This window comes from Heterocephalus glaber, unplaced genomic scaffold (assembly GCF_053883595.1).
Source record: "Heterocephalus glaber isolate CG9 unplaced genomic scaffold, H.glaber_assembly_v1.0 deba00001452, whole genome shotgun sequence".
NCBI lineage: Eukaryota > Metazoa > Chordata > Mammalia > Rodentia > Bathyergidae > Heterocephalus > Heterocephalus glaber.
The window spans coordinates 7,681,827-7,826,005 of record NW_028258302.1 but is presented as its reverse complement, the minus strand read 5'-3'; the positions used below and the strand labels follow the sequence as shown (position 1 = coordinate 7,826,005).

General features: G+C 41.7%; 3 protein-coding genes and 3 pseudogenes across 9 annotated transcripts; 2 read left to right on the top strand and 4 right to left on the bottom strand.

Moving 5' to 3' along the window:
• Positions 1 to 13,106: 13,106 nt before the first annotated feature.
• CUNH1orf216 (chromosome unknown C1orf216 homolog) lies at positions 13,107 to 17,950 on the bottom strand. 2 transcript variants are annotated; one of them, XM_004850935.3, is made up of 2 exons: positions 17,519 to 17,950; positions 13,107 to 15,446 (listed from the first exon to the last, which is right to left on the bottom strand). In XM_004850935.3, exon 2 carries the CDS (start codon positions 15,439 to 15,441, stop codon positions 14,752 to 14,754), a length of 690 nt encoding a protein of 229 aa, XP_004850992.1. In that variant the 5' UTR covers positions 15,442 to 15,446; positions 17,519 to 17,950; the 3' UTR covers positions 13,107 to 14,751. The 2 variants fall into 2 exon arrangements, with proteins under 2 accessions (XP_004850992.1, XP_004850993.3); XM_004850936.4 differs by having other exon boundaries at positions 17,503 to 17,697.
• Positions 17,951 to 28,269: 10,319 nt separating this feature from the next.
• On the top strand, positions 28,270 to 29,051 carry LOC101710817 (tRNA methyltransferase 10 homolog A pseudogene; annotated as a pseudogene).
• A 4,319-nt stretch (positions 29,052 to 33,370) lies between these two features.
• Positions 33,371 to 65,649, bottom strand: Clspn (claspin). Of its 2 annotated transcripts, none has more exons than XM_013074214.3 (25): positions 65,511 to 65,649; positions 61,852 to 61,957; positions 60,640 to 61,085; positions 58,390 to 58,551; positions 56,384 to 56,461; positions 55,996 to 56,068; positions 55,020 to 55,128; positions 54,274 to 54,854; positions 50,308 to 50,499; positions 48,822 to 49,075; positions 47,462 to 47,640; positions 47,304 to 47,368; positions 46,349 to 46,551; positions 45,738 to 45,895; positions 44,881 to 45,107; positions 43,777 to 43,888; positions 42,000 to 42,072; positions 41,072 to 41,169; positions 37,969 to 38,133; positions 37,740 to 37,861; positions 37,368 to 37,495; positions 36,279 to 36,387; positions 35,639 to 35,721; positions 34,907 to 35,068; positions 33,371 to 34,459 (listed from the first exon to the last, which is right to left on the bottom strand). In XM_013074214.3, the coding sequence occupies exons 1-25, from the start codon at positions 65,520 to 65,522 to the stop codon at positions 34,349 to 34,351; spliced, it is 4,008 nt and encodes a 1,335-aa protein (XP_012929668.2). In that variant the 5' UTR covers positions 65,523 to 65,649; the 3' UTR covers positions 33,371 to 34,348. The 2 variants fall into 2 exon arrangements, with proteins under 2 accessions (XP_012929668.2, XP_021118971.2); XM_021263312.2 differs by having other exon boundaries at positions 47,462 to 47,517.
• A 13,523-nt stretch (positions 65,650 to 79,172) lies between these two features.
• On the bottom strand, positions 79,173 to 79,630 carry LOC101711180 (small ribosomal subunit protein eS17 pseudogene; annotated as a pseudogene).
• A 7,798-nt stretch (positions 79,631 to 87,428) lies between these two features.
• Positions 87,429 to 90,556, bottom strand: LOC101714746 (myotubularin pseudogene; annotated as a pseudogene).
• Positions 90,557 to 98,487: 7,931 nt separating this feature from the next.
• Positions 98,488 to 143,810, top strand: LOC101715103 (argonaute RISC component 4). 5 transcript variants are annotated; one of them, XM_004850940.3, is made up of 18 exons: positions 98,489 to 98,897; positions 105,959 to 106,124; positions 113,029 to 113,149; positions 115,843 to 116,024; positions 116,207 to 116,343; positions 116,445 to 116,579; positions 117,535 to 117,622; positions 121,396 to 121,543; positions 121,773 to 121,892; positions 122,024 to 122,152; positions 122,370 to 122,503; positions 123,764 to 123,948; positions 125,104 to 125,263; positions 127,715 to 128,030; positions 128,171 to 128,305; positions 135,253 to 135,354; positions 136,063 to 136,262; positions 139,987 to 143,810. In XM_004850940.3, exons 1-18 carry the CDS (start codon positions 98,879 to 98,881, stop codon positions 140,093 to 140,095), a joined length of 2,586 nt encoding a protein of 861 aa, XP_004850997.1. In that variant the 5' UTR covers positions 98,489 to 98,878; the 3' UTR covers positions 140,096 to 143,810. The 5 variants fall into 5 exon arrangements, with proteins under 5 accessions (XP_087071420.1, XP_004850997.1, XP_087071422.1 ...); XM_087215296.1 differs by lacking the exon at positions 98,489 to 98,897 and adding an exon at positions 99,140 to 102,803; XM_087215295.1 differs by lacking the exon at positions 98,489 to 98,897 and adding an exon at positions 99,140 to 103,509.
• The last annotated feature ends 369 nt before the right edge of the window (positions 143,811 to 144,179 follow it).

Below are 144,179 nucleotides of genomic sequence, written 5' to 3'. Positions count from 1 at the left end.
CTCCCTGTTTCCTATCATCTATCTTTCATTTTGCTCTTTAAATATTGCCAAATGTTCTTTATGGAATTTTTTCCCAGTGCAGTGCCCAGTACAGAATCATGTATTGCATTTGCTTGTTTTGTCTCTTTTGCTCCCTTTAATTTGGAGCCACAGCTTCTTTCACAGCACTGATATTCTGAAGAACACCCAGAGCTCTCTCATAGTTTGTCCCTGGCTCTGAGCTTGCCAGGTGGTTTCCTTGTGGCTCTGCTTTCCTCTGGCTCTGCATGGTCTTGGGCAAGAGTGGTACCCAGGTGCAGTGTGTCCTCAGGACCATCGGGAGGCAGAGGACCACTTGTGTCATTATGAAACTACCGATTTTGACTGCTTGATTAACACATCCTATAACTGCTTTTTAAATCTTCAGAGATCTGGGGTCCTCCCCACAATGCATACTAGACTGTGACCTTGACAAAGATCGAAGCCAAGTCGGCCTTCTCTGTCTCTGTATCCCCCAAGCATGGCAGGTTTAAGTCGGCAAAGTGCACCTACCGTCCATCACCTGTGGGCAGCGAGGCCTCTCCCTCCTTTCTGCCTCCTTGCAGCCCCCAGAAGGACTTACTGAGATCTCAGAAGAGGAAAACGTGGCTCTGAAGGGAGCAGGCTCCACAGCACTGCAATTTCCCCAAACTTTTCCGGCCTGAGCGCTTCTCTCCCTTTTAAAACTCACCTGAGAAAAGCTTCCCCCAACATGATGCTGGATTCAGTGGAAACAGAGAAGTTCCCAGGAAGGAGGAAAGCAAAACGCATTAGCCGTCCAGAGCCTAGGGGCTGGGGGAGAAGGGTGGGAGACCCTATTTGCATTTTTTCCATTAACAAGCTGGAGTTGAGCTTGCTTGCCTGGGGAGATAATTTGAGAGGGAAATCTTTGCATATTTTATTTAAAAGCACGGCTGCCTGCGTTAGGAGGGTAATAATGCACAGAGTGGCGATTAGGTGAGGCCTTCTGGGGACGGGGGTGGAGTCCTTTCCCTCCTCTCCTGCTACTCACCCACCCCTCAGTCCTGAACCAGCCTCCTTAGAGGAACGCCCCCATGGGAAGATGGAAGCTGAAGCCTGCCATTGGGGCCACCCTGGGCAGGGAGTGGCCACAGAAAGGGGATCAGTGGGCACAGAAAGGGGATCAATGTCCAGAGCTGAGACTCTAGCCCTGTGGTTCTAATGGGCCAGGTGGAGTGGGGGATGGGAGGCACCACCTCTACAGGGGGCTTTAAAAAATATGAACTGGGGGTGGGGATTTAGCTCAGTGGCTCCATGCCTGCCTTGCAAGTGCAAGGTCCTGAGTTTGATCTCCAGTACCGGTGGGGGGGGGGATAAAAAAAGAAATGGTTTCACTGTTGCAATGAGTGGGTAGACAGTGCTGTTATTGGTAGTTCATGTCTAGGGGACAGGGATGCTAATTGGACCCTGCATTGCCTAGAACAGCCCCACTCAAAGAATTATCTAAATGCCAAAGGCACTCACCTGAACCAGCCCTTCCTATAGGTGTGTGTATACATGCAAACCAGACCTTTCCTTTAAGTCCTGCCCCACTGTGCTGCCACGGGATTCCACAGCCACCTGTATTTGGATAAGCAGGGTCCTTCTTCCATCTCAAACTTGCTGGGTTTGTACGAGTCACTGAACCTCTCTGAGTCTATCTCCTTACCTATAAAGCAGACATACTGATGCTTAGCTCTCAGGGTCAGCGAGGGAAAGCAGCGGTGCAATAGAGGACAATGTTCATACACTGTTAAACTCTGAGACGTGCAAGGGAATGTTACAATGAGGAGCAGATCCTTGGGCTGCTAATTTAGTATGGGACTCCTGAGGGTCATTACCCTTCTCCAGAAGGGGCAGATGAGGCTGTGGTGACCCTAACCAGCCCTGCCTCCCCAGGTACTGAACTCATCTTCAGGTGAACTTCCACAGTTACTGCTGCTGGACCTCAGCTCTTGCTATTCACCATGGAAAATGGGGGTATAGTTACTTCATAGCCAAATAATAGAAGTGAAAGTGACTTGATTTGGGGGGGGGGTACAGGGAATTGGACACAGGGCCTTTACACTGAGCTACATTTTATGGCCTTTTAAAATTTTTTATTTTGATATGGGGCTCACTAAGTCACTAAGTTGCTGAAGCTGAGTTTGAACCTGAAATCCTCCTGCCTCAGGCTTCCAGAGTACTGAGATCACAAGTGTGCACCACCATACCCAGTTGAAAATTTTAAAAATATTATAAAGAGGCAAGGTGCTAGAAGACTCCATGAGGTAATTTGCCATTTCCAAATGAGCCTTATAAGAAATCTCCCTTTCCCTTCTACATGGGTGCTTGCCACTCTGACCTCCCACCGTGTCCCCAAACACGTATGTGCATGGGTGTACACATGCACACCAGCTAGGTCTCATTAGGAATTAGGAGCATATCTGGGTGTCTCATACAGAAGAAGTTTTATTAGGGAGACCATGGAGATTGTACCTAAGGCAAGGGAGCACACTGGAAGTCAGCTCAGCAGGGTCTGGTCCTATCTGGGGGTGTTTGGGATACGAATGAATGCAAGGTTGGGTGGCGTGTAGGTCCTGGAAGGCTGCTTAAGGATTTCACACACTCCACGCCCAGGAAGCAGCATAAGTAGCATCTTGCAGTTCCTCTGTGTTCCCATAAGGAGGAAGCGGTTGGCTAGAGAATGGATTGCATAGCTGCTACCTGAAATGCACACTGCTGTGTCTCACTCAGCCTTCTATTCTAATGACAAGCCCCCATCTCTTTCTTCCTCAGCTACCCTGCCCACCCCAGGATGGATGCTCCCTTGCTCAGGGAACCCCTTCTTACAGATGACCCTGTTTCTCACGCAAGAAGTCTACAACTTTGATTCTTTCTGACAGGAGAGGGGTGAGAATAGAGTGTGTGAATAGAAAGAAATAAAGAAACTTTAGGATGGGCTTAATGCTGCATACCTGTGCTCCTAGCACTCAGGAGGAAGGAGGACTGCAGTTTCAAGGCCAGTCTGGACTACATGGTAAGAGCCTGTCTCAAAAAAGAAAATGAAAGAGGAAGAGGAGGAGGTGGAGGTGAAGGAGGCTGTGGAGGAAGGGAGAAATGAAAGGAGGAAGAAAGGAAGGAATTTCAGTTTATCCACCTGTGTAATAGCACAATAGAGAAAGTGTGCTGCCATGTATCTCCTCCTTCACTTCCCTAAGTCTCCTTATCTCTACCTTATTCTTGTTGGGGCTTTTTGTTATTGTTGTTGTTGTTGTTTTTCTTTTTTTGGGTACCAGCGATCAAACTCAGATCCTGTGGTTGTGCAGCAGGCGGCGAAACCACTGAGCTAAATCCCGAGCCCAGCTGTTTTTGTTTTTTGAGACAGGGTCTCACTATGTAGTTCAGGCTGGCCTCAAACTCACTATGTAGCCCAGGCTGGCCTCAAACTCATGGTGATCCTCCTGCCTCTGCCTCCCTAGTGCTGGGATTACAGGCATGCACTACCACTCCTGGCTTTCTCTACCTTATTCTTTTTGTTTGTTTGTTACTGAGAATCAAACTCAGGCCTTGCCACTGAGCTAAATCCCCGGCCTTCTCTATCTTATTCTTATCTACTCCATCTTCATTGTCCCTTCTCATTTTCCTCCCACCCTGCCCTGGAGCACCTTCATTCACAACCATACCATTTTTAGGAATACCAAAAATGTCCTTTGGGAATCTACAGGCAGGATCTCCTATGCAAAATATTGCCAGTCTTGTCAATATCAATACAAGCAACTTTTCTTTTTCTTATTGATAATCACAGACACAAATCATTTCAGGGGTTGGGGATATAGTTCATGAGGTGCTTGCCTAGCATATGTGAGAACCTGGGTTCGATTCCTGGCACTAAAAAAAGAAATTACCATTTCAATTGCCACCTTCAAAATTAGTTTTGAAAGAACACAAAAGTTGGATTTACTGTTTCCAACCCAAATGGCCAATTATTGAAATAAAAATGTTTGCTACTATGGTAGCAGGGATGAAGAATAATACAAAGGAGAAGGGGAATTGGGAGGGGTTGGGAAAAGGAAAGAAGGGAAAGGAATAAATATGAGAAAAGGAAAAAAAGTCTTTGTAAATAGGGAGGGGTGGAGGGGTTGAAGGGAGGGCAGGGGAATAGGGAAAAAAATAAAAACCAAGATATATTATGTAAGGGCTAGGAATTTAGCTCAGTGGCACCCCACCTGTCTCGCAAGCACAAGGTCCTGAGTTCAATCCCTGGTACTGCAAAAAAAAAAAAAAAAAAAAAAGATATATTATGTAAAGGTACAAATTCCCAATGATGAATGTCATCATATTATATACCTAAAATGTACCAATAAATTATTATTATTATTATTATTATTATTATTTTGGAACCGGGGATTGAACTCGGGACCTTCTGCTTTTGAGGCAGGCTGCAGAACCACTGAGCTAAATCCCCGGCCCAAAATTAATTTTTAAAAAAGAAAAAGATATCAAGTAAAAAAAATACTTGGCTGTAAAGTATTTTGCAATTTACAAAACAAATTTCAAGAGATTTATTTATTTAATACATCATTCATGTAAAATAGATCTTATCCCCTTCTAACAAGTATGGAAACTAAGGCTCCAAATGCCTGAATGAATTTATCTTTGGGACTCAAGGCTAGTGAGCTTAAAGACAGATCCTAAAGCCAGTTTCCTATGAGGTACAAGGAAAAGGAAGGGATGGCTGGTTAAGAACAGGAATGGGAAAGATACAATGATTGGGTGGGGCCTTAGCAATGGAGGTTGAAGCTGGGCTGGGGGAAGTGGGCTGGGAGTAGCATGTTCAGGAGAGGATGGCAAGGGGAGCAAGATCAGGATTGGGGGTCCTGGGATTTAGCTCAGTGGTTTCGCCGCCTGCTGCGCAAGCGCAAGGACCCAAGTTCAATCCCCACTACCAAAAAAAAATCAGGATTGGGTCTTGGAGGAGGAAAAGAATATGGTTCAAAGGTGGGTGGCAAATAAATGCAGGGCAATGTGGACTTTAAGGTGGTGAGTGCACAGATTCTGCAGCCAGACTTACTGGGTTTGCCAACTATGTGAATTTAAGCAAGTTGTTCAACACCCTGGCACCCAGTTTCTTCATCTATAAAGTGCAGATGATGCTGCGCGTGGTGGAACACAACTGTAACCCCAGTACTCAGGAGGCTGGGGCAGGAGAATCACCATGAGCTCAAGGCCAGCCTTACTCAATAGTGAGTTGAAGGCCAGCCTGAACTATATGCCAAGACTCTGACTTAAAAATAAAATAAAATATTCAATCCCTGGTACCAAAAATAAATAAATAAAATAAAATAATCAAATGGGGATGATTATAGTATTTATCTCTTAAGACTTCATGATGGTCAAATGAGTTAATACAAATAAAGCACTAAGAACAGTGCCTGTCCTGGCACAAAGTGAATGCTCTATGATTATGCTCTCTTGGCTTCTCCTTTCTCCTCCATCCTTCGTCTTTGTCTCCTTGTTAGTGGTAGTGTTATTAGGGAGCAGGTTTGGGCTGCAATAGAAAAGGAGTTGGGAAAGACGATATTGAGGATGGTATGGGCATGAGCCAGCTATGGGGACAAGAATAACACATGGATAAGAATAGGAATGAAATGGGTGGGGGGAGAGTGTGGCATTGAGCATGGCCTGGAATAGATGGGGGAATTCCCTGCAGAAAGGGAGGGCCTGAGAGGAGGTTTGGATACCATGCAAGGTTGGGATAGCACGGGGAGGAGCAGGAGTGGAGATACAATCACAGCAATGCAGAGGACTGAGGGTGCAATGAGACTGAGGCTGAGCCGGGTGAGGGATGGGAACTGGGAGAGATGGCGATGGCATGGAGGTGAGGTTAGGCACAAGGCAGTCATGAGAGTGGAATGGGGCGTCCTGTAGCCCACCCTTGCTTCTTATGAGAATCTTCCACCTCAGACTAGACCATCACTCCAGGACATAAATCCTCCACTTATTTTTTTTTTTCCAGTACTGGGGATCGAACTCATGACCTTGCCCTTGCAAGGTAGGCATGGTGACACTGAGTTACATCCTCTGCCTCTAGGACATAAATCCTTGGCCAGGAATCTTTTTTTTTTTTTGGTACTGGGAATCAAACTCGGGACCTTGCGCTTGTGTCTAAGACATAAATCCTAAAGGAGGGAATTCCTGGAGCTCTTCCCTAACATTTTTACCCAACTCCAGCAATCCCAAACCCCCAGGATCTGGCCCTACACATACACACATGCATCTGACCTAGCCCATGTTACTGGGATCTGAGCTCCTGCAAAACCTGATTCAAGGAGTGAGGCTCTTTTTAGGGGATCTTGGTGGCTCCTGTGAGGAAGCCCAACACTCCTGCACAGAGCCTCACTCTTCAGAAGACTGGCTTCCAGGGCTGGGGATTTAGCTCAGTGGTTTCGTCGCCTGCTGCGCAAGTGCAAGGACCTGAGTTCAATCCCTGGTACCAAAAAAAAGATTGGCTTCCAGCTTGCACGACTGCCCCCATTATGATCCCCACGTAAACCCACACTGTGATGCCTTCCATGTACCTGAAAGCAGGTGGCTCATGCACAAGTAGAACATACTACTAACCTTTTTACACTGACCGCACCCCATCCAGCTCACAAGAGCAGCATCCATGACAGTTAAAGTCTTGTTTCATGATGCAATTGTTGGCTCAAAAAGAATCCCCTGGGCTGGGGATGGAGCTCAGAGGTGAGCTCTCACCTAGCATGGGTAAGGCCCTACGTTTGATCTCCAGCACCCCACCAAAAAACAAAAAAAAAGTCTGTGGGACAATCCAGTCCCCTGCTTCTGAAGCCCTCAGAGTCCTGTTTCTCACCTCCCCAGGTGAAATTCCTTCACTTTTCCTAGATATTCTTCTCCTCACCCACTTGTACTCATCCCCCAGGTTGCTATCAGCTCCTCTGTGAACTTTTTCCTGACCTATTCCTCACCTCAAACACAAAATTAGTCCTTCCATTCTACAAGCTCTGAAGAGTCCTGCAGAAAAAAAGCTCAGGCAGCATTGTTTAATGTAGTATTTTCCAAGCCTTTTGGATCACAGGGGTCTGTGTCTCCTGCTAGACTATAAAGTCCCTAAGGGCTGGGATTGTGTCTGAGTCATTCAGGTCTCCAGTCCCTAGCACAGGGCCTGCCACATGGTAAACAATTATAAATATTTGTATATTTACATTCAAATAAAAAATAAATATTTGCATAATGGAGGAATTTGCTATCTGTTACAAAGATGAGGACATGAAAAACACCTCAGAGACAGGCTCCTGGCAGCACCAGGAAGGAGGTATCTGGTGACAAATGTCAATGGGAAAAAGACATGCTTTAGTTTTTTGGGGTTTTTTTGGTACTGGGAATAGAACTCAGGACCTTGCGCTTGCGAGGCAGGCGCCAGAACCACTGAGCTAAATCCCTGACCCTGGAAAAAGACATGCTTGCAGACTGAGGGTTTGGGGTCCTCTGGGGGATGTGGTCCATCCTGAGAGGCTGGGGTAAAGATAAGATCCCCAGCATCTGTAGGATTCAGGCACCTTGAGGCCTGAGTGGAGCCTTACAGCCAAGAGTGGCCTCTGTAGCCACAATGGACCTTATCAGGCTGGAGAAGCCAGGCTGACCGTGTGCTGCAGGCATGGTGTGGGCAGAAGTAGACCACCACATGCTCTCTCTGGAGAGTCTGGCTTCCCACTTCTGAATCACCCACTACAGTGCAGCCCCCTGGAAATTGGGGTTCTGAAGGATGGTTCTGTGAGGAACAAGGATATCCTGGCAGTATTTCATTCCCTTTCCTGAGAGGAAAAATATCCCCACTAAGGTTCTTGAGGAAAGTTTTTGTGGACTTGTGGGACATCAGACTCTGGAGATTATAGGCCAGTGAAGGTGCAGGAATCAGTCAAAGAAGGCCATGTAAGCCCAGCTAAGCACCTGCAGCCACTCCAGAGTCTTCGAAAGATATTGAGAGGAAAGAGAGACATGGAAATATCTCTCCTATAGAAAGAACCCCAAGCTAGAGCATGGTGGTGCACAAGAGAGGAGACATTCCACTGTCCAGATGAGGACGACAGTGTCCTGAATCCAGGTGGAGGGAGTGGGACTGGAGAGGAAGGCATGGACTGCAGGAATTATGGGAGGCCTCAAGATTCCTCAGGAAGGATTGAGGAAGGAGGACCTGAGGGCCACCTCACCCACGAGACCAAGTGGACCAAGTGTCTCCCGGGTTGGAAGCTCCATTTCTGACCTGGGGAGTCTGAAGCGCTGGTGGTCAGGGGACTGGAGGTGTGGCTGGGCAGATGGATGGGCAGGTAGCAGCAGGGACAGGGGCTGTGCTGGAGAGAGAGGTTTGGGAGCTGGGGACAGATGGAAGATCCCTGGAGAAGTGTGGGAAGAGGTCCCAGGACAACCCAGGGGTGGTCAATGTCTAGGGAAAGCTGTCTAAATACTGGATGTCGGTCCCGTCGAGCCCGCCACCTTGCACCCCCTCCTACGCACACACCCACGAATCCAGTCCCACATCCCTGTTCTCACTCTCAGGCCTACACTAGCCGCACCCCTTTCCATCGAGCCCCATTCCTCCCGCAGACCCCGGGGTTAATCCTCCCACCCCCAGACGAGGGGCGCCATCCGCCTTTGTGCGCCCAAGTGCCCGAGGCGAAAGCCCTGGGTCGAGCGCGGCCCTCGCGGCAGCTGAGGTGAAGAGGGCGGCGGGGAGGAGACACAAAGGGGGAGGGGACCCCGGCTGCAGCTGTCCCGCGAGGGGCCTTGACAAAAGGCCTGCTGGTGGGCCGGCCCGAGCCGTTTTCATGCTTGTTGGGATTAGGCTGGCCGCGTGCGGATCAACGGCGGAGAGCGGCGCTGCGCGTGGGGCTCCTCGGCCCTGCCCCCCCCTCCCGCTTTGTGCGCAGCCCGGCCCGCGCCCCTGAGGCGCCGAGGGGCTCGGAGAGGCCGCCTCTTTGTCTGCGTCTTTAGGGGACGAGCCCCACCCCAAGCGCCCGAAGCCAGCTGAACCAGCCCCGCCACGCCCGGGACGCTCCCACCCCACAGGCGCTCTCCCGGCTGTGTGCGGGCACCCCGGGGACCAGGCCCTCCTCAGGCTCTGACCTGCACACCTTAGAACGGAGCACCCCCTTCTCCCACCCTACCCGCCTCCAACTCGTCCCCCAGCCTGCCAGTCTCTCAGGCAGAGGAATCTTTCCTCAAATCTACTGGTGATGAATGAGAATGGAGCGTCAGATCCACCGGTTCTGAGCCTAAGGGTTGGAGCAGGGGGAGCAGGGCTAGGGGCGGTGGGAGGATCTGTCAAGTACAAGGTTTGGCTGGAGAAGCCCACAGGCCTGGGTGGGAGTAGCACACTTCTGTGACGGTCCACAGTCTTATTTCTGACCCAGGTGGCGCCGAGCTGCATGACGGTCTAGGAGTGTGCATTTGTGAGTGTGAGCTACAGTGTGGCTATGTGTACACGCACATGTGTGGAGTCTGGTGCCTGAGTATGGGTGCCTGCTGAGCGTGGGCATGTGTACCAGAGCGGATTTGAGGTCTGGCTCAGGTCCCAGAACAACCCCATCTCATTCTGCTCATCTCACCACCAGCATTCAGTAAACTCACGATTCTAGATGTGAGGCCCTTCGGCCAAGCTTTTTAATACACAAAATAATTGTTCAGCTGCGTCTCTGCCCTCTGACGACCTTCCTGTCCTCACCTGGTCAGATAATAGCAGCTAACATTTATGGGCTGCTTCCTGTGTACCTGGCTCAGGTCTAAGCCCTCTTCATAGGTTCACTCATTTAACTCTTACATACCTCCATGAGAGAAGCACTATTATTGCTCCATTTTACAGTTGAGAAAAGTGAGTCACGGGTAGTAAGTCTAGGGGCCAAGACATCTGGGTTGTCCGCATTAGCGGTCACTATGCTCGGTTGCCTCAGGTTCTATTAGTTCTCTAGGCTCTTCTACCTCCAGGAAACCTTCCTTGATTAGGCCTCAGATCTGGTCCTCTCCTGTTCCTGTCGCTGGTGACTGCTGTGACTAAGAGGCCTATCGCTGGGTTTTGAGTGAGGCTTGGAGTGACAGGTAGACAGGTCACAGGCTGCCACCAGGGGACAGTCCATCTCCTTAAAGACACAGGTTCCTGCTGTGCCAGACCTGGGGTTGAGCAGTCCATCTATCATATTCTGAAGTGTTTTTATCCCCCATAACTGTTTGCACTGTTCCTCTGTCCTGAGTTCATTTCCGGCCTCTCTGCACTGCAGGCTTTAACCCCATTGTCCCTGACCCCCATCTAATTGGAGGAATTCTTGGAGAAAATAGTGTCAATGAACCCAGCCCCTTCCTCTCTCCCTAGGTCCTCAACCTTTCACTACTTCCTTGCTGGTCCCTCCCAGGCTTCAGTCCTATCCCTGTTGGTCTTCAGGTCTCAGGTCTGACCTCAGCCCTCATTCCTCCTAAGCAAGACCTCTCCTGTACCACCAAAACCTTGGCCAGCCTTCCTTGCTTCCAGAAGTAGGATTTCATTCTGGTTGGAGGGGTAAAGGGAAGGTGGTGGCTAACTGGCCAAACCTCTCCCGAGAATATGAATCCTCTCTTCTCCCTTTGCTGTCTTGGCAACTCAGAAATTCTCACCCGGATGACTTTGAAACAAGCTTCCAGATAATAGAAGTCTCAGGCTGTGACCTGCACAGGATGCTGACTTCTCCTCTCCTAGGCTCCTAGGCCCTTGTGCATTAGGCTTTTGGACACAAGTCTCATCTGCCTGTGCAGACCAGAGCTGCACAGGCAGGAGCAAGTGCCACAGGTCTTTCACAGAGGAGGAGCTTAGTCTTTTTAATGTAGACAGAGCATCTTTAGGTCCATTTGCTCTTTGGGGCCTCAAAACTGCCACAGGTGAGGAACTATGTCTAGGAGGTGCAATGGCAGCCCTAGCCCATTTCAGTCAATGGCCAGTGTACCTGATGGGGAACTGCAAGTCTGGGCTGGTTGACTCAGCCACTGGGGCCCTGCCTCAGTTTCCTTACCCCAAAACTCTGCTGTCCTAGCTGTGGTTCTTATTCTCTGATCTTGCCAGTCTCCTTTCCAATGCACCTCCACCCTAGGGCCTGATTCAAAATGACCAGCAGGGATTCTGTAAATATATAGTGCAGCATGATATTTTCTTGGTCTAGTCCTCATCTTTTTCTCAGCTCAGGGAGCTCTTTTATGGAAAGGAATATCAGACAGCTTTACAAGTTTTTTTTTCTCGGTACTGGAAATTGAACCAGGGCACCATATGTGCTAGGTAAACACTCTACCACTGACCTACATCCCCAACCCTAGGCATCTTTGCTTTTAAACGCCATTGTTTTTGCTTTTGCTTTTGTTTTTAGATAGTGTCTATTAGTTCAGGCTGGCCTTGAACTCACTATGTAGCCCAAGCTGGCCTCGAACTCATGGCAATCTTCCTGCATCAACCTCTCAAATGCTGGGATCACAGGCATGCGACACCACACCCAGAAAAAAGTGGAATTTGTTAAAATTGGTTCAATATTGTTTCTATTTATGCACCAATTATAGAAATGACAAGAATTATTAATGTCCTGGGTTGCTGTTTCAGGGAGTATACTTTGTGAAGTTTAAAATACATATGTTTTGGAGAGAGCAAATGGAGATACTAGATTTCTTTGAAATGTTTCAATTTTTATGAGAATTATTTATATATAATCAATCAATAAAGTGTGTTTTTATTTAACCCATCACAATATACCTTTTTTTTTTGGTACCGGTGATCAAACTCAAGTCTTTGCGCTTGCACAGCAGGCGGCAAAACCACTGAGTTAAATCCCCAGCCCTCGAAATATACCTTTTGTAGTAGGCAGCCTCTAAGATGGCCCTCAATGATTCCCATCTTCTGGTATTTACAGGGGTATTACACTGGTATTACTCTGATATTGAGTAATATCCTCCCTTCAAGTGACTTGCTTCAAGCTATAGATTATGGCAACATTGAGCAGATGGCATTTCAGCAGGTAGGTTGCAGAAAATTGTGCCTTCTGTCTTGCTAGCACTTTGCTTTCTTGGTTTGGATACTTTGATAAAACAAGCTGCATGCTGGAAGAGCCCCATGGAAGGAACTGAGCCTGAGAACTCATTGCTACCAGCAAATGTCACAGACCCTGGGATCTTGATCAAGACACCTTGACAGAGACTGTGACACAGAGGACCCAGCTAAGCTATGCTCAGATTTCTGACATACAGAAATGGTAAGATCACAAATGTGTATGGATTTAAACCACTGCAGTTTAGAGTGATTTGTTGCACATCAGTGGATAACTAATGGGGAGGAGAAGGGAGGCTAGGATAGATATGGTGAGGGTTGGACCCAGGACAGCTGTAGGCTTGAGCTCTAGACTCAGGAAATTTCAGATTTGGAAGCTTTTCCAGCACAGAAAAAAAAAAAAAAAGTAACTTTTTTTCCCCTGGGAAGTGAATCCAGGGCCTTGCCTATGCTAAGCAAGTGCTCTACCACTGAGCTATATCCCCAGCCTCTGAATTCTAGAGAAATTAGTAAATTAGAAGATATAATCTAAATTGGCATCAACAAATATATGAAATCATGTACACATATTATAACTACATTTGGGGACTAGGGGTATACCTCAAGGTAGAGCATTTGCCTAGCATGTGCAATGCCCTCGGTTCAGTTCCAGAACTGCAAATAAAATGTCAACACCATGTAAGGACCCTTATGCAGTCTTCTGTAGGCAGGACACCATTCAGGACACTGTTAATGCCAGAGCAGTGTCTAGTTTGAGCATGTGTATGGTTTGTGTCCCTCACAAAACATTCAGGTCCAAAGGTGATTTAGGACAAGGACAATCCCATATGGGGCTCTCAGGGCAGAGAGAAAGTCTCCCCTTTCTTGACAGGGAGGTCCCTGAGACTGCCAGGCAAAGGAGTATGAATTCTTGTTCCCCAGTGTTTTACTCTGTTCCATTCCTTGGTCCCAGTCCCAGGACATTCCTCAAAAGGTGAGCTCAAACAAAGTGCAAGAGGCCATAAGATAACAGGAGAAATAGAAAAGCATACTCAAGAAATTTAATTTTCTGCCTCAGTTTATTCATCCCACTTTGGTCCAGAGGCCAGATTCACATTCATCATGCAAGAGCTGTACACAGAAGCCCCAGGGCCCAAGCTTCCTCCACTCCCTATACCTTTCACTCATCCACTCAATATGGATGAAACTCTTTAGAGATAGAGAAGAGACCCTGCATATTGCAGAGGAGGAGCCTGAGGGCCAGAGGCAGCATCAGTGACTTCCATGCCACCATTCATTTACCTGACAGCATTCCTGCTTCATGCACTGCCCGCCCACCAGGATCCTGCATTCTCTTGGCTCCTAGGAGCAAAGGAGAGCAAAGCAGAGAGCTCTGCTACCTTAACTGATGTTTCTCCTCAAGACCCATCTGCTGTAAAACTCTGGTCGATCCGGTCAGTTTCTGTTTAAAGGGCCATGCAATGACAGAAGAGCAGCCTAAGAGCTTCTAGAGACTGGGCTGACACTGCTACCTGTCCATCCAGGAAACCAAGCTCCAGCTCCTGACAGTTCAGTTGCAGAAAATGGAGCAAACCAATTGGACACCCAATGTTGTCAAACCCAGAGGCACAGAAATGTAGGCACCCAGAGAGGAAAGAGATTTTCCCCCAATAGCCTTGGAACACCTCATATGCTACTTGCAAGCACACATCCCTTTTCATCCGAAGCTTAAATTAATACGGTTTTCAACAACTTTTCCCAGTTGAGAGACATGGTTTATTTGGGAACTGGTATTTTGGAATTTCCACCCTCCTATTCTTCACAGGTTTCTGCCATTTTTATCTCCCCCATCCTAACCTCCCATGTGACCAAAGACAGAGTTCAGAGGATAATGTCTTAACTCCACCTCTGTCCCCACACCCACCCTGCCATGATCTCCACCATCACCCACCAGTTCCCTCTCTGATACCAATTTTCCATCAACTGCCCTGACAAAATTGTAGCTCAAGTGCCATGGGAGGCCAGAGAAGCCAGGAAACCTTATAGCAAAGCCAACGTCAGAGAGAGACAACAGCCTTAGCAGAGCAAGGTCTGGGATAAAGAAAGAAAGGAAGGTAGAAGGAAAGGTGCTCTGGAATATTGCAGGAGAATGGATTAGCCACACCCCTCAGATAAATGACAGTAGAATAGCGCTCTCTCTCCAGAGAGCAGAGGGATACAGGGCAGAAAAAATGCTGGGCAAACCATGGACAACAGGTGTGGGTAGAGGCTTTGTTGGAGCAATTGAGTCTGCCTGCAAATACACATGCTCCCATCATACACTTCCCATGCCTGCACTTGCACACTCATATGTACACATATGCATACACATCATTTGCATGTACCCCCTCATTCATACACATATAAACCCATTCCTGGGTACGTATACATACATGGATGTACAAATTTACTGAAGCTTAAATACATGCTACATACACATGTTCACTCTTACACACTCATACATATAAATTAGCTTGCATATACACATGCATACACAGGATATGTAAGCTCACTCACACGTCTGTACATTATCTGCTTAAATGTTAGCACATGCACACTCATGCTTATCTGCACTCCTGCCAACAAATAATCATGTACATATTTGTGCACAACCACACACACCTGCAAAGACACATGTACACTGTTGCACACTGGTGGAAGCACACTCAGCCCTGATCTTGGGGCCTGGATGGTACTGCCCTCTGTTGGAGACAGCGGATAAGCTCCTTCCGGTTATCTAGGATGGTGTCAAAGCTATCCTGCAGACGGGCCTGCTGGTCAACCAATTGGTGCTGCAGGCCCCGGATCCACTGGAGCAGTGCTAGACGGCGGTACATCACCAAGTGCACATGGTGCTTCTCCTTCTCCTGCTCTTTGTAACGCTCCTGGGCCTGCAGCTGCTGCACAGCGTGGGCTACTGAGAGCAGAAGAGGATCTGGAGGGCCAGGACTTAGAGGGGTCCCACAGGCAGGCTCAGGACTGCTGCTAGTGCTGTCGATGCTCAGTGAGCTGCTGGCATAGCCATTGTCCTCCAGAGGGGAGCAGACAGTGATGGCATCATCATTCTTCTCAGGCTCGGTGCCAGGAATCTCTGCACCCTCTGGGGGGCTACGGACCACCCCCTCAGGGAGTCCCGAGGCCTGGAGGGCCTGGTTGTCAGAGAGTGACTCAGAGGAGCTCCTTGTCGGGATGGGTTCCACTTTGCCTGGCATTCCATGCCAATTCTCATTGGCATCCTTGGCACCCTCCATGAAGTTGGAGTTGCTGTCTGGTTGGAGTTCGGGCTGACATACTCCAGGAGGCATGCTCCCAGGAAACTGGCCTCCCTCAGACAACCTTGGCTGGATGGCAAACATCTGGCCTGTGAAGGGAAAGCCAAAGAATGAGTCACAGTAAGACAGGATGGACTGGCCTGAAGCTGTGGTAACCTAGCTGGAGGTCAGTTGTTTTTCTGACCCTGAGAACTCTACCCTTCATGGTTTTCCTCCTTTCTGACCATTCATTCTCAGTCTCCTGGATCAGGTTTTTCCTCCGCCCTCTCAGGCAGGCTGTCTTCTCACTCCACAAACCTGTCCCCAGATGACCTCATTCTCTACTGTAGCTGCAGGAACCATATGTTGGTGACTCAGATTTGTCTCTAGCCCAGATCTAACTGTTGTCCAACCCTGCAACCAACTGTAGGCTCCTCAAATTTTACACGTCCAAACCAGCTGTGTCCTTAGCAAGAGGCCTCCACTCTCTGTTCCGCCAGAGCCTAGAAGCATCTTGGACTACTCACTCTCTTTCCTGGCTCCATCTCATTGGTCACCAAATTCAGACAATTTTTCCTCTTCCCTCTCACATGGTTCAGACTGTTTCTTACCTGGATTATTGCCACAGCCTTTTCACTAATCCACCTCCAGTTAAAGTGTGAAATTCATTTGTCACAGCTCTGAGCACTGACCATAAACTGTTAAGCCTCTACATGGAGCTGGGTACAGTGATACACACCTTTAATCTCAGCTATTTGGGAGGCTGAGGCAGAAGGATCAAACCTAGCCTGGGCAATTTAGTAAGACCTTGTCTCAAAATCAAATTAAAAATAAAAATGGGTGGGGATATAACTCAGTGTTCTCTGTGCTTAATCCCTAGTGCCATACCAAAAAAAAAAAAAAAGCTCCTGCATGGCTTACTAAACCCTACATGATCTAGCCCTTCTGTACTTAAACTGCCGCCCCACACTGCTCAAACATCTCAAAACACACCATCATTCTCATACCATTCCTTTGGCCTACAATATCCTGCCTCTTCCTCTAAGCTCTTCCGTTTCCTCCTTTTTGTACTCCCAAACTCAGCTCTAATACTCCCCCTTCTCTGATCATCACCCCACTGCCCCAATATATACAAACACACACAGTAAGTTATTATGTGCCTCTGGGCTCCCCTGCTCTGGGTACACACTGTCTTATCCGTGTTTGTTTCCATTCAACTGGAATTGTACATTTATTTGAACAATCTTATAGTGAGTTTTTAATTTGACTCCCTGACTAGACTTGAAACTCTTTTATATATCCTCCAGCATATTCCCAGGAGCCAGCACAGAGCCCGGCACAAAAGTGTCAGCACATATTTACTGGACATGCAATTGAGGGAGGGGACTCCAGTGAGATTTCTGTGCTCAGGAGGATGGAGCCAATGGTAGCAGAAGGCTACTGCTGCCGGCCCAGAGCTGGAAGCGCCAGTGTTGGCTTCCTCCTCTGTCCTGGGACCCCCACCCCGACTCCACTGACAAACCTCCCTTGGGCGCTTGCTTCTTCCTCCCAGTGCTCCTGTTTTGTGTCCCTGCCCTTGCCTGCTCCACCCTTATGGCCCTGGAGGAAGGGCTTCTCACATCTTCTTTCCCTAATAACCAGCTTCCACCAAAACGAGGGTTTGAACTGACAAGAGGTTTCCACTGCCCACACAGAGCTGGGATTAGAAGAACTGAGGCTCATTAAGAGGGAGGGATACTACTGTGTGGAGCAGACCCGAGGAGGGCTGTAGGCAGCAAGGACTCCACATACAGCTGGAGGCAGAAGGCCTGCCGGGACGAGGGTGGGGTCAGTCTCTGGGGCCTGGGCATCATCACCACGCTAGCTTGTGGGAGGTGCCTGGCAATCTTCCTCCGCCCCAATTTTTACTAAATTTGGGTGGGGCCACGAAAGAAACTGGGGCGGGGCGGGGCTAAGGACCACAGGTTCTCGGAAGACAAAATGGAAACGAGGACAACCCAGGAGCAGGACCCCCTCCCCCGTTAATCCAAGGAGGCCTCCCTTCTACTCGGGGCAGGCAAGGGAGACCACCCCCAGGAGACAAGGACAGCGACCCCCGCGAAGTAGAAGCGGGGCGGAGGCTGCATCGCCCGCCCCGCTCCCCGCCTGGGCCCCAAAGCCCTGCACCTCGGCCTGGACTCACTGACGAGAGGTGCCCGCTCCTGCGGGCCTGGCTCTGGCTCCGCCTGGCCCCCGCTCGCTGGGCACTCGTCTCTGCGGGTTGGGGGTCGTCCCTCGGCCGGAGCGTCCAGGCTGCCCGGGTGGGTGCGAAGTTCCCGCGCTGGGCGCCCAGCCCCGGCCCAGACTGCAGAGTCCGGCGGCGGCTGCGCGGCGGGGCGGGGCGGGGCGGCCGGGCCCACGTGGACCGGTTCTTTTTTCAACGCAAGAATGGCCAACCCCGCCTCTGGCGGTTTAACCCTGGCCTTCCAGGTCGGGTTCGGGTTTCTAGCCACACACTCCAGGCCTTTCCGAACGATCGGTTCGCCTCGCTGCAGCAGACACTGAGAAATTTCCAAACTGCAACTCTGATCGTTATCGCCTTCCTGCCCCCAGCTCCTCCAGGGCCGCGGAGGAAGCAGCGGCCGCAGCATTCGCCTCCTGCCCGCCCGCTGCCTGTCCAGCTCCGCCCTGCACCGACCTCTCTGCGGCGGGGCCTTGCACACCTTTCTACCCCTCGGCTTTTGGTTTTGCACACACCCTTCCTTCTACCTAAAATTCTCTCCCTCTGCTATTTCTACTTCAGATCTTTTCTCTGAGAAACCTTTTTTGACTCCCTAGATTAGTTCCCCTCATTTTAGGCACCTTTGTTCTTTTTCCTCATAGCATTTATCCCAACTTGGAATTATATATTCATGTTATGCTTTAAAAAAAAACTAATCTCATTAAATGAAAGCTGGCTTGGGGGAGGGGTTGTTTTGTGTGTTTTGTTTTTGTGATACTGGGTATTGAACCAAGAACATTTGCACAGAGCTACACCCCCAGACCTTTTTTATTTTTAATTTTGAAACAGGGTCTTGCTAAGTCGCTGAATTGCCTAGGCTGGGCTCCAGTTTTCTATCCTGCCTCAGCTCCCTAGAGTGCAGGGATTATAGGCGTGTACCGCTACACCATGTTTTGAGTGAAGACAAATAATCCGCTCTGCGACGGAGCTGGGATAATACTTTGGACACACCAATAGTGGCTTCCTCCTGGCACCTGGGCCCTGGGCGCTGGGTGCTTGGGCCATTTGCCCAGCTGAGCAGAAACTGGGTAAGAGAGGGTCTCAGGTTCCAAATACCAACGGATTCTTCTGAGTTCTAATAATTGCTCTTCTCCCTTCCTCCTTGGGGAAATGTGTCAGGACTGGGGACTCAGTTTGCAATCAAATAAGAGTGACTGCTGACCCTAATAATATGAGGCAACCTCTTTCAGTTCTAACTTGATTCCAATTCACCATTCCACAATTTAGAGACTAAATAGCACATTAAATTACACCTACACACCTTATGTACTGGGGTGATTGAAAAATACAGAGAATGGGGCCAGGAAGTTAGCTCAGTGGCACAAGGTCCTGAGTTCGTTCCCTGATACCAAAAAAACCCCCCAAAATACAGAGAATGTTCAAATTAAAATGAAACACACATTGCCAAGAATGATGGGATATGTATCCTCAAAGCAAGGAGTAATATTCTGAGTATTTTGAGGGGGGATTAATGGCATTATGTCATTTACTGTAATAATTTTAAAAATGTAAACATTAACCATATTTTGTGATTAACCCTCATAAAGGGTTTGGAGTGTGGCTGAGTAGAATGCTTGCTGAGCAAGTTCAAGGCCCTGAGTTTAATCCCCAGTACCATACACATACAAAAATCTTCTAAGTAAAACAGGAAATGGAAGAGAATTTGTTATGATTATCACAATACCTATTTTAAGAAAAAACAGAAAATAAAAAGGGAAAAGTAGAAGTCAAATAGGGCACTCCCCACAGCTAAGAAAATACAGGTGGCATCTTCAGCACCATTTCAGGTCCTGATGCCAAGTTCCTCTTGCTTTCACCCAAATTCGTACTCCTAAAAGCTATGAGCTTTGGTGGTCTAGGGTTATGCAGATCTCCCCATACCATACAACCATAGTCATCTAATTGTTTTGCCCAGAACAACCCTTCCTTCAGGCGTTATCTCCCCTACTTCTAATCATGTGGGTTGAACAAGGACTGATGAGTCCAAGGACAGGAACCTCACCCTAGTGAGCCAGTCAGAGTTCTTGTTTGAGACTTTCTAGAATGGAAGAAGAAACAGTGAAGATGTGAGTCTAGGGCTGCAGCAATCATATTCCCAGCCAAAAGGAAGAAGTCAGTCTGTAGTAGGAGAAAATGGTGTTGACACGCAGAAGTAGAAATGAAAAACACAAGTCCTGATTTCCTGTTTCTTTTTCCTGGTGTCCCTGTTTCCCGAGGCCTTAGAGTTTTGACACCTTCCCATGAGGCCCTCATTTTGCCAAGCCTAACTTGAGTGGAATTTCTGTCACTAACAATCAAAAGAATTCTGATTAAGACAGTACCCTAGGTTCCGCTCGTATACCTCTCAGCCCTCAACTATCTTTCCCTGGACTTGGTAACCGTTATCAGTCCAGTCTACACTGTGATCGGCCTTTCTGCTGGTCCTCTGGTGCTATGAGGAGTCTGAAATGCATCTTTGTGTTCCCTGGTTAGAAACTCTCCTCCATAAATGCTGAAGCCTCCAGACCCCTTAGAGTCCTTAGGTGCATTACATAAGGTGCTACACCCACCTTTACTTCTGGCTACAAAGCCCAAAGAACTACATATTGAAGACAGTCACAGTGGCACACACTCGTACTTCCAGCTACTCAGGAAGGTGAGGTAAGAGAATCGCTTGAGACCAGGAAGTTTGGGAGCCAGTATGGCAAGGCCCTAATTTATCTATCTATCTATCTATCTATCTATCTATCTATCTATCTATCTATTTTTAAGTCTATGTTGCACTCTGCCAGGCAGCACCCCAGGACCTGGCATAGTTGAGTCATCAATTACACTGTTCCATAAGGCTAGTTGCTTTCAAATAACATAATACCTGATAACTCAAGGGCATGTTGTGTGGGATACTCAAGCACCATATAATTCATACAGACAGTGCTTAGACGGGGCTCCTGGCTACTCTATAATTTTCAGAAAGATGAAAGCCCGGAGAACAAAAAGCACCAGTTAGGCAGAGGTGTCCATGTCTACATGAAGACAGAAAAGCAGATGTTGGAACACCTGTGATTCATTCACTGAAGGCTTCTCCAGTCAGGACATCAGGGTATTAGTTGCCCCACATGCAGGGTTATCTATGGCTGTGTCCACCCTCCATATATGCCAGGGACTTAATTGGGAGGGCCATAGAAATCACCAGATGATCAGTTCCAGCATGAACAGGCTCTGTTGCCATTCAGGCCATCATCATGAAGTGGTGCGCAGTGAGTAAGAATATTGGCAGAAAAGTGTCAGAGCCAAGAGCAGCTAGCAGTGAGTAGCCAGATCCAGGCCCATGGGTCTGGGATGTCAGGCAAGGAGACAAGGAAAGATGACAGAAATTTCTACTCCAGGAAATAGGGCAGGCATGAGGGTTCATTATTGGTGTATAATTTTTCTATATCAGTACTCATAGAAAGTGGTGGCTAAGAACAAGGGTTTCAGCCTCAAAAATCTTGCTCCTTTTAGGTAGGCATAGTGGTACACACCTGTAATCCCAGCACTTGAGAGGCTGAAGCAGGAGGATCACCACAAGTTCAAGGCCAGCCTGGACTACATAGTAAGTTCAAGGCCAGCCTGAATTACAGACCAAGACCTTGTCTCAGAAAAAAAAAAATCTTGCTCCTTCCCATCCATTCATTCACATGCAGCACATAGTTAGAGTGCTTACTTTATGCCAGGTACTGTGATAGGGATCCCAAGCAAAATCAGAACTGGTTCAAGGGGGTGGGGTGTAACTTAGCTTTAGAGCCCTTGCCTGCCAAGTGTGAGGCCCTGGGTTCAATCTCCAGTACTGTAATCAGTCCATGGAAGAAAGGAAGGGAGCGAGGGAGGGAGACAGACCTGGTTTTGGCCTTCAGGCTGTGAAGGATGAATAGTTCACCAAGAGAAAGCAGAAGGCTTAAGAGACTGCATATTCAGAGTGTGTTCAGAAACAGCATAGGCCAGTGTGACTGGAGGTTGGGAGGAAAGGGAGGTAGAAGAAGCTAGAGAACAAAGTTGGCCGGTTGTGCAAGGTCTTGACAAGGTCATTCAAGGAGGTTGGGCTTCGTCCTGTGGGGAATAGGGAAGTAACTGGGAAAACCCCCAAAGTTTCCACATCAGAGCAGTCTAGTCCAGGACACAAGCTACATTGCTGCCAGCTTTCCCCTCTTTTGCTGAGCTCACGTCACCTGTCAACTTCCCCAAAAGGCTTTGGGGACTTAGGCATATCGAGAAATTTTAACTTCCTTGAGCTAAATAAGGATAATATTCCTTGAAAGTTGTTGAATAACATTATAATTTTGAACATTGTTACTTAATCTCCCAAGACCAGGCACAAGAGGACCTTTGACACATCAGAAAGCCCTTAAGGCAGATTAGAAGGAAGATTACTCCCCAGAATTGGCTCATCTCAGGAGAGAAAGGCCTAGGAAGCTGGTGACCTAGTTGTTTTGTTCATCCATTTCTCCACTGCCTCTTAAAGGTAAAGTGCTGCTGTAGTCGGAAAGGAAATTACTGTGTGTCCACCTTAGGTAAAAGGTGGCCATTCCGTCACCCACAACATGACTGTTTTCTCAGCTGTGAAATGAGGGTGAGGTACTTCCAATCCAAAGTTTTGAAGTTTTGTTTTGTTTTAGCCTTGGAATCTTTGGCGGGGAGGGTTATTACTGGGGCGACTCTTACACGCTGGGCAAGCCCTATGCCCCTGAGCTACATTCCCAGCCCTGGAATCAGTGTTTTTCCTTCAATTAAAATATTTGCAATATACCCAGTTTGAGATTTTTTCTTCTTTCCTGGCCTTTTTATTCTAAAAGGCTTCTGAGCTGTATCTCCAGCCCCGAGATAGGTTTTAAAGCTAGTGGGGCACAGTTCCAAACCCACCACACCAGAAAAACCTAGAAAAGAAATCCTCTTTCAGCTCTCTTCCCAGCCAAGGGAAAAAAGTGAACAGGGGTGTTCTGGAACTGTTAGAATGAAAGGTTAGTGTGGAATCTTTCTCTGTAAAGCACCTGAGAGGTGAATGGCTTCTCCCAAGCCTCTCCTCTTGGCTTCTTCCAAGAGAGAAGAAAAGCCAGATCCCAGGTCATGAGGCTGTTGGTCCTGAGCTACATGAACATGCTGAATGAAGAAGGAACAAGAGAAAGGGATGCCTGCTCTACCCCCTTCCTGGCAGCTGCCTCTGTGGGCCCATAATCCCTCTCCCCCACCTCACCCTCTGGCCGCCCACCTCTCTTCCACCCACCCATTCATCAGTAGGAGGGCACCATATCAGCACAGCCTTTCAGGGCCTGACAGGTCCTTTCTGGGTGCCCCCCACATGTAACCACTTAACCCCCAGCACAAAGGGCCAAGTTGAATGAGCTTGGAGCTGGTGGCTCGTGCAGAAAGGGGAGGACTCAATAGGATTTGGGGAGCTGGGTGTATAAACTGCTCTGCTCCAGCAGCCCTCAATGGAGGAGCTGGAGTCCGGGCATGTGCCGAGGGGAGGAGCCCGGCAGCTGCATCCCACCCCTGAACAATGATTTATTCATTCTCTTGGCATGCACAGAGAAAACAGGCTGGGGGAACGTGGTCCCACAAATTGCCCTCAGCCTCCAATAATTCCCAGGGCAATCACTGTGGTTTGGAGTGCCCCTCCCACTTGTAATTTATTGCCTAAAGCTTGCCCTTCCTTTACCCTGTAAAGAAATAGAGTACATTATGGGAGGCCTGTAGAAGGCTGACAGTCAGGCTGCACCCAATCTCCATCTCTTTCCTAAAATTTCCTGGTCAGGTTTTACTGATATCCATAGAAACTGATGCAAATAAACAAATATAAATGAGTTAATGAATGAGCATAGCGTGGCCCATCTCAGGACTGCCCCAAGAAAGCAGGGCAGATAGAAGCAGGAAGCTGGGGTGTAGTGTAGAAATAACTGACGGGTAAAGGGAATGCAAGAAACATTTGTTGGACAAGGTAACTGCTGCTACCATGTAGTGCTGTATTTGCCATCCCCACTCCTTCCCAGCCTCCTTTCTGTAGCTATATCTGGCTCCAATTCCCAGTAGAATCTTTGGGGAAACTGGAGACAGAATAAAATCAGGTAAGCTCCAGCCAGGCTGTGGTGTTGGCCACCTGTGCTTCCAGCTACTCAGGAGGCCTCATGAAGCAGGAGGATTGCTGGAGCTGAGGGGTTGGAGGCCAGCCTGGGTAACATGATGAGACCTCATTAAAAAAATTTTTTTTAGGGCCAGGGATTTAGCTCAGTGGTTCCAGCGCCTGCCTCGCAAGCGCAAGGTCCTGAGTTCGATCCCCGATACCAAAAAAAAAAAAATTTTTTTAAAGGAAGGAAGGGAGAAAGGAAAGAAGGGAGGGAAGGAGGGAAGGAGGCAGTGAAAGAGGTGAAAAGAAAGGTAACCAAAGACTAAAACTAGTAGATTTTTAAAAAAATGTCACGTGGGTGGTTTTAAGCTTCAAAAAGCTAAACTGTGACAAGAATAAATTTGCTTTTTCCCACTCACCTCCATACCTCATGTCACCAGGGCCACATTTTTTAAAAAATCATCATAATAAATTAAACTAAAAATCAATAATGTTAGCAAAACAGGGAGAGCCAGATGGAAGTGACTGTCCTCAAGACTGGTCCCCAGGCCTCCTGGCCCCAAGCTCATAATTACCTTGTCACACAGAAGACAAATCTATTGTGTGGGTGGAAAGTGTGAGAGGTACAGATCCAGGGCAGGGAGGCTGCCCATCTGATGAGGGGAAGGGATGCAGTAGAAGACTAATTGGCCCTAGGTGCTGCAGGTGAGGGAGTTTGAAACTGACAAAAGTAAGGCCCACACAGTTTCAGAAAATGTTCTTCCCTTTGACAGGAGGGTGGACACACTAAAAGAGGCGATCCTGTCTAATACTAGCGGTAAGGAATGAGAGGGGGACTAGGGAGAATGCTAGGAGACTCAGGAGGGCAGGTTGCTACGAGGCTGCTGCCCTCTGGTGGGCATAAAGAGACACCATCGACACCTCCAAAGCTGGAAGCACATTGTAAAGGCAGCCTTGGCTACCAGGACGGGCCCACTCACAGGATGGATTCCCTGGGAAACTGACTGAGATACTTTAGTGTGCAGAATGTTTAAGAAGTGCCGTGAAGAAAAAAAAAAAAAAGAAGAAGTGCTGTGAGCTGGGCATGGTGGCGCATGCATGTGATCTCAGCACAAGCTGACCCAAGAGGATCACCATGACTTGAGGCCAGCCTGGGCTACATGGTGAGACCTCGTCCCCAAAAAAAGTGCCCTTGAGATCAACTTCTACAGAAAGAGGAAAAAGAAGCAGGATGGAGAGAGGAAGAAGCCTGCTGCAATATAGGCCTGTGAGAGTCTCTCAGTCTGCTCCACAAGGAATTCTGGAGTTAGAATGGCCCTCCAGAGTTGTCACCAAATGAGTTGAGATGGCCAGGTATTTATACACTTGTCATCACATGCGGGCTGTGCTGGAAAGAGGCATGACGTTGAGTAAGGTGCGCTGTACCTGAGGTAATTTCCAAAGGAGCTAACAGGAAGCCGGTCTCCTTAGTGTTCCCAGCAGCTGGCCAACAAGGTCCTGAGCAAAGGGTCCACCTCACGCCACATAGCTATTCATCAAACGTCTTAAATGACCCACAGTTTAGTTCATGCCTCAGGCTCCAGGCTCAGTGGGATAGTACACAAGTCTCAGTTACTCTGGCTGTTTGTTACACACTGATCCTTGGAAATGGTCAAGGAAGTCTTAATGGTCAGATTCATGGATGCATTCATCCAACAAGCATTCATTGAGATTTACTAAGTGCCAAGCCTGAGGCAGACACTTTACAAATTTTTCTTTACTTAATCCTCAGAACTGTGGAGCTAGTATTAACTCAGATTATTCAGATGAGATCAAGTTATTAAGTGGCTTTCACAGTCCAATGACACTTTAAAAAATGACACTCACAAAGGGACAAATGCATTGCTGCTGCCAAAGATTCTTCAGTCCACAAAGGGTCTTGGCTCTGTTCTGCGTGTGTGTGTGTGTGTGTGTGTGTGTGTGTGTGTGTGTATGGGATGGCTTGCTGTCTGTAGCAAAAACATTTCCTCTCCTGCAGCCAAGACTTGTGCTCCACAGCCTACTGCTTTCATTCCTAATAATGCTGCTGCTGAAGGTAACAGAATCACAGGCTTTAAAACTCCTAGCTGTAGCAACAGAGCAAGCCACTATTACCCAGAAGGGAACTGGTGGGGGCTCCTTCTCTGGATAGTCAGTGGATAGACAATACTTAATCTGTAGTCTTCCTTAGCCATCTGGTCATCAGAAAGTTATGAGGATAAGTTCTTTCCTACTGTCTCACTTCCAGATCTGTGGCGATTGTTTTAGGGCAGAAACATTGAAGGGGCAAGCAGTGTTTTCTACTCTAGACACCTCTCAGTGCCCTGTACTTCTCCCTTACTTACCTGGTCTGTGGAAAAGCACAGGAGCTGGAGAAACACAGCAAGCTGTCAGCTGTTGTTCTACTATAGCCCTGACCCATTCTCATCTTTGGCCTACTTAAACTTTCAGCACACCCAAACACCAACATGAAGATTTTCGTTTTCTCTCTCTTTTTTTTTTTTGGTACTGGGGATCGAACTCGGATCCTTGAACTTGCGCAGCACGCGACGAAACCACTGAGCTAAATCCCCGGCCCTTCGTTTTCTCATTTAGATTCTAACCATAAAGAACTTGAAGGAAAAGGAGGACGAAGGGATGCTTGGATGTTACGGAATAATTTCTGGGTCTGACTACAGAGACATTCACTCAATATTCCTGGCCCCCTTCACACACACACACACACACACACACACACACACACCTTCCCTCCTGGGCTCCCAGAACCTAATTTTTCACGTTTGGAAAACCCAGATGATTTTTGCCTGGGTCCATCTGGTTTTCCAAATAACCTGTCTCTTTGATAAATAACGTAAGTTAAATTAGACAAGACAAAGAGAGGGGTGGGCAGTCAGCTTTTTTTTTCCTTCCACTCAGCCTTAGAGAAAAAGAGAGGGAGCTAAAAAACCCAAACCATAGCTCACTCCCCACCCTGCCCCAGCACTTTCCACCCCTTGGGCTGGGCCCAGTGATTCTCCAGGTTGGAACTGGGGTGCTGCTTCACCCAGTCTCTAACTCACCAGCCATCAAAAATACCAAAGAATGCGGTTCCTTCAACACAAAAGAACCCAGGTATGCAGCCCCACAGCTTCCTCCAATCACCCTTAGGCTGTAGCTACTTCAAACCCCTTCTTCCCATTATGTATCCCTCCACAGGGAAGAACTAAATCAATAAACTGAAAATGAAAAACCTTTAAGGTGAGAGAAAGGAGCACAGAAAGAAGTGATGGGAAAGACATAGTACAGACCAATAGGTTACAACTAAGGGATAGAAAGATCTGGCACCTTGGTCTCAAAAGGTAAAATCTGAGGTTGACCCCAGCCATACACAAAGCCATACCTATTTCCCCCACTCACTAGAGTCCAGGGACACCTGCAGTCCTCCATTGCCACCACTGTCACAAGTCCCAGCACAACACTACCCACTGCTGGCTGCTGAGGGTGGACTCTGGAGCTTTGTTGGGACTCAGCCTCTCCTTTTCACCCAACCAGAGCATAGTGAGGCATTGACTCCACCCCTTCCTCAGCCTGTATTGGGTTAGCCTTAAACACGCATAATCACTTCATGTTACATTACACCTATGATCCTAACTGTAAACCTGTGAGCTAAACCAACTCATTTCACATGGAACATTTTTGAGTTAAGGAAAAAAGTTCAGGGAGAATGACTTAGCTAACTTGTAAGTTGAAGAGAGAACAAGGACTTAAGATCTCACACAGCAGTCACCTCTATTTCATCCTATACTACAAAGCTTTATAAGCAATTCAGCTCCAAGCTTTTTGCCATTAGCTTTTCCAGATCTTCCAACATGGATTATTCAAAAAGATATTTATTGAATAATTTTATGTGCCAGGCATGGTGCTACCTAAATCATTCACTTAAAAAACAGGTCATGATCTGTTTTCAAGGAATTTATGGTCTAATAGAGAAAATAGATCTCAACAAATATTAAGGTGGCGAACCATGATAGATCTCAAGTTTGAGGCCAGCCTCAATTACATAGTGAGACTTTATCTTGAAAAGAAAAAAAAATCCAAGAGTAGGAAACATTAATAGAGGTTACCTTATTACAAAAGGTCGGAGAAAGTGTCTTGGAGAAAGTGTCTCTGAGAAAGTTAGGTTTAAGGTAACATCTTGAGAATTATACATTAGCCAGACAAGGAGGAGTTTGGAGGGGAAGGAAGTCTAGAAAATGGGAAGGGCACTTTAGAAGGTCCTGAGGCTGAATGAAAGAGTGGACCTGAAGACGAGAGGCGTGGAAGTGACGGCGTGCGTGGCTCTGTCCCTGCGCTGAGAGCGCTTTCCGTGGCCTGTGAAGAATGTTTTCAGATACAACAAACAATGTCATCTGAAATGTTACCAGATTTTAATGAGACTTCTGGTGCTGAAAGAAAGCAAGACTTAAGTGAAGATCAAGAGGAGAAACAGAAATCAGGAATGAATGAAGGGATTGAGCCAGTATCTAAACGACGAACGAAGAAGCTAAGGAAACAGAAACAGAACTCTGCAAACAAAAGAGGAAAGAAAAACGCGACAGAAAGAAATTAGAACGACAGTGTGAACTGGAATCAAACTCAGGTGGAAATGACAGAAAACATGTTCAAAGACAAGTTGTCCATAGCACACTCCGCCTTATCATTGACTGTAGTTTTGATGATTTGATGGTCTTAAAGGATATTAAGAAACTTCATAAGCAGATTCAGCGATGCTATGCAGAAAACTGAAGAGCACTGCATCCTGTGCAGTTTTACTTCACGAGCCACGGAGGCCAGCTGAAAAAGAACATGGATGACAATGACAAAGGATGGGTCAACTGGAAGGATATCCACATCAAACCAGAGCACTATAGTGAACTCATAAAAAAAGAAGACCTGGTATATCTTACATCAGATTCCCCTAACGTACTGCAGGAATTAGATGAGTCAAAGGCCTATGTGATTGGAGGATTGGTAGATCACAACCATCATAAGGGATTCACGTGTAAACAAGCATCAGATTATGGGATTGATCATGCCCAGCTCCCCCTCGGAAATTTTGTGAAGATGAATAGTCGGAAAGTTCTGGCAGTTAATCATGTATTTGAGATTATTCTGGAATACCTGCAAACAAGAGACTGGCAAGAAGCATTTTTTACTATCTTACCCCAGCGGAAAGGAGCTGTCCCCACAGACAAAGCCTGTGATAGCTCTTCCCAGGATCAGTGGGCTGCTGGGGCAGAAGGTGGATTGGACAGTGAGGCGAAATGCTGCAGGAATCAACCAGATTCACCACATCCAGAGGAAGCGCAGGATGAGGAAACCCACTGAGTCCACATGAGTCTGCCCTGCTAACACTACCTGGCTCCCTTTGAGCTTAGGGACACATTAGGAGGAAGTGGCGAGTGAGGTGCTTCACAGAACAGTCACATTGGAGAAGAATGTTATTTTCTCTTATTTATATTGTGAATTTAAAACTTTTTTTGAACTAAATAACAAAAAGCCCTTTATACTTTTAAAGACTTTTTTTGTATTTGTGTAAGATTTAAATATGTATGTCTTTGTTGTTGTTGTTTAGCTTTAAATAAGAGTTTTAGAAGATTTTACTTTTTTACTGGTAGTATACCTTCATTCTCTTTCATTTACTGGAAAGTATTCTCCAGATGTGCCTTCTGACCTCTCAGTTTTATTATTTTATGCTTAGATCAACACCTTTCTGATCTATGGCCTGTTTATTTGTGGGGGCAGATATTCATAAACATACTGTAAGTGTACTAGAATGTCGTATAGGAGAATTACCCTCCATTTGCAGCTTTCATTTTCAACTTGAGTATTGCAAAGAAATACCATAACTCTGGGAAGAAATGCAATTTGCTGGACTCAAATTCATCTCTTCTGGACTGTGCAGCCCTAACCTGTACCTCCTTTGTAATGTCTCCATGGCAATAATCACGCAGAGCTGAGAATCTTTAATACATTCTCTTAATTTCTATAATGGTTATAAATCAGTTATGCAACTGTAAAAAAAAAAAAAAAAAAAGAGTGGACCTGAGGTTGGGAAGCAGGAATTACCAGCCAGGGCCTTGTAGAACATAAGCAGGTTGAAGTTCATTCTGACAGTGCTGGAAGACATTAAAAGGTTTGTTTTGGGTGACAGAGATTGAACCTAGGGCTTTGGGTATGCTAAACCTACCATTTATAACCCCTGCCCTTTGAAAAGGTTTTAAGTAGTGGAGTGCATCCTCCAAATCTGTTTACATGAAGGTCATCTTCTAGCTGCTGTGCAGTTGGATGAAAGGGAAGCAAAAACGGAAGTGGAGGGCTGAAGATTTAGCTCAGTGGTTCTGCCACCTGCCTCACAAACGGAAGGTCCCAAGTTCGATCCCCAGTACCAAAAAAAAAACAGAAATGGAAACATCTGATTTGAAGGCTACTGCAGTACCCTGTAAATAAATTATGGAAATTTGGAGTATAGTTCTGGCTAGAGCTGAAATAAGTCAGGTGATTCAAGATGCACATTGGAAAAGTTACCAGGACTTGGAGATTGTCTTCATTATGGAAGGAACCAAGGAGGTGTCAAGAATGCCCTTCTAGGACCGGAGATTTAGCTCAGTGGTTTCACCGCCTGCTGCGCAAGCGCAAGGACCTGAGTTCGATCCCCGGTACCCCCCCCCCCCAAAAGAATGCCCTTCCATTTTCCGGCTTGAATGACTAGGGGTACGTATGAAGGTAACTTTTACTGAAATTGGAAAACAGAGAGGAGGTTTTTAGGGAAAGAAGATCACATTTTTAAAGCGTTAAGTTTACACCAGGCATGATGCCACATACCTGTAATCCCAGCACTAGGGAGGCTGTGGTAGGAGGATCACCATGAGTTTGAGGCCCAGGTGGCATTTCTCCTGCCTCAGCCTCTAGAGTGGTGATGGCGAACCTATGGCATGAGTGCCACAGCAGGCACACAGAGCCCTCTCTGTCAGCATGCAAGCCAAGTTGCCCCAGCAGCCAAGCATAGGATAATAGTTGTTTCTTCCAAACTGAAACCTCAGTATTGTGCTTGCTTTGGCAACACATATACTAAAACCTCAGTATTCAAGTTTAATTGCATTGTTGGCACTTTGCAATAAATAAATGGGTTTGGGGTTGTAGTTTGGTTATTTATTTAGTCTAAAAGGTTCACCATCACTGCTCTAGCAAGTCCTGGGATTATGGGCGTATGCCACTGCATCTGGCTAAATTTGTCATGTTTGTAAGACAATGAGCCTTTTGGTCCACAAAATATGATGTAATATGATGTGATATTGGCAATTTCTAATGTTTGCAGAGTAGCACTTAATACAGTACATTCACATACATTTTCCAACTTAATGTTCACAGAAACTCTGAGAGAGGCATAATTAGGATCCTAATTTTATAGATATACAGACTCATTTATTCAATTTTTAGGCACTATTACATTCCAGCCTGTGTCAGGCCATGAGGAGGATATAAAGGTATAAGACAAATACTGGCTCAAGAATAATACCATCAAATTGTATCAAGATAGGGCCAGAGGGTTAGTTCAGTATAAGCAATGTCAGCAGCTGGGCAGCATTTGGGTTTTTATTGTCCTGAGTTGCAAATCAGCTCAGCAGTAGAGGAAATATTGATTTTAAGTGCCACACCCTCATTTATCTGGAATAATAAAAGGTAACATTTCTTTGCCCACCCCCAGCCAAACCATAGTCTTTAATCTTCTGTTTAAGGCAAAATAGAAAAGAAGGTAATATTGGAGCTTCTCTATGAAAGAAAGAGAAAAAAGAGAGGAAGGAAAAAAGGGATGAAAGGGAAAGGAAGGGGAGGGGAGAAGGGAGAAGAAAGAAGAGAGGAGGAGAGGAACAGAACGGAACTCACCAGTTCAGAATTCATCCAGCCCAATCTCTTACACTATTTTCAGCTACAGCTTATACAGTGACAGCAGATATTAACTGGCAGGATGGTAGTACATGAGAAAACTCAAAGAAAAGTAAAGTATGTGCCAGTTAACTGTAGCATAATCCCATTCTGTATTTATGGGCTCTTTGTTTACAAATAAATGACCAATGTATAGTAAAAAGATAGGGCCAGGGATTTAGCTCAGTGGCTCTGCCGCCTGCCTCACAAGTGCAAGGTCCTGAGTTCAATCCCTGGTACCAAAAAAAAAAAAAATTGTGTCAAGATAAAGAAGCCCCAAGGGGCCAGGGATTTAGCTCTGCAGTTTCACTGCCTGCCTCACAAGCGCAAGGTCCCAAGTTTGATCCAAGCCAGACAGAAGACTAGGCAGACCGGGGATTTAGCTCAGTGGTTCTGCCGCCTGCCTTGCAAGCTTAAGGTCCTGAGTTGGATCCCTGGTATCTCCCAAAAAAAAAAAAAAAAAAAAAAAAAAGACTAGGCAATAAAAACCAAAAACATGTATTACAAAGTTTTCCAGGCTGAATTAGAAATTCTCAAAGTGGGGAGAAGTTCATAGAGAAGCAATTGAAATGATGGATCCCACAGAGATATGAATGGTGAAGTTGGCTCTATGGCTTTGATGAATTTAAAAAATTTTTTTTGCAGTACTGAGGATCAAACTCAGGACCTTGCGCTTGTGAGGCAGGTTCGGCACCGAGCTAAATCCCCAGCCAGGCTTTGGTGAATTTAAGCTGAGGCTTTATAGAAGAGATCCTAGTATGGCTTGCAGACTAAATGAATGAAATAAGAGGAGAAGCTTGTTTTTTTTTTCTTTTTTGGTACTGGGGATTGAACTCAGGTCCTTGTGCTTGCTCAGCAGGCGGTGAAACCATTGAGCTAAATCCCTGGCCCCAAGGAGAGGCTTGTTTTAATGAGGTCAATATCACTTGTCCTTGCCTATGTGTGGAACAAGGAGACAAAACAACTGACACTGAGCACACTCATCTCCCAGACTCTTGGGCTCTTATGCCTCCAAATATGTAATTTCCAAGCTGGTGGAGCTGAGTCATACCAGGAGACAGTGGCAGGCCCTGGGGCTCCAATTTCATTAAGACAAAGATAGTTCGGGTGGGCCAGTGCTTTGGGAAAAGTGCATGTGGATCACGTTGAAACCCTCTATTTCAATCATGTTACCAGGTGAAGGCTTAGCTTGGTTTGTGGCAGCTGTGCTGGCATAAGGAAAAGTGACCTAGAGTTTAAGACTACTTTTCTTTCTCCAAAGAGAAATTCTCCCTGGAGCCTCAAACAGAAACCATTAGCTCCCCAGACTTCTCAGGCACTGATCTTATTCTCACCGGGTCAATTCCAACCTTCTACTTCATCTCTCCCCCTGAAAAAAAACAGTAGAAAAGCAAAGGGAGGAAATTTCTAGTCCTTTTTCCCAGCTCTCTTTAGCCCAGCAAGGGCTGCCTAGCGTGGGCATTGTTTAGAGAGCTCAAAGGGCAAGGCAACAGCCTTCACCTTGGACCCACAGCTATAAACACACGCAAAGGCAACTAAAGAGAAAATGCTATGCAAAGGGCTGAAACCAGTAACATTTATTAAACTCTCCTCCCGTGGACTGAGCCCAGACCCTTAGGTAAGTAGGTTTCTGATCAATTCACAGGGACTGAGAAGCCAGAAAGGGGATTGAAATTGAAATGCTTAATATCAGACAGACACGGACCTAACAGTGAGTATTCAAACCGGACAGCAAATTCTGCCTTTAAGCCATTGATATTTATTGAAAAACTACATACGTATTAAAACATCTTTATACACACTTTCCCCATTACAAGATTACAAATTTACAAACATGAGTTGTCAAAGTCAGCATCTTGAGTGCTAGGAAAAACTAGAAAATCTGCATCATTTCATCACTTAAATTGGTGTTTTCTTTCCTTTTTTTGAGTATTGGAGATCAAACTCAGGACCTTGCGTTTGCAAGACAGGTAAGGTGCCACTGAGTGAAATCCCTGGCCCTGTTCCCTGTCTCTTAATAAAAAATGGACATAATCCCATTCAACTTACCAAGTGTAGCTACTCACACTCAAAGTATATTCACATGGAATGCTTTTCCAAAGCAGCAATGATGTTCAGTTCTGAGGTGGGGTGGGGAGTCTAACATTCTGAGAGCCTTGTGGTAGTTCAGGAAAAGTGGGGAGTGATGGTAACCTCACAAGTATGAAGAAGTCATTCCGATACTGACTTTCACCACTTTCTGTAATGCCACACTTTTGTCCCTCCTCCTCCACTTCCTCCTTTCCCAACCACCTCTACCACAAAGCAGTATAAACCCGGGAAGCTGCTAGGATAAAACGTCAAATGTGTAATGAAGTACATGAGACTTCACTCAAGCATTCTATAAGTTCATGTTGGAAACAGTGCAGAATTATGATTAGTGGCCAAGCTAGGAAATACTAGGAAAGGAAGATAGCCACAGTTGAGCAGTAGAAAAAACTGGAATCTCTGCAGTCTTATTTTTTTTTTTTGGTACCAGGGATCGAACTCGGGTCCTTGCACTTGCGCAGCAGGCGGCAAACTTTTTTTTTGGACGGAATCTCTGCAGTCTTAATGCATTGATTATGAAGGAAGGAGAGATCATCAGCATGAGCATCAGTTCCAACCTTCAGTGCCAGTTTCTAGCACTGTGTTACTGAGTGGTCTAGGCATAGATGCTGGAGTCCTTGATGGGGTTAGCTTTCCAAGTATCTAAAGATGCTTTGCTTCAATCTTGGACAGCTATCACCTGTCTTGAGGCGCTTAGGGGAAGGGGATGTCATTAATGATGGTCCCCTTCTCCTCACCTGGAGAGCAGAAAGAGAGTCAGAGCCAGTGCAAGACCCTCACACAGGTACTTACTTTCAATGAGCTCTTAAGCAACACAGTTAAATCATGGACAATTAACAACAGGAAAATAACAACAGTAACAACCAAGAAGTATAAACTTTCCAGATAGGTTTAAAAGCTTATTATCTACCAGCAAAAGTAAATCCACTGTATATTAATGGGGAGGAGTCCAAAACTGTAGCATAAGCTATTAGACTAGAACTTTTGTTTTTTAATTAAAATAAATAAAATTTTGCTTTGGGCCAGGCATGGTGGCGCATGCCTGTAATCCTAGCACTTGGGAGACTGAGGCAGGAAGATCACTGTGAGTTCAAGGCTAGCCTGGCTACATAGCAAGGCCCTGTCTCAAAAGAAAAACAAAAAACTGCTTTGGGAGCCATTATATCAGTTCTCAAATTCCATACCTGAGGTTTAGATGATTGCTTTGCTGCCTCAGCCTTGACAGGAGAAAGTGTATGAAAGACAAAATTTCTTGAATTTCGGGGAGCACTGGGGTTGAGGTCAGAGAGGGTAGCTAGTTTCTGAAGCACAGCTTTGGGCTGGTTTAGCAGTGAGCCTGTCTTCAGCTAAAGGGAAAAAGAGTCATGTGCTATCAAATCCCAAAGAATGAAAACTCAGTCCTCCCTCCTTTCCTCCCCAAATATTGAGGAGACATATTCTTATTCTACCGAGTAGAATAGAAGCAGCAGGTTCTTTCGCTATCTAGTCCCATTTCCTGGGCTACCTCCCTCTCACAATGACAGTCTATTCCCTTAGCTTGATGTGGGCCTTTATAATCTGCAGACCATACCTGGGCATGGTGGCACAGCTGAGTATCGAAAGTTTGAGCCCAGCCTGGGCAACTTAGTGAGACCCTGTCTCAAAATAAAAAAATAAAGAAACGGGGCCAGGGATTTAGCTCAGTGGTTTCGCCACCTGCTGCGCAAGTGCAAGGACCCAAGATCAATCCCCGGTACTGAAAAGGAAGGAAGGAAGGAAAGGGCTAGGGATGTAGCTCAAAGCAAAGGCCCTGGATTTAATCCCAAGTACTACAAAAAAAAAAAAAAAAAAGGGACCCCCCCCCCCCCCCGCTAAAAAGAGCCCCAAAACAAAACCCCTGCAGACCATGACGTCAGACAGCCAAGGTCCCAACCAACCTGGTGAGTGGTTCCGGGTCTGACAGTTTCAAAAGGGTTACTGAGTAGAGATTTTGATTCCTGGATAACCACAGGGCGATTGGCTAGAAAGAAAAGACAGAGAGGATTGTTGTGGGCAAAGCTGGGTAGAATTACTTTTAAACCTGAAAACACTAAGAATCTTTGAAATTAACTCAAAGCTAAAGCCACATCTGTATATTTTTTAATGGTTGTCTTCTACAGTGTCTCCAAGCAGACAGACAACCCAAGTTGAATTTATCAATTAATCACTAACAGGAATAACGGAAGGAAAAATAAAACTTGCTAAGAGTATAGAGTAGTGTTTAAGAGTTTCATTTCGGAGTTAATTATACCTGGCTTCAAATACACTTAGATATAGCATCCTGGGCAATTTAATCAAGAATCTATAGAACCTCCGAATGTAAGACAAAATCAGCTACAGAAACTTCCAAGTATTTCTACTACCCAGTACTCTAAGATTGAAGTGTAGTATCTGTCTTCACCTCTGTGGAGCCTATTTTAAGACAATATTAGACACAAGCTTATGACCAAGCTTTAACATCCCCTGAAGGTTAGAATCACCTCCAAACCCCAACACTAACAACCCAAGGAGTTCAACCTGAGGGAAACAAGAGCTCACCACTCTTCTGCAGTGCTTTGGCTGTAACTTTCTTAGCTAGCATCATAAACTGACTATCTTCCCCAATTTCTTCTTCTTCTTCTTCAGCTGTAATGTTCCCCTGCTGTGCCTGAAAATAAAAACCATACAGCATGAACAAAAATGTCTACAGCTTCCCTAAATAGTTGCCACAGCTTGGGTTGTGAAGCTAGGTTGCTGGGATATTATGTTTTCATTTTTGCAATGCCTCTCCTCTCCAAAAGACTTGAAGCCAGGCACAGTGGTGCATACCTGTAATCCCAGTGACTCGGGAGGTGAAAATTTGAGGCCAGCCTGGGCAACTTAAGGAGACTGTCTCAAAATAAAAAAATTAAAAGGAGGGCTGGGGATTTAGATCAGTGGTTCCGCCACCTGCCTCGCAAGTGCAAGGTCCCAAGTTTGATCCCTGGTACAATAAATAAATAAATAAAATAAAATAAAATAAAATAAAAGGGGCTGGGGGAGTAGTTCAGTGATACAGTGCTTGTCTGGAATGCACAGGCCCTGGGTTCAATCCTTAGTACCTTAAAAAAAAAAAAAAAAAAAGATGGGGCCTGGGATTTAGCTCAGTGGTTTCGCCACCTGCTGCGCAAGTGCAAGGACCCAAGTTCAATCCCCGGTACCAAAAAAAAAATATTTTGGACAAACATGAAAAGAATTGCCTATGATAAACTTCCAATGCAAAAAAACTAACTCAAGGGATAAAAAAGTTAGCAATATGTTGCCAAAGATTTTGAAACTATTATGACAATCTCTATGACCAGGTCCTCTCATCCTCATAATGGGGTTAGAATAGGCAATTCTCTTGCTGACTATTTTTGGTACTGGGGATTGAACTCAAGACCTTGCACTTGTGAGGTTGGCTCAGTACCACTAAGCTAAACCCCAGCCCTTGACTTTTTTTTTTTTTTTTTTGAGACAAGGTCTTGCTATGTAGTTCAGGCTGGTCTTGAACTCACTATGTAGCCCAGGCTTGGCCTCCAACTTTCAGTGATCCTCCTGCCTCAGCCTCCCAAGTGCTGGGATTACACGTGTGTGCCACCATGCCCTGTCTTCTTGCAGACTTTCTACCTGATCCCGAAGCCACTGCTCCCGTTCAATTCGCTCCTTCCTCCATCTGGCTTCTGTTTCATCAAGCTGTTCTTCAATCTGATCATCATCAGAGTCTTGGTGGAATAAGTCCATCTGAGAAGCATCATCTAAAGCAAAGAGTTAAGGCTTTTAGTATTCTGCAGTCTGCATAGGAGAGGGGTGACTGGACAGACACAAAATAAACCCTTATTTAGTATACACTGACATAAACCTTTCCCATCTACTAATAGGAAGCAATGGTTACAGCGAGGTCCTTCACCAAGCCTATTACAGTTTTGATTGCCATTTGCCATCTGAAACTGGACAAATCTGTTATTGGAATATTACTTCTAAAGGCAGCAACCAAGATACCTATGTTTTTCCATCGGAATTTCCTCATTCGCCCAGGTCCATCGCTGTGCAGATCCCCATCAGCAAGGTACCTCTCCTGATAGAAGCGTAGCTGTCGTTTATCATCATCCAACATAGTTTTCCTGCAAGAGGAGGAATGAGGCATTCAATACCAGGACCATTCTGACTGGTTATAGGGCGTGCCTTACAATGCACCCTGTTACTCAGATGGGCTCACTGGGATACTCACATGTGTATTTTTTTGATTTGACTCTGCAGTTCCTCATCAGAAGGAAGAACTTCATCAATTACATCCTCTTCATATTCATCAATCTCTTCCCCATCATACTCATCTTCACTTCCCATGTCACTTCCGGACACCTCTGCTTCATCCTCCAGATATTTCTTCAATCTCCTGGAAAGCAACTTTGAGGATTAGAAGACGTAACAATGACTGCATACACAGAATGTGGATACAATGAGAACAGCATGTAGGGTCACTGTTAAGAACAATAATATAATGAAATTTATAACATTTTGATTTAATTTTTTTTTGTGGTACTGGAGATCGAACTCAGGACCTTGGGCTTGCAAGGCAGGTGGTGGAACCACTGAGCTAAATCCCTGGTCCAATAACATCTAATTTTGAATATTTAAAAATTGATCACTTAATATATACCATGAGCCAATAACTCTGCTTTACAGGCATTATCATATTATCTTTAAGAGTGGGTACTATTATTTCCTTCATTTTATAACTGATAAAGAAATAACCAGGACAAAGCCAGGCATGGTGGCGCACCCCTCTAATCTCAGCACTTAAGAGGCTGAAGGACGACTGCTGTCAAATTTAAGGGAAGAAAAAAAGAAATAGCAAGGACATAAGGAGATTGGAAGCAGTGACACTGGAAATGTCATTAATTCTGCAAGGAACTAGGGATGTTGGTATAGAGATCAATTAAGGAGGCACAGTGAGATTAAACAATTTATTCAAGGTCACACACAGCTAGGATGTAGCAGAGCCACAATTAAATCTAGGCTGGGTAACCCTAAAGCCAGAAAACTCTTAATCTCTCTCCTGTATTTAGGAATACCTGCCAGAACGCTCAAACTAAGCATACCAGCTTTTAAGAGATAGTATGGTATAAGGATATAGACTTCTTTTTTTTTTGGTACCGGGTATCGAACTCGGGTCCTTGTGGTTGGGCAGCAGGTGGTGAAACCACTGAGTTAAATCCCCCACCCAAGGATATAGATTTCTTATAGCAGCAGTTTAGGGATCGTCTTACAGCTCAGTGCATCTTGACCTCCAATTACAGGCAAGACTGAGGCTCAGAGCTCCTGGAAATCAAAACCTCTACTAGTTACTTTTTCTTTTGTTGTTGTTGTTTTTTGAGACAGGGTCTTGCTATATAGCTCGGGGTGGTCTTGAACTCACTATGTAGCCCAGGCTAGCCTTGAACTCTCGGCAGTCCTCCTGCCTCAGCCTCCCAAGAGCTGGGTTACAGGCATGTGCCACCACGCCCAGATGATAGTTTCTTTTTCTAACTTTAGCCTCTTTCACACTTGATCTTAGCCAGCCCCTTTTGAGAAAAAGTCTGCTATCAACCTGAGTTCAAAATCCTATTATGTACAGGTTAATAGTACTAACCTGGTACTTTCTGAAGGCTGATTTTTATACTTATTCTGTATTTTTTTATTAATACATGTTTATGATACATAATAAATACATTCTTTGTGGGGAGTCGGTACATATACATATCATATCTTAATCCTTTTAACTTCCCCTTCCTCTCCCCCTTCATTCCTCTATCTCCTTCCTATCTCCAAAATACTGACCTTTCTACTTCCTACCATCTATACTGTATGTTTTTAAAGCTGAGTTCCTCTAAATCCCAGGACTCTTGGGAAATTCTTTCAGGGGCTACCAGTCACTAAGTTTCCCAAACTTCCCACCATCCTTTTTGAGCAGTTCAACTTTTAGCTGTCATTATGACTTTCATTTGAACAAAGAGGTCTGCAGTTAAATGACATTAAGAACCACTGCCTTAGAAAAATCTATGGATATCCTAAAGCTGTATGAGACATTTAATTTGACAGGTGACAAATTAGAACTCCAAATGGATCTGAACAGAATGGAATGCTAGGCTCAAAGCAACAAGATGAATCTAATAGGGATCAATATGATGTCCTGTATGTGAATTCTAAAAGTCATTCACATACAATATAACATTGAATACCTATTAGAATTGTTTGTGAAACTTTTTTAACATCATAGGAAAATATTTATATATACGCTAAGTGGGGAAAAAAAGCAAGATGCAAATTTATACATATAAAAAATACAAATCTCAACTATATAAAAATATATGCATAGATATGTTAAGAAATAATCACCACTGACACTTTCACATATACTCTGGGCAGTGGACATGAGACTTTTTATTTATATATTTCTGCATTATTTATTTTTTGCAGTGCTAAGTATGGAACCCAGGGCCTTGCTCATGCTAGGCATGTGCTCTAACTGAACTACACCCACAAGCTCTCTGCATTCTATTAAATATTCTAAAATAAATGTCTTACTTTTGTAATCAGAACAATATATATATATTTTTTTGGTACCAGGGATTGAACTCAGTTCCTTGCGCTTGCGCAGCAGGCGGCAAAACCACTGAGCTAAATCCCTGGCCCAATCAGAACAATATTAAAAAAATAAACTGGGTAATTTGTTTGAGACTAGAATGAGTAAAACAGAAGAACAGCAATTCACAGGAAAAAGAGTTCCAGGGAACTTTAGATCTCTACATTACATCTTGCTCTAGAAGTGTAAGTTAGCTCTTTTGATGTTTGGCTAGATTATAAGTAGTATGCATCCAGCATATCAAATACGAAGACTACACCTCAAAGTACAGAGAATACCCAGGGCCTGTGAAGACCACAAGCAATGTCACTGGTTCTGGAAGGAAGTAGAGATGCTTAGCATAGATATGACCAAAGGAACACCGACCACCATATTTGGGTTTTTTTTTTTGGTACCGGGGATCGAACTTGGGACTTTGCTCTTGCGAGGCAGGTGCTGGAACCACTGAGCTAAATCCCCGGCCCCAGACCACCATATTTGAATACTCAAGAGATTCCATGCAGAACAAGGATTTTTTTTTTTTTTTTTTGGTACCGGGGATAGAACTCGGGTCCTTGCGCTTGCGCAGCAGGCGGCAAAACCACTGAGGTAAATCCCCGGCCCTCAAGGATTTTGTTTAATCTAGAAAATTTAGATTAAAAAGTGGTAAACTGCAACTCGAGAATTAGGGGAAATTTCTAGCAGTTGAAGGAATGGAAAGAACACTTACATTTGCCTTTTCAGCTTTTCAGATTGCTTAAGGAGTTCTTCCTCATCTTCATGGTCTTCCAATGCCATATTTTCATTACCAGAGTCAGTGTGTTCATCCTGTAAAAATCACAGTATCAGGGCCAGGGATTTAGCTCAGTGGCTCCACCACCTGCCTCACAAGCACAAGGACCCGAGTTCAATTGTCAGTACCAAAAAACCTCCCCCAAAAAACAAAAACAAACAAACAAAAATCACAGTATGAAAGTTAAGTAGATTAAAATATGTCCTCAAATAAAATAGGACTCTTAGGAGCCTAATACTCCCATACTTTCATGTTCTTTTTCCTGTTTAAAAAAACAAAATAAAAAGCTAGGAGCTGGGTATATAGTCCAGTGGTAGTATTTGCCTCATATGCATGAGGTCCTGGATTCAATTGACAGCATGCATGCGCATGCGCGCGCACACACACACACCCACACACACACACCCACACCCTTTTTTTTTGGGTTTTTTGTGTTTGTTTTTTTTGGTACCGGGGATCGAATTCAGGACCTTGCGCTTGTCAGGCAGGCACAGTGCCACTGAGCTACATCCCCAGCCCATCTTTTTTTGGTTTTTTGAGGCAAGATCTCACTACGTAGCCCAGGCTGGCCTCAAACTTGCAGCGATCCTCCTCCCTTCACCTCCTAAGTGCTGGGACTACAGGTGTGCACCACGCATGGTACAGGCTACTGTTTTTGGTTTTTTGTTTGGTTTTTTTTGGGTACCAGGGATCAAACTCAAGACCTTGTGCTTGTGCGGCAGGCGGCAGCACCACTGAGCTAAATCCCCAGCCCCTAGGCTACTGTTTTTGATGAGATGCCAATCTTAGAAATCTCAGGAACTCAGACAAGAAAAAAAAGCCCACAGGCAGCAATACATGGGAGTTATGTTCCCTTCATACTCACCTCATCACTGTCAAACTCATTGTTATGTGGGACAAGCCGAAAGTCTCCAAATTCCTCTTCACTTTCTTCCTCCCTGCAAATCAATGGATCAGTAAATAAACTGTTGATAACAAACAGCCAGCTAAATTGAGGATTTAAAGTATTTTAGTAACACCAATAACCTATTCAAGAAATAGGAGATAAAATATTTGCCTTGGCAAGGGAGGGGGGTGCAACTGAGAATTAAACTCAGAACCTTTACACTGAGCTACACCCCCAGGCTTTAATTTTTCTTATTTTGAGATAGGGTCTCATTAAGTTGCCCAAGCTAGGCACAAATTTAATGATTCTCCTGACTCAGCCTCCCAGAGAATTGAGATTATAGACATGTCCCACCATGCCCAGGTGCTTTGCCTTTAAAAAAAAAATTGTCTTAGCTGGCATGGTGGCATGCCTGCAATCCCAGAACTCTGGGAGGCCAAGGCAGGAGGATCCCAAGTTTGAGTCCAGCCTAGGTAACTCAACAAGATCTTGTCTCAAAATAATTTAAGGAGCCCGGGATTTAGCTCAGTGGTTTCGCTGCCTGCTGCGCAAACGCAAGGACCTGAGTTCGATCCCTGGCACCAAAAAATAATAATAATAATAATAATTTTTAAAAGGCTGAGGATGTAGCTTGGTGTAAAGGTCTTGAGTTCAATCGCTAGTACAGGAAAAGAAAAAGTTTTAATTGTGATAAAATACATATAACATCATCTTACCCATTTTTAAGTAAACAGTTCAGTAATGTTAAGTAGATTCACACTGTTGTAGAATATCCAAAACTCTTTTCATGGTGCATAATTCAAATTCTTATACTCAAACAATTTTCTATTCATCTCTACCTCCAGACTGGCAACTACCATTCTTTCTCAATGAATTTAACTAATTCTAAGTACCTTATACAAGTAGAATTATAATAGTATTTGTCTTTTTGTGATTAGCTTATTGCTTTCTGCATAATGTCCTCAAAGTTCATCCATGTTGAGGCATGTTAGAATTTCCTTCCTTTTTAAGGCTGGCTATGTCATTATATGCATATATACACACTTTTTAAAAAGTTAATCTGTCAACAAACTCTTGAACTGCTTCTACACTCTGGGTATTGTGAATAACACTGCTTTGAATATGAATATGGGTACACAAATACCTATTTGAGTCCTTCCTTTCACTTGTTTTGGGTCTATACTAAGAAGCGGAATTGCTGGATCAGATGCCAATTCCATTTTTAATTTGAGGAATGTTTTCCATACCAGCTAAACCATTTTACATTCTCACTAATAGTACACAAGGATTCCAATTTCTCTACCTCCTCCCTGGCCCTTATTATTAACTTATGTTTACCGTAGTTACCTAATCAGTGTGAGGCAGTATCTCATTTTGATTTTATTTGAATTTCCCCAATGATTAGTGATGTTAAAGATCTTTCATGTACTTATTCTTGCTTTTTTTTAACCTTATTCTTTACCAAAGTATTATAATTTCATTACTATGCAAACGCAAGATTTAATCCATTGTAAGACTCTCTGACAAGATATTAAACCTATAAGATGATTAGTTATTATTAAACACGGAAAATCTGATCCAGTGATTTTTTTCTTCTTTTTTTTTTTGGTACCGGGGATCGAACTCGGGTCCTTGCGCTTGCGCAGCAGGTGGAAAAACCACTGAGCTAAATCCCCGGACCCTTTTTCTTCTTTTTGATCCTAGGATTTTATCAAAGGACCAGGTTTTCTCAAGTTCCTACCAGTCTGAGACTAACCTGTCTGTTGGGAAAGAGCCCGAGCAAAGAGCAAGTGCTTCTTCCATTGGGTCATCCATGCTGTTCTCCTTCTCCTGCTTGCTCAACTCCAATGGAGCCAGAGGTGAGGCATCTACAAGGAAAAGACTTCTCACCAAGGAATGACAACTTTGTTTTTTTGCCCAGTACCGGGAATTGAACTCAGGATCTTGTGCTTGCAAGGCAGGTGTGGTGCCACTGCGCTAAATCCCCGACCCTACAGGAACAACAATTTTATCTTCTCTTCCCAGCCATCTAAAGACAAGCCAGCTCACTAAAGTTCTAAGGTAAGCCTGTCAAAAACGTCACCATCCATTGAACAAACCCTTATTCAGGATTATTATGTGCTGAGCATCAGGGATACAGATGTGAACAAAACAAAGACTCCCAACTCTCTCACAGAGCTTACTTTCTAGCCAGTGTTGTATGTGTGGGCGGGGGGCATAGGCGGAAAAATAACATTTATATGAAATTTACTATATACTAGCCACAGCTCTAAATTTGACATATAGATTAACTATAAATGACATATATGGCCAAAGCTAAAGCAGTCTTAAGTTGATACTTTATCATTCTAAGCAATACAGCTCTAAATCTCAGGAGTTACACAGTGAATTCAGTCAACATGTAAGATTCCAGAGCTGGGCATGGTGGTGTACACCTATAACCCTAGCACTCGAGGCTGAAGCAAGAGGATTGCAAATTGGAACCAAGCCTGGGCAATTTAGCAACTTAGCAAGACCCTGTCTCAAAACTTAAAAAAGGGCTGGGGATGTAGCTCAGTGCTAAGGCCCTGGGTTCAATCCCCAGTACCACAAAAACAAAACAAAACAAAACAAAACAAAACAAAACAAAACAAAACAAAACAGGGCCGGGGATTTGGCTCAGTGGTTCTGCTGCCTGCCTCGAAAGTGCAAAGTCCCAAGTTCAATCCCCGGTACCAAAAAAAACCAAAACAAAACGAAACAAAATGTAAGACTGCATCACATCCCTGTTTCCACCAGGAGGTAAAGGGGTTTCTTGACAAGGACACTGACTTAAAGAGATTTGTCACTGACAAGCCTGGTGTTCTCTGTAGGACATTACCCTGAGAAGGGAATTTTCCTGAGCAAAGATTCAGGAGTTCTTCCATGTTCTCTTTCTTGTCAATCTTCCTGGGTTGACATTTTTCAGCCTGAGATGTAAACTTGCCAGTACACAAATCCAACAGCTCGTCCATGTTGGCATCCATGGCATTCTCATCCATACTGGCCAACGGCAGCTGAGGTTTCAAAGCTTGGTACTGATTTCTGTGGTTTCTAACATTTAAGAACCTGTAAGCACAATGACCCGTGTAAGAAATTTGCTGGAAAAGATGTAAAGTAGTGGATGAAAAACTCTGAGTTCATTTCTAATGCTAAAGTTAGAAGCTGAATCTTAAACTAGAAAACCAATATTTAAACTTCAGCCTCCTGCTAATCTAAAAAAAGCAGGAGAGTTTTTGTTAAAGAATAAAATACCATTCAAAAGGTAAAGTGTAAAGGATAACTTTTGCTTTCAGAGGATACTAGAGTAGAACTGGGTGTTATGTACTGTAATGTGCCACTGCCTTTGAATTCTCAGTCTTACCCAAGAACCCTAACAGAGTAAAAAGCACACAGGGAAATTTCATGACCTTACAAGATCTATTTATTACAAATAAGAAGAAATCAAAAGATCCAAATGGAAAAAACAAAACAAAACAAACAAAAAAACGATCCAAATGGCAGCCAGCAAGAGCTATTTACATTTTATTTTCTAGAGAGACTTTGTTCAAACTCATAGAATATAATACTAATAATGGTTTGTACACCTCTTTCTCAGAAGAGAAAGCACAGATGGAGTGACAGAAGCTCACTTTATTTTTAAACAAAGTTAAGCAGTACCCAGCACCATCCCACCCACAGAAACACAAAACTACCTACCCATCTGCATCCAACAGTTGGCTTTGAGTGTCATCTTCCAAACAGAACTGGAAGTCGTCTCCTGCACCTAGGAAAAGTGTCTTGGGCTCTGGGGAGGAGTTATACAGATCCTGGGAATCCTCTATAGGAAGTGAAGGCTCAGATAGTTTCCCTGAACTCTGGCACCAAAACAAAAACAAACAATAACAAAACATTTTACAGATTCATTGTGTCATGACAACAACAGAAGTTGTTAACTGTAATATTTTATTTTACTCAGGGAATTGCAGTTGAGGACAATACATAGCCAAGAGAAGCCCAAAGAAAAATACTTCCAAAGTAAGAAAGTTAGGTAAAGCTTGTTTCTAATACACAAAGGGGGTGAGTTTTTTGCTTTGTTTTGTTTTTTTCAGATAGGGTCTTGCTTTGTAGTTCAGACCCTCCTGCCTCAGCCTCCTGAGTGCTGGGATTACAGGTGTGCACCTCCACACCTGGCTCGGGGTGGATTTTTAAAGCAGAACACACATAAGCTCAGTACCAAGGTGGTGGGAGTTGGTTGGCTGGGACACACTATATTTAGCAATGTGGGAATCAAAGGGAGGAGGAGATTAGAAAAACTATTACCACCTCACCTTAGAAGCTGAGCTGACCAAACTGGCTCGAAATAGCCCAGGGGAAGGAGATCTGAATCTACCCGCTGCTGTAGGGAAAAAACTGGTTCCCCGGCCTGTTTGTTTGTTGCAAGGCTGATAGGATGGAATTGTGGAGCCAATCAGCTCAAAGCTGCTATTGTGGCTGCTCTCTTTTGTTAGCAATGAATATGAATCTTCTTCATCTAAAGAAAGAGAAACACCTTTTAAGTGCATTACAGAAATTAGGTGGATTTGTTAAGGGAAAAAATGCTGCAGGTGAAACCCACATGTAAAATTCATAGGCAAACATCTTAACTTACAGGTTCTAAATCATTAAGTTAAAGGTAAATTACAGGGCTGGGGATTTAGCTCAATGGTTCTGCAGCCTGCCTCACAAGGACCTGAGTTCGATCCCCAGTACCCAAAAAAAAAAAAGGTTACAGAGGTTCACATATTCATATTCTGAAATTATAGATTATATTAAAAAAAGGTAAATTACAGTACCACCATGGCATTATAGGGTCAGGGTTTATTACTGAGCTAAGTGACACCTGAAAGTTCCTTTTTTTTCTCACCCTGCCTAATGCTTATGGTTCCAATTTTAGTACATGTGCTACCAAAGCAAGCATGCTGCCTAATGCTTATGATCAGTCTTCATTATCCAATCAATTATATACCTTCCTTTGATCTACAAATAGAAATATTTCATGTTTCACTTAATTAACATACTCAATAAGGACCATTATATGTTCATGGTCCACTATAAAGAAAATGCAAGTGAGTTTTCAAAAAATGACCAAGAGAAATATTTGAATCAATAACCCCTCTCAATGTTGCATGTAAGATGGGAAAATTACTAGATTCAAAAAATGGAACCTTTATGGAACTGTAGTCCTTAAGCATCAAAGCTGAAGAGCCAAAGAACAGTCACATCTATGTAAGAATCACTACCCACCCAGCTTGCTAGGCTGTTTGCCAGAGTTTTCATCTGTTTCTGATTTTTCTTCAGTAGGAAAGTAACTGTAGAACAAGAAAGTAAAATGTTTAAGTATCTGTTCCTACTTTTTACTAGAGACAAATCCTAGAGAATTTTATATTTCCATAGAGAATTACCCCATCTTGGAAGAGTTGTCCTTAAATAGAAGTAGGGTAGAATCTGATAAGAGAGCCTGGGGAACAGAGAGAAGGTCAACTGACTTGCCAATTTCACTACTGCCTTCAGTATTTTCTTTATCCACTTCTTTCTCATCTTTGCTTTCTATATCTTCATTACCAAGAAGGAATTCTGCAGTCTATACCAATGACACCATCCAAAAATAAAATAATACAAGTCAAAACATTTAAAAGCAATTCCACTGTTAGCCTAAAATATGGCTGTTTGGTTACAAGTCATGTCTTAAATCTAAAAAGGTAAATTTGAAGTTAGCTCTGGGTGACCACGATCATCATCACAATTTTCTTTGACATGTTTAGAGCTTTTATACCTATTTCACCTTTTACCCTCTCCACATTGCTACAAGATTATAAAGTAAGATTGGATTATCAGTTTACTGAGGGAACAGGAGGTTACATGATTAGTCTAAGATTGCAGGATAACTCTTGATCTCAAACCAACCAGACTGTACTGTGCTGCCCAGCTTAACCATTGCTTTCTTTTTCTTTTACCCAGGATTAAATATTAATCAACTCTTTCAAGTGAGCCTAAATATAAGACAAGAAAGTTTTATTCATACTTAACAGTTATATAATCATCAGTCTCCCCTAGGCAGAAAAATAATACTTTGGAGCAAGGGTAAGAGGCCCTTGTACAAATAATTTCCTTAACAAAGAAATGAGATTAATTTTAGAAGGCCTCTGGTTATCTGAGAATTTGTTTTAGACTTCAACCTGGCTAAGGTTAAGCTTGTTTTTTTCACTCTGAATAAAGAAAACTAAATAAGAAAGATAAAGTTCCCTATTAACACAAAGTCATTTTCAGTATCAGTACATAATTTTTTGGTACCGGGGATTGAACTCAGGTCCTTGCGCTTGCGCAGCAGGCAGCGAAACCACTGAGCTAAACCCTCGGCCCAATATCAGTATTATATTAAAATAAATAAACTAACAGGTAGAAGGATACAGTTCTGTGAACTCCAAGTGTTTCATGGTCCTGACAGAACTAAATGCACCAAAATTTAGGCATATATGCAGAAAATACTTTCATCTGGGCCAGGGATTTAGCTCAGTGGTGCCTTGCCTGCCTGGCAAGCACAAGGCCTTGAGTTTGAGTCCCAGTACTGGGGAAAAAAAAAAGCTATGTCCCTAAAAATCTCTTACACTTGAACATGCTTACTATACTCATTTTTTTTTTTGACCTTTTAAAATTTTTATTTATTTATTTTTGTGGTACCGGGGCTTACTATACTTATTTAAATCTGATTTTCTTCCTCTTACTCATGACTTTGTAAAAAAAATTATATAAGTTGCCAGAAACCTGCTGATTGCCTTCCTCCTCTTCCTCTAGTTCTTCTTTCTCCACTTTTTCCTCCAGTTCTTCATCTTCTTTCTCTACCTCTTCTTCATCTTCCTCAGACTCATCTGTCATTTCTTCCTCTTCCTCCTCCTCCTCCTCTTCAAACCCATCTTCATTATCTAATTTAAATAATGCTTGGCGCTTTTGGCGCTCCTCAAACCTTCGGAGTTTCATTGCTTCTTGTAGTTTAGCTTTTAATACCTGCAGCTTTTCACCTAAAAGAAATATGCTGAAATGCTTTAGACATTATGACTGACTATATAATACAATAATTAAGTAGATATTTTAGGCAACTGCAGAAGTATTCTAGTCACATCCTAAAAGAAAAATCAAAAACCTCAGCACTCTAGGCTTTTGTTATTTTAACACGTAAGGATTATTATGATTAACATGTAAAAGCAAACTTCTACACCCAAGGACTGTAAAACAATTGTTTAACAGTGAATGGTTGGACATGGTGGTGCATGCCTTGTAAACCTAGCTACTTGGGAGGCTGAGGCAGGATTCCAAGTTCAAGGCCAGCCTGGAAAACTTAGAGATATTGTTGAAAGAATGGAACAAAACTGAACAGCAAGCACAAGGTCCTGAGTTCGATCCCTGCTACCAAAAAAAACCCAAAAAGTAAACCAGAATTGAACAGCAAAGTGTAGCAAAGCAGATAGGCAGGCAGACAAGACAGACAGAAAGCATATGCATACCTGAGCCTGGTCTAGATTAGGCTGCTCATCCTACCACTCAGTAGTTATATAAACCTGAACAAGTAGCTTAAGTGCTCTGCATATCAGTTTCCTTTGAATAAAATAAGGATACTAATATTATTTACTTCATGGAGCTGTGAGGATTAAATGAGATAAATTATGTGAAGCAGCTTGGTAGAGATTTTTGTTTATTCTATGTATTTTTCTAGTGTGGATATTTATTGCTTATTTATTTGTTTGTTTGTGCTACTGGTGTTTGAACCCAGGGCTTCTGCCCAAAACTACATCCCCAGCCCTTTAAAAAAATTTTTTTTAATTTTTATTATTATTTTTTTGAGACAGGATCTTGCTTTGTAGTTCAGGCTGGCCTCAAACTCGTGGTGATTCTCCTGCCTCAAGCTCCTGAGTGCTGGGATTACAGATGTGTGGCACCACGCCCAGCTCACTTTTTATTTTTTATTTGCATAGGTGCTCACTAAATTGTCCAGTTGGGATCCAAACTTATGATTCTCCTGTGGCAGGCTCCTAAAGTGCTGGGATTATAGGCTTGTGCCACCACACCAAGCTCTTACTGATTTTTATAAGACAAATCCTATTTTAAAAAATAAAGCCACCTTGTCTACCCCATACCTTTAGGCGTGCTGTATTCACATGTATGTGAATCATGCCTGAGATATTGCTATCCAATCTTCAAAGTTTCCAAGGAAAAATATTCTGTAACTTCCCACAATGGCTATAAAGACAAATACCTGGTTTTGTGTGGCTCACTCTATCCAGCTTCTCAGCTGCCAAAGTCACAGGTACCACATCTGCCTTTAGCTCTTCCTTTCCATCAGTGCCCAAGTCTTTCACTATGACATTCACGTTCACTGTTTGGCCAGCCCTGGGTCTGGCTGCTGGTTTCGCGTGCTTCCAGAAACGCTGCTTCAAGGCTTCCAGCTCTAAACTCAAACACCAACCCGTGTGTCAGTTTGCCATGTCCAAGCTTTTTCCTCTAAGATTCCAGTTAAGAATTCTAAGCTATATTTTTTAGGTCAATGTTGAAGAAAACACACACACACACACACACACACACACACACACTCACACACACACTCCTTTGCTATTAACACCTGCATCAAATTCATACAACTTGGGCCAGGGATTTAGCTCAGTGGTTCTGCCGCCTGCCTCGCAAGTGCAAGGTCCTGAGTTCGATCCCCAGTACCAAAAAAAATTCATACAACTTAATCCATTCTAATGGAATGTTATAACTGTTCTTCTACACTATGTTTCAAAAATCAGACTTTTAAGATAGAAATTCACAATTGTTTACAAGTTTCTAAGCATATATAATTATTTTTTCCCCAAGTATTATACTAGTAGGAAAAATATCTTAATTCTCAATTACTCGAAAGCTTAATTTTTCACAGATGTCCATCTTCAGTATTTCAAATCCCTATTATGAATAGTTCACTACTGGCAATTTTACTAGATGTAGGGAAGTTCAATTTAAAAAGAAGAAAATGACAATCCAGCCAATGATGTAAGCCAGCATCAGGCTTGGCAAACTTTTTTTTGATGAAGCTATATTACTACTACAGTTGGCACAACTGGAAAGGAAATCCTACTTATGTCAGCCCCTGTACCACACCCGAAAAGTGAATAAAAGTGAGTACAGTAAGCCCAGTGCTCTAGGGCCTTTCCCCTCTTCCTCATTGCTGTAGCTTAGAATTTCCTTCTTCTTTCTCCCTCAGCCAGCTGCTACCTGGCACCACACCATACCAACTCTGTTGGAGAATTCATAACATTGTGGGATCTTTGATGAGAGATCAGGTTGACAAGAAGGTTGGCAGTTAAAGGAGGGATTTCATGCGGCCATCTCTCTTCCATGACAAAATGCCTAAGTTTCCAAGTTTTGTTATTTTTTAAAATGTACTCAAGCCATACTTTGTAGCTTTGCAATTATCAACTAGAAGAATTTTTCTTTCTCAGGAAGATCTTAGTAGAAAAAGAGAACTGAAAGGGAATCTTTTTATCCTGAGTTCCTAACATTAGAAGCAAAAACCCAATTCCAAGGATGGTATATTTACATTACCATCAAAACATTAGGAGATGAGTAAGTTTGCCTTCTGTTTTGTAGTGGTTCATTAAATTTGGAAGAAACAGGTGGTAAAAGTGGCAAGGGACCAGAAATAGGTATATATTTTTTTTTTCCCTGTATCGGGGATTGAACTCAGGACCTCACGCTTGCCAGGCAGGCGCAGCGCCACTGAGCTACATCCCCAGCCCATATCCAGCTACTTGTGCTAGGTACTTGTATAAACTAAGCATAAAAAAATTACCCAACCTATCTTCACCTCAGTTTCTTCATTTTGTAAAATAATATCAAGGGCTATAAGAATTAAGAAATATAACTAGTAAAGACACTATCAGTGTCTGTTACAGTATGTACTCAAAAATATTTCTTCTCCACCTCTTGGTTTGGGACTGTTAAGACAACTTTAAGTTCCATGTAACAAAACTTTCCCTTAACATCCTAGGTAACAACTCATCTTAAGCTTCTCTGCTAAGGAGCTATGCTAGTTCTGTTACACAACCCCTTCACCGAACCTCTACTCCAATCAAAACTGACTTTCAACTCCTCCAAATATGCACCATGCAGAGCTCTTTCTGTCTTTTCCAAGCATATCCTTTTCTCTACCTCCACAAGTCCATCCAATCAACAAAGTCTCACTGAGCATATTTTACACACCACAGTGGCTTACACAGCACCAGCCAACAATATGCTATTTAATGGTCTTGATGTAAACAATTTTAAGCAGCAACCATTATTTGAGTGCTTCTTTACACTACCCATTTAATTCTACAAATCTTCATTATAGTGCATGAGCTTTATAATGCTTTTTTTGAAGTCTTTTTTTTTTTTGGTACCGGGGATCAAACTCGGGAATGATGCTTTTTTTAAAAAAAAGAGGAGTTGGAAAGGTCAAGTAGCATACCAAGGTTAAACAATTTATAGTACAGTCCAGAATCAAATTCTGGTCCTGCTAAGTTCTGAACTCCTAACCATGCCAGGCTGTCTCAACATGGAGGGGGGAGTACCGAACTCTACCCAAGAGTCAGGAAGTTTACTCAGTGTGGTAATACTTGAGTTGAATGAAGACTCATTCATCAATTCTACAAATATAAATACCTACGTGTCATACACTGAGGAAGCCCTAGAGATACAGTAGGTTGCAAGACAGGCAACTCCTAACTCATAGTATAATGGAAAGCCAGGCAACAAGTAATTATATTAGCCCTCTCTTCAAGCCTCCCTTTAATCACCACTGAAAGAAACTTATCCCTACTCTGAACTACCAAAGCATTTTTTTATTAGTACATATTTGTACTACATAATTACATTCATTGTGGGGAGCTGGTACATGTACATATCTTAATTTTTTTGTTTGTTTTTTGTTTTGGTACCGGGGATCAAACTCGGGACCTTGTGGCTCCAAGGCAGGAGCCGGAACCACTGAGCTAAATCCCCAGCCCTATCTTTTTTTTTTTTTGGACCAGGGATCGGACTCTGGTCCTTGAGCTTGTGAGGCAAGCAGTGGAACCAGTGAGCTAAATCCCCGGCCCTTCCCGGGCCCTATCTTAATTCTTTTTACATCCCTTTCCTACCTTAGCACTTTATTCTAAATGTTCCTTTCAAAGAATACTTTTCCCTTTATGTTACTTAACTTTTTTCCAATTATCAATGATAGACAATCATTGATTGGCCCTCCATATCCCTGGGTTCTGCATCTGTGGATTCAACTGACCTCAGATGGAAAACACTTAGAAAAAAAATTCCATCTGTACTGAACAAGTAGACTTTTTCTTGTCCTTATTCCCTAAATAATACATAAAACTATTTACATAGTATTTATATAGTATTATAAGTAGTCTAGAGGCGATTTCAAGTATAGGGGATGATGCCAGAGATTACAGATTTTATGCAAGTCCTCTGTCACTTTATATAAGGGATTTGAGCATCTATGAATTTTTGGTAGCCTGAAGGGGGTAGGAACTCCTGGAACCAATTATTCCCTTAGGTTTTGAGGGACAACTTGTGGGTTTAACAAAGATATCACCACTTTCTCCCTTGCATTACAGATATGTGCATAATTCCTTTATCAGATACTAGAGTATAAGCATCTTTTTTTTGGATTTATAAAGCTTTATTAATGCCAATCCACTATTTATTCTGCTATTTTATGGTATAAAATGTTGTAAGCATCTTAAATGTAGGATAAATGTTTAACTTATCTTGGTATACCCTACAGTATCTTGCACATGGTAGATACTTTAAGAAATTCTGTTTCTGCAATTTAAGTGAACCAAAATATTTCTGTTTAGCTGTGAAAAACAGAATGTTTTTATGAATGAGTTAACATTTGACACAGAATCATAGAAAACTTGGGTTTTCAGTTTCAAAGGAAGAAATAAGTTCCTAAATATCATAACACAATAGCAATGTATCTTTCTTCCATATAATCAATTGGCTTCCATAAAGTTAGATCATTCTGATATCCTGCCAAATTTATCTAAATGGAATTCTGCCCATATCCAGGACAGTTCTAGAACAAGATTATGTGTAAGTATTGGTTTCTCCTATGTTCCTGGTCCTCCACAGGTACAAAATAATTAAAGGTCCCAGGATAAATCACCTCAGATAAATTACTGACCACAATTTAAAGGACTACCTCTGTTGGTTTCAGGTTCATCAAGTATCACAAAGGAATCTTTATCAGCACCCAGTCGGGGTTTAACGGAAACATCGACTCCCAGTTGCTTCAATCTGTCCACAGTGAACCTTCTCACTTTTTCAGGTACTACAACTACTAATGATTTCGTTTGCTGCATGGGTTCTTCCAATTTTTTCTCTGTTTCTTCTGTTTTTTGCAGGCCTTCTTCTCCCTCCAGAGCATGAGGTTCAGTTGCCACAAGCCCTCCAATCTGATATTCTTCACTGGCCGTGTTCCTGAGGAAGCTGGATTCTTGTTGCAATACTGAGCTGTTCTCAGGTGAAGGTCTAGTATCATTCTGTTTATGTTTTTCCTGAATTTCTAGCTCTTCATTTCTCATCAGATCTGTAGTGCAAGTCTCATCTGACCCAGTAGCAATCTGAGGTTCCTTTGAGATCACAGGGAGTTCATTAATTTCCATTCCACATCCTGTACTGGTTGTCTGCTCAGAACCTTTGTTACAGTGGTCACCATTCATTGCAGTTGTCTTTGCAGTGTCTATGATTTCTTTATAATGGCTTGACTGATACTTAGATGACCTAAAGAAAAATGAGCAAGAATTTAAAATTATCCTAAATGTGAGCACATAATGAATCAGTAAAAATCAGTTCTAAGGGAATAAGGAACCTGAACTTTTTGTACCCCATTTTGCTACAAACTGAATATTCATGCTGATTATAATCACAAGGAAAAAAGGTTCTTACTTCAGTAGTGCCATGGCATTTCCCTGGCAAGTGGGCCGGGGTTTACATTTGAAGAAATCATGAATGGTTTTATTCTCAGGCATATGATATGGAAGATTAAGTGCAGACTCTAAAAAATGGAACAAAACAAGCAAACAGATATACTATATATTCTGAAATATCACTTCATATTCAGTTAATGAAACAGTATAAACAAAGCTATCACCAGAAATAGAAAACAACTCTGCCTTTAACAAAGCAGGCACTAAGTATAAAAGAGTTCCTTGAAGTCCAAGAGCTTTTAAGCCTAACTGTGGAATTAAAATAATCCAGGAAGTTTTAAGAAACAGATTCTTGGATTCCATTTCATATTAATTGAATCAGCCAGGGATTTAGCTTAGCGGTTCCGGCGCCTGCCGTGCAAGCGCAAGGTCCTGAGTTTGATCCCCAGTAACAACAACAACAAAAAATTAATTGAATCAGAATCTTTGTGGGGCCTAAAATTTTATGGATTTGAAAATCTCGTGAGCTGGGCATGGTGGCATATGCCTTAGTTCCAAGCTACTTAAAAAGCTAAGGCAAGAGGATCACTTGAGCTCAGGAGTTTGAGACTAGTCTAGGCAACATAGTGAGACTCTGTTTAAACAAAAAGAAATCTCCCAAAAGGGTCTTTTTTTTTTTTTGTACCGGGGATCAAACTTGGGTCTTTGTCCTTGCAAGGCAGGCGGCGGAACCACTGAGCTAAATCCCCGGCCCCCACAAGGGTCTTGATGCAATCAGTCCACAGACAACCATTAAAAAATTTCCTCCTCCACTACAGTTCTGAAATTTTCTCAGCTTTTCCTAATGTTCCTAGGAACAATGGGCACTCACCAAGATCAATTGTAAGGTTAATATTAGAATTAAAAGTGTTAAAATAAAATTCCCAATACCCAAGTTGAGCTTACAAGAAAATATTATTATTTTCCTCAAAGTTTATCATATTGATTTGCATTACCTCGTATAAGGCGCTGAGTCTCACTATGCAGCTTTTTTAATGCTTCTTTACTTAACTTGGCTGCCTTTCTTTCCTTAAAAATAAAATGTGAGACATGAGTGGTATTATCCAGAAAGATGAATATTCATCCCTTAAAACTTTGTTCTTCCCAAGAAAAGACAAGAATGAACTGCAAGCAGTAATAAGCTTCAATACAGTATAAATTCAAGGAGCTCATTTATTTGCAAGTCTCAGAAAATTCAATCCATATTCATGTTCCTACTATGCCTAAAGCAAATGTTGGGTACCAGGAAAATAGGATAGGCAAGACAAAATACTTATCCCTGAGAAACCCCCGATCTCCCATGGAAAGGGATCAATGTGAACACTACTCAAGGCTCTACCTTACCTTTTTCATGGTGCCTTTTGATAACTCACTCTCTTCTTCAAATGAAAAGAACCTACTCTCCAAAAACGATTCCTTTTTCTGAAAAAGATCACAAGTTGAATATGAAGACAAAAACTTTACAAAGGATGTTTCTTACTACATCATCCTACATTACTAATAAATCAATAATTATCAAATAGAAAATTTTAAGCTGAACATAGTGGCTCACACCTGTAATACCAGCTATGGGGGCAGGGGGCTCTGCTGAGGAAGGAAGATTGAAAGTTTCAAGCCCAACCAGGCAACTTCATGAGACTGTGTCTCAAAATAAAATTTTAAAAGGATATGCAATACAGCTCAGTGATAGAGTGCTTACCTAATATGTGAAGCCCTAGCTTCTATCCCCAGTACTGCAAGGGGGAAAAAAAAAAAAGAAAGAAAGAAAACAAGATATCTCAAAAGAAATTTGGACCTTTCTTTTACCTGTTTACATTTTTTCCCAAGAAGGGACAATAACTTCTACAGAGCTAAAGAAAACCCTAGGAAAAAGTTATCCTCTTTTTTGTTGTTGGTGGTGGGGTAATACTGGAAATCAAATCCAGGGCCTCACACTAGCTAAGCACTTCACCACTGAACTATACCTCTAGTCCTTAATACTTTCAAACAATCAAGACGTTTTGACTTGTGCCTCTCTATCACTGAGGTACACCTCCAGCTCTTGCCTCTTTTTACACCCTTCCTAAAACCCTACAGAGTTGATGTTTCAAAGCCCACCCAATTATAAAATTTACAACTCCACTCCATTATTTACTTGCTTCTTACCACAACATACCCTCACCATTCCAAAAAAGGCTATAACAAAGTACTACTAGTTTCCAAGCAAATTAGCATGTCTATCACCTATACTGTAAGTTTCCAAAATTAACAACTGAAAACTTAAATCAATCAACACATGTTTTTCTTCAGTAAAAAAAATTAATGTTAGGTCCTGAGTTTGATCCATGGTATCAAAAAAAAAAATTAGTATTGCTCTAATCCCTGCTACTCAGGAGGCTGAGACAAGCAGACTGCAAATTTGAAACCAGCCTGGACAACTTAGGGAGACCCTGCCTCAAAAACAAAAAAGCCTGAGGATATAGCTCAGTGGTAGAGGGCTTGCCTAGCATGTATGGGACCCTGAGTTCAATCCCCAGTACAGAAAAAAAGGATAAAGAAAATAAGTTGTAATGGGAAATAAAAAGTAAACATCAGAATAATTGACCAACTTCCCCCTAACCTTTGCCCCTTTGTCAGCTTGAAGCAGCTCCAGAAGAGACCTTTGCCCAACAACCATAAAACAAGAGCCTGGAATGATAGATTTCCCTCCGATTTAGGGTGGCTGCTGCATATAATAGCTACCTTCTTCTTCCCAACATCCCCCTACTCCCACCAAAAGAGTAACCTAATACTTGCTGTTCTCCTAACAGCTAGTGACGTCACAGGCTCCTCCAGTCCCTAGCCACTACCTCACTCAGCCCCACCCAGCTCCTACAAGGCCCACGCCAGCTCCTATAAGAAGCACTCCCAGTCCTGGCCATATTGCTTTTGTCTCTCCTTTGTTCAGAGACAGCCCAGCAGATTGTCCCTACAATAAAGGCTTGTTGTGGCCTGGTCTGGTCTTGGTTTTCGGCTTTTTTACCTGACAGATATCAACCACCCTGGTGGGTGACCAGAGACCACTGGACTCACCACTTCATAGGAGAATCTTTGTTCTTTCCATCCATGATTGTTACATGACTTGTTTCCCAATTGGACCGCTATTACCTAAATGACTGTACTTGTAACCTAATTGGATGTTCATGGCTGTGGCTCACATTTTACTCATGTGGGTTTCACTCTATAAAACTCCTCTGTAAAGTGGAGTCCCTAGGGTACCCACTCAGGTCCCCTCCTGGCCCTCAGGAGCTTTCCTATCAATAAATATCTTCCTACTCTCAAAAAAAAAAAAAAAAGAACAATTGACCAACTTATAACCATGCTTCATTTACCTTGTAATTTTTTACTTTGTTCTTCACAGCTGCCCTTATTGACTCTAATGATTCTTCATCTTCTAATGGAGAGTTCTTTTCCTCCTCCAAACCTGTTTCAAAAAGGTCTTTATCCGCAAGAAGACAGCCACTGTCATTCAATGGTTGTTCCACATCATTTTCCTGGACAATGCATAAAGAAAAGGTAAAGATATAATCTAATCATTTTAAAGTCCAACATCTCACAATATTATATAGCAATTTGGACAAAGCCAGAAAAAATGCAACTTTCATCAAAAGACAGTATGGCATCTAGAACATTCTTACTGGTTCCTAACCCACCATTATCATTTGAAGTTCAAGCTGTGATTTTTATATAGCTATCCAAAATTAACTTAGTAGGGCCGGGGATTTAGCTCAGTGGTGCCATGCCTGACTCGCCAGCACAAGGTGCTGAGTTCAATCCCCAGTACTGAGAAAAGAGAAACAAACAAACAAACAAAAAACTTAGTAAATAGTAAAGTCAACTTAATACTTATTTGTGTTTTTGTTACCAGGGATCGAACTTGGGACCTTGCGCTTGCGAGGCAGGCACTGGAACCACTGAGCTAAATCCCCGGCCCTTACTTAATACTTATTGAGCAACTAGTTTATGATACTTGAGGGTGATGTTTCTAGTTAGCAAACAAACTTGATGCATTAAGAAAATGTCCTTTCAAAGTTAATTTTCATCAGATCAGAAGCAGCAGAGAATTACTCTACATACTCACAAAGAAAATCAGAAACCACTTATTTGGAAGCATCCTCTGAATATCTGCAACAGTGAATATGACCGGTAAGGTTTTTTTGTTTTGTTTTGTTTTTTGCAGTACTGAGGGTCAAATTCAGGAACTTGCACTTGCAAGGCAGGCACAGAGCCACTGAGCTAAATCCCCAGCCCTTGTTTTTGTTTTTTGTGAGAAAGGGTCTCACTAGGTTGTTCAGGGTGGTCTTGAATTCACCATGGAATCCAGGCTGGCCTTGAACTTGCAGCAATCCACCTACCTCAGCCTCCCCAAGGCTAGGATTACAGGTGTGTGCCACCACACCAGGCTATGACTACTAAGTTTTAAATCACATGCCCTATTACTCTCTATGCAAAGCAATCAATTCAAAGTTATATTCTAAGTGCAGAAACAACCTCAACAACTAAGAGCCATTTTTTCTAAAAGGTTAATCTACATCAGAAAAATCAAGTTGTTCTTTAAAATATACCTCATGCTGGGGGAATAGCTCAGTTGCAGAGCATTTGCCTAGCATGCATGAGGTGGCCCTGGGTTGGATCCCCAACACCATACAAAAAAATAAGTACTTTAATGAATAAATAAAGAAAACGTGGTATACATACACACAGGCATATTATTCAACTATAAAAAATAATGAAATTCTGTCATTTGCAGTAATTTGAATGGAATTGGAGGATATCATGTTAAGTGAAAAAACTAGGCTTGGAGAAACACTTATATGTGGACGTTAAAAAGTTAATCTTACAGAAGTAGAGAATAGTAGTGGTCACCAGAGCCTGTGAAGGATGTGAGGTAGGATGGAGAAACAAGTTAATGAAAAAATGTGGAGTATGGTTGGACAGGAGAAAGAACTCCTATGTTATATAGCACAGCAGAATAACTACAGTTGACAATTAATTGAATATTTCAAAATAACTAGTCAAGAAGATCAAAAGTGTGAGGTCAGCCTCCACAACTTACTTAATGAGACTGCCCCTACCCAAATTGGCGAGAATATAGCTCAGGTTTAATCTCGAGTACTGTAAAAGGAGAAAAAAAGAGTCATAGAGGACAGACTTGCCAGCTGCCCTGAATTGATCATTACACATTGTATACATAACTGAAATATCATACTATGCCCCCTGACATGTATCGATTAAAAATAGAAATATAAACCAGGCATGGTGGTGTATACCTACAGTGCCAGCTACTATAAAGGCTGAAGCAGGAGAATCAAGTTTAAGGCCAGCCTGTACAACTTAGCAAGATCTTGTCTCAAAATAAAAAGGGTTAGGGGCTGATGATTTAGCCCAGTGGCACTGCACCTGCCTCACAAGCACAAGGTCCTGAGTTCAATCCCCGGTACCAGAAAAAAATAAAAATATAAAGGGCTAGGGATGTAGCTCAGTGCTCCCTGGGTTCACCCTCTGATACCACACACACACATATACACAATTTATATAATATGAATAAAGACTGTATTACATAGTTAAGAAATAGAATGCACCTCATTTTTTGTTTCCTTCTTTTTTAACCGCCTAATTTTTTCCATCTTCCTCTCCTCTTTCTCAAGTCTTCTCTTTGATTTTACTTTTGCTTTTCCTCCCGTTCCTTCTTCATCATGTACAGATTTTTTGGAAGTCTTTCTGTCAGGGGTAAAGGCCACAGAGCTCCCAGTTTGGAGACTCCGATCTAAGCAAGGTGTCATTTGAGTTTCAGGATTTTCCTGATCCAAAGACTCCTCCATGTTACTTTCATCACTGTCAGCCAGAGTTTTGTAAATCCTTTTGATTTTTCCACTTCTTTCAGCACATAAATTCTCTTTATCCTCCTCAGCACTGTCATAGGTAGTTTTCTCTGGAGAGGCATTTGTATCCTCTGATTCAGAATCACTGTCATGTATCACCTTCCTGCTCTTCAACTTCTTATTCATGAATATCTCTTCATCTGAATCTGGAGAAAACAATTTTTTAAGAAGGTATACAAGGGCCGGGGATTTAGATCAATCATATAGCTTTTCTCCTAGTCCCACTATTTCTTTCTTTTTTTTTTTGGTACCAGGGATCAAACTCGGGACCTTGCACTTGTGAGGCAGGCGGCAGCACCACTAAGCTAAATCCCTGGCCCAAGTCCCAGTATTTCTCAAAAATACATTATACAAATGATATATCACCTTGTGAAATTATGTAACTACCATTAAGAACTGATTGTAGCAAAGTATATCTAAAAATATATTGTGAAAAACATTTTCCCTGGAAAAATGTTTCTTGCTGAGAAATGTAATTATATATATTTATAATGTGTAAAGCTGTTCTAATCCTTATGGCAGGTGTTTAAAAAAACCCTTAAAAAAAAACAAACAAAAAACCCTTTTATTATAGGATGAATGTATTTAGCCAGGCAATGTAGTAGCTATTAGACATTTTATATGTTCAAGAATATAACATATGGGCTAGGGATTTAGCTCAGTGGTTCCGCCACCTGCCTTGCAAGTGCAAGGACCCGAGTTCGATCCCCAGTACCAAAAAAAAAAAAAGAATACAACATAAATGGATATTTTTAAAAAGGTATAAACACTGTTACTTTGCTTTTATAACAAAAGAAACAATAAGGTTAGGGCAATTTAATATACCAAGAGAATAAAGAAATTAATCCAATCCATTTACAACCCAGGCTTCCAAATTCTATTCCTAAAATTAAAGTCCTGAATATTACAAACCTCTTTCACTCAAGCGCTCAATTGTTTCAAAGCTGCCTTGTCCACTGTCTGAAGGACTGTCTGCTTCTTGTGAAATGAGTTTTACATCACTAACTTCTAGGTGAATCTAGAAAATAAGAATAAACTTTGTATTCACCAGGACAAGACAGAGAGTTCCTAGTACATACTGATACACAAATCATCAGGGGGTCATCAAGCTGAAATAAGCATCAATACAATGGTTTGACAAAGCAATGACATTTAGAGTTACTGAACAAAAAGCAACTGTTACACATCTGAAGGATGCTAATAAAATGAACTTTTAAATTATAATCACTATACAATTATAATTGCACAAATTAATGGGATTCACCATATTTTCATATACATATACATCTACACAACATCACGTCCACCCCCCCCTTGCCCCCTCCTTTCTAGGCCCTAGTAATCTTTTTACTTTTAATTCATCTTTTTATCCTAAGTTTTTACATATGAGAACAAGCGATGCTTGCCTCTCTGTGTCTGGCTTATTTTGCTTGACATGGTGTCTTCCATTTCCACCCATTTTCATGCAAATGACAGGATTTCATTCTTCTTTGGGTGAATTATATTCAATTGTGCATATACACCATAGTTTCTCTATCCATTCATATCTTGACAGAAACCTAGGCTTATTCCATATCTTCGCTATTGCTGCAATAAATAGGTAAGCAGGTATCTCTTAATTTAGTGTACCAAGAGAATAATGAAATTAATTCAGATTTCATGTCCAAGAACCAACTCTTTGAGTAATGGTAAATAAATAAAAAGAATTAAACATTTATTATGCTTTTTCTTTGTGACTTATTCCTTAGTATGCCCAAATAATTGGTGAAGGGAACTGTTCCTTTAGGGAAATATCCTACTTAAGGAAGAAATGACAGAATTAGACTCCTCACAATTTTACCAACCATTGAAAATAACAGACCTAGGCAATGATCATTAATTGCTGCTGGCATTAGCAGAAGAGAAACAACCAGACACTAGTAAAGCCTAGTAGAAGTACCCAACATCACCTAGGAATCATTCTTGTCAGAACAAGCAAATCTGAACCTCTAGACTCAACCAGCCATTTTTACAAAATATAGGAAACAAAGGAACATGTTAGATACACTACAGATACAACCTAGGTATGGGAAACTACAGGACAATATAGGTGGTGTCTTTAAAAATAAACTATAACGTTTAAAAAAAAAGGAGTGGAAACCTACAGACTAAAGAGAGTTAAACCACCATGGTGGCACACACCTATAATCCCAGTTTTTTGGGGTTTTTTTAGTCCCGGGATCGAACTCAGGTCCTTGCGGTTGTGCAGCAGGAGTTGAAACCACTGAGCTAAATCCCCGGCCCCTTAATCCCAGTTTTCTTGAGACTGAGGCAAGTGGATTTCGATTTCTGCCAGTCTGGGCAATTTAGCAAGACTCGGTCTTAAATAAAAAGGGCTGGGGATATATAGTTCAGTGCTTCCTAGGTTCAATCCTCAATTCCACAAAAAATAAAATAAGAGATATACACACACATGTATATATACATCAATAACTGCAATATTTAGGACTTTGAATCCTGATTCAAACAAAAGTAAAAACGTGAGTCAAAAAAAATCTGTACACTGACTAATGTTTTTTGGTGTGGTAATAATATTTAATAATATTGTGGTTGTCATTGTGGGGGATATCCTTGTCTTTTAGGAATATACATTGGAATATTTGTGGATGAAATACATGATGTCTGAGATTTTCTTGCAAATAATCCAGTGAAGAGGGAAAGAAACAAACTAAGCGAATAAGGGAAGAAACAAACCAAGATTGGCCATGATTTCATAATGGACAAAGTGATGGATTCGTTATACCAAGGTTTCTACATTTATACACTTTGGAAATCTCTAATGAAAATGGTTTAAAAAGTCACAGAAATCTAAGGAGAGTTAGATCATTTGATCAGTATATAAGTGACCAACCTGACCCTACATGCCAGGTCTCCTACTTCCTTGGTTTCTCAGGCTTTGAATCAACTTATTATTAATAAGGGAGAAAATATTAGTATCTGTAAGATAATAGGGCACAAGCTTCACCTAATGATTTCTCAAAAAGCAAAAGAATTTGGATGGCTGGCACACAATTGTTAAAATAACTAAAGATAGGGCCGGGGATTTAGGTGAGTGGTTCCGCCACCTGCCTCCTAGGTGCAAGGTCCCAAGTTCCATCCCTGGTACCAAAAAAACTAAAGATAACATGTGAGGAATCACTGAAGATTACCATGTACAGTATGTGCTAATGACTTTCCAACAACTCAAAGCAGTAAAAGTATTCATTTTGTGTATAGTGAAAACTGAGGTAACCACAGCTCAATACATGGTGATGCCCTTAATAATGAATCTGGTCTAGGCAATTTGCAGCAGTATTAGCAATGTCAGGGCTGGGGATTTAGCTCAGTGGTTCTGGCACTTGTCACGAAAGCACAAGGACCCGAGTTCGATCCCTGGTACCAAAAAAAAAAAAAGGCAATGCCAAAGAGCAGGGCCAGGAATTGGGAGAGGCAGAGGGGTCTCAAAAAATCTGTTAATCAAGATAAATAAATCTTAATGTAATATATTTTAAAAAATCAAACTGGCAAACTGTGGCTCATGAGGTCAGCCACCTGCTTTTGAAATAGTTTTATTGGAACCAGAGCTTTTATTATTGGATTAGGATCAGATGTGCCAGAATCTTGCAGTCTGATACTATCTTAATTTAAGTCTACCAGGTGTGGTGGCCCTGCCTGTAATTCTTAGGAGGCTGAGGCTGGAGAATGGTCACGAGTTCTCGGGCAGCATGAAGTAGTATAAAGCAAGACCTTGCTGCCTCAAAAAACAAGTCTGACGTTGGTATTTTGTTCACATCAAATCATGTGAACTTTTACATTAATTTTTGTTTTTCGGTACTGGGGATTGAACCTGGGGTGTTCTACTACTGAGCTTACCACTCCCCCTTTTTGAGACAGGGTCTTGCTAAGGTGCCTAAGCTGGCTTCGAACTTTCCAGCTTCCTGAATAGTTGAGGTTATAGGCGTGGGCCTGTGCCGAATTTAATTTTTAAAATTATATTAATATATAATTCTAATTAGATTACTGGGGGTTCTGATGCCGCTTTAAATTTTGCTCCCAAGAGCCTGAAAATGTTTGTTTATCTATGCTCAATTCAGCCAGCGAGCCGTCAGCCACCAGCCCGCACCCGGTCCGAAAGTGTAGGGCACCAGCGCGTGACGACCCCCAAGTGCCTCCCAGGCCCAGGCCCAGAGCTCCCTAACACCCTTGCCCCGCGGCCACAAAGCTCCTGCCCCGCATCCCCGTGGCCGGAAGAGCCTCCTCTTTGGGGACGCTGCAGGAGGAGGAGCTCCCGCGGCAGGAAACGAGCCAAAGGGAAAGGTGGCCCGCAGCAGGGGTAGGAGCCCCGCGGCCGCCGGGATCGTGCGCGGGAAGCCCGCGGAGGTGCCCACGCGAGGCCGCGGGCCCATCCCGCCCAGCCGAGGCCCGCTCGGCGCACAGCGAGAGCTGTAGTCCCTCCGCCCGGCGTCCCGCTCTGCGCTACCGCAGTCCCTCCACTCGGTGCGGCTGTGCCGACCCGGCGAGAGGCGTGTGCGTAAATTCACTTCCGAACCCACCTCTCCCATCATGATGCCCGTGTCCCCTGCGTTCTGCTCCCGACGAAGCTGTCTCCGGCTCCCTCTGCTTAAGGGGAGCTACTCCCGCCGTCTCCAGCCGGGCGGGCAGCTCAGTTCGAGATTTCGCGCCCAGACTCAGTAGAGGCTCCACCCTCTGTGATTTGCACCAATCCAGAGGAGGCTTTCCAGGTAAGGCCCCGCCCCATGCGGGCCATCAATCACAAAGCGCCTCCGGCCGGCTCACCTAGCACACTCTGGGTTGGTTTGGAGGGTCTGCAGAAGTCTAGTCAACCGAGCCCTAGGGGATGCTGGAGGTACCTTTGACATTTGACCCTTGTCATAGTTTGAATGCTCAGACCAAGCGCAATTTAAGGAATGAGTACTCCATCCAGGCTGAATAACCTGGGAATAGTCGCAGGCACCCGGGGTCTTTTTCCGAAAGACTCCGAGACTCCGAGGGCCTTGTGGTGATTATCTCCAGTAACTCCATACCTGGAGCAGTAAGATCCTATCTACTTCTTTTTGTACATAACACTCGCCACTAAACATAAAAAAAAGAAAGTTTTGCAGGCTGCTCAGGTACCAAAGAATGTCCTCGGATAATCTTTATACACTTAGTGTATTTAGGATTAATTTGAGGATACAGAAAGTATTCACTAAAATAAGAGCTTTGGAGTAAGACTTTACCTAGACCGTTCTAATCCCAGTTTTGCCTTTTTATTTTTTTCCTCTCTCTCTGTGGCAATTCTCTGTCCTTTGTTTTAGTCTGTATCCAGGCAAGGCTGACCGCTTTAAACTGTTATTACCTTACCCTCTGGCTTGTTGGGTCAGGGAACTGCAAGGCACTTTTTTTTTTTTTTTGCTTAAATTCTTTTATTGGCACATTTTAGGTATACAATATGTTTACATTTATCATTGGGTATTTGTATCTGTACATGATGTGTCTTGGTTCTTATTTTTTCCCTAGTCCCTGTGCTCCCTTCACAACCTCCACCCTTCCCTATTTACAAAGACTTTGTTTCCATTTTTTCCTTCTCTTATACTGGGGATTTAGCTCAGAGGTTCTGCTGCCTGCCTCGCAAGCACAAGGTCTTGAATTCGATCCCTGGTACCAAAAAAAAGAAGAAGAAGGAGAAGAAGAAAGGGCCGGGGATTTAGCTCAGTGGTTCTGCCGCCTGCTTTGCAAGTGCAGAGACCCGAGTTCGATCCCCAGTACCAAAAGAAAAGAAGGGCTGGGGATTTCGCTCAGTGGTTCCAGCGCTTGCGCAAGGTACTGAGTTTGATCCCAGGTACCAAAAAAAAGATTTAACATTTTTTCCTTTTCTCATTATTTTTCCTTTTCCTTCTTTCCTTTCCCTTCCCCTCCCACTTCCCCTATCCCTTTGGACCTTTTCTTCCTATTTCATGTTTATGCTTGATTTTTTTTTCTTTTTTTTTTTGGTACCGGACATCGAACTCGGTCCTTGCACTTGGGAGGCAGGCAGCGGAACCACTGAGCTAAATCCCCCGGCCTTTTCTACCTATTTCAAATTATCAATTATTCATTTTAATCATTTTAATCCTTATTTACACTTTCAGTTTCTCACACCAGAGAAACTATTCAGAATTTACATGTGTGTCCTATTTATTCCACTTAAAGAGTATGGCCTCAATATGCATCCATTTAGCTATAAATGTCTCTAGTTTCTCTTTCTTTATGGCTGAGTAGTACTCCATTTTATTTTTTTAAAAAACACATCTTTATCAAGTTTCCAGTTGATGGGCACTTGGCCTGCTTCCAAGCTTTAGCTATTACAAACTGTGCCACTATAAACATGGGTGCACATATATCGCTGTGGTATGATTCTTTTAATTCTTTGGGGAAGATACCCAGCAGGGGAATAACTGGGTCAAATGGGACCTCTAGCCCTAGTTCTTTGAGGTATTGCCATACTGACTTCCACAGTGGTTGCACCAGTCTGCAATCCCACCAACAATGGAGAAGGGTTCCTTTCTCCCCACACCCCTGCCAACATTTGTTATTGGTTGATTTCTTGATAGGAGCCATTCTTTCTGGGGTGAGGTGGAATTTCACTGTTGTTTTCATCTGCATCTCTTGAATGACCAGTGATGTTGAACATTTTTTCATATGTTTATTTGCTGCTTTTACTTCTTTGTCTGAGAAATGTCTGTTCATTTCAGATGCCCATTTTTGAATCGGGTCTTTAAATGTGGGGGGGGTGGGGTTTTTAAAGTTCTTTATATATTCTAGATAGTCCTTTGTCTGAGGTACAGCTGCTAAAAATTTTTTCCTCCACATTGTGGGTTGTCTCTTAGCTCTGTTGGTGGCTTCTCTTGCAGAAGTGCAGAAGCTTTTTTTTTTGGTACCGGGGATCGAACTCGGGTCCTTGCGCTTGTGCAGCAGACGAAACCACTGAGCTAAATCCCCGGCCCCAAGAAGCTTTTTAATAAGATGAGATCCGAGTTGTTGATTCTTTGTGCTGGTTCCTGTGCTACTGAGGTTTTGTTCATAAAGTCTTCTCCCATGCCGATGTCTTTAAGAGTTATACCTAACTTATCTTCCAGCAAGTTTAGTGTTTCTGTTTTAGTATTTAGATCTTTAATCCATTTTGATCTTAGTTTAGTGCATGGTGATAGATATGGGTCTAGTTTTAATCTTTGGCAGGTTGAAATCCAGTTTTTCCAACACCATTTATTAAATAGGTTATCTTTCCTCCAGTGTGGGTGGTTGGCTCCTTTGTCAAAGATGAGGTGGCAGAGTATGTCTGGAGTTGTTTCTGCATCTTCTAATCTATTCCACTGATCCTCAGGTCTGTTTCTTTGTCAGTACCATGCTGTTTTTGTCACAGTAGCTTTGTAGTATAGTTTCAAGCTGGGGCTTGTGATACCCCCAGCCATGTCTCTGTTGCCTAGAATTGCTTTTGCTAGCCTAGGTCTCTTCTGGTTCCAAATGAATTTTTGGATTGTTTTCTCTAGTTCTGTGAAATATATTGTTGGAATTTCAATCAGCATTGCATTAAATCCATATAGCAGTTTTGGAAGTATGGCCATTTTCACTATATTGGTTCTTCCTACCCAGGAACAAGGGATGTCTTTCAATTTCCTATATCCTCTTTGATCTCTTTTTTCAGAGTGCTGTAGTTTTCTGTGTAGAGGTCTTTGGCTTCCTTTGTTAGATTGATTCCTAGATATTTCATTTTTTTGGATGCTATTGTAAAAGGAATTGTTTCCCCAATTTCTCTCTCAGTGAATCTGTTATTTGTATACAAGAAGGCTATTGTTTTTTGAGTGTTGACCTTGTATCCAGATACTCTACTGAATCTGTCAATTAAGTCTAGAAGTCTTTTGGAGGAGTATTTTGGGTCTTCTATATAAAGTATCATATTGACAGCAAATAATGACAGTAACTTCCTTTCCTATCTTTATTCCTTTTCTTTCTCTTTTCTAATTGCTGTGGCTAATGTTTCCAGAACTATATTAAATAGGAGTGGTGACAGTGGCCATTCTTGCAAGGCACTTTTCAAGGTTATTGTAAGTAAGTGGTCAGTGAACACCAGGAAAGAGGTCAGATTATTTGCTGCCCCACTTTGTGCCCCAATGGTCATATCCACTGGTAGGGTGACCAACTGGGTCCCATTTCCCCCAGGAATTTTCCAGTTTTAGCACTGAAAGTCCTATTCCCTGGGAGCCCCTTTAATCATAGGCATACTGGGATGATTGTCACCCTATCCATTGGCCTCCTCTTCCAAGTTTCCAGTTTTAGCTGAGTTCAGGTAAAAAGCTCCTCCACTCACCTTCATTTCTTCACTTTCTCACCACCTCTCAACCCACTTCTGCCCCTACCAAGATCCCATCACTTGGGGATCTTGGCTAGGCATGTAGCTCAGTGATAGAGCATTTGCCTAGTGTGCATGAGGCCCTTGGATTCAATCTCCAGGACTGCAAAAAATAAAATAAAATAAGCATTTAAATTAAAAATAGGGCCAGGGATTTAGCTCAGTGGTTCTGCCACCTGCCTTGCAAGCGCAAAGTCCCGCATTCAATCCCCAGTACCAAAAAATAAAAAATAAAAATAAAAAATAAACCCCATCCTTCTATCTTAGTCTAGCTACCTTTGCATCCAGTTTACTATTAATTCCTTTTTTTTTGATACCAGGGATCGAACTTGGGTCCTTGTGCTTGCAAAGGGAGGCAACAGAACCACTGAGAGTTTACTATTAATTTCTACATTGGCGATTCCCAAATACACATTAGTAGTGGCCTTCATTTGGAGGACCAACATTTATTAGACACTTTGTGACAGAAGCAGTTGCCAGAATCTTATAATTATTATCTTATCTAATTTTCAGAGTAAGCCTGTAAGGTTAATAGTAAGGTTATTTCCATTTCAGCAGATGAGAAAGCCAGATTTTTAAAGACTAGTAACTGGTGGAGCCCATTTTCACACTATTTTACGGGACTTCAGCGCTCTTTCCCCTTAGAATTTCTCTGACAACACTTAGTTCTGCCTAAAAAGAAAGTTTATCTAATTGTCTATTGTTGTTGCAAGAAGACAGGCACTTTGACTTTTTTTATTACTATATCTTCATTATCTAGATGCTCTCCAACATGAGCATGCATCAGAATGATCTGAAAGGCTGGTAAAAAGACAGATTTCTGGATGCCAGGCCCATCATTTTTGATTCACTATGTATAAGATGGAGTCCAAGGGTGTGTATTTCCAACAAGTTCCCAGGAAATGTGGATCTGGGGACCACACTTTGGGAATCAAGGGCTTGAAATAACCTTGTCTTGTGATAGGAAAAATAATAAAGATTCGCTGAACTGATTCATTCATTCACTTGACAACTATATTATTCTTCTCAAACTGTCTCTGAAAACAAATAAAATAATATGCCTTATGTTCATTTTCTCATATCTTTAGGGAGCAGCTCTTCACTCACCCCCTAGAGAAGCTGAGAGAGGAAACTCCAATTTGAATAATGGGTGAAACGGGGTGGGGGGGAGCTAGGAAAGGAAAACCTTTTATGGATTTTTATTGTAGTAAAATATACATAATATAAAATTTACCATCTTAACCATTTTATTTTTATTTTATTTTATTTTTGGAGCTGGAGATTGAACCTGGGCCTATATATGCTAGATAAGTGCTCTTTCACTAAGCTACATCCCCACCCCTTATTTATTTTGGTTTTTGGGTTTTTTGAGGCAAGGTCACACTATGTATCCCAGGCTGACCTTGAACCTGCAATCCTCTTGCCTCAGTCTCCCAAATAACCAGGGTTATAAGCGTGTGCCACCACACCTAGCTGAAAGCCCTTAATTCTACATAGTAACTTGTGCCAAGCTAGAAGGAGTCTGTGCTTGGAATTAGTATTCTCAATTTTGGTGAATGCCAACGTAATTCCTCACTCGCCAACACAGAAACCTGGATGTCACCCTTGGCTCCTCGGTCTCGTGCACCTCAAAGTTAGTCACACAAGCCCAGTTTATGAAGTAGACACATGGCAACAAGGGAGAGAGCTACAGTGTCCACTCTATGAGATTATCCTGGGTTCTTTTTTTTTTTTTTTTTCGGGACCAGAGATCAAACTCAGGACCTTGCGCTTGCCAGATAGGCTCCGCACCACTGAGCTACAACCCCAGCCCTGCAAAATTACCCTGATCTGTCCCATAGATGCCTGTGTGAATTCTGGTGGGCCATTTAGTTCCTCAGAGCCTTGTTTTTTTTCTTTGCAACTAAGAAACATTAGATCAGACCATGATTTTCAAATGGCTTTGGGCTGGGGGTGTAGCTCAGCAGCAGAGTGCTGTCTAGCATCCTCAGGGCCTTGGGTTTAATCACCGGCAGCACCAAAAAGAGAAAAAGAAAAAAGTCAAATGAGTTTAATTTGCCAAGTAACTGAAAGTACAGTAGTACTGCACACAAAATACTTTGCAATACTGACCCTCTTAATCTGGCCATATAAATTAAGAGATATATTCACTAATAGTGCACAAATTCAGCATTTAAAATCAATTCTGAGGCCCGGGATTTAGCTGCCACCTGCCTTGCAAGCACAAGGTCCTGAGTTCGATCCTGAGTATCAAAAAAAAAATCAATTCTGAGATTACATGTCCATGAAATAATAAATCATGGAACTTAACATGCTCAGTTCACTCCTACGTGTTCTAATTATATTTACTCCTGGGCAGACAAACCGAAGCAGATACAAAAGCTTAAGAAAGTTTGGAGAAGCCTATCGTATGGCATTTGGCTATAACTCCAGCACTAAGGCAGAAGGCTTGTGAGTTAGAGGCCAGCCTAAGCTCCGTAGCAAGATTCTATTTCCAAAAGCATTTTGGGGGCGGGGGGTACTGGGGATCGAACTCCAGTCCTTGTGCTTGCGAGGCAAGCGGCGGAACCACCAAGCTAAATCCCCGGCCCCCCAAAAGCAAATTTCCTTTACTTCTCTTTCTGAAAATTGAGAATGCCTACCATGTTACATTTTTACTACTATTATTTCTCTGGAGTAAAGTTTGATAACTTCTTGCATTTCTAATATCCTGGACCGCTAAATCTGCATCCCTGGGGAAGCACTGCCACCAGGTGGCCGGTCTTGGTCATGTCATTCCATCTATTACCTGTAGCCACTCTGCTTAACCTTTTCTGAGTATGGATGTTGGGGGATCATTGTAAGATTACTCAGAGTGTTTGTTTGTTTGTTTCTGGTACCAGGGATTGAACTCAGGACCTTCCACTTGCAAGACAGGCGCAGTACCTCTGAGCTAAATCCCCAGCCCCAACTCAGAATTATTTAAACTTTCCTTGGATGGGGTAAACTAGTCACATTTCCCAGAATCTTATTTCCTATTTTAATCCCAGTTTCAAAGCTCTTGGAGACTGTCCTACTTAGAGGTCAGGGCCCCCCTCCCTTAATGTAGTAGTACCTCTCTTAGAATTGAACCCAAGACCTTCACACTGAGTTATATCCCCAGACCATTATGTATGTATGTATGTATGTATGTATGTATGTATGTATGTATTTATTTTTGGTACTGGGGATCGAACTCAGGTCCTTGCGCTTGCGCAGCAGGCGTCGAAACCACTGAGCTAAATCCCTGGCCCTATTTTTTTATTTTGAGACAGGGTCTCACTAAGTCACTAAATTGCCAGGCTTGGCTCCAATTTGCCATCCTCATGCTTCAGCCTCCCAGAGTGCTGGGATTACAGGTGTATGTCACCACACTCAGCCATGCTTCTTGATCTTTAAAAATAGCACAGGAGGGCTAGGGATTTAGCTCAGTGGTTCTGCCACCTGCCTCACAAGCGCAAGGTCCCAAGTTCAATCCCCGGTACCAAAAAAAAAGTTACTTTGGCCCGGGGATTTAGTTCAGCAATACCGCTGCCTGCTTCGCAAGCGAAGGGTCCTGAGTTTGATCCCCGGTACCAAAAAAATAAAAAATAAAAAAAGGCACAGGACCTGAAACTTAGAGGATGCTTAATAAATAAAATACTATGGCAAAAAACAAAACAAAACAAACAAAAATACCACGGTCTTTCCACAAGGTATGACAGCACACAACTTAGGACAACCTAGAGTACTTATAAAATATTCACCCATTCATCCAACAAACCTCAAGCACCTACTTTAAGTCTATGTTAGACATGAAGAATATAAAGACAAATAAAATAAAGGCTAGGGCTGGCAATTTAGCTCAGTTGTGCCATGCCTGCCTCGGAAGCACAAGGTCCTGAGTTTGATCCCCGATACCAAAAAAAAAAAAATTAAGCAAAATAAAGCCTTGTAGACAGGCAAGCAAACAAATGTATGCAGTGTGGAGGTGTGTATAGGAAGCCCTGGGGTCCTTGAGGGGGAAACAAGAACTGTGGCTAGGATAGGTCAGGGGGAAATGACTTATGAACTGAATTTCAAAGATGAATTGGAATTCCTAAGGCTGGCACAGGGAGGGGAACGCATTTTAAGAATGTGTAGGGGCTTGATAAAGCATGTTGTATTTAGGGAGCTGAAAGTAGGTCAGTATGACTAGAGCACAAGGTGTGTGTGTAGGTTGGGGGAGTAGCCAGAAAGAAGGCTGAAAGTTTCACAGGGAACAAAAGATCTGGAATGTCATCCTCAGAGTTTAGTTTTTAAATAGAACGAACCAGGCAGCTGGGGAGTGGGGGTGGAGGTTGTTAAGGAGACTGATATGGTCAGATTTATACTTGAGCAAGATTATTCTAGCAGCACATGACGGATGGCCTGTAAGGGATTAGACTGGAGGCAGAAGGCCAGTTGTCTATATGGGAAATTATGGGAACCTGAACTAGGTCAGTGGTAGTAATAATGGGGAAGAGGGAATGGGTTTGAAAAAAAAGAGGCAAAATCGATAGGACTTGTTAAATGATTAACTTTGAGAGGCAAGGGAGAGGTAGAGTCAATGTAACACCAATGATGCCCACATTTCTGGACTGGTGAATAATGGTTTGTGTGACATCCACCAAAACTGAGAATGCAAAGCACTAATTAGAAATTCAGATTCACTTTAACTTGGTTCCAGTTAATTTGTAAAATAGAAGGTTTCTCCTTCCTAGTTTGTCCAACATTGTCCAAAGTGAAGCTCTTGCCCTTAGCTTTTCTGATGACTAGAGGTGCTCTGCAGGCTGAGGCCTATCCCTCCACTTCATTTCCAAACTGCTATCCTCACAGCACCCAAAACCTTAAGGCAGCAGGTGTTTGTATCCCATTCACATATTTTCTCTTCCCTTCCCCTTTTCCTTCCTGGCTACCTACCCAGGAAACATGTAGAGGAGAAATTATTCTGTACTGCTGTATTCATTTTTTCCCCTCTGTACTTTTACACCAGTTTTTATAAAACTCCACATGTTTTCATGACCCAACCCTCTCCAAAAGCCCTATAGAAACTTAATGGGCTGGTGGCACAAGATGTATTTATTTAAACATTAGCATTTCCAGCACTTGGTCAATTAATTATATTTCAATCACTTGACCTCAAACAGTCTAGAGAGACTTGTCCAGGTATGCATGTTTGGGAAAAAGGCTTCTACCTCAAAGGACAAGCGTCCAGTCCATTTATACTTTCTATTCAATTGCAGCATCTATTTATGGACTGACTAATGTCTGACCCCCTTCAGACATGCCAGGTAACTCAATTGGACCTAGGATGACAGTATCTTACAGGGATATAGTAAGATATGCATGTCTCCTTCAAGCACAATATATTTGGAGCAGGAAAGGAACACTTCTTTAAATAGGGGGTGGTAGTGAACAGGGAAAACAATATTGGTTCACTTTAGCTTGGCACAAGTTAACATGTAAAAGTTTTCTTCTTCCCAACTCACTCCTACCCACTCATTATCCAAATTGAAGCTCTTTCCCTAAACTTTTCTAGTGACAAAAGAAGTACTCCTGCTGGGCATGGTTGTGCATGCCTGTAATCCTTAGCACTTGGGAGGCTGAGGCAGAAGGATTCCAAGCGTGAGGCCAGCCAGGGCTACATAGTAAGTTCAAGCATTGCCCGGACTATATAGCAAGACCCTATATCAAAAAACAGATAAACAGTAACAACAACAACAAAGAGGCAACTCCCCAGGTCTGGGCCCATTTTCAAACTGCTGTCCTCATAGAACTAAAAACCTTAACTCAGCAACCCACTGCAGGCCCAAAGGAGGTATTCAACCAGGGGATTTATCATGGTTGTCATAATGACTCAAGCTCTATTGGCATTAAGTAGGTGAGGCCAAGGCTGTTAAATGTCAGTGAGAACTACTTAAATAGCCAAACAAGGAGAGTGTTTTAGACAGGAAAAATAGAATGACTAAAGGCATGGAGACAGTAATGATGGTAAGATTTGAGGGGAATTATTCAGCTAGTGACTTTGTGGAGTGTAGTAGGATATGAAGGGAAAAAAGATATGGAAGAAGATGCAAAAATTGTAAATTAGACACAACTCAGTAAGCACCTACAGATTTGGAGGCTGAATATCCGTTAGACACGTGAGATTTCAGAGAGTACCAGTTACCTTTCTTTGGGTTTTTTTTTTGTTTTTTTGGTTTTTTTGGTACCAGGAATCAAACTCAGGACCTTGCGCTTTCGAGGCAGGCAACGGAGCCACTAAGCTAAATCCCCAGCCCATCCAGTTACCTTTCTCTGAGGATAAAATATACACACAAATAAGCTGGGTATAGTGGCATATATCTGTAATCTCAACTACTTGGAAGGTTGAGCCAGAGGATCTCAAATTCAAGGTCAGCCTGGGAAATTTAGCAAGACCCTGTCTCAAAAATAAAACTCTTAAAAGGGGCTGACAACGTAGCCCAGAGCATTTGCCTGGCATGTACAAGGCCATGGGTTTGATCTCCAGCACTGAGAGAGAGAGAGACAGAGACAGAGACAGAGAGATAGGGACGGAAACAGAGAGATAAGACACAGAGAGACAGAGACTGAGACATATATATATATATGCATGCTATAATATGCTAATATATACATTAAAAGGGTTATGACTAGAAAGTTTGATATATATGTATGTTAACTAGTTTTTGTGTAAACACTGGAGGCTATTAGTTAATATTAGAAGTACCTTAATAAGAAACAGACACTCTAGGAATGGCTAGCTAGTGTCTGAGAAATTCCAGTAGCAATTACTACAAGAACGTTAATATGGCTAGATATTAGATACGGTTTTTCATGGGTGAAATGAGTGGTGTCAGATATGTCATCTGGCTAGAAGTATTGTTTTGTACAGGCACCTCTACTGTGTATGTCTAAGATATAAGAATCTAGGGAGGGGCCGGGGATTTAGCTCAGTGGTTCCACCGCCTGCCTTGAAAGCACAAGGACCCCAGTTCGATCCTTGGTACCAAAAGAAAAAAAAAAGAAAAGAAAAAGAAGAAAAGAATCTAGGGAGTCCAGTAGCTAGATGCTTCAGAGTGATGATATGGATAGGACCTATTCAGTGGAATTCTGTCAATTGATTCTGACCAGGAGATTAAATTAATCCTGCTTTGATGTCTTATTTACCTACAGTAAGGCTTCCGTGCAAAGTTCTTGACAAAGTGCATATAAAGACCAAGAGCATGAGACTTCATTGAGCTTGAATGCTGTATGACTGGTTTTGTATGCTTGTTAATAAATGTTTGAGGATGTGACAGATTTGTGTCTGAGACTTGATTTTATTTGTAACATACCACTTAGTAAGTTTGTGTATGTGTGTGGGAGGGCACTGGCAGTTGAACCCAGAGCCTTTTCACTGAGTTATATCCCCAGCCCTCTTTTTATTATTATGTTGAAATAGAGTCTTGCTAAGTCACTAAGTTGCCCAGGCTGGGCTTGAACTTTCAATCTTCTTGCCTGAGCCTTAGCCTCTTGCCTCCTGACTCAGCATCCCAAGTGCTGATATTCCAAGCATGCACCACTGAGCTCAGCTCTCAATAGCTAAGATCTGAGGGAGGAACATGTGGGTCACCTCTCGCTGTTGGAGCTTACTTACTTACTGCCCTTTACCCCTGTACTAATAACAAAGAATTACTACTCCATAGTTAATAAATATGTACTAATATAACATAATTAGTAAGTGAACAAACTGGCTTGGGTCAACTTGAAACAGAGGTTGACTTGCCTGGGGTCACATAACAAATCGATTCTCACCACCATTAAATGCCAACTCAAAGTGGGACCACATTACCAGAGAGAAGTCAACCAACACTGAGTCAAGTTGAACAATTCAGTGTTTTATGAAGATGAGCTTGCTGCAGTCTGGAAAATGGGGTGAGGAGGAAAATACTGGATATAGGAATGCCACTGAGGAGATTGCTGCTATAGCCCAGAGGAGACAAAAGTCAGAAGGGCAGATGGTGCACTGACTGGAACAGGCCCAGGAACTGGCATCAGAGAGGTCTTTGTTTAGCTGCTGGCCCTGCCACTTACCAGCCACACAGCTGAGGAGGAGTCACTTCTCTTTTCTCAGATTCAATCCTGCGCCCCTCCCCTACAAAAATAATTAAATGAAATGATTTATGTTAAGGCCTCTCACTCACAGATTGGCATATAATAAGCACTAAATAAATGCTAATTTCTTCTACCACTATTAAACCATAGATGCAATGATGAAGTGAAAACAGGAAGACTAGTTAATCTAGGGGTTTAATCTCTTATCTATCACCAAATAATAGAAACAACAGTTGGGGTATAATTTGCCATAATTCTCTTGCTCTTTGATGGTGGTGAGATAATTTCAAATCAATAAATCTTTGCGAATCACTTAGTTATAGTCAAAATACAGAGACGGGGGCCAGGGATTTAGCTTAGTGGTTTCAGCTGCCTACTGCACAAGCGCAAGGACCCGAGTTCAATCCCCGGTACAAAAAAAAAAAAAATACAGAGATGATAAAGTAATGAAGAAGTTGCTGTCTGCCTTCCAGGAGCTTCCAGTCTTACTATTTTTTTGTATCTACTAATGTGTCCCCCCATCCTTCTCCGTTAATAGTAGGTCCCCAAATATTGCAACATCAGATTCAACTATTTTTTATTTGTTTGTTTATTTTGTTTTGGGCTGGGGATTTAGCTCAGTGGTTCTGGCTCCAGCCATGCAAGCACATGGTCCCGAGTTCAATCCCTGGTACCAAAAAAACCAAACAAAAAAGAGTTGTATTGTGTTTATTTTGTTTTGTTTTTGCAGTGCTAGGGATAGAATCCAGGGCTTCATGAGTGCTAGGCAAGTGTTCTACTACTGAGCATCCCTAGCCCTCCAGATTCAACCATTATTTTTGAAAAGTGCTAGGTGTGGTGGTACATGCCTGTAATCCCAGCACTCAGGAGGCTGAGGCAGGAGGACTGCCACCAGTTTAAGGCCAACCTTGGCTATGTAGTGAGTTCAGGCACCAGTCTAGAATAGCAAGATCCTGTCTCAAAAAAAAAAAAGAAAGAAAGAAAGAAACTTTTAAAAAAAGCAACTGATTTATCAGGCACTAGGATAGGCCTACCTAGTTTTAAAATATGAACCAGAGACCTATGACCTATACACATTCATCCAAACTGCACTAATGGTGGAAAGTACAAAGAACACAGCATTTTCAAGACGGGTTTTTTGGGGGCCAGGAATTTAGCTCAGTGGTTCCGCCGCCTGCCTTGCAAGTACAAGGACCGGAGTTCAATCCCCAGTACCAAAAAAAAAAAAGAAAGGTTTTTTTTCTTCTAGAACTTTAAGGTGACATTCACTGTTTTCTAGTTTCCTTGTGTATGTGACTAGGGATTGAACCCAGGCCCTGCACATTGAGCTACATCTCTAGCCCCTTCTTTAATTTTTAATTTTGAGGCAAGGTCATGTGAATTTGCAAACTTGCCTCAATTTTCCAAAGCAGTCTCTATTTTTGAGAACTAATTCATCTTTTGCATCATTGCTGTCCTGTATGCAATGGCTGTGGTGTTTTTTGTTCATCTGTTTTTGGTATGCATGTGTATGTGTGTGATACCGGGAAGTGAACCCAGAACCTTTGCACAGAGCTACATCTCTAGCCACTTTTACTGAAAGTTTTATGTTTTGATTTTGAGACAGGATCTTGCCAAGTTGCTAAATTGCTCAGGCTGGGCTCAATCTTGTAATCTTCCTGCTTCCCAAAGTGCTGGAATTACAGGTGAATGCCAGCATGCCTGGCCTTCTCTGGATACTTTATTTTTTGCTATTGTCCCGAATTTATTGAAAATATTACAGCATAGCAGAAAGATTCAAACAGCTCCACATGCAGTCAACAGTAGGTTGCATGACCTGCAGGATGGAGAGGCTGCCGAAGTCCAAAAGCTTCAGCATTTCCTTAGTGTCAGGATCTACTTCAGTGATCTCCTGATTCAAGGCTGAGACCTCAGGGACATAATTGTCTCTCCTTTCTCTCTCCTCCTCCTGCAGCTTAATGGAGATCCTCCTCACAGGGCCTCTCTGAATCTGCTTCATCAGATGTGTGACTTAGCCTGCCAGCTTGTTGCAGAGCTCCTTGCTGGGGATGATGGTGATCTCCTCGCACACACGCTTGTTGGGGTGGAAGTCATTGCCCAGGCACGTGTAGTACTTCTCAGTGATAACCCAGACGCTTTCTTCACTGTCTTGGTGGGAACTCAGCCCATGTTGGCAGGTTCCAGGGAAAGCGAGTCTGGCTACTTTTAATATGCTATCTCTACCTTCTGTTTTTAGGTTTGATGTGTCTAGGTGTGTGTATTTTTCTTGCTTAGGGTTTGCTAAGCTTCTAGGATCTTTCGATTCTATCCTTCATCTATTTTTTTTTTAATTGCTTTTTTGAGGCAGAGTCTCACTATGTAACCCAGACTGGCCTCAAATACGCAGTGATCCCTTCTGCCTCAGTCTCCCGAGTACTGGCATTACAGGCATGTACCACCACACTCAGCTCATATATTTTAGAAAAATACACTCTAGGCTTGTTTTTAAGTCCTTTGTGCTTTGATTTCTTTAGCAATAAACTGGTGATAATGATGTTACCTACTTCATAATGTTGTTAAAGATTACATAGTTAATATATATAACTATTTTAAAGTTAATATATAAGTACTTAGAATAGTACTAATTTATAACAAGCATTATGAAATTATTTTAGCACCTACTTTGGCAGAAACATAAGGATATATGGACAATGATATAAATTTAAATTTTGTCCTACATCACCTACTCCATACATAGGCTCTCAGCCCAAAATTTCCAAATATTTTCCCAATATGACTTGGAGATTCCTTTTCATAATTACCTTCACTTTAATGACTTAATACAATTGTACATATATTCCTACTGCATGAGTCTCACAGACACAATGCCTGACAACAGTGAGGAGTCAATCTTAGTTGGCTCCTTGGGAAGTAGGAGATACCTCTGCAATCAGATAGCTGTGAAATAGATGGAGAGAGCAGGCAGCAATACTTCTGGCCCACTTCTAGCCTCTGAGAAAAGAGAACTCCAGAGGCATCAAAAACTCCAAAAAATGTGGCTTCTACAGGGAAGAATATACATCTCTCTGGAAATTCTGTCCCAGAAATTAGAAAATTACTAAATAGTTGACCAGCACAAAATACAGTTGTTTAAGGAAGAAAATGGTAGTTTGAACATATATGCTTATCTCCTCTCCTGGGAGCCCTACAAAAATGAGAGCAATTGAATAAAACCAGCATAAACCCACCATGTCAAAGAGAGAGTGAGAGAGAGACACTAGAGGATGAGAAGATAAAAGCTAAGTGGAAAGCACAAGGACCCGAGTTCGATCCCTGGCACCAAAAACAAAAAAAAAACAAAGCTAAGTGGAAAAATTAGTAGTGCTGAGAAAGCTGTATATCAAGTGTGCAGAGGTGGTGCTAATGGGAGGCAAGCCATTTCCTGCCACAGAATTCCAGCTAAACTAAAGTACTAGAGGACCCAGAAACCCAGGTAGAAAGATTCAGGGAGAAGAACTGATTGAAGACAAGAGGATTAGTAGAAAGTCTCTATAAGGATCTATTAGCCTTCCATCCCCCTCTACAATCTAGCACATCAGATGACTACTTTTTCCTGCAGGGGTCTGGAGGTTTAATCTGTGGAGCAATTTTTAAAAGGAGACTTGGGTTGGGGATATAGCTCAGCACCACAGTGCATGCCTGGCAAGTACAAGGTCCTGAGTTTGATCCCTGTACCAAAAAGAAAAAAAGAAGACTCACTGGAAATCTACACAGTAAATGGCAAGATCACACACACACTTTCCTGTCCACTCCTATTCTAGCCCTCAGAGTCTCTTTTTGCTGTGGCTGGGCTATTCCTTCCCTGAGCATAAAATGGAGAATTATTCTCTGGAAAAACTGAACATTCTCAGAGAAGTGACCTAAAGGTGGAGCTTCTATTACGAAAAGCCATCAACTGACAAAGCCCACAAATGGATTTAGAATTTCAGCCAGGCATGGTAGTGCATGTCTGTAACCCTAGCACACTGGCCAACTAAGTCAGGAGGATTCCAAGTTTGAGCCCAGTCTGGGCAACTGTGTAAAATCCTATCCCCCCCCCAAAAAAAAATCCAATCAACCTTTTAAAACCTAATTCTTTGATGTGAATGAATAAAAAGCATCACTAGACATTTGAGGAATACTTCCAAAATAATGAAGGAGAGAGGGATGTTAAAATAAACAAAAATAAAAAGGAACTAATACAATGTTTTTGGGATTTCACATGCACTTCCTTCCTTCCTCTCTGGATATTCCTTCTCACTTTTCTTTGCTGGATCTCATTTCCCTAACTTTTAAGTGTTACAGGCCAGGGCTCAGTATTAGAACCTTTTCTATTCTTCATCCTCACTCACTCTTTTAGTGATATCATATAGCTTTATGGTTCTGCATATTATCTATATGCTATTGGGTCCTGTCTTGTTCTGTTTTGTGCTGCTTTAATAAAATACTACAGACTGGGTAATGTGTAAAGATCTGGATGCTGAGAAGTCCAATATCAATGTGCTGGCATCTGGTGAGGATCTTCTTGCTGGTCATAATATAGAGGAGGAGTTCTCTTGTCATAATCCACTAATCCCATCGTGGGGACCCACCTTCATGAGCTTCTCTAACCCTAATCATTTCTCAAACACCTCACCTCCAAATACCATTAACATATGAATCTGAGGATTAATTTTCCAACACCTGAACTTTGGGGGACACACACAAACCATAACAATTCCCAAAGTATATTTTTAGGTCAATCTCTCCCTGAACTTTAGATTATTATCTAGTCCTACTCAGCCTCTCTATTTGGTCATGTAATAGGCAATTCAAAATTAATGTGTTCAGGCCAGGGATTTAGCTCAGTGGTTTCACCACCTGCTGCACAAACGCAAGGACCTGAGTTCGATCCCCAGGACAAAAAAAAAAAAAAAATTAATGTGTTCAAAATGTACTGACCTACCCCTTAAGAAATGTACCCACCGGGCTGGGCATTTAGCTCAGTGGTTCCGCCGCCTGCCTTGAAAGCACAAGGACCTGAGTTTGATCCCCAGTAGCAAAAAGAAAGAAAGAAAGAAAGAAAGAAAGAAAGAAAGAAAGAAAGAAAGAAAGAAATGTACCCACCAAAGTTTCCTTCATCTTAGTAAATGTCAACCTATGAAATAAATAAATACTGATAAACATCTTTCTAGTTGCTCAAACCAAAAACTTTGTGTGTTAGTTTGAGTCTCCTTGAAAGCAGATCCTGTAATAGGGATTCAATTAAAGGTTAACTTTAGAGAGCCTGAGATTTAGCTCAGTGGTTCTGCTGCCTGCTTCTCAAGTGCAAGGTCCTGAGTTCAAGCCCCAGTACCAAAAAAAAAGTTTACTTTAGAGATGCAGAAGCCATGTTACAGTTTATATCTGGATGTACCCCCAAAGCCTCATATGCTCAAAGTGGGATTTGTGGAAGGTGCTTGGATTATGGCTGTTACAGCTGGCTTGATGTAGGGAGGTGGGATCTACTAGGGTCATGATTTTGGCTGGGCATGACCTCCCTGCCCACTTCCCTTCACACTCTGCTTCCTGGTTGCCATGCCATGAGCTGCTTTCTTCTACTCAGACTTTTCCACCATGCCAACGTACAAGGAAGGACTGACATTTCTAAACCATGAGTGAAAATAAACCTCTCCTCATTTAAATTGTGGGTGTCAGGTACTGTGTTCCAACAACTAAGAAAGTGACTAGGACAGGCCACTAGTAGGAGAGTGGAGAAGTAATATATGGAAATCAAGGCAGTCAATAAAGGTGGGTTATGAAGCTAGCTGCCACTGATTGGTTGGCTCTTAGTCCTGCACGGACATTCTGAGAAATAATATAAAACACATACTTTAGATTCACCCACCTGAAAGGTAAGGGACCTGAGATATTTATACACCAACTCCAGAGATGCATTGGATGAGAACTTCTTCTAGGCAGGATTAAGGTCTCAGCACTTCCAAGCTAAAGTGGGAAGGGTTAGAGTGGTTTTCCTTTCACTCTTCTGGGAAAGCCTCAGGCACAGAGATGCAGATACCTGGGGTCTGACAGCTCTGAAATTTTAGAATTATCCTTCAACCCTCTTCTTTCCTCATAGGGAAATTCAGTCTGTGATAGTGAACTGTGTCAAGTGCAAACTCCCAACTCATTGGATTAGGGTGTGGCTGACAGGATTTACTGAAGACAGAAGACCCACCCTGGGTATGAGTGGCACCAACCAATAGGCTTGCTGCCTGAATGGAATAAAAGGGAAAGGAAGAAGAAAGGGTTGATTCTGTTTCTTGGAGGGAGTCCAGTCTTCAGGCGCCGTCTCCTGGCTGCCAGCACAGACTCTTCCGGCCCAGACTGTTTAGCTTCCTGATAGAGACTCACACAGGACACTACAGTGAGCTCCAGGCCTTCAACTTTTGACTGGATTCTCCAGACAGCACTTTTGCATTCTTGCAGACTTGACTCTGCAGGTGGGCATTGTAAGCCTACCTTATAAATCCTTATATATTTATATATCTTACATTAAACCTGTTTCTCTAGTGAATGCTGACTGATACACAGTCCATCTGGAGATTCTGTCAGCTCAATCTTAAAACACAGCAAGAATTCAAAGATACCACCTTCACTCAAGTCACCATGGTCTTTCACCTGGACCACTGCAATAGTTTGATTCCTGGTCTATTTCGCCCCTTGTTCCCTGTAATGGTTTCATAGAGCAGCAGCCATAACAGAGTGCCCCAAGTTCAGTGGCTTAACACAACAGAAATGTACTATCTGCCGCCTGCCTTGCAAGGGCAAGGACCCGAGTTCGATCCCTGGTACCAAAAAAAAAAATGGCCAGGGATTTAGCTCAGTGGTTTTGCCACCTGCTATGCAAGTGCAAAGACCTGAGTTCGATCCCTGGTACCAAAAAAGAAATGTACTATCACACAGGTCTGGAGGCTAGAAGTCGGAAATCAAGGTACTGGCAGGCCACACTCCCTCTGAAACCTGTAAAGGAATTTTCTTTGCCTCTTCCTAGTTTCTGGTGGCTTGCTAGCAATCTTTGACATTCCTTGACTTGTAGATGCCTCCCTCTGATTTGATCTTTACATGGTGTTCTCCCTGTATCCCCAAATTTCTCCTTTTTATAAGGGTATCAGCTATTTAGATTAGACTCCACCCTAATGCCCTCATCTTAACTTGACTGCATCTGTAAAGACCCTATTTCTGAATGAAGTCACATTCTGCAGTACTGGGAGTTAGGGCTTCAATATATCTTTTGTGAAGGTCACAATTAAATCCATGACACTCCTACCCATCTCCTTGGTCTATTATCAAGCTAAAGCATAGCTACTTTTGTGCAAAACTCTGTTTTCCCAATAATTCAGAGTAAAAATCCTAGTTCCTAAAATAGTCTACAAACTCTAATTGTCAGCATGTCCATCAACTTTGCTCAAACTGCATCTCTCATTATTTACTTTGTTCAGTCAAATTCAGTCCACAGTCCTCCTTACTATTTCTTGCACTCAGAGAATGAGCCAAGCTCCTATTTCCCATTTGGAGATTGGAAGATCTTCTGCAAGGAAACAGACTAAGTCAAGAAAAAAGCCTACACACACACATGTGGGGGGTCTTGCCCCCCCCCCCGCTAGAACTCTTGAGTGTAGCCCCAGTACCCTCCTCTTGCTCCTCCCCTCTAGCCCTACGGTATATATGTTGTAGCAGCTTCCGCAATAAACGAGACTTGATCAGAAACCTGTCTTGTCTCCATCTCTTGTGTCCCCTGTCCTTTGTCATTCTCACTCCCCCTCTAGGGTCTCCGTTGACTTACCCGCGGGCCGGGACACACACACACACACACACACACACACACACACACACACACACACAATCCTACAAACTCAGATGATTAGAGATCTTCTAATGAAAAGACCCAAACAGATAACTGCATGAGTCAAGACCACCAGAAAATAAGTCATATTGTACCTATATGAACAAAAATTTTAGTTAATTTTTTTTTTAAATGCTGCACTCAGGGCCAGGGATTTAGCTCAGTGGTTCTACCACCTGCCTCACAATCGCAAGGTCCCGAGTTTGACCCCTGGTATCAAAAAAAAAAAAAAAATGCTGCACTCTAAAATTTGAATGGATAATCAAGGATCACCAGACATGTAAGAAAGGCACCCCAAATTAAAGATCTCTCCCTAAGGAAGAAATAGAGTAAATAGAAAGAAGCACTGAAAGAAGCAGAAAAAAGGTTTTGTGTTTTTTGGCTGTACTTGGGGTAAAGCCCAGGATCTTGTACATGCTAGGCAAGCACTGCACAACTGAGCTACATTCCCAGCCCAGGAAATAGAAAAACTTAAAACTACAGTAGAGATCCTTGTAGTAAAAGAAGATGTTATACCCCAATAAGTATAGGAACCTATATAAGAGCCCTTTAAAGTTATGTAGTATAATGACTAAAATTTTAAAAATTCAATAGAAACATTGGGAGATAACAGTTGAGAAATTTTCCCACAGAATAGAATAAAGAAATTTTAGAAAAGATACAGGGCCGGGGATTTAGCTCAGCAGTTCTGCCGCCTGCCTCGCAAGTGGAAGGACCTGAGTTCAATCCCCGGTACCAAAAAAAAAAAAAAAAAATAGAAAAGATACAGAAAGAAAGGTCAGTCTAGCAAGCTTAGTAATAACTTAATAGAAGGTCCTAAAAGAGAAAATAGAAGAATTTATCAAACAAATAATATAAGAAAAATTCCAGAACACAAGAGTGAGATTTTCAGAATAAACCATATTTTGAAACTCCAACACACCAGACATAAAGAGAAGATGCTATAAAAAGTTCCAGAGAGGAAAATAGGTCACATACAAAGGATCAAGAATCAGAATGGCATCAGTTTTCCTAGCAGCAAAACTGGGAAACAATGGAACAAGACCTTCAACATTGTTAAGGAAAACTGTGTCTAACCCAGAATTCTACATCCAATCTACTATCAGTCAAGTGTGAGAATGGAATAAAGATTGACAAGAGAAAAATTCTAAAGAGAGAGAAAGACAGAGAGAAACAGACAGACAGATAGAGAGAGACAGAGACAGAAATTCTGAGATGTCCTGAATTTAATTACAAGGATCAGAGGATGGGAGGAAAAATGGGTGAAGTCATTTGGTTAACAAGCTACAGGCCAAGAACAAATAGTATTACGTGTTCTCAAATGTATGTTAAAATCTTAACTCAAATTTCATCACGGACCTACATCCATCCTGCTTACAACCCAACCAGTCCAGAAGCACCCATTTCTTCCCTTTACAGGCTGTATTTCTAGCCCAAAGCTCTCCCCACCACTTGCCCTAGCTTAATTCCTCCGCTCTTATCTCTAGCCAACATAAGTTCAACATAAACAACTTATGCTTTCCTCCCTAAATTTTCATTATTAAAAAATGTTCTAAAAAAAATGTTCTTAGCTCTGGTGTAGCTGACATATTTCCAACTGCAACCTCACCCTGCTGCTGGTTCGGATGAACTTGACACAGGACTTGGTCCTTCTGGCAAGTGTCTGCAGTGGCTCAATAAACCTTTTATTTATTTTATTTATTTATTTATTTTTTAGGTTTTAGTGAATATATTTATTACAGCAGGTCTCTAGTCATTATTGCCAGGAAAAAGTTTTCAGGAAATTTCACAGAATTCTTTAAGCAATTAGTATTAGCCTTTTTCTTTTTACAGAATGACACTTTGTTAATTTATGAAATATTTAGTGTTTACAAAAAGCAAGAGAATGTCTAATAAAATTTCTTATACTTACAAAATTCATCCACTACACTACTGTATTTCAGATGTCTTATTTGGTAAACCAATTAAGCTATGACATAAAATAATTTACAAAGATATATTTAATCTCTCTTAATTCATTGAAAACAAAACCATGTTAGCTATAACTAGTCCTTTAAAAATCACTGTAAAACACATTAATTGTTTTAACTCTAGCCTTAGCTTTTACAAATTTACTTACTAAATGAATTAGTTCAAATATCAAATACAACTGTGCATTTAAAATTTCATTTAATACTACAAAACAAAACAAAGCAACCTGCAAAAGCAAACTGCCCAGTACTTCAAGTAAAAATTTGTAGAACCAGTTTTTATGCATGTTTTGGGGGAGGGAAACCCAACACCATTTAAACTGAAATACGTAAACAAAATACTTTCAAATACACTCAACAAATGTACATCTGGGCATTTATTTCAAAGACTGATGCTCTAGCAGTAGCTCACACATCTGAGGTTAGCCCTACGTTTTGGCAGATCGGCTGCATTGACTAGAGCCATGTTTGCGAAAACATTCACCAAAGCAGCAGGAGGAACCCAAAATTTGCACAGTGCTGCATATCAAACAGTGCTATACATGGGGTTTGACACAACCTGAAAACAATTCAGAGGCACGCTCATGAGAGAGTCTAGAAAGTAGAACTGGCAACATGAAGAAAAATCAAATCATATTTAACTGGGTCCCATCAGTTTAATATAAAAATATGCTTCTCTTGAAAATTAGGGGAAAATCTTTTATATTCCAAAATTTCAAAATAATGGAAAACTCACCTACAGAGACAGCTATTTCTCCTTAAGTCACCACTTAGGATGGTATGAAAGTTGACAATTATTTTACACCTTGCTTCTGGAGAATGCCAAGGAAGTGGAGCTTAATTAGGTTTGGGCAGTAGCACCCACCTTTCACATTTGGATTCATTTCAGAGAACCCAAAGCAACTACTGTATTACAAGCATCATGAGGAAAATCCCCTGGACGAACATTTTCCCCCTCGGATTTAAAATAATGCTGTTGCAATTAAGCCCACAAAATACATATCATCTATGTAGCATTTCTGTAGAGATAAATTAAATTTTATCTTTCAAAAACTGCTTTCTAAAGGTGTTAGGATTTTCCAGAACCTCCTCTTGGCTCCTTCCTTCTGATTGCCATGGGGACACTGTAGTTTTCTTGTAATAAGTATTCTAGAAGGCACATCTTCAAGAGTTTAAGATAAGGTTAGTTCAAGTTCTACATGGAGGCAAATATTTTAATCTACTTTGCACAGATGCCCACAAGTGTTTTCTTTATTCTGAGCTCAAATGAAGTGCTGGGGTTCCCCCTCAGAAGTGAGTTTGCACATGGGGCATCATTTGGGAAGGGGAGGTCGGGGGGTCCGAAAGCTTGGCGGAGTTGGCGAGCTCCAGGTCCTCCAGCCGCTTGATGTAGTCGTAACGCAAGGCCAAGAGCTCCATGTAGCGCTGTTGCACGGGATTTGGCTGTTGTTGCTCAATTCTGGGGTTCCATCTAATATAGTAATTCACCCAGAGTTCCAAGTGACGCATACTGGCAACTGGATATAAAACTTGATTGATTTCTTTCGTATAGAAGGGGTTTTTGAATTTCTTTTTGTTGCTGTTGATCACTGACCATAACAAAACTGTTCTTTCTGGGACTTTCTGTCTTTCTCGAGCAGATTCACAGTTGAATAGGAAAGTACCAAATCGGCAGCTATACAGATGATCCAAAATTGTAATCAAAAAGCGTTCATTGAATTCAAAAGCTGTAGAGAACTGTTTTGACATCTGCCATACACAATCAATAAACTGGAGAAAAATAGGAGATCGGTCAGCATCGGTGTGGTTTTTATCACCATGACCTATTCTAGATGCAAATTTATGTCCAAAACTTATCCACTCTTTTTGTACCAAGATTTTGAAACCTTCAATGCTCCTGTAGAAGCTGTCCAACATCAGCATGGCCAGGGAGGTCAGCTGAGCACTCCTGTCCCAGCCATCACTGCAGTGCACGAGCATGGAGCTCTTCCCAGAAGAAACTTTGTCTGCAACTTGAATGGCTCCTGTCAGCACCAGCTTGATGTGTTCTAACCAATGAGTAGACTCCAAACTGGACAACCAACGAGATTCTTCTACATTAGGATAAACAATGTCTTTCACTTTTTTTAGAGATTCCCACATAACATGAATATTATGAATGTCTAATAAGGACAGTTCAGCATTCTGATATGCATCATCACTTTCATATCCTCCTCCTGTTGCCTTGTTGGCCACTGCATTCACATTGGGTCTTGCATCATAGATGGTAAGTTTAGGAATCTATTAGTCTCCCTGATGAGGTCGAGATATTTCTCATCATCTTTATTTCGTTTTCCACTCATACCAACAAGAGGCTGACTGCGTCACACGATGACTGTTTTGTTTTCAGGATGAATCCATGACAGCACTGGGATTTGGTTTCGGGATCTGAAGACGGCGACTCTCCTGAGGCCTGAGGCGCGGTAGGGAACCACCAGGAGAGCTGGGTACATGTCACAGAGCTCGTAGCACTTGATGAAAGTTATTCTCCAGTGGTGGTTGGGCAGGCCCTGCCTCCGGTACTCTTCAGCTGGGTTATAAACAGTCCACCCATCCACATGAAACTTCTCTTCATTTCAAAATGCAAATAGTGGCAGACTGTGTGCCAGAGGAAAGGTGTAGTGTGTGAGGGTCTCAAACATGTCTCTCCTACTGTGCCCTTCCTGTTTCAATGCAAACCTCAGGTTTCTCGTATCTTTACAAGTAATATCTAGACCATAGGAATTTTCTCCTCTACTTGTTGCGCCTCCCATTTTTTCATTTCTTGAGATCACACCCAGAGGAACATCAAGTATTAGAGCAGAATCCATTTCCAAACTTCTTAAATAAAGACGATAATTTGTGATGTAAACTCTTCCCTTAATGGGGCCATTGAAAGGACATATGTAAATAACTTCTTTGTCAGTAATCAGCGTTTCTCCTGGGAGTCAAGGAACAGTCTCACTGAGATCTCGATTGAGCCCATTTTGAGATGTCCTCTTAATAGATTCATTCTCCAACGAGTGTGAATAATACTTAGTCGATGCAGAGGCCATACTGGAAACTCTGGAGAGCAACTACCTCCCCGACTCCTTCTCCAGAGCCTCCATCACTTTTCAGCAGAACCTAGGAGCACAAGCAGTCAGTCCAGTGTGGTCTGAGGAATGCCACAGGCCCTCAAACTGACTGAGGAGCAGATGGGTCTTCAATAAACCTTTTACTCCAGAGATCCCTCAGTCTGGAGTTTTGGCTTCATGACACATTTTCAGAATGCAAAATACATGTATATTTTAAAGATTGCCTTCCTTGCGCCTTTTTTCTGGCAGCTTCTGAAGATGTGCTCCACAATAATAAGGAAATAATCTTTAAAAAAAGGAATGCAGCTGGGTGTGGTGCTGCATGCCTGTACTCCCAGCACTCAAGACTGAGCCCAGAGGATCTGGGCTCCATAGTGAGCTCAAGGCCGGCCTGGACTACAAAGTGAGACCCTGTCTAACAACAGCAACAATGAAAACCCAAGAGGAAAGTTGGGATTTAATAAACACAGGTTCAGTACAAGAGAGGATAAAGGAAAGCTCTAGAACAGACATTGTGTGGCAGTGGCAGCCTAGTTGATGCTCCAAGAAAGATGAGGCCTACAAACAAAATTGAATTAATCATTTATCTAATGTGTTTGACCAAGACAAAATAATATTAAGAGGTTTTAAGAACTGTGAATGGGGCCGGGGATTTAGCTCAGTGGTTCCTCCACCTGCCTCAAAAGCACAAGGTTCCGAGTTCGATCCCCAGTACCAAAAATTTAAAAATAAAAATAAAATAAAGAATTGTGAATGTACTAAGTTACACTAAATTGTTCACTTTAAAGTAGTTAATTTTCTGTTATTTAAAATTTACCTTGATAAATTATTTATTTATTGCAGTACTAGGGATCAAGCCCAGGGCCTTCTCCATGTTAGGTAAACACTCTACCTCTGACCTACACCCCAGCTCTTTTTATTTTTCTATTTTGAGACAAGATGTCACTAAGTTGCCTGGACTAGCCTCAAACTTGTGATCTTCCTGCCTCAGCCTCCTAGATGGCTGGGATTAGAGGAGTGTGCTACCATGCCCTGTTAGTACTTTTTAAAAAAAGATATAATTATGTTGAACAGTTGGGAGGAATAAGAAATCATCACATTGAAAAGTATGCAAATGAAAAACAAAAAGTTAAATAAGAAATGAGATATATAGGTAGCTGGCATAGCCCCTTACTCAATCCCCTTTTTATTGAGACAGGGTCTCACTATGTAGCTCAGGCTGGCCCTGAATTCACTATGTAGCCCAGACTGGCCTCAAACTTGAGGTGATCTTCCTGCTTCAGCCTTCCAAGTACTGAGATCACAGGCTTGTGCCACCACATCCAGCTTTGGCATAGCCCATTTTGTGTTGCTATAACAGAATACCACAGAGTAGGTAATTTATTTTTTAAAAAAGAAATTTACACAAGTGTAAGGTCCCGAGTTCGATCCCTGGTACCAAATATATATTTATAAAAATTTATTTCTCATCATTCTGGAGTCTGACAATTCCAAAACCAAGGTGCTAACATCAGAGTTTCTTGTTTCATCATAATGTGGAAGGTAAGAGGATGATACAGCAGACTGAACTTGCAGCCTCAAATCTTTTATAATCAGCATTAATCCAATCATAAGTGCAGAGCTGTCACAGCCTAGCCACTTCTCAAAAGTCCCACCTCTTAACTGTGCTTTGGGAATTACATTTCTAATATGCTTTTTTGCGGGTGGGGGGACACATTCAAACCATAGCACTAGGTAATTAGACTATTGCAAATAAAGCCAAAATGTAATAAAAATAATTGTCTTAATCTGTTTTCTATTACTACATGAGAATACCCAAGACTAGGTGACTCATAAAGAACAGAGGTTTATTTAGCTCACAGTTCTGAAGGCTGGGAAGTCCACATGGTTGGTGCCAGTATCTGGTGACAGCTTCATGCTACCTTATCTCATTTAAGAAAAATGGAAAAATAAGTATGTGCATGTGGAAGAGACACTGAAGGCGGTGTCATGTTTTAACAACCCGCTCCCAAGATAGCTAATATACTTCTGCAAAAAATGAATCCACTCCCTCGAGAAAAAGCATTAATTACTCTTTTCTTGAGGGGGGGGTACCAGGGATCCAACTTGGGTTCTTGAGCTTGCGCAGCAGGCGAGGAAACCACCGAGCTAAATCCCCGGCCCTAATTACTCTTAAAGGTCATACTATGCTGGGTGTGGTGGCACACGTCTGGAAACCCAGCACTTGGGAGGCTGAGGCAAGAAGGTGGCTGCAAGGTCAAGGCCAGCCTGGGCTACATAGTGAGTTCAAAACCAGCCTGAACTACACAGTGAGACCCTGTCTCAAAAAACAAACAAGGGCCTGGGGATTTAGCTCAGTGGTGCTGCCGCCTTCCTCACAAGCACAAGGTCCTGAGTTTGATCCCCAGTACCAAAAAAAAAAAGGTCCCACTATATCACCACCTTTCACTACTGTTACATTGCCAATTAAATTTCAATACAACTTTTGGAAGGGATGAGCCATATTCAAACCTAGCAGTGATCTACCTGTAATAGAATCAAAAGAGGGAGTTTACGGTGTTAAATTCACATCTTCCACAAGTGGTTCTTGGATAGTGTTAGTGATGAATCAAATAATATTATAATTATATTTCTTCAAAATATGGCAGTAAATATCCAAAGAAACATTTCTTAGATATAACAAAAAACCCACAAGTGACCAAAGAAAAAAATAAACTGGATCTTATCTAAATTAGAAACCTTTTTTTTTTTTTTTTTTTGGGTAACGGGGATCAAACTCAGGTCCTTGTGCTTGTAGGGCAGGCGGCAGCACCACTGAGCTAAATCCCTGGCCCTAAATAAGAAACCTTTTAGGCCAGGTAAGGTGGTGCATGCCTGGCAGGAGATTCCCCAAGAGTTCAAGCCCAGCCTGGAATACATAGTGAGTTCAAGGACAGGCTGAACTACATAATGAGACCCTGTTTCAAAAAAAATTAGAAACTTTTATACTTCAAAAGACACTTTTCAGAAAAGCAAAATACTCTACAAAATGGAAAAAGTTTTGTAAATCACATATCTGGTAAAGAACCTATATCTAGAAAGTATAAAAAACTGCAATTAAAAAAACAAAAACAAAAATAAAAACAAACTAAAATTTAAGGGCTGGGGATGTAGCTCAGTGGTAGAGATCTTGCTTAGCATGCATGAGACTCTGGGTTCAATCCCTAGTACCACATACATCATACATACATACATACAACAAGATAAATAATCCAATTTGTAAAGGCTCTAGGAATTGAATAGACCTTTCTCCAAAGAAGATATATAAATGGCCAAGAAGTATATAAATAAATGTTCAACATCATTAATTCTTAGAGAAATGCAAACCAAAACCACAATGAGATACCACTTAACACTCACAAGGGTGACTACTATACTTAAAAAAAAAAATCTAAAAATAAGAAGTGTTGTCAAGAATATGTAGAAATTGTTTTTAAAAAGATATGTAGAAATGAGAATGCTCATGTATTGCTGGTGGTAATGTAAAATGGTGTTGCCACTGAGGAAAACAGTTTGGCAGTTCCTCAAAAAGTTAGGGCCAGGGATTTAGCTCAGTGGTTCTGCAACCTGCCTTGCAAGTGCAAGGTCCCGAGTTCGATCTCCAGTAACAAAAACAAACAAAAAAGAGTTAAACATAGAGTTACCATATAACCCATCAATATTGCTCCTAACTATATACCCAAAAGAATTGAAAATTTATGCCCCACAAAAACTTGTACACAAATTTACAGCAGTATTATTATAGCCAAAATGGAAACAATTAAAATGTCTACCAACTAATGAGTGGATAGTGTGTAAAACAGTGAAGCCAGGCATGATGTTGTATAACTGTGATCTCAGCTACTTAGGAGGCTGAGACAAGAAGATCACAAGTCTGAGGGCAGCCTGGATAACTTAGTGATTCACTGGTTCAAAATTATAAAATAAATAAATCCTGGGCTTGACAGCACACACCTATAATCCCAGAACTCTGGGGGCCTGAGGCAGGAGACTCAAAAAATCAAGCCCAATCTTGGCAATTTAGTGACTTAGCAAGATATTGTCTTAAAAATTTGAAAAAAGGGCCAGGGATTTGGCTCAGTGGTTCCGCCCGCCTGCCTTGCAAGCAGAAGGACCCGAGTTCGATCCCGGTACCAAAAATAAATAAATAAATAAATAAATAAATAAATAAATAAATAAATAAATAAAAGTAAGGGCTGTATGTACAGCTTAGTGAGAAGGCCCTGGTCTCGACCCCAGCACCAAAAAAAGCAAATAAATAGGACTGGGGATGTAGCTCACATTACCTGGATTTAACTCCCAGTATCCCCCCAGTAATGGGTACATTCTACCACCTTGAAAACATGCTAAGTGAAAAAGATCCAATACAAAAGGCCACTTATTACATGAACTATGAACTATCTGGAGACAAAAAGTAGATTAGTGTTTTCTAAGGGTTGAGGGGAGGACAGAGGAGGGAGTGACTGCTAATGGTTTTAGTTTTCTTTTTTGAGAATGTGATAGTAATGATGGTTGCACCTTGTGAATGCACTAAACACCACTAAAATCTAAACTTTAAAATGGAGCATTTTACATTCTGAGAATTATATCTTAATAAAAAAGCAAAAGAGCAAGGCTGCCAATGGAGTAGAAGCAGTGGGCAGAAATTCCATTTATTTATTTAGGCTTTTTTGAGACAAGGCCTTAATGTATAACCCAGGCTGACCTTGAACTTGGAGTCCTCCTCCTCAGCCTCCTGAGTGCCTTTTGTACAGTGTCCACTAGCGAGGCTCCTGGCACAGCACAGTCTCAGGAATGCACTAGCACATTCAAAAAGTTTAGTTTCACCAGGCACAGTGGCCTATGCTAGTAATCCTAGCACTTTGGGAAGCTGAGGTAGGGGGATCTCGAGAGTTGGAGCCCAATCTGGGCAACTTAGCAACTTAACAAGACACTGTCTCAAAATTTTATAAAAGGGCTGGTGATGTAGCTCCGTGTGAAGGCCCTGGTTTCAATTACTAGTATGAGAAGGAGAAGAAGGAGAGGGAGAAGGGGGGGGGGTGAAGAGAAGAGGGAGCAAGAAGTTGTCCAACCTTGATCAGACATGTTCTTTGTGCCTGGCTCTCAACTCCAGATGTGTGAGCCAAGTCCCTTTCCTCAGGTGCAGGGCATGTAAACATCTCAGTCCCTGATGGCTCTGCCTTCTTCTCCTACCCTGAGTAAAGATCTTGAGCTCATTGTCTCTCAAGGGACAAGACAGTAACAGGGGAGTACTGTATTGTGGCATTTAAGGGAAGGGTAAGAAGGAAAGAGAACTAGTAACTATGAGGCACTTGCTTACTCTGTGCCAGACACACAAGAGTGCACATGTATAGGATTTAACTTCCTCTTCACAATATCTTTGAGCTGGGGAGGGGATGTGTCCAAAGTACTTAGAGTTAATGATTTGTGTAACTGGGATTTGAACCCAGGATCACCAGATTTAAGTCTGTGGTCTCAAGAAGCTGGCTCTTTGCCAAGAAGTTTTCACCAGATGTTTTCACTCCCTAAATTCCTAAATTGCCCAGGCTGGCAGGCTGGTCTTGAATTTCTGATCCTTCCGCCTCCTAGAATTCTGGGATTACAGCCTTGCACCATCACACCTGGCTTTTATTTATTTTTTAATTTTGAGACAACAAATCACTAAATTGCCCGGGCTGGTCTTGTGATCTGGCTGGCAAGTGGTTTTTATAAGAAATTAGTGACTTAAGTTTTGGTGCAATGAGGGCAAATGTATTGCCAATTCTCAATTCCTCCTTTACTCCATCCTGGAGGCAGGAACATATGGGAGAATGAGCAGCCCCTGAGAAAGAGCTGAAGGGGAAGTGGTATTCTGGGGTGTGACTTCTCAGCCACAGCAGGAAGTGGAGGGAGGGGTTGCTGAACAGAGGTTTGGAGGAGTTTATTCACTATGGAACTTGTCTGAGAGGGCTCAGTCTTAAGGCCTCCAAGAAAGGAGTAATAGATGCCTGAGTGGGAGAGTTTGGGAATGAGAATGGAGATAATCAGAGTGATCAAAAATGACAGGGCTGAGAGATTTGAGAGAGTGAGACTGTGGTCCCAACTGGAATCATGGGTAAATGCTGCACATTTCATGCTCTGGTTTTGTTTCGTTTTTGGGTACCAGGGATTGAACTCGGGTCTTTGCGCTTGCAAGGCAGGTGGCAGAACCACTGAGCTAGATCCCTGGCCCTTGTGCTCTGGTTTTTGAGGCTACTGGTAACACTATTTTTAATCCAGAGAACAATCTATGGCCTCTGCTAGGGGTACCAAACAGAATAAAGAGAAAATTTTGTTAAGATGTGGCACTGGTAAAGTCAGCCCAAGCTATTTGAGCCCCCAGTACTGTTTATATTGTGAGATGAATTTAGTCTTGGGTGGGAAAAAAGGGAAGTGGCTACTAGGTAAAACTCAAAACTTGAGATCTACTTGGTTTTCTTTTCCTGTTAGCTGTACATCAGTGTGTTCATTTAGTGAATATATTCTCCCTTTCCAACTTTCTGTCCCTTATTACTATTTCCAGTTAATATCTGGTTTAACAAAGAGGTCACATAAAGGAGTACAAAGAACTGACTATGGTATCAGTAGACTAGAATTTAGCAACGAGATTATAAGTCCCAAGTCCATAGCCAGTCAGGGATGGAATTGGCCAGCACTCAAATGCAGGATTTAGAACTCAGATGTTTCCAGTTTCCTGGCAACATTATATAATATATAGCCTGACCTAGAGCGTCCCTGAGTTTCTGATTGCTCTTGTGTACAAATACCTTCCTTAATAATATCTATCTTATGGGGGTTGTGAAGATTCAACGGCAAGTGGAGCCTCTAATACAGCATTTAGACATGGTGTGACCTTAACATTTTTTTATTTTTTTAGCATTACAGACAAAAATTGCCTGGCTTTATGGCTGCACATGGCAGGTTCTTAAATGAATATCTCACTCTATATGGAATGGGCTAAATTGTATCCCCTGGCAATTCATTTGATGGAAGTTCTAACCTCTATCCCCCACCTAGTACCTCAGATGACTGTACTGTATTTGGAAATAGAGTTGCCCAGAATTAACTCTTTGAAGGGTATTAGGTTAAAATGAGGTGGGGTTTTTTTTGATGCAGCCTAATCCAATATGATGGGTGTCTTTGTGAAAAAGGAGACATCAGACAGGCAGTACAGAGAAGACAGTACAGTGAAGACACAGAGAGAAGATAGCCATCTACAAGTGAAGGAGAGAAACCGCAGAAGAAACCAACCCTGCCAACAGCTTGATCTTAGCCTTCCAGCCTCCAAAACATTAAGGAAATTAATTTCTGTTGTTTAAGCCATGCATTCTGTAGTGCTTTGCTACGTCAGCCCTAGTAAACTAATACAACACACACATTGTACCTTTCACCTGCTGGGCCAAGGTTCCGTCGCTCTGTTGATCACAAACTGTTTTTTGGCCTGTTTTCTATATTCTTCAACTGAAAGTCCTGACCGAAAGCCTTAAGGATGCTCTGCCTGCTGGGCTGACCTTGGAGAGGGGCTGCTCCCTTGGCTCTTGGCTGCTAGGGTGACCATGACTTACTGACCAGAGTGCTTCTGATGGAACTGGGGAGAGGATGTGCCTTCCCTGCACGTGTGTGTGTGTGTGTTTGTGTCTGTGTGTGTAAGGGGGGTGGTGAGTGGTGTTGGATGAAGGAATGAAAGAGGAGTGCTAGGTGTGAGGGGGCCTCAGTGCTCTGTCCTACGAAGAGACAGGAGAAAGGGAGAAAGAAGCAATCTGGTGTGGGAGGAGGGAGGAGAGGTGCTGATGTAAACCTCAGGGCATTCTCCAAGGACAAAAGTGGAGAACCTCCCGTCGGACCCTAGATCTTCTGAGGGTCGCTGAGCACCAAAGTGGGTTATCTCGGAGCCCCCAAACCCTTTGCCCGGATGGCCGCCTTCTGCCGACCGGACCGAGAGGGCCGGCGGGCGCGTTCCCGACACGTCCTCTGGCACGGCCCCTCCAGGCGCGCGCCCGGCTCCACCGCACCCCGCCCCCTGCTCCGGCCAGGCTCTGAGGACCCCGCGCGCGGAGCCGCGCACGCCCCTCCGCCAGCCGGGACCCCGGGCCGCGCGCGCCCGGCGCCCCCTCCCCGCCCGGCAGGCGCGCGCCGCTCCCGCTCCAGCTCCCGCTCCCACTCCCGCTGGCAGCCGTGGCGGCAGCGGCGGCGGCGATTGTTTTTGTTGTCGCTGAGGCCGGAAGAGCCGCGGGAGCCGGTCCCTGTCCCCGGGCCGGGCGCCGCCGCCGCCCACTGCGCAGCGCCCGCGTCTCCGCGGCGCCCCTCCAGCGCCAATATTCCGGAGATCAAGCGTTACGCGGCGGCGGCGGCGGCGGCGGGGCCCGGAGCGGGAGGCACCGGGGACCGGGGCGAGGCGGCCCCCGCCGCCGCCATGGAGGCGCTGGGACCCGGTGAGGAACGCGCTCGGCCCGGGGTTGGACCTGGGGCCCGGGACGGCGGGCGGGCGGGCGGGACCGTAGCTGCAGCGCCGTCCTCGCCCGCCCCCGCGTTCCCAGGCTCGGGCCGCCAGGCCTCGGAGAAGAGGACGGACCCCTGCCTTTCTGCCCTGGGCGGACGGAGCTGACCTGGGCCTCGGGGGGCGGGGACCGCGCCCCAGCCTGAAGACTTGGGCTGGATCTTTGAGGTCGGAGGGAGGGAGGGAGGGAGGCCCAGGAAGATGACCTGTTTCCCTGGGTACAGGGGGAACTGACACACCCAGGAGAGATCTGTGCCCCCAGGGTCGCTGCGAGGCTAGTTCGGCCTCAGAAGAGATGATCTGTGCCTGCCTGGTAAACTCGGAGGCCTGGCCCAGACCAGGAAGGGTTCTTCACCTACTACCAGGGGTATTCTTGAAGTTGGGTCGCACCCCTATTTTTCTTTGCGCTGACAGACGGTCCAGAGCCCTCAGATGAGGAAGGAGAACTTCCCCACTATGTCTGTCAGGTCTCATGAAGGCCAAAGTCAGAATATCCACCCTTTCTCAAAAGCCCTAAGTGTCTATGCTGACCCTTCAGCGACTGGGGAATTACCTGCCTGTCAGCTCCTACACAGGCATCAGTGCCCAGAGTTCTCTTCTAATTGGATTATGAGTGGTTTAAAAATCAAATAAAGGAGAAAGTGCTTTGGAAACTAATTCGGGTGGGCGTGGATGCCCTCTAGTTATCACCTTCCCTGTGCCCAAACCAAAGGAAGGATTCCAATCTGTCAGAATGCCCTGTACTTGGAGCCTGGTGCTCCCACCTCAAATCCTGGCAGGTTTCTAATGCTTTGGCTAAGTAGGGGAGGGTTTACTGGCCGTGGCGGAATTAACTTTTTTAATATTCAAACCTTATCTACATAGAGGACAGCTGTAGAGTATTTCATTTTTTGATGCATAGAAAGTTAGGTTTACCCTTTGAGTTTGGAAACTTTTCAGGTTTGTTTACTTAGAACTTGTTTGCATAGCTGTATGATTAACAACTTGTTCAGAGTTTGAGTTGTTTTTTGTTTTTGTTTTTGTTTTTTGAGACAAGGTCTTGCTATTTAGTTCAGGCTGGCCTTGAAATCACTGTATAGTCCATACTGGCCTTGAACTCGTGATGATCCTGCACCACTACACCCAGCGAGTTTAAATTTCTTAAAGGTTCTCATAATCAAATTTTATATCCCTTTAAAAAATAAATTGGCTTGTCACATCAGTATTATTTGATGAACTTGACTGTATTATGTTATTTCAGATATGTCCCCCAGCGAAAGGATGATCAGGACTTTAGGAATGTAACAGGCCTCTATTTGAATCCAGTCTAGTAATTTAATAGGGCAAATTACTTAATTCCTTTGAACTTCCATTTCCTCATCTATATAAGAGGATAATAATAATTATGTGCTGCAATATTGTCATGAGAATGAAATGAGATAATGTATGTGAGAAGTCTTATTTGTAGACCAATGCATTAGAGATACTCAACAAATGTGTCTTCCCTCTCTTCTGTGACTAACTCATGATTAAAGCAACTGTTGCTTTTATGAGCTGATATGGAAAGAAAACCATGTAACAGTGTGCAGAAGCAGTTTCCTGGAAAGGATCAGCTTGGCAATGCTAGAAATTGCCTAGGGACTCCTGTCTCCCATTCCCAACCTGCCCTTTGGTTTCATTAAAGCTTTTGCATGTTTGAGGACTTATCTGTTCAGCCAGAATTGTTGAGATTGTGGAAAACTAACTCTCACTAACCACATGCATAAGACACTGATTAAGCCAAAATATCATGTAGAGCTCTGTTGAGTGTTCTTTCTGCTAACAAACTTTTTTTTTTTTAATGTTGCAGTAGCTTGGAAACCCAATTAATAACAAGAAGCTGCTTGTTGAACATGGAATCAGAATAACGGGAGTTGATAATCTTCTGGGATGTTTCCTCCAGGCAGTTCTAGAACCTAGAGAAGCATTCCTATTAGAGCACACCCAGAACGCTTCAACAGTTTCTGATTATCAGTCCCTCTTAGTCTTACTTTGACCCCTTCTATCACCTAGTTTTAGTTTCTGACAGTAGCTCTGAAATACAATTAGATTACCACTTACTTTGGTTAAGTTGATTGCAACTTATTTTTGCAGGGTTTTTTTTTTCGGTACTGGGAATTGAACTCAGGACCTTGCACTTGCAAGGCAGGCACAGTGCCACTGAGCTAAATCCCTGACCCCTATTTTTGCAGTTTTTTTATAATTTGGAAAGTACTTTCATAACTCTTAGCTCATGAGATCCTCTGGGGGAGCAGGCAAGGAAGGTATTTATCCCCATTTTATAGATGAGAAAAGTGAAGTTCAGAGAATGTAAATGACTTCATTGAGGTCTCAAAGCTGAGTGATGAAATGAGGATCAGAGAATAGGACATCTGACTCCTAATGCCTCCTTCCTTGTATAAGGCTGACTTCATCTATTCTGGGTTAGGTTATATGTGTTTCCTTTTTGGAGAATGTAATTTTCTGACATCCGTTTTTGGGAATGCCACCAATAAAATACTCAGGGAGCTTTCAGCACTAACTTTTATGTGAGTATGATCATAATTGAATATTAATTTAGTACTTACTATTGGGAGATACTCTGTTAAGCCTTTTATATACACAATCTCATGGAGTTGTCATTATAGCCATATGGAGTAGATGCTATTGTCATACACCCCTGTGTTACAGAGGAGGAAACTGAGGCACAGAGAAACCAAAAAACTAACTCAAGTTCATACGGGTAGGAAGTTGTAAAATGAAGGGTGAAATCTAGGTAATTTAGTTCCAGAGCCTTAGCTGCTGTGCTTTCTTGGTTCATTAAGTAGACACTTTGCTATGTTTGAAGAAATCAGCTTTGGGATGAAAAATTTAAAATATAATTTCTAAGTAAATGTGCTAGTATTATTAAAAGAAATGATCACTGGGCCGGGGATTTAGCTCAGTGGTTATGCCGTCAGCAGTGCAAGGACCCGAGTTCGATCCCCAGTACCAAAAAAAAAAAAAAGAAATGATCACCCATCTAATTTTTCTTTTATCAAGGAAGAGATACATATAATACTTTATTCTACTTTTTTTCTTTTTTTTTTTTTCCTTTTTGGTACTTTGGATTGAACCTAAGGCCTCTTAAATGGTAGGCATACACTCTACCACTGAGCTACATAGTCTGGCCCTCTACTTCTTAGTCCATTTTTTTAGTACTGGGGATTGAACCCAGACTCTTCACATTGAGCTACACCCCAAGCCCAGTCTATGTGTCTATTTTATTTTGAGACAGGGTCTTTCTAAATTTCTTAAGTTCCCCGGGCTAGGCTCAAACTTGCAGTCCTCCTGCCTTACCCTCCCAGAGTGCTCCTGCCTCCTACCTCACCCTCCCAGGCAAGTTCCACCACACCCAGCTCTTAATCCTTTCAATTCCTCTTCAGAGAAGCATAGACACCATAGGATTGTGAAGTATATTAACAAGAGAATGCGCGGGACTGGGAATTAGGAGACCTGGATGCTAGGTACTATGTAAAATCGAATTCATAGGCAAATCATTTGATTCAAGTTTCTGTTTCCAAATTTCTATTATACTGTATTTATTTTGGGCAGTACTAGGGATTGAGCCCAGGGCCTCATGCATGTTAAGCAAGCGCTCTACCACTGAGCTACATCCTCAGCCCTTCAAATTTCTATTATAAAGCTGTGTTTCTTCTAAATGTATATTATAATGATTGCTTAAATGCATCTTGGGTGATGTGGGGCTAACTTACCTTATGATTCTTTTTCCATTTTTTTTTTTTTTTCCCGTACTGAGGATCGAACTCAGGACCTTGCACTTTCGAGGCAGGAGGTGGAACCGGTGAGCTAAATCCCCGGCCCTCCATTTTTTCTTTAAAAAAATTTTTTTAAATTTTTATTAGTACATCTGTGAAGTACACAATGGTTTACCTATGTGATTTAACTGGGTTGATTCCGTATACCTATTAGCTCTGTCATTATTTACTGTTTGTAGTTGTCTTGTCACACCCACAATAGATCTCCTTGCATATCGGGAATGGAACAACTCTAAGCAGTCATACTTTTAGTATAAGTTAGATGCTTTCACTTTATTGAAAAAGTAATTGTCAGTTCTTGCATATTAGGTATCAAGTTTCTGAGAGGTTTTTTTGTTTTGTTTTTGTTCTTGTTTTTGAGACAGGGTCTCACTGTGTATAGTTCAGTCTGGCCTCAAATTTACAGTGATCCTCCTGCCTTAGCCTCCCAAGTGCTGGGATTATGGGTGTGTGCCATCACACCCAGATTCTGTGTATTCATTTTATCTGAAATTACTGATACCGGGTCAGCTTGACATTTAATTACAACATACCGGATGTTGAATTAGATGTTGAGGAAATCATGAATGGGAGTTTCTTCTGAGAATTGGTAGTTTAGTGGAAGAGACAGGTTAATTTTCTTATTCTTTTTTTTTTTTTTGGTACTGGGGATCGAACTGGGGTCCTTGTGCTTTCGAGGCAGGCAGCAGAACCACTGAGCTAAATCCCTGGCCCAATTTTCTTATTCTTGTGGTAAGTGCTACCCTGTACAGAGAGGGTATGGGAATACAGATGGACCCTTCAGTCTGGAACAATCAGAAAGGCTGAGGGTTTTTTTAAAGACAAGTAGAATTTAGAAGAATGAAAAAAAGAAGAATGAAGGATGAATTCAATATGTGAAAGGATTTTCAATACTTTATTTGTATATAGTGATATGATTTGTCAACACAAATTTCATTAAAATATTTGCTTTCATTTTCTAATTGATGTTGGACCAGAGCAGCTTATTGTTTTAAAGCTTTCTTTTCTTAGTAAATTTGTCTTTGTTCTCAGTGAAATGGCATTGCAGTCAGAGAACTTGTAACTTTCCATTGTAACCGCAGCCCACTTTGCTCAACACCTATTCATAGCAGAAACTGTTTATGTTTTAGGCTTGTGTCCACTTGATACTCTCATCAGAGGTGGCAAAGGTTTCTCTAGACAACTATCTTCCAGAATGTTCAGTTTTGAGAGAGAAAGCCAGACAGATAAACACTTCTATGGAAAAATAAGTTGAGTAAATGATGAATTCAAGTAAAACAGGTTTGCCAGGTATAGTGGTGCATGCCCATACTGTAGTCTTGGAAGGCCAAGGCAGGAGACTTGCAAGTTCAAATCCAACCAGCCTGGGAAATTTAGCAAGACCTTGTCTCTTAAAAAATAAAAAGGGCTGGGATGTCACTCAGTTGTGGAGCATCCGTGAATTTGATCTCCAGGACCAGAAAGAAGTTAGCTGGATATGGTGGCACACACTTATAATCCCAGCACTCAGGAGGCTGAGGCTGGAGGATTGCTGTGAGTTCAAGGGCAGCCTGAACTACAAAGGACTCTGTCTCAAAAAACAAAAACAAAGCAAGAAAGAAGAAAAAGTTAAACGGGTTTATTTATTGCATGACTTTTTACAGAATTTAAACTGGAATTTGGGCAGGGGATTTAGCTCAGTGGTTCCGCCGCCTGCCTCAAAAGCACAAGGTCCTGAGTTCGATCCCCGGTACCAAAAAAAAAAAAAAAGGGAAAGAATATTTTCTTTAATTTAATTTATTTCTTTCTTTTTGTGGAATATCTTGTGAATCATCACTGGAATAATTTGGAAAGACTACTCTGCCTAGACCAGGATTTCTCAACCTGGGCACTATTGATAGTTCTATTTTTTTTGGTACTGGGGATCGAACTCGGGTCCTTGCGCTTGCACAGCAGGTGGTAAAGCCACTGAGCTAAATCTCCGGCCCCACTATTGATAATTTGAACTGGATACTCCTACTCAAATAGATACTAGTAGAATCATCAAATAGTGACCAAAAAAAAGTCTGTAAAGGTTTGTCAAATGTTGAAGTTAAGAAGCACTAGTCTCGCTGGGTGTGGTGGCACATGGCTGGAATCTCAGCACTTGGGAGGCTGAGGCAAGAAGATTGCCACATTTGAGGCCAGCCTGGGCTGCATAGTGAGTACAAAGCCAGTCTGAACTATGTAGAGAGACTCTGTCTCAAAAAAAAGAAGCACTGATGTAGACTAAATTCTTTGAGGGCAGGGCCTTCATCTTCTTCCTGAGTCCATTTAGGAACATAAGAAATGAGTCAGTGTTTATTGAATAAATAAACTAGACCTTATGAGGAAATCTCAGATTGTCCCAATTCTAAAAATATCAGATTATGGACTAGAATGTATGGCACTATCGGCATTGTTTCAGTATCAAAATTAACAAATTAATCAGAATAGCTTCTATTTAATCTCCTGTCTATACAATCTGCAATAAAGCAGGCTAATTTATAGGGAATTAATAGGTCACTTCCAGCTATGAAGATGATGTCTCCCAGAGTTTAGAGATGTTTTTGTTTTATTCATTTACTTCTTTTGTATGGTGCTTGGGATCAAATCCAGGGCCTCTTACATGCTAGGTAAGGACTCTACCACTGAGCTGTATCTCCAGCCCTGCTTTTATTTTTTATTATTTTTTCCTGGTTTTCCTTTTAAATGCATATAATTTTATTAGTGTAGCTATTGAGTTGCTAGTGCTCATGAAACATTTTATACAGTAGCCTACATTGGAGAGGAATTCATCCTGTCTAATTTTGATACCCCTTATATTTGAAATAATAGCAACATGGCAAAATATTTAGAAATCTGGAGAACTTAAGTCAATAGATACTTCAAACTCTTTTTTTTTTTTAATCAATTGGTTCATTACCTTTATTTTTTATTTATTTATTTATTTATTTATTTATTTATTTATTTATTTTTGGCACTAGGGATCGAACTCGGGTCCTTGCGCTTGCACAGCAGGCGGTGAAAGCACTGAGCTAAAAATCCCCAGCCCATTACTTCAAACTCTTTATAGTGAATTATAAGATTTCAATAATTGCAGCTAGCATCATCCTCCTCATTGTGCAGCGACTATTCTCCTTGATGTCCAAATAGCACAGCCAGCGTCTTTCAATCTCTTTAGGACCTCCGACCAGCCTCTTTCAGCCACCCCGTCGCCCTGGCCTTGGAACTGTTGGAAAACCAATTCGACTGTTAGCCAATCATTTTCAGGTTCAGATTCCTAAAATAGATGTATATCACTATGATGTGGACATTAAACCAGAAAAACGGCCTCGGAGAGTCAACAGGTAAGGGTTAGGAAAAAAAAAAAATATATATATATATATATATATATATATATAAAATTTATCACATATCATATTATTGTTTTCTAAATGCTTTCAACATCTAGGCTTTGTTTTTAATCTATGATGGTAAGTTTCTTATGTGGTTATCCTAGCAGAGTACTAGATGGATCATTGGCCAATCAGTAAGTATGTACTGAATAAAAAAGTGAGGTTACTTGTTGACCAAGAATGGCAGAAATTTATAAAAATGTATTAAGATACTATTGTCTATGGAAAATAGAACTACCTAGAATTTTTTTTCCCCCAGTATTGGGGATTGAACCTAGGGCCTTTGCATTGTGCTACATCCTTAGTTCTTTTAAAAAAAATTTTTTTTTAAATTTTGGTTTGTCTTATTAAGTTGCAAAGTTGCCCATAGTGGGCTCAAACTTCCCATCCTCCTGCCTCAGCTTCCCAGAGTGCTGGGATTACAGGCATGTACTACCATGCATCCCTATGGAAATTCAAATTTTATTATTAAATGTGGGTATTAGATAAGGGACATATGAAGACAGAAGGATTATCTTGGAGTTTTGAAAAAAAGTAAGTTCAGAGAGAAGCTTTCTTTATTTCCATCACTGTCCAAGAGGGGTCCTGATGAGATAAATTTTGGGATTGGGATAGCAGAAATTTACTGAAAGTGAGTGTATAACTACTTTCCTTTTGTCTGTTTCCATGTAGTAATAGTCAAACAATCCTTTTAAATTTTATTTGTTTAAAATTTCCTACAGCTGAGCTCCATCCCCAGTCCTTTTTATTTTTTATTTTGAGACAGGGTCTCGCTGAGTTGCCCAGGTTGACCTCAAACTTGTGACACTTCTGCCTCAGCCTCCCATGTAGCCAAGATTACAGGTGTATATACCACCATGCCTGGCCAGGTATTGATATTAAGATTCTTCCTTTTCTAGGGGCCAGGGATTTAGCTCAGTGGTTCCGAGTTCGATCCCCAGTACAAAAAAAAAATATATATATATATATATATATATATATATATATATATATATACACACACATATATATATATATATACATATATATATATAGTACAAAATATTTCATGTGACAGCAAGAGCATTCTTAGAAAAAGAAGAATCTTTTTTTTTTTTTGGTACCAGGGATCAAACTCAGGACCTTGTGCTTTTGAGGCAGGCACCGGAACCACTGAGCTAAATCCCCAGCCCTGTACTATATTTTTTTCATTAGAGATTATTACTTTGGCTTTTGGTATAGTTGGTATGATGTGAGCTTGTAATTATTTGCTCATGGTATAACTGAGATCAATCATAGTAAAAGTAGTGATGATGATCGCCGGGTGTGGTGGCGCATGCCTGTAATCCCAGCACTTGGGAGGCTGAAGTAGAGAATCCCCGAAAGTTTGAAGCCAGCCTGGGCTACATAGTGAGTTCAGGACAAGCCTGAACTACAAAGTGAGACCCTGTCTCAAAACAAAACACAAACAAAAAAAGTAGAGATGATGGTTAACTTTTATCCATTCAACCAGGCATGGTGGTAGTGCATGTCTGTAATCCCAGCACTTGGGAGGCTGAGGCAGAAAGATCCCAAGTTCAAGCCCAGCCTGGATGACTTAGCAAGACACAGTCTTAAAATACAAAATGGGGGACATTCAATGGGTAGATTCTGTGTTCAAATACCCAGTACCACAAAATAACAAAACATTTCAACCAGTTCCACAAATATTGTATTGAATGCTTCCTATCTGCTGTGTATTGTTCTGTGCTGTGAGAATACAACATAAACAAATAGGAAAAAGTTCCTGTTCTTGTCTTGTGGCTGGAACCATCATCTTCCAATAACCCATCTTCCATTAATCCACCAAAATGATGAACACAAAGGAAAAGAGGAAAGGGAGCTGGAATATGTCCTCTAGGCCTTTTAGAAAACCTGGAATTAGACCTTTGGTCACATACATGTGAATCTGTAGGAAAGGTGATATTGTAGATATTAAGGGAATGGGTGCTGTTCTGAAAGGAATATCTCAGAAATTTTACAGTGGAAAAATTGGAAGAGTCTACACTGGTTTACCCAGCACACAGTCTTTATTGTTGTAAACAAACAAGTTCCTTAACTTGTATCTTGCCAGGAGAATTGTGTGACTATTGAGCATATAAAGTACTCTAAGAGCAGAGATAACTTCTTGAAATGTGTGCAGAAAAATAATCAGAAAAAGAAGGAAGCCAAGGCAGGCACAGTGGTGCATGCCTATGATCCATGCTACTCAGGAAGCTGAGGCAGGAAGATAGAAAGTTCAAGCCTAGCTGGGCCACTTGGTGAGACTCAAAGTTCAAAAAGGGCTGAGGATGTAGCTCAGTAGTAGAGCGCTTACCTAGCATTTATGAAGCCCTGGATTCAATCATCAGTACCAAAAAAAGAAAGAGAAAAACGCCAAAGACAAAGGCACCTGGGTTCAACTGAAGCACCAGCCCACTCTACCTAGAAAAGCACACCTTGTTAGAACCAAAGGAAAGGATTCTGAACTGTTGGAACCTGTGCCTTATGAATTCATGGCATAATAGGTTAGAAGGAGAAAAAAAAAAAGACCTCTAGGCTATTTTTTTAAGGTCATACTCTTGAGGAGCATATGTATAATTTTTTTTTGTTCTTCCCCAGTACTAGGGATTGAATTTAGGACCTTACACATGCCAGGCAGGTTCGGTGTCACTGAGCTACATCCCCGGCCTCTAGGAGCTTATATTCTAATGGAGAAGACCAAAACTAGATAAAGAAAGCCAGGTGTGGTTCCTCACACCTGTAATGCCAGCACATGGGAGGCTTAGGCTAGAGGATCATGAGTTCAAGGACAGCCTGGACTACACAGTGAGCTCCTATCTCAAAAATAAACAGGCAAGCATGCTAACAACATTGTGCATTAGTTGGTGAAGAAAAATAAAACATCATATGATCTTGTAGGTAGTCATAGCACTATAGCATTTATTCTGGTTAGATGGGTTTTGAATAGCCACATCGTATGACTTAGATTTTAATTTTTTAAATTTTTTTGGTACTGGGGATCAAACTCGGGTCCTTGTGCTTGCGCAGCAGGTGGCAAAACCATTGAGCTAACTCCCCGGCCCATGACTTAGATTTTTAATGGATTGCTGTGGCAGCTGTGTTGAAAATAGACCCAGTGAGTAAAGATGAAAACCAAGGAGATCAATTAGAAAGTATATGTAATAATTCAAGTGAGAAGGGATGGTGGCTTAGGTTTGTATAGTATAAGTAATAGTGATTAGAAGAGATGAGATTCTACAAGTTTGTTGTTCTCACATTGGAGGGAGGGAGAGAGAGAAAATGAACCTTGTGCATGCTAAGTATACCTTCTACCACTTGAGCTACATGCCAGCCCCATATTCTAAAATACTGGGGGTTTTTTTTGGTACCGGGGATCGAACTTGGGCCCTTGCGCTTGTGAGGCAGGCGGCGGAACCACTGAGCTAAATCCCCAGCCTAAAATACTGTATTCTGAAGGTAGTGTCAAGATTTGCTAATGGATTGAATATGGAGTAATGTGAATGAAAGTAGTCCTGATTAATTATAGGGCTTTGTTCTGAGCAAGTGAGAAAAAAAGAGTTGTGTTTTATCAGATGGGCAGAACTATGTGAGGAGGTAGCAGGGATGGTAGATCAGGACACCTGTGTGTTTTTGGAGATGCTCAGGTTGTGACGTCTATTTGATATGCTACTGGCGATGTTGAGCAAGAGGCTAAATATATGAAGTTCGATTCAGGGGACAGGTCCATGCTGAAATGGACATAGAGAGTGGTGAGCATGTTGGCAGGCAAAAGGCACGAGACTGGATGAAAGCCACATGGGAAGAAAGTTAGAGAAAATAGGACTCCAAGGTTGAGCCCATTAAAGTTGGAGATGAGGAAGTATTAGGAAGGGTGGCATGGAGAGGCCACCGAAGGAGAAAACCAGAAGAGAGTGCCCTGGAAGCACAGGAACAAAGATGTTTGAAGTTGGGAAATGTATCATTTCATGTTCAAGGAACATTGACTTTTGCATAGTGGAGCTCACTGGGGACCTTGATAAAAATAATTTTGGTGGAGGAAAAGCCCTTAGAAGAGTTGTGTCTAACTCACAGCCCTGGCCAGCTAAGAATGCAGCCTCACAGGATCATAAATTTTTTGCATTATGATGTGATTTTAGCAGTCTTTTGCATGGCTCGATTTCACAGGCCTTGAACAAGAACTGTGGTAGGTGACAACAGAATGCTGTATGGGGAAGGGCTCAGTGCAGTGGTAACTTGGGCGAAGGCTTGGGACACACACAGTTCACTTGAAACCTGTGTGTATCAGACAGTTTCGCGAGCTGCTGCAACTTGGCAAGTACAACACAGCGGTTACCAATGGTAGTATCTCAACTTACTTAAACATCTGTGTGCCTGTGAGGACAGGTGTTTATTGTTATGTTTGTTTGTTTGTTTTGGACCGGGGATCGAACTCAGGTCCTTGAGAGTGCAAGGCAGGCAGTGGAACCACTGAGCTAAATCCCCAGCCCTGGTGTTTATTGTTATTAAGCAGACAATTCCTCTCCACTCAGTGCTGCCAGGCAGGTCAAAAGGTTCTAAAAGAGAAAGGGGACAAGTAACTCCTTAAAAAGAGTTGATGCCATGGGAAACAGAGAAATGGAATGTTTAAAATTGGAGGAAGTGAGGTCAAGAAAGCTTTGTTTGTTTGTGATACTAGAGATTGAACCCAGGACCTTCATATTGAGCTATAGCCCCAGATCTTTTTTATTTTGATACAGATTCTCATTAAGTCACAGACTTGCCCAGGCTAGGCTCAAACTTGAAATCCTCCTGCCTCAGCCTCCCAGAGTGCTAGGATTACAGGTGTGTGCAACCACACCCAGCTAAAAAAGTTTAATATTTTAAGAAGAGAAAAATTACAGAGTATTTGTATGCTGAAGAGAAGAATCCAGTAAAGGAGAAAATTGGTTACTAAGGAGAATGAGAAAACTCTGAAAGGATGTCCCCATGAGATCAGAATAAGTAGCCTCTTGTGGGAAATATGCTTATCTTTGCTTAATGCAACCACTTTTTGAGGTAAGAGTTTTTAATTATTACCATAATTTTACATATGGAAGAACAGGTATGTGAAAGATTTAATAACTTGTCCAAGATCATGCAGCTTCACCACTTAATCATTGTGACAAGGGGCAGTCACTTGCCCATCCTGAATTTTCCTTCCTGGGATTAAACCCAGGACTTCTTGCTAGGCAAGTTCAATTTTTTTTTTTTTTTTGAGAATAATAATCATTGCCCCGTTTGTCTCACAAGGGTATGAAGATTAAGTGAAAATAGTGGTAAAAATGTCATAAAATGTTATAAAATTCTTTATGGTTATAATTTAAGAATGTAAGATGAGAAATTACCCTTCTCTAATAGGAAAAAATGTATAGTTTTGTTTTATTTTTGGTTTTCTTTGTGGTACTTGTTATGGGACCCAGGCCCTTGTTCATGCTATACACGTGCTCTACCACTGAGCTGCATTTTCAGCTCTTTAAATAGAAAAAAAAGTTTTAAATTTTAAGACAGTCTAAGTTGCCCAGGCTGGCCTTGAACTCATGATCCTCCTGCCTCAGCCTCCTAAGTGCTGGCATTGCACTGTGTATCACCACTTCCAGGCAAGAATGTGTAGTTCTTAAGTCAGCTTTTTCAAAGTGGGAATATATGATACTAGTATATTTCTCCATCGATCTTTTTTAAGTTGTATGATTTGGTTTGTAAACGTGATATTTCCACAGATTGCATTTGTGGTAATATTAATGCATTAACTAGTTTGGGGTATATTTTGCCTCTCTTAACGTTGGTAAGACAAAGCACTTACTCACTCCAACATTCAAAAATCTCACACATCCAGATATGTCCACATCTGAAACTGTATACTTGTTTCCTTGTCGCTGCATTTATTTCAGAGTCTGCATATGGTGTGATCTGGCATCTGTGCAATATGAGAGAAAGGATTTTATTCTAAAAGAAACTATATCAGTATCTTTTTTGGAATGAGACTATTTTAGGACATCCTCCCATGTACACTGCTTGGGAACTCTTTGGAATGAAACAAGACAGTGTGCAGAATAATAAGTAAGGATTAGACAAAGAGATCAATCTATTCACTTGAGCATCATCCATCTTAAATGTAGTGGTCTTTAGATTTTTGAATTTTATTCTCTTTTCCAAAACCAGTACATTTAAGAAAGGATATTGATTTGATAACAAACATTTTTTGATGGTGAACATCCATTGAGAAATTTGGATATCTGAAACATATCTTTCTTTTCTTTTCTTGTCTTTCTTTCTTTCTTTCTTTCTCCCCCCCCCCTTCTTTCTTGTTTGTTTTGAGACAGTCTTGCTATGTAGTTCAGACTGGCCTTAAACTCACTATGTAGCCCAGGCTGGTCTCAAACTCTTGGGAATCCTCCTGCCTTAGCCTCCTGGTTGCTGGGATTACAGACGTGAGTCACACACGCCTGGCTAAAATAGATTCTTCTAAAGAGGCTGTTTATTTTTGTATTTTTATTTTTTGAGGCTGTTTATTATAGGAGAGGAGTTTGAGAAGATGTCAATAATTATATGCTCACTCTTCTTTTACTGCCCCCTTCGTTATTATCCCTCTTTTTTTTGGTTTGTTTTGGTAGCAGGGATCAAACTCAGGACCTTGTGTTTGTGAGGCAGGCGGTGGCACCACTGAGCTAAATCCCCGGCCCCTGGGCTCCAACTTTTGATCCTCCTGCCTCAGCCTCCAGAGTGCTGGGATTGCAGATGTGAATTTAGATCCCTGAGGTACAGTGACACTGTTTACCGCTTCTTAATGCTAACTGCCACTGTCTCTATTACTGTTAAGGGAGGTAGTAGATACAATGGTGCGGCACTTCAAGATGCAAATATTTGGTGATCGACAGCCTGGCTATGATGGCAAAAGAAATATGTACACAGCACACCCACTGCCAATCGGACGTGATAGGGTAAGTGTCGACAGCAAGAAGTACTTAGGTCAGTTATTAATCATTACATATGACAAAAAAGTTTTCCTTTCTAGTCACGCTTCAGTTCTTGGAGTTGTTTTTCATAGTAATAATAGATTTGTTATTCTGTCCATATTCTTTGGTCTCTTAGTTAACTGATAATTGAACATGAGATAAGAATTAGAATTTAGGTTGATTGTGTCATCTTTATGTATATCTCAAAATCACTTCAATAAAGTACTACCTGAATCTGAACAGTGGAGGTTTGTTTTTTTTTTGGTACCAGGAATCAAACTCAGGACGTTAAGCTTGCAAGGCTAAATCCCCAGCCTTATAATTCAGATTTATAAATAAATTATAGTTCAGAATTATATTCTGAATTATAATTCAGAAAACAAATTTATAAGGCACAGTACTCTTTTAAACATTTATTTATAAAATTTTCAAAAGGGCCAGGGACTTAGCTCAGTGGTCCTGGCGCCTGCCTCGCAAGCACAAGGTCCCAAGTTCAATCCCTGGTACCAAAAAAAAATTTTTTTTAAAAATAGGGCTGGAGGGCCAGGGATTTAGCTCAGTGGTTCCAGCTCCTGCCTTGCAAGCTCAAGGTCCTGAGTTCAATCCCCAGTACCAAAAAAAATAGGGCTGGGGTTCCAATTCAGTGGTAGAGCACTTACCTACTATGCACAAGTCTGTGGGTTCAATCCCAGGACTGCAAAAAAAAAATTATTAAATTTATTTTTTTAATTATTAAATTTAAAAAGTTATATGTGCATATATGCTCATTATAAACTTATTCATATAACCAGGAAATGCTTTGGATTATTTCTTCAATTTGTTTGCATCAGTTAATTTCATTTTTTTTTAAATGGAAGTTTCAGCTTTATTGATAGAAAAAAATTGCCCCCCCTAAGCTGGGATTTGAACCCAGCAACTCATGCATACTAGGGATGCATTGTACTCATTTTCTTTTTTAAAGAAAACAACTCTAATGGTTTGGTATGTGTATTTTTAGATATTTTATGAGGGTCATTTATGTATATGTATATAGCATATCATCCTTTTTTTTTTTTTTGAGACAGGGTCTTGTTATGGAGTCCATAACTCCCTATTGAATTTCCTATTGTAATCCAGGTTGGCTTCAAACTTCCTGCCTCAGTCTCCTAGGTGTTGGGTATACAGGCATGTGACACCACAAATTAAATTTTTTTTTTTTTTTTTTTTTGGTACTGGGGATCGAACTTGGGTCCTTGTGCTTGCAGGGCAGGCAACGGAACCACTGAGCTAAATCCCCAGCTCAACAAATTAATTTTTTGTGATAAAATATATATGATTTAAAATTGACTATTTTAAACTTTCTTTTTTTCTTCTTTTGTAGTACTTGGGATTTAACTCAAGGCCTCACACATGCTAGTAAAGTGCTCTACCTCTGTGCTACATCCTCAGAATTTTTTTTTTTTTTTTTTGGCTTTTTGAGTCACGATCTTGCTATGTAGTTCAGGCTGACTTTGAACTCACTGTGTATCCCAGGCTGGTCTTGAACTCCTGCCTCAGCCTCCCCAGTGCTGGGATTATAAATATGCACCACCATGCCTGGCTTCCTCAGCCCTTTTAAAAAAATTTTTATTTTGAGGCAGGGTTTCAATAAGTTGTCCAGGCTGGCTCAAACTTCTGATCCTTCTGCCTCAGCCTCCCAAGTAACTGGGATTCCAGATATGTATCACCACCCATGATTAATTTTAACTGTGCCTCCCACCCCGCCCCCGCCACTCATCCTGAGCACTTAACCCAGGGCCTTCACACTGATCTGCACACCCAGCACTTTTTATTTTTTATTTTAATGCAGGGTCTCACTAAGTCACTAAGCCAGGCTGGGCTCAAATTTGTGATCCTCTTGCCTCAGTCTCCCAGAGTGTGGGGATTACAGAAGTATGCTACCACACCCAGCTTAACCATTTTTAAGTCTACAATTCACTGGCATTAAATACATCTACATTGTTGTGCAACCATTACCACCACCTGTAGAACTTTTTCATCATCTCCAACAGAAATTGTGATTCATTAAGCAGTAACTCCCCCTACCTCACTGCCTCTGGTCATGGGCAGCCACTATTCTCCTTTTTGTATCTATGAATTTGATTATTCTAGGTACCTCATATAAGTAGAATCTTCAGGGCCGGGGATTTAGCTCAGTGGTTTCACTGCCTGCTGCGCAATAGCAAGGACCCGAGTTCGATCGCCAGTACCAAAAACAAAACAAACAAACAAAAAATTACCTAGTAGAATCTTCAATATTTGTCCTTTTATGTTTGTCTTACTGTTTTCAAGGTTTATCTTGATTGTACCATCTGTCTTATTATTATTTTTTTTTTTTGGTACTGGGGATTGAACTCAGGACCTTGCGCTTACACCGCAGGCACCAGAACCACTGAGCTAAATCCCTGGCCCGCCTTATTTTTATTTTTATGTTTTTGGTACTAGGGATCAAACTCAGGACCTTGCGCTTGTGAGGCAGGCAACGGCACCACTCAGCCAAATCCTTGATGTCTTATTTTTAACAGTTGTATAATTTTCCAGTGTTTTGCAATGACAGAAAAGAATAAATATCTTTAAATATATACATATTGAATATTCTTGGGATCTTTCCTGTAGCCTTTATAAATATTTATGTTTGTATATATATTTTTTTTCTGTAGGTTGACATGGAGGTGACCCTCCCAGGTGAGGGTAAAGACCAAACCTTCAAAGTGTCTGTTCAATGGGTGTCAGTTGTGAGCCTTCAGTTGCTTTTAGAAGCTTTAGCTGGGCACTTGAATGAAGTCCCGGACGACTCAGTACAAGCACTTGATGTTATCACAAGACACCTTCCCTCTATGAGGTTAGTACTTTGGTTTGGATTCTTTCCCACAAATGTCAGACTTCTTGGTTGGTTGTAGTTAGCCGCTGAAAGGTCGCTACTTAAGTCGTAGTTAAAACTCGGTTTCAGTACACTAAGTTGAGAGGGAAGTGAAAAACTTTTCAAGTTTTTATTGTGAAACATGGTGAACTCTCATTCTTCAGGTATACTCCGGTGGGCCGTTCTTTTTTCTCACCTCCCGAAGGTTACTACCACCCTCTGGGAGGGGGCAGAGAAGTTTGGTTTGGCTTTCACCAGTCTGTGAGACCTGCAATGTGGAATATGATGCTTAATATCGATGGTATGCAGGAACTCTCTTTATCCATCGCCTCCTGGCTTTTTGTTTGTTTGGGGCCCTTCCCTTTTCCCTGAAGCTAAATATCCTTTTTCTCTGTTGGTTAGTATCTGCGACTGCTTTCTACCGGGCTCAGCCCATCATTGAGTTCATGTGTGAGGTTTTAGACATTCAGAACATCAATGAACAGACCAAACCTCTAACAGATTCTCAGCGTGTCAAGTTTACCAAAGAAATCAGAGGTGGGTATTTGCAGTCTTGGAGAGGCAGCTCAGTACGGTACAAGTAACCCGGGCTCTGCAGTTAGACCTGGGCCTCCGTCCCAGCCTCGGTCAAGTTTCTTAGCTGCTGTTTCAGTGTTAGTTTATTCAGATTACTCACCTCAGAGGTAAAGATGATGACATATGCCTTCCAAAGCTTGTGAGAATCAAATGTAATTAAATTTATAAAGCTTTCTAGCAGTGTACCTGTCATATATCAGGAACTCAGTAAATGCTACTTTTACCATTTAAAAATTTCCCTTTTACTAAGATAACACAAATTCATTTATTATCCTTTGGAATTTCTTCTTTTCTTATAATTAGCTATCTTTTCCTACTACAGTAAAAGCTTCATGAGGGCTGTCTATAAACCTGAGAATAGAGATCAGAACATAGTTGATGTTTAATAGATATTTATTGACTGAATTAATATATTAAAGTACATTGAGCATCTCAGATTATCTGGGTTCTAATTTACTCTACTTAGCTGAAGGTTTTTTAAAATTTTTGTTTTTACCTATAAGTGGTGAAATTATTCCCATATTCTTGCAACTTTTAACTTACACAGGGTCATGACTCTTTGAAGACAACAGTCAAATCTGCTTTTGTCAAGCCAGGCATGGTGGCACATGTGTGTAATCCCAGCACTCAGGAGGCTGAGGCAAGAGGATTGCCATAAGTTCGAGGCCAGGCTGGGCTACATAGTGAGCTCAAGGATAGCCTGAACTACAAAACATGACCCTGTCTCCACCAAAAAACCCCAAAACAAAACAAAAAACAAATCTGCTTTTGTCACTATATTTGGGGGGTGGTACTGGGGATTGAACTCAGGACCTTGTGCTTGCAAGGCAGGCAACGGAACCACTGGGCTAAATCCCCAGGCCCACTATGATTTTAATTACAACTGATATTTTGGCTTTTATTTTTTTAACTTCAGGTCTCAAAGTTGAGGTGACCCACTGTGGACAAATGAAACGAAAATACCGAGTTTGTAATGTGACTAGACGGCCAGCCAGTCATCAAACGTATGTTAATCACATCTAAAATAATATGATAATAATTTTGATAACAAAGGAAGCTACTAATATCATGTGAGCTGAGTGCCATAGTAATAACAGCACTCTGAAGGCTGACGAGGCAGATGCAAGTTCAAGGGCAGCCTGGGCTACATAGTGAGACCTTATCTTTTAAAAACTTAAAAATAAAAATAAAAAGGGCTGAGAATATAGTTCAGTAGTAGAGTGGCCCTGGGTTCAATCCCCAGGATTGCCCTCTCTCTACCCACATCTTGAGAAATTGGTATGTTGTACTGTAATTATCACTTTTTAACTAGAATCTTTTTTTCCTACCCCCCCCCCCCACTACAGAGTATTGAACCCAGGGAGTACTGAAGTACATCTCAGCCCTTTTTATTTTGAGACAGAATCTTACTAAGTTGTCCAGGATGATGTCGAGCTTTTCACCCTCCTGCCTCAGCCTCCCAATTAGCTGGGATTATAGGTGTGTGCCACCATACCTGGCTAGAATCTTTCCTTGGTACAATTTTTTTAAAAAGTTTAAAATATTTTTGATATATTGGTTTATTTGCCTTTTTGTTTTGAGCTGGCATCTCACTATATTGGCCAGGCCAGCCTCCAACTCCTGGATTTAAGGGATCCTCCCACCTCCTGAGGAGCTGGGACTATAGACATTTGCCACCACACCCAACTGGTAGAGATATTTGTAAAACACATTTCCTTCCTTTAATCCAACACACTTTTTAAACAGTGTGCTAAGCCTACATCAACTTTTATTTAATGATGCAGAGTCCTTATCAGCATCATTTATTATACAGTTGGAATTCTCAATACATAGCCTGAAGGATCTGGTGAGGTCTAGAAGTCATGTCATGCTGTCATGGGAAGGTATACATTACACTGCATTTCTGTGTAGATTTCTCTCCCTCCCTTTGTGGCTGGCTGTCACTTCTTCCAGCTGTCAGTGGGTAGGAAAGTTCTCCAGCAGCATGTTCCTCTACAATTCCCTAGTCTCATTCTTCTAACCACCCAACTTCTAATTCACTAAGTATGGTGCCTAAATAAGACAATATATATGAAAGTGCTTTTTTATTTTATTTATTTATTTTTGGTACCAGGTTTCGAATTTGGGACCTTGCCCTTTTGAGGCAGGTGGCAGAACCACTGAGCTAAATCCCTGGCCCCTGAAAGTGCTTTTAAAATTACCATATACATACGTTTTATTCTTGTAATCAACATCATTAAACTTTTTTTTTCCCATTGTTTATTGGTACATTTTAGGTATAAAATAGAGTTACATTCATCATTGGGATCTTGTACCATTACATGATGTATCTTGGTTCTTATTTTTCTCCCCTTCCCCTGCCCTCCCTTCATCCCCTCCACCCTTCCCCATTTGCAAAGACCTTGTTTCCATTTTTTTCCTTTTCTCATACTTTTTCTTTTCCCTTTTTTCCTTTCCCCTACCCCTCCCACTTCCCTTGCTCCTTTAGACCTTTTCTTCCTATTACACAATATCAATTATACATTTTTAAAATTACAATATCAAGATCTAGGAGACATTACCACAGATTTTACAGAATTTAAAAGGATATAGAAAGCATATTACAAAAATCTTTTTCGAAATAAATTTGACAACTTCTAAGAAGTACCTTGGAAGACAAATTAATGAAACTAACTCTGGAGGAAATATAAAATTTGAATAGCACCTATTAAAGAAAGTATATTCCTAGCTTGAAAAGCTACCTATATGACAACAGCAGGCTCATATACATTTTAACTGATAAATTATGTCAAACAAAGAAGAAAAAAGAAGGAACACTTCTCCCCTCATTTTAGGAAATCAATATTGTGCTAATACTAAAACTGGATAAAGAAAATAGAAGAAAAAAGTATGAATGTAGATAGAAATTTGTTTAACAAAACAAACTATTAGAAGTCAGATCTGGCAGTATGTAGAAGGTGGTTTTGTTATAACATCATTAAACTTATGCCTGACATAAATATAACTATTGGCTGTCTTTTCTTTTTTTTTTTTTTTGATACCAGGGCTCAAACTCAGAACCTTGCGCTTTCGAGGCAGGCACAGTGCCACTGAGCTAAATCCCAGGCCCTGCCTCCCTTATTTTCTGTCTGACTTTGTTTTACATCTGTGGTTCTGTAGTTTTCAAACTTTAGTATATATCAAAATCACCTGTTGTAGAAAGTTGAAATTTTCAGCCTGGTGTGATGGCACACATCTGTACAATAATCCCAGCACTCAGGAGGCTGAGCAGGAGGATTGCAGTGAGGTCAGCCTGGGCTATATAGTGAGTGTAAGGACAGCCTGAACTACATAGTGAGACTCTGCTTCAAAACACTAAAGCAAACAAATGAAAAAACTATTCCCCTTTATTAAATTATTTATATAATTCTATCAGAATAATTAGACTTACATACCTTCTATCTTTTTTTTTTTGGTACCAGAGATCGAACTCGGGTCCTTGCACTTGTGAGGCAGGCGGTGGAACCATTGAGCTAAATCCCCAGCCCTCAGATTTACATACCTATATAATCTTTGCTCAAAGATTTAAGGCACATAGATTTAAGTATCACATAGATAATCCTCATTACATTGTTACTTTGTATATCTGTAGCAGTTAAGAAAGCAAGACTCAGTGTATCATTTTGCTAAGTATTTGAGATAATTTACCCACTGGAAGAGCCAAATAAAGAAATTTTCTTTAATCATGCTTCTGGCACAATCTTATTTTCATATATTGGTCTTATTGGCTCTAACTACATCTGTTTGTCCTGGTTTAGGGATCTGAAAATGTGGCCCCGATAACTAATACATTAATTTAATGATGACTTTTCTTAAGGAAATAAAACTCCTGTGTGCCTGACACCAAGTCCCTATTTAAATTTAATCATCTATGGGAAACCAGAAAAAAAAAAGAAACCTGAAAGAGATTGTATTTATGTCTATAGATGTTAACTGATCTCAACTTTTTATGTATGAATTCTGTAGCTTCTTGTTGTTTTATATTCTTTTAAAAAAAATTCTCTTGAAGCTGAGCACAGTGGCACATGCCTGTAATCCTGGGAGAAGTCTGGGAGTCTGAGGCATGGGACTCACAGGTTCAAGCCCAGCCTGGCCAATTTACCAATTTAGTGAGACCTTGTCTCAAAATAAAAACTAAAAGGAGCTGGAGATTTATCTCCATGTAAAGGCCTTAAGTTCAGTCCTCAGTACTACGAAAAACAAAACAAAACAACAAAAACCTTTGAAATTTATTGTTCTGTTTTTTTGGTACCAGGGATTAAACTTGGGTCCTTGAGCTAGCGAGGCAGGTGGCAGAACCACTGAGCTAAATCCCTGGCCCATCCTTTGAAATTTAAATGAAAACATTTTCTCACCCTACCTTCAGAAACAGACATGGAAAATGTCAGTGAAATTGTTGTCTAGTTCAAAACTAAAATCGGTTAAGTGAAAGCACTCAAATAAAGCCTGGCCTTTGTTTTTGTTTGTTTGGTGTCACCAGACAAACTGCCCCTGAGCCACACCTCTAGCCCCAACCTTTAGTATTTTTATTTTTCTAGTATTTTTTATTTTTATGACTACATGCACATAATGATTACATTCATCATGGGGACTTGAAATATGTACAAAACACATCTTAATTCTTTTCATTTTCCTTTCCCCACTTGATTTTTAAATGCTTATTGAAAGTAAAAATTGTAGGTTTTGTTTATTTGTTTAAAAAAATCTTACATTTCTAAGAAGACATTCTCTCCTATAGTTTTCCTTTGCAGCTAGAAAATGGTCAAGCTATGGAATGTACAGTAGCTCAATATTTTAAGCAAAAGTATAGTCTGCAGCTGAAATACCCCCATCTTCCCTGTCTCCAAGTGGGACAAGAACAAAAGCATACATACTTACCACTTGAGGTAAGCTAAATTTTCTTTTGCCAATCTGACAATCTCTTGAATTAGTTAAAAAAGAAAGTAGAGTTCTAATCTAGAGTAGAATTTAGTTTTTCTAAAATATTGTGAGCAGATAACTTCACCATATGACAATTTTTATTTTTCTGGAAATGGAGGATGTATGAGTTTGGCAAATGTTTACAATATAGAAGCTCAGTACTATACACACTAATTTCTCCTTGTCTCTTGGCAGGTCTGTAATATAGTGGCAGGGCAGCGATGTATAAAGAAACTCACAGACAATCAGACATCCACAATGATCAAAGCCACAGCAAGATCTGCTCCTGACAGGCAGGAAGAAATCAGTAGACTGGTCAGTAAGGAATGGTCTTCAAGATTAGCCAGTTCTAAGATGAAAAAAAAAAAAAAAAAGAGAATAGAGAATTCCTGATGGGATACAGTTACTCTTTGGTTTTTATATATGCAGGCTTTCCTGTTCCTTAGGTGAAGAGTAACAGCATGGTGGGTGGACCTGATCCGTACCTTAAAGAATTTGGGATTGTTGTCCACAATGAAATGACAGAGCTCACAGGCAGGGTACTTCCAGCACCAATGCTGCAATATGGAGGCCGGGTAAGCTTTTCATTTATCTCAGCAAGCTTTTTGCACACCAGTCAAAAGATTATAATCCACTTTTCCCGCTATACGATATTGAATTTACCTGTACTTGTGCTCGTTACTACGTTTTTGTCTTATACCAACTAGAATTTTGTTTATTCCCTTCTCAACATTAAGATGGCCTTAGATTGTAATGTCTTTTTTCTTTTGTTTCCTTTTGTTTTTTTTAAAGAATAAAACAGTAGCCACACCCAACCAGGGTGTCTGGGACATGCGAGGAAAGCAGTTTTATGCTGGCATTGAAATTAAAGTTTGGGCAGTTGCTTGTTTTGCACCTCAGAAACAATGTAGGGAAGATTTACTAAAGTGAGTATCTTTGTGTTTCCAGCTTAGTAATTTCCCTTCAGATATGAAAATATCATCTTTATGTTAATGTGCTGCGTATACTGGCACTAAATCCCCACCTCCCATAGTGATACCATCTGGCTATATGCAAAAGATATTGCATTATAGGAAATTGCAAACTTGGAAATTGCATTAAAAATCTGGCCAGGGATTTAGCTCAGTGGTTCCGCCGCCTGCCTCGCAAGCGCAGGGACCCGAGTTCGATCGCTGGTACCAAAAAAAACCAATTAAAAATCTGATTCAGCTTCTGTACATTTAGAGCAGAGATTTGTGAGTAACAAGGGTGAAGCCATGCTACTTGGCAAATTCTTGAGTTTTTAGTAAAAGCGTCCTTTGGTATTAATTGTATCTTTCCAGCTAAGATAAAAACTAAGTTTTTGTTTTTTTTTTTTTTTTGGTACTGGGGATCGAACTTGGGTCCTTCTGCTTGCGAGACAGGCGGCAGAATCACTGAGCTAAATCCCCAGCCCAAAAACTAAGTTTTTGAAAATAAGAACACTGGCTAAGAGTATTGGTTCACATCATACAGATACAGTTGTCTATAAAGGAAGTTAATGAGAAAGGGTGAAAAATTAAGAAAAGGAAACTAGGATGAAAGAAAGGATACCCTATAAGATAATTGGCAAATACACAAAAGAAATTATTCTGAAAGGTTCATGCATAGATTGAAGCAACTTCTTAAATCCAAAATTTAAAAATTAAAATTAATTTCAACTTTTAAGTGATTTCTCTTGATATTGTTATGGCACCAAATCTGTTACAAGTTTGATTACAATCCTAATTACACTGATTTTGAGATAGCATGTTTCTGTGTTCTCAATTGAACATAAGCTAACCCAATTCTTCTTGTACCAGCCTTACCAAAATGTGTGTTACCTGAAATTTTGACCTTCTTTTCTGTACTACAGAATTGCTGATTTGAATATTTTAAAAAATCTTTCAATAGGAATGCTCTTCTACCCCTGGGGCCCAGTGGAGCCATATTGAGCTATATTTACGTAAAAATCCAAAGTGATAATCTGATAATTTACTAATACAGATTCTTCTCTGTTATAATTGCAGTGATACCACTTCCAGTTTATTTTAGCAACTAGTTAAAGATTTTTTGCTGTTTTGTTTATAATTTTGGTTAAGAATTTGCAGAACTGAAAAAAAGGATTTTAGAGGTTTATGAATGTTCCCTGAAGTAAAGGTTCTGCACCACTGGTTCTACTTTAACAGGAGTTTCACTGACCAGCTGCGTAAAATCTCCAAGGATGCAGGGATGCCCATCCAGGGTCAGCCATGCTTCTGCAAGTATGCACAAGGCGCAGACAGCGTGGAGCCCATGTTTAAACATCTGAAGATGACATATGTGGGCCTACAGCTAATAGTGGTTATCTTGCCTGGAAAGACACCAGTGTATGGTATGGACCTTTTTAATGCTGAATGAAGGATGATTTCGGATGATAGATGTGGCAATCAGAGTAAGCTAGATAATGCTACCGTCACAAACACCCCAAATTCACAGCGGTTTAAAACAACAAAGATTGTGGTTGGAGGTATAGCTTGGTGGTAGAGTATTTGCCCAAATTTATAAGGACCTTGGCTCAATCCCCAACACCACACACATACACCATATATATACACTAAACAACAATAAAGTAAATAAAGATTTATTTCTTGCTCCTGCTGTGTGTCCATTGAATGTAGACGGTAGCTTCTGCTCCATGTCATCATATCATGCCTATTTCAGTACCCAGCTTGACAGAGCAGCCACTAGTTAGAATGTTGCTGGCCCCTAACTTTCTTTTTCCTCTCCATCTTCCTGGCCACAATCAGCTATATGACCTTATCCAACTTGTAGAGAGGCTACTGGAGAATGGGGCTAGGGGCAGGAAAGGCAATACCACCCTACCATAATCCAGCAATCTGGAAGAACTGCAAAGTTTAGTGAAAAACACTTAGGATATCAGAATGAAGATAAGCAGAGGAGTTTGCCCCTAAGAAGAGGATTGCTTAGTCTGTATCTATTACAAGAAGAGTGACACAAAGTTTTTTTGGTTATCACCTAAGTATAGTTTGTGGGAGGTGTAGATCAGCCCTTAAACTTTATAACACGTCTTTAGTCTTCTCTGTATTTGCTTCTTTTGTTCATTCTATCCTTAGTATTTAGAGAAAAGGGGGAAAAAGTAAAGTTGAAAGGATTGGTATGAGTGGGGAAATTGTTTCCTTTGCCAGACCAGTCTTGTAGGGGAAGGGACCTTAAGGGACTGAGCAAGTGGTGGCAGGCAGCACCAAAGAAGAAAGGAAGCAGGCTGGCTTTGAGGGCTGTGGGAAGGGGAAAATGGAGAAGGGGGAGAACCTATCCACGGGTGGGGAGGGGGGGTGTGAAAGATGGTTGGGGGAGGGGGAAGAGTGCCCTGGGGTTTGAGCAGATGAAAGGACTAACACATGAGAAGCATCTAATACCATTTATAGTATATAATAGATGCTCTGTAAATGTTAATGTGTGGGGTTTTATTCCTTTGGTCTTAATAATTAGGAGACTATTTAACTGTTTAAAATGATTATTTTTGTAGCTGAGGTGAAACGTGTTGGAGATACTCTTCTAGGTATGGCCACACAGTGTGTCCAGGTAAAAAATGTAGTGAAAACTTCACCCCAAACCCTTTCCAACCTTTGCCTGAAGATAAATGCAAAACTTGGAGGAATCAACAACGTGCTTGTTCCTCATCAAAGGTAAGGTTCCAAATTCTGGGTTGTTGTTGTTTTTTTTCATTTTTGTTTAAAATCTAATATAATTTATGGTGAAGCATATATGTCTCAAATATACATCTTGATATATCTCTTATATGTGTATACACCCATGTACCAACCAAACTGTTAAAAAACAGAACATTTTCAGTACCCCACCCATCAGACCATCAGGATTGGCCTCTCCAAGGAGGAATTTTTTTTTTTTTTGGTACCAGGGATTGAACTCGAGACCTTCCGCTTTCAAGGCAGGCAGCGGAACCACTGAGCTAAATCCCCAGCCCGTTCTTTGCCTATTTTTAATATTGAGTTATCTTTTTCATTAATTTGTAGTAGTTCCTTGTGGTTTTTGGAAATAAACCCTTGAAAGGATATAGGTATTAAAAATATCTTTTCCTATTTTGTGTTTTGTCTTTTCATTCTGCTAAATGCTAGATTTTTTTTTTTGGTACCAGAGATAGAACTCGGGTCCTTGCGCTTGCAGGGCAGGCGGTAGAACCACTGAGCTAAATCCCCGGTCCTAAATGCTAGATTTTAATGGACAGATCTTCCACCCCGCCCCCTTTTCTTTCTCACTCTCCTGAGGTTCTTGGGATCAAATCCAGGGCAAGCGCTCTACCACTGAGCTATATTCCCACCCCCTAAAATTTCTTAATGTTAATAAGACTGAGTTTTTTGTTTGTTTGTTTGTTTGTTTTTGGTACCAAGGACCAAAACTCAGGACCTTGTGGTACAAGGCAGGCGCAGTGGAGCTGAGCTAAATCCCCAGCCCAAGTCTGAGTTTAATCAGTCTTTTTATGTCCTGTTAAGAAACTTTACTCCCCCGCTTCTGCTAGCCCCATATGCTTTTTGTTTAAATTTGAATTTGTCAGATTGACTGTAGAGTAACTAAACACCAGAAGATGGCAATGATATTCTAAGCAAAGTACCAAGAGTTAGGAGAGTATGTTTTGCTGCCCATGTGAATTTTTAAGATTTCTGGGCCTGAGTTCCTTATCTGTCAAGATAATATTACCTGCTGGGAATGTAGCTCAGCTGCACAGTGCCTGCCTGGGAAGCACAAGGTCCTGAGTTCAATTCCTGGTACCAAAAAAAAGATAATACTACATACTTTGTCAACTCTCAAATATTGTTTTTATGTGAAATTCTACAGGTGAGAGTTATTCAAAAAGTTAAATTTTTAAAATTTAGTATCAGTCATTGCCATCCTTGAGAAGAAGGTGAAGTTGAGTGTCTTACTCTTACACAGTCATATCATAGTTCTCATTTTTGGCTTAGAATGAAACTTCTAGGTAAATAAATCCTTCCTGAAACATTGGTGATGAGGCATGCAAGTCAGAGAAGGTTCACCTTTGGGGTCATTTAATTTTACCACAAACGTTTGAGATAATATAACAAGATGACCTAGAGTCCATACTTTGGTGTCAACTTCTTAGGTTTGGATTCTGGTATTACCACTTCCTAGCTTTGTACTTTTGGGAACATTCTTTATTCTCTTATGTGTCATTTTTAAAATCTGGAAAACATATAATTTTACCACTCTCATAGAATTGTTATGAACACTAAGTTAATACATGAGGAATGCCTGGCACAGTACCTGGTACTTACTATAGTGACCAATCATGCATATAGGTCTGCTATTACTAATTTCTCTGTACTGTGTTTTGTGGTGATATAGAGATAAACATGACACAGCCTCTGCCCTTGTGGAATCTCCTCTTAGTACCTGTGAGATTGGCAGATTTGAGATGCCACCTAGATTATACTGTAAGAATTAATACTTACAGGGCCAGGGATATAGCTCAATGGCACCATGCCTGCCTCGCAAGTGCAAAGTCCTGAGTTTCATCCTGGTACCAAAAATAAATAAATAAATAAAAAATAATACTTGCAGTCTCAAATCCTCATTTAAGAATTTTTTAAAATTTCACATTTTATTTCACATTTTTTGGACTAGAGAAGCATGCATGATATTTTTCTCCTTGATTTCTTAGAGAAATCAATGCCAAATAAATGAATTCATCCTTTCAACAAATATTTATTGAGTGCCAAGTATGAGCTAAGCAGTGTTCTAGGCAATAGGGTTGTAGCAGTGACCAGGACAAGGTAGAACAGAATTCCAACCCTTGTAAGAAACTTACATCCATGCATATGTATCCAAAAAAAATTAATAAACAACAGAAACAAGTAACTTATATTGCCTAAGTGATAAATACTATGGAGAAAAATAAATCCAGGAAAGAGGTAGACTTGATCTTCTTCTTAAGTCTCATTTTAAAGAGAATTCGGGTTTTAGTTGTTAGTACTCTTTTCCAATTGTCAAAGTCTCCCTTTTAATATTATACCTGTCAATCTCTGGTGATACACTTTGTTTAGACCCCAGCATTTTCATGTGTGTGTCTGAATGGCAGTGTGTCTGTCCTTAAATCTGAACAGGCCCTCAGTGTTCCAGCAGCCAGTCATCTTCCTGGGGGCAGACGTCACACACCCCCCAGCGGGGGATGGGAAGAAGCCCTCCATTGCTGCGGTGGTGGGTAGTATGGATGGGCACCCCAGCCGGTACTGCGCCACAGTCCGAGTACAGACTTCCCGGCAGGAGATCTCTCAGGAGCTCCTCTACAGCCAGGAGGTCATCCAGGACCTGACTAACATGGTTAGAGAGCTGCTAATCCAGTTCTACAAATCCACGCGCTTCAAACCCACTCGCATCATCTACTACCGCGGAGGGGTCTCTGAGGGACAGATGAAGCAGGTAGCCTCCTTAGCCCAGTGATGCTCTTTGGGCCTTCTAGGAAGCTGAAGGAGCTTTCTGCCTTCTACCATTCTGCAAATCAGATATGAGAGATGCTAGTGGAGTTCTCAGTGAAACGTAATGCCATTTCTGTCTCCTAGGTAGCTTGGCCAGAACTAATAGCAATTCGAAAGGCATGTATTAGCTTGGAAGAAGATTATCGGCCAGGAATAACATACATTGTGGTGCAAAAGAGACATCATACCCGACTCTTCTGTGCAGATAAAACAGAAAGGGTAAAAAAACATAGTATAAGTTTCATTATCTGATGTTGTGGCAAATGATTGTGTTTTTTGCTGTTGTTCTGGTGCTGAGGAATGAACCCAGAGCCTCCTGCATACTAAACACCCTATTGGTGTACCAATGATTTACATCCCCAGGCCCTGAGTGTGTTTGGTTGGTTGTTTGCTTGGGGTTTTTTTGTTGTTTGTTTGTTTGTTTGTTTTTTGAGATAGGCTGGTGTGTGTAGCCCAGATTAGCCTCAAACTCTGGATCCTCCTGCCTCAGCCTTCTGAGTACTGGGATTATAGGGCTGCACTACTGAATATGTTTTTTAAGTGGGCATATTTACATTTTTCTCCCCTAAAAGTAGAACAGGCCTGGGGATTTATCTCAGTGGCACCAAGTCCGCCTTGCAAGTGCAAAGTCCTGAGTTCGATCCCCAGTACCAAAAAAAAAAGGTAGAAGAACATAACTTAATAAATATGCTAACTGCTATTAAGTTTAGATGACCAATTCTGACTGATACAAGTTCCAAGAATGAATATGAGTATATTGGAAGTATTTTAAGAGTGATTAATGGCAATGTATCTTTTACTGTAGTCATTTAAAAAAATTTAAACACATCATTTTTTTAACCAGCCCTTAGATTTCTTTTCTATCACAGAAATGATAGTTTCTATCAGTGTGTGGTGGTGCAGGCCTGTAATTCTAGCTTTAAGGCCGGCCTATAGACTGAGCTCCTATCTCAAAAGAAAGAAAGAAAAAAAGAAAAGCAAAAACTAGTTTTTTTGTTTTTTGTTTTTACGGAGAGGGTAGGAAGTGTTATCTGTGTGAAACTTATTTTTGCTACTTTTTACGCTAATACCTGATCTACAGTTGCAAGATATAAAGAATTTCTCTCCCAAGTGATTTTATATCAGTGCAGAAGATTCTTTCATTTGTTTTGATGTTTTTTTGTACGGGGGGGATCAAACTCGGGTCCTTGAGCTTGCAAGGCAGGCAGCAGAGCCACTGAGCTAAATCCTCAGCCCTTTTTTTTGAGATGAGGGTCTTGTGTTGCCTATGCTGATTGATTTCAAGCGATCCTTCTGCCTCTGCCTCCCAAATACTGGAACTATATGCATACACCATTGCTGGGTAACTTTGCTTCCTTGATATTTTTATAACATTATTTTATCTTGTCCAGGCCCTCCCTGATCCATTCCATTCCCAGGGACACCAGATCTTTCTGTTACCTGGTCGGGAAATCTTGTTGGCTACTGTCAGTATTTTCTAGTACACCCTTTGTATTTCATCTCCAGATCAAGAATATTATTTCTTTTCGTTTGTGAATCATTAAAGAGGTAAGGTTCCCAGCCAGGGATTTGGCTCAGTGGTTTCGCTGCCTGCTGCGCAAGCGGAAGGATCTGAGTTCGATCCCTGGCACTAAAAAAAAAAAAAAGAGGTAAAGTTCTTTTCTCCATAGGTCCCAGATCTACCCATCACCCTAGATGAAGTGTTGTCTTCTAAATTGCCCAAACTCTGACTCAGTAGTACTTCTTAGGCTTTGCTAATATAAATTCTCTGAACTCTTACTTGATCTCTAGACATAAAATATCCTGCTCCCCCATCTCTTTTTTTGGTTTTTTTTTTTTGGTACCGGGGATCAAACTCAGGACCTTGTGCTTGCAAGGCAGGCAGCGGCACCACTGAGCTAAATCCCCAGCCCCTGCTCCCCCATCTTTGATTGCTATGGTTACCTGTCCACCCCTGTTGAACTTGCTATCCATGTAGCTTTAGGACTTAGACTATCCTTCTAAAACTCCAAAGTGTCTCTTAATTCTGTTCTTTATAATCTAGTGTTACTAGTAACCTTTAAATATAAATAGTCCCAATTCTTGGTTTATTTCGTATCTCTGACCTCTACTTACATCTCCAGTCACCTAAACATACCTCTTGTAAATCTCCAATTCTGAATCAGTCCACTTGCCCTCTTCCTTTGCTTCTACTCTTAGGCTGATAGGAGTCACTAGTGGAAAAAAAATTTATTTAATCATGAACCATATTGTAAAAACAGCATAGGAAATTTCAGCTAGCCCTTGGGTGCTGTGATTTTTAACTTACCCACTATCCTGTCCATGATTCCTTCATTGCAAAGTACTATCTTCTGTATACCCCATAAAACAGGATCTGGAAGACACGAGTTTCTCAGCTGCCTCTCTTCTGTCTTCAGACTTAGTTAAAGCTTTTCTTTTCTTTCCTTCCTTCCTTCTTTCTTTCCTTCCTTACTGGGGATTGGATCCCGGGTCTTGCACAAGCCAAGTAAGTGCTCTGCAACTCAGCCAGTGGCCAAGTCCCAAACTTTCTCTAAACTCCTCTGTTTTACTGGGCTTGTTTATTTGCTTATTAGTTGGTAAATCTATATTTCCAGCCCCATCCATGGACTATATGCAGCTCCAGATATGTACTTCCAATTATCTCACAAATGTATTTACTTAGATGCTCTGCAGGCATTGTATCAGTCAAGGCAGGCTAGACTGTGCAGTGGTAACAAGAAGAAACCAATCCTTGTGGTTTACAGAGATTTATTTCTTGCTAACATTACACATTCATTGTGGCTCCACCACAGCTGTGACCCTGTTGTCCACCTTCTGGCACCTGGGCTAACAGAGGCACAACTATCTGGAACATTGCCAGGCATTGTGGTAGGGGTGAGAAAAGATATATGACAAACCATGCATCAGCTCGTAAAGCTTCTGCCCAGAAGTAACACACTTCAGGGCACATTTTATCAGCCAAGGCAAGTCACATGGCCACTTCTGAGATAATTGGGTGGGGATGTGTAATCCTTCCCCAGGGAGCAGCATAGGAATATTTGGCACCAGTGATACAATCTACCACAGGCATTTCAAGCAGAACACGTCTAAACCTTCCACTTACTGTTTTATCCCCATCCAAAACCTATTCCTCCCCCAATTTTCCTTTTATTCTGTTACTTGGCATCATGGTGTATTGAATCAGCCAAGCTGGAAAATTCAGAGTTGTGTTTAAATTCTTTTCCTCCTTCTTGTTCCCCATATCCAGTTAGTCAAATAGTCCTCTTATATCCTGCCCTGAAATCCCTCTTCATCTCAGTGTTTCCTCTTATGTGTTCCTGCTGCCCGAGGCAGAACTCATCTGTATCAGGAGACTCTTAGCAGACTCTCTGTCTCCACTCTTCCTTCCCCAGAAATGTATTCTCCACTCTGCTGTCAGGGATAGGTTTTGTTTTTTTTTTGTAACGGGGATAGAACTTGGGACCTTGCGCTTGCAATGCAGGCAGCGCAGCGGCACCCCTGAGCTAAATCCCTCACCCAGGGATAGGTTCTTAAAACATCTTATCACATCATTCCAGAGCTCAAATCTTCAAGAATTCCTCTATTGTTTGCCAAACACCTTCTTAACCTGTTTAGCTTTTTCCCAACTGAGCCAAAACAACATTTTTGTTTCCTCTTTCACCATGATCTCATACATTTCCCATATGCATTGTGGGGTTTTTAAATTGTTGTTGTTTTGTTTTTCAATTGTTGTTTTGGTTTTGTTTGGTTTTTTTTAGTACCGAGAATTGAACCCAGGGCCTTGCACTAAGCTACATTCCCAGCCCTTTTTATTTTTTATTTTTTGTGTGTATGGTACTGGGGAGCCTCAACACTGAACTATCTTCCTATACTCCTCTTTTCTGTTTTAATTTTTTATTTTGATACAGGGTCTCACTAAGTTGCTAAATTGGCAAACTTGCAATCCTCCTGCATCAGCCTCCCAGAGTACTAGGGTTACATTCTGCCATCACACGCTATTTTACATCATCCTTTTCCTTACCTCCTGCCCCCATTCATTCATGAATTCTGTCCTGTATTTTTGCCTTTCCCAGAATGTCATATAAATAGAAACATGTAGCCTTTGAATCTGGCTTCTTTTACTAGTATATATATTTGAGATTCTTCCAAATTATTGTGTATATCAATGTTTTCTTTTTTATTACTGAGTGGTATTTCATGACATGGGTGATCCATAGTTTGCTTATCTGTTCCTGGGTGTAAAGATATTTGGAGTGTTTTCAGTCTTCATTCTGCTTCCCTTTTCAGTTCCTCCTTATCTTGTAAGACGTGGTTCAGCGATTTCCTCCCTCCTGGTGTTTTCCCTAAGTCCTTATCATTACACTGCACTATAGCACCTACCTCATATATTGCCTGCAGGAAGTAAGATTTATTAGTTCCTTCTGATGCTGACTTTCACCCCCAACATCTGCTGAATAGCCCAGCACATGGATGTGCAAGCAATAACTGCTGAATTGAACATGCTTGGATTCTCTGTTTCCCAAGGCATCATCTCTTTAGCCTTTTATCTATTTTTTTTTTTTTTTTTTTTCAGTACCGGGGATCAAACTCGGGACCTTGCGCTTGCAAGGCAGGCATAACCACTGAGCTAAATCCCCAGCCCTAGCCTTTTATCTATAGAGCCCAAGAGGCTTTTGTTGTTGTTGTTGTAGTTGTTGTTGTTGCTCTGGGGAACCAGGGCCTTTACCCTAGCCATACCCCTAGGCCTTTTTTATTTTTTTATTTTAGGAGGCAGAGTCTCCCTAAGTTGCCCAGGCTGGGCTCAAATTTGTGATCCTCCTGCCTCAGCCTCTCAGAGTGTCAGGCTTACAGGCATGTACCACCATGCCCAGCTCTAAGAATTTTTAAAAAGAGATCCTATTGCCAAATAAAGGGTCTGGAAATTTTTATAGTAGAAAAGCCTTTATTGTATTTTTTATTTTCATGGAGCTGGGGATTGAACCTAGGGCCTTGCACACGCCAGATAAGCCCTCTACCACTGAACTACGCAGTGAACCCCTTTTAACTTTCATTTAACCCATTGTTCCTCAAGTTAGACCATAAAACACATTCTAGAAAACTAATCTTCTTAAAGAACACACATTGGGGAAAAAAATGCTAGAATCAGTATTACAATGGTCCCTCATCCATGGTGAGTTTGTTCCAAGGGCCCCCAGTGGATGTCTGAAATCTTGCATAGTACTAAACCCTATATATACTATGTTTTTTTTTCCTATGCATATGTATCTGTGATAAAGTTTTATTAGTAGATTGGGCACAGAAAGAAGTCAACAGCAGTAATAATAAAATGGGCCCCTACACTGAAATACACATATATGCATATGGAATATGAATGTGGTCAGTTTCCCACCCCGCTCTCAAAATATCTTATTTCCTTGTTGCATTATAGTAATATTTTTGTACCTTGGTTGATTCCAGGTAACTGAAACTGTGGAAAGCAAAACCTTGGAAAAGGGGGAACTACTATAACTCTACACTTCCTCTGGTTCAATTAGGTATCCAAGTTGACATATGAATTTAATAGAAGGAGATTTTTCTACCTTCAGAGTTATTGTATGCATTGTTGTATGATGTTTAGCTAAATGTAGCAATAATTAAAATGGAACCAAATAAACACTTGTCAGATTTATTCTTCTGTGCTGAATAAACTTCCTTGTATTGAACTCTGCTGTATAGCAGAACAGAATGATGAAATAGCAAGATTTAATTTCATTCCTTGTAAATGCATTTCTGAAATTTCCCTCTCTGGTCTCCTACAAGTATTTTTACCACTGAAGAACTGTAGAATCTTAGTGCAAGAGATTATCACCTAATATTATAGATGATCAGCTGAGGTATAATGATATTATGCTTTGTTTAAGGTATAGCTGGGAAGCGAGGCCTAGATCTGAAACTTGTTTCTTAATCCCCATTTCAGTGTTTGCTTCCTGATAATCATTTGCTAGTGACTTTTTTTTTCTCTTTTTAAAACAGGGTCTTACCAAGTAGCTCAGGCTGGCCTTGAACTCATGCAGTCCTCCTCCATCAGCCACCAAAGTACTAGGATTACAGGCATGTGCCACCACACTGAGCTTACAGCTTCTTTTATTGATTCCATAAAGGCATAGTTTTGCTGAACTTAGTGAACCAATTCAAAGATTCCTTCATCTTAACTTTTTTTTTTTTTGGTACTGGGGATCAAACTCCGGGCCTTGGGCCTGTGAGGCAGGCGGCAGGCAGCATAACCAATGAGCTAAATCCCTGTCCCCTTCATCTTAACTTTTACTAAGAATAGCGAACTCTGATGTCACAAATCTATAATCTCAGCACTCTGGGAGGCTGAAGCAGGACAGTAATTTGAGCCCAAACTGGGCAACTTACTGACTTAGCCAGACCCTGTCTCAAAATAAAAAAAAGGTCTGGAAGGTGCAACTCGGTGCAAAGAATCTGGGTTTGATCCCCATTACTGGGCAGGCAGTGCAGGGTAGGGAGGACTTCTTTTTTTTTTTTTTTGGTACCGGGGATCGAACTCGGGTCCTTGCACTTGTGCAGCTGGCGGTGAAACCACTGAGCTAAATCCCCGGCCCTAGGGAGGACTTCTTTTACTAAAAGGTGTGGATATTTTTTTTCTCCTAAGGAATAAAACTGATCCCTCCCCCTTTCAGGAAATGTGTGTGTGTGTGTGTGTGTGTGTGTGTGTGTGTGTGTGTGTGTGTGTGTATCTGTGTTTGTGTGTTGCTAGGAATTGAACCCAGGGTCTTGTACATGCTAGGTAAGTGCTCTAATACTGACTCTCTAGCACTTACATGTTATTTTCGCCCTTTTGTAAACATACCAGTGTCTTATCTATAAATAGATACCAGCACTGCTGCACAAAGCCACAGGTAAAATAATTTTTTGCTTAGATTCCCCTAGAAAGACTATGGAGGATATTTGAGAAAATACTTTAGGATGAAATATTTTGGCAAAGGGAGAGTTTCACAGGATTCAGCATCTTGAATTAAACTGGTTTTCAGGACTTTACTTAAAAGCAGTTTATCAACTTGCTAGCAGTTAACATATCAGAGAAAAAGATGGTTTGTATACAGCTTGGCACTTTGATGATTAATTACTTTTCTTTTGGATAGGTGGGGAAAAGTGGTAATGTACCAGCGGGAACTACAGTGGATAGCACCATCACACATCCATCGGAGTTTGACTTTTACCTCTGTAGTCATGCAGGAATTCAGGTAATTTGGAAGCTGGTCCAGATTTTTGATCTGATAAGGAGATATTTGCCAATTCAGCAACTAGTTTGAGTAGACTTGTTATTAAAGACTGTACTTAATTTTGTTAATACTTATATCCTAGAACTGTTACCTTTTTGTTTATGGATCTGTTTATCGATGTGATAGAAACATTTCTGACTTAAGGATTAGGTTTCAGTTCTCCTCTCAGATAGTCAACCCATGTTATTTTAATCCTGCCAGCCAGCCATGGTGGTGCACACTTGTTTGTTTGATTTTTTTTTGGTACCGGGGATCGAACTCAGGACCTTGCACTTTCAAGGCCAGCGCTGGAACCACTGAGCTAAATCCCTGACCCCAAGAATTATTTTTGACACTCCAGTTGTAAGTGAGACTAATATTTGTACTCCTATTGAGGAACCATCTTTTATTTTTTATTTATTTTTTTGGTACCAGGGATTGAACTCACGACCTTGTGCTTGGGGGCAGGCGCGGTGCCACTGAGCTAAATCCCCAGCCCCTTGGTGCACACTTGTAATCCTGTAATCCCAGCACTGGGAAACTGAGGCAGGAGGATCACTGTGAATTTGAGGCCACCCTGGGCTACATAGTGAGTTCAAGGCCAGCAGGCACTACATAGAGAGACCTTGTCTCAAAATACAGACAAACAAGTAAACAAATGAAATATTTTAATCCTAAAACTCTCTCCAGGGAACCAGCCGTCCTTCACATTACCAGGTCTTATGGGATGACAACTGCTTCACTGCAGATGAGCTCCAGCTACTGACTTACCAGCTGTGTCACACCTATGTGAGGTGCACACGCTCAGTCTCTATTCCAGCCCCTGCATATTATGCCCGGCTTGTGGCATTCAGGGCGAGGTATCATCTGGTGGATAAAGATCATGACAGGCAAGTTTCTTAGACACAATAAAGCCTCTTTTTATTTTACCAGCATGTTTAAAAAAAAAATGAGCTTCTACAGAAAACTCTTTTCAAGATAGAAACTTATTTTTAGGGTTAAAATTGCAAGGAGCAAATAAAATTGCATGAGTCTTAGAGCTTATAATGTGACTTTTGGTCCAAGAAGTGGTCAGGCTTGTTTATACTTGTATTGTGTCTCAAAAGAAGTCTAATTTGTAGCTGCTTATGGTTTTCCCATAGAGCCAAATGCATTTCAGTTCTGTTCAGGTCCTGAGTAGCCTCAAAAGGTGGTCAACACAATCATAGCAGTTGTAGGCCTGTGGACTCCAATTCGTGCCAGGGAGAGTTCTGACTGGTTCACGTGGCTTTCAGTACAGTCCATAAGAGTTCACCAGAGTGAACCTGGGTGTTTGTGTGGGAGGAGGGCCAGACCATTCTTACCTCTAAATAGGGATCTCAAAAGAATCAAACATTTTGAACTGTTACTGATCTACTATTAAGTAGCTAAACAAGCTCTTCACATTAATTTTCTTTTCTAAATGACTATCTGTGAAGTATAGCCATTTCTGGGCTCTTCCCCAAGTCTGAATTCAGCAGCTACATAGTAGACATTCCACTGCAAGTCTATTTCTGTAAGAGTTAGAAATATACCATTATAAAAAATGCCCAGCTGTGGCTTAGTACCTTCCATTCTGTAATATACATTCATTCATTTAACACATTAATTATGTATTGATTGTGTGCCCAGCAGTGTGCTATGTGCTAGAGATACCAGGATGAGTTAATGTATGTTTCCAGTCGATGGGGATTTTTATGGTTCAGTATGAGATAATACAACCAAATATAGAACTGACTAGAGCTCAAGTCAGTATAGATAAAAATACAGTGAGAGATTTTATACCTGGTTGGGTAGGATTTGGCTCTACAAAGAAAAGAGAAGGATTTCCAGGCAGAGACAACAATGGACAAAAGAAAAAAGAGAGAAAGCAAGTGACATGTTTGGACAATAGCAAGTTTTCTTTGGCTGGAGCATATTAAAAGGAACATTTTAGGCATGAGGCCAGAAATGTATTTTAGATTGATTGTTTTTGTTAAATGTAAAAAGTGATGGCACCGGGGCCGGGGATTTAGCTCAGTGGTTCCGCTGCTTGCCTTGTAAGCACAAGGACCTGAGTTCTATCCCCGGTTCCAGAAAAAAGTGATGGCACACACTTGTAAACCCATCACTCTGGGAGGCTGAGACAGAAAGATCACAAGTTTGAGCCCAGTCCAGGCAATTTAGTGACTTAGCCAGACCCTGTCTCAAAATAAAAAATTAAAATAGGGCTGGGGATGTAGCTTAGTGTGAAGTACCATAAAACAACAACAACAACAACTTATTCTTGGGATAGAAGAGACAGGACTTAATAGTTAATTGAGTGTGAGTGGCAAAGAGGAGGATGAAATAAAAGATGACCAAGATTTTGGGTTTTTTGTGGGTTTTTTTTGGTACTGGGGATGAAACTCAGGACCTTGCGCTTGCGCGGCAGGCGCCGGAACCACTGAGCTAAATCCCCAGCCCGATGACTAAGATTTTGAACCTAGATGATACAGATAGTAATAATCTTTAAAAGAAGGAGGATGAGCCTTTTGGCTGTCAGCAGCACCAAGCAGTTGACAAGAACAAGTACCTTACAAAAGGCAGCAAAAAGTCAGCAGCAAGGATTGAGGCAGGAGGATTGCAAGGTTGAACCCAGCTGTGCAACTTAGTGACTTAGGGAGACCATGTCTCAAAATAAAAGATAAAGAAGGGGCTGGGTTAGGCATGTAGCTCAGTGTGATGATCTTGGGTTCAATCCCCAGTACTGAGAGAGAGAGAGAGAGAGAGAGAGAGAGGTCAAGAAGAAAGTGGTTGATCCATTTTCTAACATTGATAGGATGTAAAAGCACTACTATGTTCAGTGTAAGAACTATTGGAACAACACTAGATACAAGGACTCAAGGAATCCAAATTCCATCCGATTGCCTCAAGAGTTGTATGTCTAAAGTGAGCTTTGCTGATCTGCAGAATGATGAAGTTACATTTAGAAAATTCAAACTAACTACTGAGGATGTTCTGAGTAAAACTGCCTAACTTCCATGGTATGGATCTCACCCATGACAAAGTGTGTTCCATGGTTAAACAAAAAAAAGGCAGATTGTGATTGAAGTTCATGTTGATGTCAAGACTACTGATAGTTATTAGTTCTGTGAATTCATGGTTCATCTGTTCTATTTGTTTGTTTTGGTACTGGGGATCGAACTTGGGACCTTGCGCTTGCAAAGCAGGCAGCAGAACCACTGAGCTAAATCCCCGGCCCTGTTCTATGTTGATTTTACTAAGAAGTACAGCACTCAGATATGGAAGACCTCTGATGCCCAGCACCAGTAGGTCCACCAAATCAAGAAGGTGATGATGGAAATCATGGCCCGAGAAATACAGATCAATGACTTGAAAGACATAGTCAATAAACTAATTTCAGACAGCATTGGAAAAGACATATAAAAAGCTTTCCAGTCTATCTTCTTCATGATGTCTTGGTTAGAAAAATAAAAATACTGAGGAAACCCATATTTGAATTGGGAAAATTCACAGAGCTTCATGGTGAAGCAGTAGTTCTGGAAAAGCTACTGGGGACAAGACAGGTGCTAAAATCAAGCAAGCTGATGGATATGAACCACTGGTCCAAGAATTTGTTTAAAATTCAGATTTTCTAATAATGACAAATGAAAAGTCATATTTATATAGGGGGGTGATTTACAGTTTGCCAAGCTTTTTATATCACATGGTACTCTTAAGAAATATATTTAGAAGTTGTCAAACCAAAACACCAAAGTTCAGAGTAGCTGATTGTCCAGGGTTGCATAGCTAGTGAAGGGAAAGCAAGAAGAGACTGGTGGTACAGTAACATTTATTGAGTACTCTGTTCCGGTACTGTGCTAGGCACATAAATTCATTTATTCAACAAATGGTTATTAGTCGGGCGAGGTAGCTCACACTTCTAATCCCAGCACTCAGGAGGCTGAGGCAGAGGATTACTGTAAATTCGAGTTCAGCCTGAGGTTCATAATGAGTTCAAGGCCAGCCTGAACTACATAGTGAGACCCTGTCTCCAAAAAAAAAACCAAAAAACCCCAGAAGAAAAACAAATGATTATTAAAACTATTTTGTGTACTTGGCACTAGGGATACAGTGGCAAGATGGACAAATTTGCTGCTTTCTTGGGGTTTAACTTATTCTAGTAGATAAATAAATAATTACTCAATTAATAATTTCATTTCAAATATGTTTAGTGTTCTGAAAGAAAAATAGAGAATTCTGAGAAAGCATGTTCCAGGTGACCCTGATCTAGAGGCAGGAAATATTACTATGGGGAAAGTGACCATTAACTGAAGCCTAAAGGATTAGTAGTAATTAACCAGATATAATGGGCAGTGGAAATCCTTACATAGGTACTATTAAAGATTTGGGTCTTTGCAGATGTTATTTTATTTCATTCTTATAACCACACATTAAATAATTGTATTGCATTTTTCAATTGAGCAAATTAATGTGTAGTGAGACATAAACTATTAATGGGGTCCAGGCTTAAGCCTAACATCTTGAAACAATACTATTTGTGCTAATTCAAACTTGGGAAGTGTGAAGCAGTCTTGTGTTAACACTTGTTTTTTTGCTTTATTCTCATTTCAGTGCGGAAGGCAGTCATGTGTCAGGACAGAGCAACGGCCGAGATCCTCAGGCCTTGGCTAAGGCTGTGCAAATCCACCATGATACCCAACACACAATGTATTTTGCCTGAGAATCTCAGAAAAGGAACTCAACCAGTTTGGCACCCCACACAGCCTCAAAATGTTTCAAATGCCTACCACCTCTAGTTAGAGCCAAGTTGACTTCAGGTGGTCTTCTACCAGCAGCTCAGAATAGTTGCACTGAATCTATACTTTCCAGCACTGTCTGATGCATCAACAAAATTGAGCCATTTTTTAAAAGTAGTAGATACTCATAGATTATCTTTTCTGATGCACTGGACAGAATTTTTACCTCAACGTGCAAAGGCTGATCAGCCTGAACTTTCTAAAGGACTTAACAAGAAAGGTTTCTATGGATTATTTTGCTAGTTGTGGTGTTCACCGTATCCCTCTAGTCTTATAAGAAAGAGTATTCCTTCTTTCTGTGTTCATTGAGTGGAGTGTGTGCATAAGTGAGAAAGAAAAACCAAACAATCTACTTCAGTTCAGTGTAACTATTTAGTTGGGTGGGGCCATAAACTTTTTAATGGAGATTTCTGACTTCGCCACTGTAAATGCCTTTAATGAGCATTAATTTTTGAAAGTTTTAAAGAGTTTATTGGTTTTACTACTTTATCTTACTGATCTCTGCAGACTTGTGCTGGTGCAAGTACAGGCTGCCAGGCAATTGCACTATATTTGGCTGCAGATTCAAACAAGCAATTCTCTTATTTGGTTGACTTTTGTGAATGTGTGACATAAACATATGTATTGCATGTCACAGTGACAGGTAACACTGCCATGGTCAAAGTACTCATGTTTCTCCCTCTTTGGAAAAAAAAATTAGCTTTTAGTATTTTTGCAAGTTTTCAAAAATGCCCATTTTATGCTGCTGTGTGGTTTGTTAGATCTAAATCATTTTAAAACTTTTCTCATAGAAAGTTAACTTTGGCAATAAGCATTTTTTAAGGTCCCTCCTTTTCCTCCCCCGATGATGAAGTTTTCTAGATAAGATTTTGGTATGATTTTATCAGCTATTTCTTATATATCATAATCTGGCAATTTCTGAAACCAATCAGAAAAGACATATATTTCCATGCCTTTTTAAAGAATTGTTTTTACTAATCTTATTGTCACAGTTGGTGTCCTGTCACTTTGTTGTAGAATAAGCTAGAACTAGGATACTTTCTTATTGGATAGGCATTACCAGTCTTTAAAGGCACATTGAGTGATGCTGCACTTGCAAAAATGTACCAGCATTTAAAAATTTTTTCCTGGGAATCAAGATTACACACACAATTATTTGCAGTGCAATGTTTTTTCTTGTCTTTCAAACTGAAAGAGATGATGGGTTTTCCTTCCTTTTATTCACCTAAAACTGTGTAGAAATGGTTGATTTTTCTTAATAGATTCTGGGTTCCACTCATAGGGAGACAGGATTCCTTTCTTGTCCAAACAAAAGGAGTTGTCTGAAGCAAGCATCAGTTAAAATGTAGGGGGAAATGTATTCTGTATTTAGTGTAGATAATACTTTGTAATGGACAACGATTACATAGAGTCTTGGTAGGTCCAGCCAGCATTTCCCACTCCACATTTTACTGATTGTACTGTTATTCTCTATCCTGGAATGGCAGGAGTGAGAGATAAAGGACCCAGAGCCACACTTCATATGGCCGACTATGAAGGTGCTGGGGGAAGGAAAAGACAGACACAATGTGGTAAAAACAATTTTGCCACCTCTGTCTAGAAACTGCTGCTGGGAAACACTGGATCAGATGATGAAGGGCATTTGCTTGAACTCATTAGTTGGTCCAGGTCTCTTAAAGTAGCCTTCTCGAAATCCCAGCAATATAAAGCACTGTTTTTCTTCAGTCTTTTAAGCAAGCTTGTAAATACACTGAAGTTTACATTTTCATGTGCTGTTACTCAGCGACGCCACCAGTGTTTGCTGAGACTGGTCTCTGAGAATTTTATAATGTCTATCAAGTCCTATAGCTCATTGTGATGAGTACAGACGTCCTTAATCTCTGCAGATGGTGGGAAGAAAGCAAGTTCTGTGACTGAAGCACAACATAGGCAGGAGTGAAGTGATGGAAGATGTTAATATCTTAAGATTTTCCTTTTTCGCAAATACCTCACTTGGATAATACAAATCAGGACATGTTGGTGAGGAGCTGGCTGCTGCTTTTATTCACACTTGTTCAGGGAGAGCACAGAAAATACCCTTCAGCATGGCCGCTCTGGACTCAAGAAGAGAAAAAACAAGCCTTGGAGGAGGAGGAGGACTCTCTGGAGTCCAAGATGTGAAGAACTCTGGCAGCTGGCTGGCCAGCTGGCGGGCACTACACCTGCACTTGAGTGCCTCGGGTTCATTTGTTGGTACTGCACAGAAGAAGCTCTCACCATGTCCTGGGATTCATGGAGCAGAGGCAGAGCCAAGTGCCCAGGACCCCTAATCTGCTTGCCTGCAGTTGGACTCTATGCTCGACCTTAAACTATACTGTTTGTAAGACCTCAGTCAGCCATAGTACACAGGGGCCAATCAACATGGTGGTGGAAGAAAAGCCGGGAGGCCTATTTTTATAGGAAAACAGTCCCATCAAGGGTGCAATGCCGTCATTTTGGACAAAAGGAAAGAAATATAGAAGTAGGATTATTGGGGAAAAAAACTTGTGGAGGGGTGAGTCTTTAAGGGGTAATCACTGCACAGAGGTGCTGCAATATTATTGCAAGCGAGTCTGAGAGCATAGTTTTAATTTAATTTGGCTTGACAATTCTAATAGTTAACCCCTTCAAAACTAAATCGTTATGCATGTGTCAATCAATGGGAGGTGTGCATTCTGTAGAAGTAGTGTTAGGCTGGGTTTTTTTGTTGTTTTTTTTTAAATACAGCCTGTTTAGGCACTGTCATGTGGTGTGAAAGATTTAAATGTAGCAATGCTAAAGAGTAACAGTTTGGGGATAAGGAGTGGGACATTAAAAGAGTGGTGAAGACACAAATGTTGAACCAATTTTGTTTTGTTGTTGTTGTTAGCTGTTGAATCCTGAGTGGTTTATAAAACGAACCAGCTGGCTTAATGCAGCCAGAGTTCTGGGCAGACAGAACACACTCATTCTTACTGTAAATTCTATTTGCTGCTTCCAAAGGTAATGATTTATAAGCAGGCATGTTCTATATGGTCTGTACTTAAGGATCTGGTGCCCAGCCTATTTCAGAGCTTATCTACCTGGCTCACTCCATCCCCATGGGAAAAGGTAATCCACTGTTTTACAAGGTTCACCCTCTCCACCCTGCCCCATCAGCCCTTTGTGGATGTGCTGTAAGATTTTCATGCTCAATAACAAAGTGGTAGCTCTGCTTTCATTTTAAGAAAGTGGAGGCTAAGGGCATTGTATCAATACTGCTTCAACTCCAAGAATTTTTCCTTGTAAAGTTAAAGGAAAAATCTTATTGATTAACCATTTTCTTATCCCTTGCTATTGACATATTCATGCTCTTTCTATGTCTAGTGGCTGAAAATGTTTGCATTTGTTCATTTGACTAATGGTGTGATTTTTGTTTCTATACCGTTAGACTTGTAACGTTTTAAAATGTATTTTATTAAATTTGGACTGGATGTATGTCTCTAGCAATACGAGGTACTTTATAAGCTATTAAGGGAGGGAATGTATCCCCATGATAAGATAATGGTTGTTTAAATTTTGCAATTTTTTTGGCCTGCAGGGATATTTTGTGTTCATGTGTCCCAAAAAAAGAATAAATTGGCAATCTTGTGCCAAAAGTTGTTTTTCTTGTCAGTTATCTAATAACTATGGAACACGGTGGAAGGCAGCATACACGGTTGCTTTTTAAAAGCAGTTTCCTCAATTTGAGAAACTTGATGAAGAAGAAAAATGGAAAAATTTTGTGTTTATAACTCTTGGATCTCCTTATTTTAGGAATTGCTATTTGAGAATTTTAGAAGACCATTTCAGCAACGTTTCACATATGAAAATTTTTGTAAGATTCATCAGGTTTCCTGGTACAGCTCTTACTGGAGCAATCTATGTAAGAGATGCCTTAAGAAAAAAATGTGAAGTCCCAAAAGGGCATTTTGGCCATTATTCATAAGAATAAGTTCTCCAGAAGAGAACCAATTCAAATGTACCCAACTT

What these genes read in the sequence shown, in the direction of transcription:
- Clspn (XM_013074214.3), bottom strand. An exon ending in GGCTCTTTCCCAACAGACAG is followed by an intron (nt 42,073 to 43,776) that starts GTTAGTCTCAGA and finishes ATTGATTTGCAG; the next exon opens with GGAGGAAGAAAGTGAAGAGG. An exon ending in AGCAGTGGCTTCGGGATCAG is followed by an intron (nt 36,388 to 37,367) that starts GTAGAAAGTCTG and finishes TTTTATTTTCAG; the next exon opens with GCACAGCAGGGGAACATTAC.
- LOC101715103 (XM_004850940.3), top strand. An exon ending in AGACACCTTCCCTCTATGAG is followed by an intron (nt 116,025 to 116,206) that starts GTTAGTACTTTG and finishes CTCATTCTTCAG; the next exon opens with GTATACTCCGGTGGGCCGTT. An exon ending in GTTTACCAAAGAAATCAGAG is followed by an intron (nt 116,580 to 117,534) that starts GTGGGTATTTGC and finishes TTTTAACTTCAG; the next exon opens with GTCTCAAAGTTGAGGTGACC.
- CUNH1orf216 (XM_004850935.3), bottom strand. Translation starts at nt 15,441, where the DNA reads ATGTTTGCCATCCAGCCAAGGTTGTCTGAGGGAGGCCAGTTTCCTGGG.